The sequence below is a fragment of the Calypte anna genome, chromosome 28 (assembly GCF_003957555.1).
Source record: "Calypte anna isolate BGI_N300 chromosome 28, bCalAnn1_v1.p, whole genome shotgun sequence".
NCBI classification, from domain to species: Eukaryota; Metazoa; Chordata; class Aves; order Apodiformes; family Trochilidae; genus Calypte; species Calypte anna.
In genome coordinates this window covers 1-102,594 of record NC_044273.1, presented here as the reverse complement: position 1 = coordinate 102,594, position 102,594 = coordinate 1, and the positions used below count along the sequence as shown (strand labels likewise).

Below are 102,594 nucleotides of genomic sequence, written 5' to 3'. Positions count from 1 at the left end.
GCAGGGATCCGTGCCCACCTCTGGCCCCTGCAGCCCCATATATATATATGTGTGTGTATATATATATATATATATATGTACAGGTTTTTTTTTTATTATTTATAGGTCACAAGGACTATTTTTAACTATTTTATTTTTTTTAAGCCAATGAGCCCGACTAAAAACCCTCTAGGAGAGACTGTAGTGCATGAAAACCCTGCAGGAGCCCCGTGTGTGGTGATTGTCCAGTGGACTCCCACCCCAAAGTCCCCTCCCTCCTGCCGGGGTTCCCCCCCGGAGCATCCCCAGGGATGGGGCTCCCCCTCTGGCTTTGCACTCACCCCAACTGTGCCCACCGAGCCCAGAGGCTGTAATGGGAGGAAAAAGAAAAAAGGGACAACGATTAAGAAAAAAAAAAAAAGGGTAAAAATTAGTGGTGCCCCCCTCCTCAAGGAGGGTGCCAGGGGGAGGGGAGTTTGCATATTCCCTTTGGGCAGAGCCAGGGGGACACAGGTGGCCCTGGGGTGGTGGGTGTCAGGGGGAGCAGTGCAAAGACCCCAGAGGTGCTGGGGTGTCCCCAGACCCCCAAAGCAAAGGCCCCAGCCTGGCCCCCCCACCCCTCACTGCCTCCCTCCAGGCTTGAGGGGGCATCGAGTTGATTATTTTTTGCCTTTTTTTTAACATGGTTTAAGGTGCTTTTCTTGCCAAGGGCGAGTTTTGGGGGGCTGCAGGTGCAGCCCATCCAGGTGCGCTGCGGGCCCTGGGGCTTGAGGGGGGGAAAGGCAGCAAAATGGGGAGGGAAACCCCAACCGGGGCCCTGTAGGCCAGGAGCTTCCTGGGGGGTGAGGGGGCCCAGGCCCAAGGGGCGCCAGCGCCTCTCGCCTGCCCCCATCCCTATGCTTGCAGAGGGGCTGGGCAGAGTGGGGGCTGCCCCAGTGCCCCCCGCTGTCCCTTGCTGCCATCACTGTCACCACTGAGAAATACTTCTTGTAATATTTTTTTTTTTTTTTTGCTTTGAGCTGATCCTTTTCTTTTTAGATTATATTTTTCCCCCAATTTTCTCTCTTTTTTTGTGTGGTGTTTTTGGTTTTTTTTTCAGTTCCATTTTTGTTTTGCCCCCCCCCCCTCTGCTGGACACTCCCCACCTTCCATTGTCCTTGCTTAAATAAATACTGCACCTTGCATAAAGCAGAGCTACCCAAGGATGCTCCCCCCACCTTGGGGGACCACCAGAAAAACTGCTGGATGAGACCCCGATGGAACCTGGGGATACGACCTCCCCCCTATCTCCTGCGAATACTTTGGAACACCAAAAAAAAGAAAAAAATTTTAAAAAACCCAAAACAACCCCAAACATTGTTGCTACCGCTGATTCTTCATGACCAAGCAACAGTGACCTGCGGTGTAACCCACTCATGGGTGTCACAACCCGCATCAGTCCTCAGCCACAGGGCAGGACAGCTGGGGGTGGGAGGACAGGGGCATGTCACTCTCCGACCAGCGGGATGCTTGGGTTTTAAGGCAAATTCTGGACTTTTTGGGGGTGCTGGGACCCCGCTCGGCAGTTGGTGCAGCTGGGAAGAGGCAAAGGAAGAACTGGAAGGGACAGTGTCCTGTGGAACTCTCCTGTTCCTGCGGCCAGACCCCTGGAGATGAAGCTGATGGAGATGGAGATGGAGAGGGGGCTGCGACACCCCCAACCTGACACCAGCCCTGCTGGGGGGGAGCACAGCTACATTCACACGGTTCCACTCCTGTCACAGGAGCAGCTGGGCTCAGGCTACCCGGCCCCTCAGAGAACCAATTAAAAAGGTGGGGGGGTGTCCCCCAAGGGGGATGGGATGTTGTGACCCCCTCCAAGGGCTCAGCCATGGGGCTCTCCATCCCTCCCCCCCCCTCCATGGGGACCCCAATCACATCCTCATCCATCCTGCTGCACCCAGATGCCTGGGTTCCCACGAACTATGAAGGGGGGAGCTTTGACCTGGGGGGGAGGGGTGTGTCACTGAGCCAGGGAGGGGTCCCCTGCTGCCTCCCGCCTTGCTGCCTTTGGTTGCTGTAAGCAAAAAACAAAAATAAAACCCCCAAAATGGAAGGGAAAAAGAACCACCACCTAAACCCAAAAACCCCAAAACCAAAAAAACCCAAAAACAACAACAAAGAGAGGCAAAGCAAAGGGGTGGCGCCGTCCCCCCGGACCCCCCAACCGGCCCCCCCCCGAGCGGCTATTGCATATTCCGGTGTGTTGGCGCAGAGGATGCATCGCTATTACCAACTGGAAGACATTTCCAAAGGGGAGGGGAAAAAAGAAAAATCGGTTAAAAAATAATAACAATAATAACAATAACAATAATAAAGAGAAAAGGGACTTTTCCGGCCGAGAAGAAGCCATGCAGGAGGTGAGGGGGGGTCGGCCGCCCCCGACCCCCCCGGCCCCCCGGGAGCCCCGGGCATGCAGCGACTCCCTCGCACTGATATCGGGTCCGGTAATACTTAGTCTTCGAAGGCAAGGCACATCATGTGGTATAAAATTTCGTGCAAATTAGGAAAACATTGATTATTTTTTCCTTTTTTTTTTTTTTTTACGTCTTTTTTTTTTCCTTTTCTACAGTGTTTTTTAAAGTTTTTTTTTGTGGGTTTTTTCCTCTTTTTTGTCTTTTTTTTTTTTTTTTTTTTTTTTTGTCTCTGTTGCTGAAGGGGGAAGGTCGAGCCGGTTAATACAGTCTGCCATGCACAGCGTCAGCCAGCCGCGGCTGGGTTGAGCCAGGTCACCAGATCCTGTTAAAGCACCATGCAGTTTGTCTTTTTTTTTTTTTTTCTGTCTTTTTCTTTTTTTTTTTTTTCCATGTGTTTCTTTTCTCAGAACTTTAAAAAAAAAAAAATCAAGACAGGTTTCCCTCTCCATCACTTTTCAGCACTTTTTTCTTGTTGTTAAGTTTTTTTTCATGGGGGGGGGGGTGTTTGTCCTTTCTCGTCCTCGTGGATTATGCTTTTTTTTTTTGTCTCCTGGGATTTCTTGCGTCAGCCCTTTCCCCAGCACCACACCATGGGCGGGCAGGATCCGTCCCGGGGGAGTGGGGTGTGGGGCAGAGCAGGATGGGGGGCAGTGGGGTGCGATGCCGGTGGTCCATGGGGAACTCTGTGTGCCAGGGAAGTGGGCCAGGAGAGTGGCAACGATGTCCCAGACATCCCTTGGTGGCTTCTCTCCATCATCACCCGTGGGGTGTCCCCTGGGGTCCCACTGGGGACACATCTGGGACCAGTCTCTTCCGTGGCTCCCATCATCTGGCTGGAGACACCAGTGGCCTTCCTCATGCTCCTCCTCACCTGGGCCGCCGCAGGGGTCCCTCCGCTCTAAGGCACTGCCACCTCCCTGTGTCCCCTTGCCGTCCCGGGAGTCCCATCGCAGGGCATGGGGACAGCCAGGGGTGCCAGGACCCCTCTGAAGCAGTTCAGGCACTTGACGTGGGGCCAGGGGTCCGGGGGGGGGGGGAAGGCTGGCTCTGCCCTGGCGGAGGTGAGGGGGCTGGCTCTGCCCTATCTCGGGCTACTTTTTTTTATTCTTTTGTATTAAAACAACCCCAAAACAAAAAAACAAAAAACAAAAAACCATCCCAAAACAAAACAAAAAAACAACCCACAAAAAAATCCAAAAAACCCCTGAAACCAGCATCCTGGTGGGGCAGTGCCCGGGGCTCCCTCTCCTCCTCTTCCTTCTTTTTTGTGATTTTATTCTTTCTTTCTTTCTTTCTTTCTTTCTTTCTTTCTTTCTTTCTTTCTTTCTTTCTTTCTTTCTTTCTTTCTTTCTTTCTTTCTTTCTTTCTTTCTTCTTTTTTTTTCAGACGATTCTCTCTTAAAAGTGCATTTCCTACAAAATGTGCAACACATGCGCACCCCCTCTTCGCCCCCCACCCCAGTCCCTGTCCACAGGAATGCATAGCTCAGACACACGCCCCCACTCCCCAGCACAGGGACACGTGTGGGGACATCCGTGGGGACACGCATGGGGACCCGGGGGGACGGTGTACAGCAAGGAAGGCATTGCGGAGAGACGATGACCAGTGCCCTGGCTAAACAGTGGCAGCTTGGGTCCGCTAAGGACTCCCATGAAATGTCCCCATGGGAATCAGTGTGCCAACACCACCCCTACAACTGTCCATAGCCCAGCCCACACACCCTCTGCGGCCCCCAAGACTCCAACCTGTGACACAGCCAGCCACTATGCTACCGTGCTGCTGCTGTACCACGTCACCATGTCACCACAGCACGTCACCAACAGCACGGGGTCACCCAAGGCATGGAGCAGCCCCCACCCCGGTAACCAGCAGAGCCACACCCCTCAGGTACCGGCGCAGCTCCCTGACTCCTGCTGCTCCCCACCCTGGCCCCGTGGCCCCCCGAGAGTCTGCATGGGGCCCAGGGGGGGGTTTGATCTTTTCTACTCACATAGAGGCAAGAACATAGAGCATATCCTACCCAGTGGCCAGCGGCCTGCAGGGCTCCGCAGCTGCTCCAGGAGGCATCGCTGGCACAAGTTGTGTCAGGTCTCAGTGCGGTGCCAGCCGACGGGACAAATAACAGTGGTTTTTTTTTTCTTTGTTTCTTTGTTTCTTTGTTCCTTTGTTTCTTTGTTTCTTTCTTTCTTTTTCCTCCTCCCCCCCGAGTTTCTTTGTTTTCTGGCGCATGGGGGGTGTGTTGGTGGTGGGGGAAGGTCCTCCTGGGATGAGTTGCTGTTTTGTTTGTTTGTTTGTTTCTTTCCTTTTTTAAAAAAAGTTTGACCCATTTCCTTCTTCCTTTCCCTCGCTCTTTCCTTCAGGTGTGGGTTTTGTTTGTTGCCGTCGTCATCATTGTCATGAGTCCGCGCTCTCCGTCGTCACCGCAAGGCTGGGCCTGGTGCTCAGGGACGGGGATGTTCCTCTAGGGGTGCCTAAAGCAGAGGAGAAGGGAGGCGAAGGGGCGGCACGGCGGAGGTTATCCCAGGTACCAGGACTGCCAGGAGAGAAGAGAGAGGCTGGCATTAGTGTCCTGCGCCGTGGAACCACTCCGTCCCGCTGGCGTGTCCCCCTGTCCCTCTGCTCAGCTCACCTCGGGGCTGGCATGGCAATTCCTGCTCTGAGTTTGCCAGAGTTTGTCTCTGTGCTGGGGCCACCCGTGTCCCCCTTGCTGGCCAATCTCTCTGCGCCTCCACAGCAAAGGCAACGCTTCCCCCGGGGGAAGGTCCCGCTCAGTGACGGCTCAGGAAGGCTCGGGGGAGGGGGGGAGGAAGGGGGGGTGGCCCCCTGCCACCCTCCCATTGTCTCCTTCTCCCCAGTCCCAAGTTCAAGCGTGTCCCCGATTACCTCATGTCTGGTTTCCGTTGGCAACGAGACAGCTCGGGGCCGCCGCTTCCCTTAACCCTTCCCGGCCCCACTACACATGACCTGAGAGCAGCAGGTCTCAGCTACCTGCCCAGGGATGCAAGACACTATTGCATTTACCCTGTACCTCAGTTTCCCCATGCAGAGCACCCTTGAGTCCTGGGGTGGCACCTGGAGTGTGACTGAACACATGCATACAGGGACAGGGACCTGGGGCTGCGAGTGGCCGTGACAGCTGGGAGTCCATAAGGACTCAGCACCCTGCTTCTCTGGGGCTCTCCTAGCACTGCCTCTTGTCTTGTCTTTAAGGTCTCAAAGGCCTTGGGGTGCCCACCACACTGTGGTGGGTGGAGGGCTGCAATCAGAGTGCAGTCCCTCACTATGGCACAGCATTCTTGGGTGTCCCAGCTCACAGTCCCTGGTGAAGCACAGTGCACCTCTGGTGCCCCTGGCACACCTCAGCACCCTGAGCACTTGGCCCCAGTAGGTGCAGCACCTCTGGGTGCCCCTTACACAGGTCCATCCCCACACCCATGCCTCCGCCCTGGCACTAGCCTAACCCACCAGGCAGGACTGCAGCCTCCTGCCCCTGCTGGTACTGCTGAGGCTGGACAACTCAGTTCACAAATGAGGCAAGGTGCTGGCACTCCTGCCCTGGCCCTCCGGTGCTGCCTGCGGCCCTGGCACTGGCACCAGCTCATGAACTACTGATTAAAAAAATATCCAGGACTAAGGAAAAGCCCCTGGAAAGGCGCACGCTACATCCCACGGCAGCCGAAGTGGCCGGTGGGCACTGGCGGGTGAGAGTGGAGTGCCCGAAACCCGTGGCAAGTGGGCACATGGCTGCAGTGCCTCGCTGTCAGGTATGCTACGGGTGATGCCACAAGGTGGAGCCCAGAGAGAGGAGAGTGAGGTGCCAGGAACTGGCATGGCAGGGACTTCCCTCTGCTCTGGGGGACCCTTGGTGGCTCTGAGCCACCAGCAGTGCCCAAGACTCTGGCACAGGGTGCCAGGTGGCAATGCCCATGGTGGAAATGCCCACAGTGTCAAGGCAGTGATGCCCATAACAACGTGGCAATGCCAGGGCAGTGACAGTCATGGAAATTACAGTGGTGATGGCCATGGTGGCAATGCCCATGGTAGTGATGCCATGGTGGTAATGTCCACAGTAGCACTACTCACAGCAGTGATGCCACTGCAGCAATGCCATGGCAGTGATGTCATGGTGGGGATGCCCATGGCAGCAATGTCACAGCAGTGCTGCCCATGACGGTGATGCCTGCAATGGCCGTGCCCATGGTGGCAACAGCCACAGCAGAGACGCCATGGTGGGGATGTTCATGTCACCAAGGCCACAGCAGTGATCCCCATGATGGCGATGCTCCCAATGACAGTGCCCCAGAGGCTATGCCCATGGCGGTGCCACAGAGGTGGTGCCCAGGGCAGGAGGGTCCCCCCAGAAGTGTCCCCACTCTCACCTGTGCCTGATAGATACTCCCAGGGTCCCTTGGTCCTAATCCCACGAAGGAACGGTTCGCAGGGGGCGTGCCTGGTGCAGAGTAGGCTGGGGAACAAATGAGAGCTCATTAACGGGGCTGCGGGAGGCACTGCCATCGCCCCCCAGGGCCAGGCCTGGCCTGCTGGGACGGGCATCCCGGGCACCCAGAGCTGGCAGCTGGATGATGTCCCTGGCTGTGGGCAAGCAGAGGCCAGGGGTGCTGTGCCCTTGGTGCCACTCGTGCTGGAGGGGTGACGGTGGGGCTGGGGGACACAATGCCCCTGGGGCGCAGGCGCAGAGGTGTGCTCCCAGGCATGTAGTGCTGCAGCTTCCCCAGCAGAGCTGACATGGCAGCCACCAGCTCCACTCAGCCACCAGCTCCACTCAGCCACCTCCCCCTGCTGCCATCTCCATCCCCCAGCTGGGGGTCCATCACTCAGCCCTGCTGAGGTCCTAGGCTCAGCCCTGCCAGAGGCAGGGTGCTGCTGAGAGAATGGGGTCTTGGAGCCAGCTGGCCTCAACGGTCCATGGGGACTGCCAGCATGTCCCACACACATCCTACCTGGAGCTTGGGGGGGACTGGCACTGTGTGGTCCTTCCCTGTGGCTGTGGCCCTGTCACCATCTGGGCCACACCACCTGAGCTCTGCCCTCCAGACTGGTCAGACTTTGATTTCTTTACACCACACAACCTCAACACCTGTCATCCAATGACTGGTGGCACCCAGCAGTGTCCTGTCCCCTGGGGATGGTGTCCCCAGACAGGGCTCTACCCTCTTGGGATTCCAGGAGAACTCCAGTGGGTGGGGGGACAGGGACACCTGCCTTGCGGAGAATAGCAACGGCACTGTGTCCCACCACTGTGCCGTGCACCCTGATGCCAGCCGTAAGTGACACTGGTGTCTCCCCTCTGAGGCCATGGCCCAGCGCCCCAAAATCCTCCTGGCCAAGGCACTAAAGCCCCATGAAGTGGAGCGGAGGGTGAGCTTGTCAGCCTGCACTGCTAATGAAGGCCCCTCAGGTACTTCCCACCAAGGGCTCTGGGGGTTCCTGCACACTGTCCTTGCTCCTGTGTCACTTCACAGACCCTGACCAGATTGGGGTCTCCAGTGCCAGGGACCCCCACGCAGTGACAGGACAGCATCCCCATGTGACGCAGGCAGGAATGCTGCCCCCAGCCCGGGCACCACGCCTGTGCTGGCTGCTCCCTGCATGACCAGCAGCACCGCCCTAACCGCTGGAGAAGCTGAGGCACAGAGAGGCTTTGGCCTCCCCTATGAACCCTCCCCCATTGGCTTGGGGGAGCAGCACCACAGTTCCACTACCACTCCCCTGGATGTTTCTGAGGGACCTGGGACTCAGGCTGGTCCCTGGGACCAGCATGGCACCCGCTGGCTTGGGGGACACAGCAGCCTCCTGTTCAAACCCTGCCTGCTCCGACCTGCCTGAGACCCAGCAAACTCATTGTGTGCTGGCTGCCGCCCTCTCCCCGGCTTTGGGGAGGCCACCTCCACCAACATTCCCCCAACAGCACTGAGATGGGGAGGGGGGCCTTGGAGGCTATGTGAGAGGAGGGGGCCAGCCGGGCTGGGGAGAGGGGTGGGCGCCACAGGGTGCTTACTGGGTGATGTCGGTGAGGTCGTCCCTCCCTCCGTGGTTGTCGTGGTGGATTTGGTGTCAGGAGAGACGGCCAAGCGGGGCATGCCAGGGGGAGGTGGTGGCGCCAGCATCTGTGTGGGCAGGTAGTGGCTGGGCACCTTCACTTGACCACTTCCATTTAACTGGGGACACAACACAGACAGAAAAACAAACAGCACAAGCCATTAGGAAGCAGGAGCAGCCCTGGCAATGCCAGCCTGATGGGCCCTGGTGCCACCTGGCATGGGTTCAGAGCATCCCTCACCACTGACACGAGTTTGTTGGGTCTCAGAGCAGCCCTGAATGGTCGGCGCCGGCGACAAGGAAATCACGACGGTGCTGGGGAGATTCAGAAGGGGCTGGGGAGACTGTGCCCCATGGCAGCGTGTGCCAGAGCCAGGGCAGTGTGCCCCACCCTTTGCTGCAGGGCACCCAACAGTGCTGGCGCAGTGCTGGCATAGCGCCGCCTTCCAAAGGCTCTGGTACCAGCTCCCTGCACCAGAGGTGGTGGGAGCTGCCCTGGCTGCAACCTGCACCAGCCTGGGACTGCCTGGCACCGAGCCCCTGCACTAGGGGAGCAGCCAGGTCCCTCACCCTGTCGACAGGCCTGGCCAGTGAGGGGCAGCAGGCGCACACTGGGATGAGCTCAGAGGGGCTCCCCGAGACCCTCTGCAACTAGGGGGCACTGGACCAGAAATTTAGCCACCCCTGCCCCCTGGCTGGGGTGCAGAGGGAGCCCAGATGTGTGTGTGTGATGCTGGGTGTTGAGGTGCTGCATGCAGGGTGATGTGCATGTGGCATGTGTAGGGTGCTGGTATTGGGGTGAGGGAAGGCACACAGCAACACGGTGTGGCCCTGCCACCCCCACAGACACACTGAGGGACACTGCACAGTGACAGGGCTGATGGGTCACCCACTGGCCACACAGGCAGACAATAAAAACAGAACTCATTGCTCTCCCAGGCCCACTGGCAAACGGTGGTTCCTCAGTAATGGTCACTCACCAGAAACCCCAGCCCCAGCTGACAGCTCAGCCCTGGCACTCACTGCCCTGGCTCCCCTATGGGGCAGTGTCCAGTGTGAGCCAGGGGATAGGGGACAGCACCACCATGGTCACAGAGATGCAGCGCCAAAGGTGACCGGGCAAGCGGCGCTTCTGAACCAAAGCACAGAGCCAGCTGGAGCCACACAGCCCCACTGCAGCAGTAGGAACACACAACCAGGCTGGGTGCTGGCACCCAGGTGCCACCAGAGCCCCCCGACTCCCCACGAGCAGCGGCGGCGGTGGTGTTGGTGACGGCGGTGGCAACAGACGATGTAGGGGACACCCCTCCAGCAGCGAGGCCCCATGGCAAGGTTGATGATGGGATGCAGGGATGGTGCTGGGTCCTTACCGGTCCAGGCTGTTGGTTGGACGGGTCACAGGCCAAGGAGACGAGATCTTTGAGAGGGTCCTGCGGGTTGAGATGAGGTGGGTACCGGATTGCCGTGTGCGGAAAGTAGGTGGAGGCCGTCTGGGGGAGGATGGAGGTGGTGGGGAAATGCAGCGCAGACGATGGGTGCGGGCTCCGAGCAATACCTGTAGGTGTGAGCAGAAAGGGTGGGGTTCCACTGGTGTCACTGGGAGCTGGTCACTGCCTTGCCTCCCCCACCAGTGTCCCTGTTGGTACACTTACCGCTGTGCACTGCGATGACAGGACGGTGGTGCTGTGTGAAGCTGCTCAGCCGGGGTGAGGAGTCCTGGGGTGATGGGCTGTTGAAAGGGGACTTGTCCATCTCAGTCTTCTTCACAGTGGGGGAGATGCCTGGGGACAGCAGGGCACAGTGTCACACCCTGGCACCCGCTGCAGCACCCTGACAGCCTGGGGCTGCAGCCACCTTGGCCTGGGGTTGGGGGGCTCAGTCCCGGGGTGAGGGGTACCTGGCTGGGTATGGGTGTGAGTACGTGTGTGCACATTTGTGTGTGTGCAGGGGCTCCGCACATGTCAGCATCTCCAGGGGGGTACTGCAGGTATGTGCATGCACATGTATGTGTGCAGCAGCACACTGTGTGCACAAACACCCCGGCATGTATGCATATGCATGTGTGCATGTGTGCACCAGCAGGACTGCATGTGAGTGTGTACACATGAGTGTGTTCTTACATCAACCTGTGCTCATGCCTGTGTGTGTGTGCTGGTCCCCCCAGTTCCATGTGTGCCCATTCTAGGTGCAGAAGCGAGTGACTACACAGGTGCCCCCTGACCCTGCAGCCCCTCCAGGCACCCTGGGTCTGGGGCACACATCCTGCCAAGCAGCACAGGCTGCTCCCAGGGGTTAAGTGCTGGCTGGGCGGCTGACCCCTCCAAGACCCCAACCCCTGGATGACCAGATGCCTGAGAGCCACCCTGGGGTGCAGGGCTGAGGAGAGGTGGGGGGAAGATGCCCTAATCCCACCCCCGCCACCCTGGCTTTAGCTGCAGCCATTGGCCTGGGCCCGGTAATGGGTTTAGCCCCTTCTCAGCCGGACGTTAGGAGGATTTCCCAGAACATCCTGTACGGGATTGCCATGACCCCCCCCCAGCTGTCCTCCCTTGCCCCTGCTGCGGGTCAGGCCACCAGCAGAGGACAGGGACACTCTGCACAGCCCCCTCCTGCCGTGCACCCCTGTGTAAAACATTTCGGGAAGGGGGACACATCTCAAGAGTCCCTGACACCCTCCCCCTACCCCATGGATGAGGGTGCAAGGGGGGCAAGACAAGAGCCAAGGGAGTAGAAAGACCAGCATCCCTGTGGAGGCACCCCAGGGCATGGGAGCCATTGTGCCAGCCCCACAGCACTGCTTTAATTTGCCCAGCCCCCCTTTTTTCTTAATGAACAGCTAATTGGGGCTGTCTAGACAGGAAAGGTAAAAAAAAAAAAAAAAAAAAAAAAAAAAAAAAAAAAAAAGAGCAAGAGAGAGCTGGGGCTGCAGTGGCTGCCATGGTGCTGGGAGAGGCCGGCGTGGGGCTGGGGTGCTGGGCTGGCCCTATAGAGAGCATCTACAGAGAGAGACAGTATCTAAACTGGGGGGAGGACGCTATAGCAACACAAAAGCACCTATAGCTAGCTTGTGCTTTGGCCTGAGGGACCTATGGCAACACCCATCCTGGCACATCCCAGGCTGTTTCAGGGGAGATGTGGTGGTGCTGGCAGTGGAGGTGCAGTGAGCTGGCCTGGGAGGTTCCTCTGACAGGCCTCCTCTGGGAGGCTCCTATAGGGAGGCACCTACCCCCTTCCATGTCTTCTGTCCAGTTGCGGCTGCTGCTGGTGGGGGAATTGGAGGAGGTGTAGTACTCGCCCCCTGGGCTGGTGTCAATGTCATCCTCCATGGACCCCGACTTATGCCGTTTGCTCCTGGGGGGCAGGGAACGAATTAGCACCAGATGGGGCAGGATCGGGCAAGTCAGCATGGCAAGATGGCCAGTGGCCTGTGGCTGTGCTTGGGCTGGCCCTGGCATCACCCTGGCATTGTCCCAACACCACCCAAGCACCACCCTGACCCCAGCATTACCCTGGCATGGCACCTACCCGCTGGAGGAGGTGCTGGGCAGTGTCCTCCTCATGCCGGTGCTGGAGGGGTTCAGGTCATAGGCCAAGTGGCCCTGCAGCTCCCCCAGGGAGAAGTTGGGCCCCGTTCCAGTCACCACCGGTGCTGCAGGGAGAGAGGAAGGTCAGGGGGGCCCTGGCACTGCCTCTTACCCAGTAGGGAGGGGACCCCCATAGGACACTGCTGTGCCCCTGGGAAACTGTCAGGGAGTTGTGGCATCATGGTGGCACTCACTTCGGGACACCTGGATGAGCTCAGTGACACTGAACACCCCTGAGGTGACGAAGCTTTCCTGGAAGTCTGTTGAATCTGCAGAGGAGAGAGAAGGGAGTGCTGAGGAGAGGGCAGAACCACCCCTCTTGCCCCTACTGTCTTCCGGGTATGCTCAAGGGCACCCCAACATCCCCAAATCCTCTGCAATGACCCCAACTGACCCCCTCTGCCAAAGATACGCCAGGGCTGCTCTGTGCCTCAGTTTTCCTGTGGCTGAGAACACCATCAGGGCTGGGGGCTGCATCCCCTCTGTGGGACCCTCTTGGTAGTTGCTGGCCCCAAGGGACAGGGCCCTGGCAGGGCTCTGCTGGCTTTGGGGTGAGGCTGAGGCCATGCCCAGCTCAACACAACTGCCAGGCAGTGGCTACCTTGGCCTGCGGGGCACCGTGGCAGCTGCAGGAGGGAGGTGCTGGCACAGAGGGCACCAGGGGGCTGCCCCCACTGCAGGGACCCTGGGGATAGGCTTGGGTGTCCCTTGTCCCCTGGTCAGAGCCCTGCCTGCCCTGCTCACCCAGCGTGATGGGTTTGCTGTCCTCCTGATCTGAGCCAATGCCTGTCCGGGGGCTGCTGCTCTGCTCTGTGTCTGCAAGAGAAAAAAACAGCAGGTTGAGCCCCCTGCACCAGTATGAGCTGACAATACCCAACAGCCCACCACCCTGGCAGCCTGCCTTGCTGCTCTGCTGGGAGGGGAAACTGAGGCACACTCTGGCCAGTAGCCCTCACCTCCCAGGAGGATCCAAGCCAGCACATACCCAACCACCAGGGAAGAGTCACTGACCATCCCACCCTGTGACAGGAATGGCGTCACCCCAGGTGTGGCACCCAACAGGTGGATACAGATACAGGTGGAGGAGAGAAATCTATGGCATTCAACATGCTTGGAGGCAGGGTGATGGTCACTTGGTCCCACTCCAGCCTCCTCTTCCTCCTTCCAGCTGCTACTATGACCCAGTCTTGCCCCATTGCACAGTCTCACCATGCCACCCCATGGCATGTGTGACCCATTCCTGCTCCATTCCGCCATGTCACCACACTGTCCATCGCCCGTGCCACCCTGTGGCACCTCGTCCTGCCTCCCCCAGCCCCCCGGGGGGCAGCAGGGCCCTGTGGCAGCACACACCTGCTCCCACCCCTGAAGTCCCTCCAGCCCTGCACCACTTTAGCTAAAAATAATCTGTCTCAGACGCTGAGCTCAGCAGCACCGGCACATTCTGGCACCAGCACATTCCGGCACCACACGCCACGGCCCCGCATGTCCAAAGCACCCTCCAGCTCCCTGTGCTGTGCCAGGGCCTGAGGCACGCTCAGGAGCTCCCAAAGCCTTTCCAAAACTTTCCCCCCTTCCTCATCCTTCCTCTCACTCCTCCACTTTCCTCCTCCCACCTCTTGGCTTTCAGCACTTCTTTGCAGCTTTGGCTGATGCCAGTAAAGGGCTGCAGTAACCCAACCACCACCATCAGAACAGCGGCTGCTGCTGCCAGCTCGCCTGCCGTGGCTTGGTTTTTTTTTTTTTTTCCCCTTTCTTTCCCTTTCCCCCCCCCCCTTTCTTTCCCCCCTGGCCCGGTGCCCCATTGCACACACAGTGCAGAAATTTTTAGCCATCCAAGCCAAGCTGTGGGGGCAGAGGGACCGCACCACCCCCTGCCCTGACACCCCCAGGGCTGCTTGATGCCGAATGCGGCCATTTTGTCTCCCTCCCCAGTTCCCAGCGTTCCTCCCTACCCTCTCCTCGTGGCAGCCTGGCAGCCCGTTCATGCCAGAATCCCCGTGGCATTCATCCCACCCCACCACCACAGCCTGGCATCAACCAGCCCTGTGCCCACCCACTTGCCCTCACACCAGGCTTCCTCCAGGCAGCCATTTCAGGGAGCAGAAACTCCCTTGGCAATGGGCACGGGGTTTGCTGGGTTTTTTTCACCCCTCCCTCACACCCCCCCTTCTCAATTTTTCTTTTATTCTCTTTTTTTAATCCCCATTTGAAAAGCCACCACCTGCCCAAGCACGCTGGAGTGGGCAGGGGGAGTAATGTGAGAAAAGGGCTGAGCAGAGGCTGGGACCCCCTGCGTACCCGGACACAGCCTCTCCTTGCCTCTTCTAACACCAAACACCAAACCTCCAGTGGCTCTGGAAGTGGTTAGTGGTGGAGCCCAGCCAAGGCATGGGGCGGTGGCCGGTGCTGACAGCCCCACAGCCAGCCCGGATCCCTGCCCCAGATCCTGCCTCTTGCTCCTGCTGCCCCTGCAGCCCTCGGCATCTCCCACCATTGCCAGCCCTCAGCTATGCTGTGTGGCCCCTGCTTGCCCTGAGATGCCTCAAATGGACCTTTCCTCACCCCAGGATACCCCACATGGCCCCTGCTCACCCCAAGAAGCCCCAGATGGACCTTTCCTCACCCCTAGATGCTCCAGGTGGACTTTTGCCCGTATCCCCCCAGACCTCTAGCACAGCCCTTTGCTCCCCTCAAAGCTACCCCAGCCTGGTTCCTGCTCCTCCAGGGCACCTGGCAGCCCCCACCCCACCCCCATGCTCCCTCAGGTGTCCCCTTGTGCCCTGCACCCCCTCCCACCAGCCTCACCTCAACCCAGCACAGCCCACGCCAGCCCACCCATCCCAGTTCCTAGGGGGCACCCCAGGGGCCACCCCCCAACCACAGCACCCCAGTCTTTGAAAGCACCAGGACTTTCTTGATCTCTGAGGTACAGCAGCAGAACTGTCCCTTCCTGCCACCCTTGTGGCCCCACTGGCAGAGGCACATGGGTGTGAGGAGGGGGGCGATGGGCTCAGTGCCCCCCCAGCTGCCAGCGGTCCTCGCTGCCGGGCTGGGTGAGCTTGCCAGCAGATTTCTGGCTGGCTCCTGCAGCATGGAGCAGCCGGGCCAAACTCTGCTCTCCCCGCCATGTGATGGCTGCCGGCAGCATGGCCGGCGCACGGTAAAATGGCGAAGGGATCACTGGGCTCCCCCACCGCCTTCCTTCCCCCCAAAGCATGTTCAGGGGGCTGGGGGTGGATCCAAATCCAGCACCCAATAAGTGGTTCAGCTGCACTGGGAAAGCAAAATAGACCCCCATACCTCCCAATCTCACTGACGGGGGGCATCCTGCAACACCTGGGGCTGGGGGGCTGCTGCCACACCGTGGAAAACCTAAATGGGAGGGGGCTCAATACTGGGGTATGCCTTGGTGGGAAGGGGTATATTACTTGCTACCCAAATGAGTCAATCCAACTGCTTTTTAAAGCTAGTGAAGTGCGTGCCTCGGGGTGGGATGAGGGCTGCTTGGGGTGGGGGAAATGGGGGTTCCCGGGCTCCCTGCTGTGCTGGCAGCCTGGACCTGTGCCACCCATTGAATTATGGATCCCTGGCCCCCCCAGTCCTGCTGCTGGCAGCTTGCCACTGTCGGTCCAAGGCAGCTCTCAGCCCATGGCCCATGGGAATGGCCCCCCAGCAGCAGTGCCAGCCCTAGGGGGGTCCCTGCAGGCCTGGTACCCCCCCGGGCTGGCACAGCTGCGGGAGAGCCCTGGCTCCGTGCCTGACTGCTGACAGTAACAGGGCACGGTGTTACCGGCAGCGGCATGGGGCGCAAGCGCAGAGCCGGGAGGATGCTCGGGGCTGGTAGAGCTGCTGGCGCCGGTGTCCAGTGCCCAGGCTCCCCCCGCGGTGAGGGCAGCAGCTTTCCTGTGCTGCTCCCTGCCAGCTCTGAAGATGGGAAAGGGCTCAGCACTGGTCCCTGTGCCTCGGTTTCCCCTGGGGCTGGCTTGGAACTCAGTCCTACAGGGAATTACTCCCCTACTTCCCCCTCGGTGGTGGTGCAGCCCCGGCTCCTACCCACGACAAATACAGCTCCCCTGGTACCTCTGGCTGCCCCCCCGCTCCCCCCACCAGCGCATCACCAGGGCCCAAAGTGAAGAGCCTGATCAGGATGGGGTTCAGCTGCAGACCTGAGGCAGCCTGAGCACTGTGGGGCAGTGGCCCTGCTGCAAGGGCAAGGGCTGGGTGAGGCTTGGGGGTAGCACGTGGTTTTGGTCCCCTTCCCTGCTGACCCTCAGCACCCCCACCCCACAGCAGCCTCCAGTAGTCTAAGAAGCTTTGTCCATCCCACTGCTTACCCACCACCCATTCTGCTGCCTGTCCCACTGCCCATTTCTGCCCGTCTCGCCGGGCCGGCCCTTACATAACCCCCTTGTGTAACCTCCTTTACATAACGTCCCGGGAATCACTGCCTGTGTCCGGTAAATCCCGGCTCAGCCGGGCCGCTGGCGCGCCGTGGGCACCGGACCCACCCACCCACCCATCTTGTCCTCAATAACGGCCGCTGCCCCCCAACCCCCCCACCCCCGCCATGCCTCGAGGGCTGCGGGGGTGAGATGAGCTTGCTGGGTTTCAGCCTGCTGCCACCCGTTGGATGCTGTGGGCGGGGGTGTGTGTGTGTGCAGCTCCTCCTCCCCCAGCCCAGCACATCCCCGGGGGGGTCCCGGCCGGAGGCACCTCCTGGGGCGGCGGGGGAGGGATGATGGGCCCCGCTGCCACGTCGGCGGGCCGCAGCCAGCTGGCCCGGGCGGGAGGAGGTTGGCCGGCGCTGGGAGCGGGATTGTCCTCGGCCGACCCCGTCTGGCGCGGGGGGGTCGCCAGGGGGACCCCCCCAGGGCCGACGGCGCGGCCGCCCTCTCGCTCAGCTCTGCCAGACCTGGGCCAATTCCAGGAGCCCGCGGAGGCGAGCGGGGACAGATGACAGCGGACAAAGGGACGGGGAGAGTTGTCCGGACAAAGGAACGGCTGAGACTCCCCCCTCCGGGACCCCTCCTCTGCTGAGCGCTGGCACCCAGCCCCTGCGCCCTGGAGAGCTTGGGGGGGGCGGGCGACGGGGGAGCTGCTAGGAGGCGAGAGGAGAGGAGAGGAGAGGAGAGGAGAGGAGAGGAGAGGAGAGGAGAGGAGAGGAGAGGAGAGGAGAGGAGAGGAGAGGAGAGGAGAGGAGAGGAGAGGAGAGGGGGGCAGGGAAAGGAGGGAAAGGAGGGAAAGGGAAGGAAGAAATGAACGTATGGAGAAAGGGAGAGGGAAAGTGAGAGGGAAAGGAAAAGGGAAAAAAAGAGAAGAGAGACAAAAGGGAAAAGAAAAGGAGGAAGAAAAACAGTAAAAGAGAAAAAAGGAAAAATGAAAAAAGAGAACAAAAGTAAGAAGAAAATACAAATAAGGGGGGAAAGATCTGAGAGAGAGCAGGAAGGGAAAGGAAAGCAGAAGAAAGGCAGGAGAAGGAAGATAGGGGATGGAGAAGACACCCCATCTCTGAAGGGGCAGCCAGAGGGTCTCAGGCCCTGGGCTGCTGCTGAAGGCTGCCAGCATCTCACTGCCCTACCAAACCCAGCCTTGCAGCACAGCCCCATGATACAGCCCCACGACACAGCCCTGTGGCATGGCACAGCCCCCATTGCATCCCCTCAGAGACCCAACCCTCCATAGTCCCCCTTGACACCCAAGCCCCTGTCTCACTCCCCCACTGACTGCAGCCATCGTTCCTTTGTGCATTGTGGGAATCTCCTGCCTCAGGACCGAAGCCTGAGGCCACATAGGACTGGCGGGGCAGCAGGTCCAAACCCTTCCTGGGGCTGCCCAAGACCCCAGCACAGGGGCTGGCAATGGCAGGGGATCCAAGGTCCCAGCTGTCAGTTCCAGCCTGACTCGAGGGCACAGTGGCACACCGGGGGTCTTGGAATCGTCTGTTTCCCCCCCCATCCCTGCCCGCAGCAACTGTGGGGGGGGAGTGGTGCAGGCATCTGCCACCCCAGCTGTCCCCTGCCAGCACGGCACGGAGCCAGGCGACTGGCCAGGATGGCAACTGTGGCCGTGGGGAGGGCACAACACTTGCCAGCGCAGGGTACAGTAGGTGGCAATGGCAGGGACGGCAGGTGCTGGAATGACAGAGCTCACTCATCTTTTATTCATCGCCTGCTAAATGGCGCAGTGAACTACTCCTTTCCCTTGTCCTGACACCCTGGCACCACAGGACATGACAGGTCCCGTGCCAGGTCCCCAGCAGGCACTGCTCACCCCGGCCGAGGCTGTGGGGCTGAGCACAGGGCAACTCACTTCACTGGTGCCGCGGGGCCAGAGCTGGCCCTGCCAACTGGGCACTGCGGGGAAGTCGCTGGCTCCGGCGTGCTGCTGGGTCGGCGCACTGCGGGAGATCCGGGGAAACCCTGACCTCCCAAGGGCACCAGCGCATCGATCCAGAGAGCTCCAGCATGCCCGGATCACCCCTGCTGCACTGGGCACCAGGACAGAAGAGTGAGACACTGTGGGGAATGGGGGTGGTTGACGAGCCCCCTTTCCACCCCACCTCAGCATCATGGGGCTCTCGGCAGCAGGAACCCAGCCCTGTAGATTCTCTGATGTCTCATACCCTTGTATCCTCTCCCCGGTCTCTCCTCCCACACTGACGGGTCTCTCCCCGCCTCGCTCCCCTCAATCCCTTCCTGCCTGGCTGTTTGCCTGGGAGCAGAGGGATACTCGGAGCGGGAGAAGGGTTCGTGTGTTTTTATCCGTGTGCCAGGGGGTACTCTGGCCCGCCTGCCCCCACCACCAGTGCCCAGCTCTGCCAACAGACCAGCCCAAATATTGTGCCCTCCATCAATCTCCTCTCCACCCCGCCAATAAATATTTGTGTGGGGGTTGGCGGAGCGGCACTGCCCGGGACCCGCCTGCTCCTCCATCCGGAGGGACCACGCAGACGTTTGGCATGGCTGGCCTGGCACGGCCGGCACGCTTGGGATGAGTGTCCTGGCACAGGCTCCCTGGCAGATTGGTGCCATCTGCCTCTCGCTGCAGCCAGCGGCGAGGCCGGTGGGGGGAGATAGGGGGCTGCCAGGTGGTGGGAAACGCAGACGCTGGCACGGTCTGGAGGTCCTTGTGTCCCCCACTCCTCCCCCCAGGTGCCCGCAGGGTGCTGGGAGCGGGATGTCACCCTACTTGCCCTGGGAACCCATCTGCTCCCACCCTGGGGGGTGGCACAGCCGGACCCAGCCCCCAGGCACTGTCAGGGGAAGCTCACAGCAAGGTAGACCCCTGCCCCCTCTCTGTCCCTCTGAGGATGTCAGCTGTGGGGGTCCCTACCAGGCTCAGCACCCACCCTGCCCTACCTCCTCTTGGCTTTGAGGTGGGGTTCAGGGATGGTGGGTAGAGACCGCAAGGATAGGGGATGCTAGAATGGGGGTCCAGGCATGCGGGATGCAGGGATAGGGCACTGGGTGGGGATGCACGGGTGGAGGCACAAGGGGGAGCGTGCAGGGAGGGGAACACCACCTCCCCCCCCTCCCCTTCCCTCCCAGACTGTTCGCTGCCGTCAGGAGTTGCCGGGAGGAATCTCTCTGTAAGGCTCCAGAGGTCCTGGCACATCGGCTAGGAGATTGATTTCCATTTTACTGCAATGCTTTTGACTTTCACCAGCGACCTCGGAGCTCCCCCCCAAACCCCCCCCTTGCCGCACACCCAGCGCTGGGCTGCAGCGCCAGCCCCTCCTCCACTGCGGTGTGCACAGCCCTGCCCCGCACCCAACCTGATTCCACTCTGCACCCACCCCCCTCCCATCCATCCTGCACCCACCCTGCTCCCAGCCGGCACCCACCCTGCTCCCAACCTGTACCCATCCATCCAGTTCCCAGCCCTACAGCTTGGATCCAGGCATCCAGTGCCCCCCTGCACCCCACGGCATCCCTCCCCCCCACCATAGCCAGCGGAATTGGGAGGAGGCCTCCCCCCAGCCCGGCATCGCTGATGCCTCAGTTTCTCCACATGCACCCAGGGGTGCAGAAGGCCAGACAGGTTTTGCAGGCAGAGGGATGGAGCGCATGACAGAGTTGAGGGGCAGAGCTGGCGCTTGGTATCGGCTCGGGGGGTGCTGGAAGCTCAACCCCTTCCTGGCTGCCCCCGACTCTGGGTAGGGGAAGAAGGGCTGGGGGCTCCTCCACTGCCTCCGCCTCCTTGGCGTTGCAAGAGCAGCGCCTGGGAAATTGTGCTGACAGCAGCAAAAGGGATGGGTGAGGCGGGGGGAGGCCACCAGCCCACGTGCTCCGGCCTGATAATGGGGGGCTGCAGAGGCTGCAGGGAGCCAGAGCTACCTGGCTGGGGGGTCCCCGTGGGCAAGATCCCTCCCCAGTCTCCTACTCACCCCTCCAGCCCTCTGGGGCTGGGGGTGCTGCTGGAGGGGGGGGGGAAGGGAGGCTGCAAGGGAAAATGTGCCAAGGGGGAAAGCGTGTGAAAGAGAGTGGGAATGAGCTGGGCAGCGGGAGGCCAGCAAGCTTGTGGGGATACCCAGCACATCCTGAGCAGTGCTATCACCTGGCCTGGTCACTCCGACGTCCCTCTATGCCTCAGTTTCCCCACACTGCAGCTTCACTGAAAATGCTGCCTATGGGTGTGAGGGGCGATACACAGGCACCCTGCAGCACCCCGGGAGTCCCACCTCTGGTGCAGCTGGTGCCACTGGCCTGTCCCAGTCCCCCTTAACAGCATCACAGCACGACCTTAACAGGGAAAGCGAGAGGCTGCCAGGCCTTATCAGGGAGTATTTACAGCCCCGTGTTCCCAATTAGACAGTCAGGTGACTGCGTCTGCGGGGGACCCAGACGACAGGGTCAAGGTCACTGGGGAGAGGGGGTGGCAGAGGGGCAGCCACCTCCCCAGGGACACCCACTGGCTGTTGTGTGACCAGGGAACCTGCTAGCACGGGCAGCCCAAATGGCAGAGGGGATCCCATTGTGGCTACCATGGGGGTCCCTAGCCCTGTCATAGGCATGGACACCATAGGGATCCCAGTCCAGTGTGAGGCTGCTTCCAGTCCAGCCCAGTACAGGGTACCCTTAGCCTGGTGTGACACTAGAACTCCAGCCACCCCAGTGCATGGTGCTCCCAGTCCAGCCCTGTATCCTCAGTATACATTACCACCATCCTGGGCAGTATGGTGTTCCCCTAAGCAGTCCAGTTCAGCCTAGTAACCCCATCCCAGTTCAGTCCAGCACGGTCCTATCTCAGCCCTGTACATGCTACCCCTGATTCGTAACTGTTGCTCCAAGTACAGAGCACTCTCACCCCAGCCAGCCCAGGGTCCCCCATCCCATCTCAGCTCCCACTGCTCTGAGTGCAAACTGGGAGATGGCAGTGCCAGGCCCCACTGGGCTCCATCCTGTCCCTGTGCAGCTGAGCCACATGTGTGGCCATGGGCGCACGGTGCCAGCACTACAAGTGTGCACATGTGGAGAGACATGGATGGGCAGAGGGGTCCTGAATGCACATGTGTGTCCAACCACACACGGGCACCCCCCAATGCCCTGTGGTCCCACCTTGGTCCTGGGGCAGGATCTGGCCCTGGCTCTACACTGCCAGAGGCTGTGACCTCCTTTTCCCCAAAGCCACCATGTCCTGAGGGACCCCCCTGGTGTCCTGTCCAGGACACGCAGCTCACTGGGGACTGGGTGGATGGCATGCTTGCCGTGCCTCAGTTTCCCCAGTTATACCCAGCGTCATTGGCCAGGCAGGGACACAGCCATCCCTGGCCATCTGTGCCTACTGTGATTGATGGCACCGGCACCCCTTTTGTTGGGTCTGCTGGCACTGCTATATCCTCAGGTGTCACCATCCATCCCTGGGCCTCAGGCAGTGCCAGGCAAGGAGCCACCAGCCACAATGCCCCCCCTTCCTGTGTTGTTGATGGGGATGGGCTCATGGGGCCAGAGGACACAGTGTCATGCGGTGCTGCAGGTGAGCAAGGGGGACACACCCATGTCCTGGCAATGGGGCAGCTGTGAGCCCCTTGGCCACCCCTTGGGGATGCACCTCACAGTCCCCTTGGCTCTGCATCACTCCTGCAAAATGGAGTCCTGTCCTTGCCCATGGGACCATGCAGCAGTTCCCTGGGATCCCTACCCATCAAGGGGTGCTGGGGAATGTTGGGGTCTGTGTGGGGATGCCGACTACAAGCATACTGTCTGTGGCAGCACATCAACAGCAGGGGATGGCAAACCTGCCTGGATAAAATCTGACCCAAGCTGCTATGATCTCCCCCATCCAGCCAGGCAGGGAGGTGGTGTGAGCAGGCAGCGAAGGGAGTAGCTTAGGGACCTAATCCTCTGAGCCTGGTGACAGCCACCTGCCCTGAGTGCTGTGCCTCAGTTTACCCCTTTTGATTGTCAAGGCTCAGAGCTCGTCTCTGAGCCTCCTCCCTTGTTGCAGTGAAACCAGCCCAGTGCTCCCAGCAGGTCGCTGGGAGCCCTAGGTGGGTGAAGGACTGGGAAGCAGCATCCCCTTGGCACAAAGCAGAACTGCTGGGGTTTGCCTCCTCCCCAGCCGGTCTCAGCCACCCATCCGGTAAGGGGCTGGGACCCACAGCAAACTGGCACTGCCAGACTGTTGCCAGCTCCAGCCCCTAGGCTCATGTCAGGAACACGCTGTCCAGAAGGGACATGCTGTGTCCTGCTCACACTGTCTGCTCTCAGGATTAACCCCTTGAGACTTCCCTCAGGGGATGCCCAGAGCCAGGAGCATCCTCACAGACCACTCATCCCCTCCCCGGCTCACACTCCATGGGGCAGTTGGGATCAGGATTGGTCCTGGCTCAGGGAGAGGTGCCCCAAGGGCAGGGTAGAAAGCACCCACTGGGGCAACAGTTTGGAGGGTGGGAAGCACTGAGCTTCTCTTTGCACTCTCTGCAATGGGAAATGTGTCCCCAAGCTGGGGACAGGGATAGGACAGACACTGGGGGACGGGAAAGGTGGAACAAACATGACTTCCCTTGAGGACATGTCTGAGGTGGGGACACGTGCTGGCCCTGGCACCATGGGAACTCACCTCTCTCACGGACAAAGTAAGCCAGGTAGAGGTCAAGCTCCTTGACCGAAACGCTGATGTGGTGGGGCTGGACACAGAGGATGGGGTTGGTGCACTGGCCCGCCTTGACCAGGCGCTCACCATCGGTGCTCTCGAGTGGGATCCCTTTGAAGAGGATGACCATCACCAGGTCCAGCCGCCACACCTTGTCTGCCTGTCGCAGGCAGTCAATGCGACGCATCTTCCCCTTCTGGTCAGGGTTGGAGAGGACACAGCACGACGGCTTCTTGCCCGTGATGGAGAGCACAAAGTCCTCGCGGCACTCAGGCCGGATGTCCTTGCGCAGCTTGGCCAGGAGGCGTGAGGCCCATTTCTGCTTCACCTCCGGCTTCTCGCTCAGCAGCTCGTCCTTCACTGCCCTCTCCTCATCCTTTGTCATCCTCTTCTCATGCTTCTTGAAGTACTTGCGCTTGCGGGCCTGCAGGTTGAACCAGGTATAGGCAAAAGCCCGGACATGGGGGAGCAGCGCCTCGATGAAGGGGTGGAACTCATCCTGCAGGAGCAGAGGGATAAAGGGTCACTCACGTCCCAGTCCAGACTCCTCTAAAGCCAACACAGAACAGCTGGGAGCCCTGCAGGGACCTGCCTGGGCCACCCTGCCAGGCTGCATCCCAGCACAACAGGGAGGAAGAGCTTGGGGCCCAGATGCAGGGATGGGGAACCCCTCCCCACACACTGGGATCCCCCTCATTCTGACAGCCCCCCCCCCAAATCCCATGGGCTGCAATGCTCTCAGGACAATACTCTGCCAAAGTCAGTGGTGTAATTAGGGGCTTGCACCTCAACTGTACCCAGACCCTCTCCTCTTCCCACCTATATTGTCCAGGATCTGCTCCTGACCGGTGCAGAAATTCAACCCAGCATGGCACCAACTGGAGCCACTGTGCTGGTCTCAGGTGCTGCTGCACCATAGCACCCAAGAGCCACGGGTGCCCTGGACCTCTCTGATGTCTCCAGATCAGTGGGAAACTTCCCCAGTTTGTCCCAGTTATGGCCAGCTTGGCAGCTGGCACCTAGCCCACTGCACAAGGCATGCTCTGACTGCCTTTTTCCATTTGGCGAGCGTGTTGGATGAGTCCAGCCTTAAAAGAAAACAAGGAAAATGCATCCCTCTTCCCCACCCCTCCTTTCCACATTTTTTTTTTCCCCTGAGTTCGGCAAATCAGTGCTTCCTGGCTGGAGGGGACAGAGAGGTGTCAGGAGCCCTCCCAGGGGGATTGGCATGGCTTGGAAAATGGCAGGGAGAGAACCAAACATCCTTGTGCATGGCCAAGGCAGCAGTGAGCTGGTTTCCCAGGGCAGGATTTGGCCCCCAGTGTCCCTCCTGATGGGTGATGGAGGAGGAAGAAGCCCAGCTCAGCACTTGAGTCCTGCTGCAGGCTGGTAGGGCCAGGTAATGGGGGTCAGTGGTAGCCACCATCGCCATGCCGTGGCCCCAATTCACAGGGTCATGACTGGGGTTAGGTCACCACCCATCAGGGAGGGTGCCAAGGGCAGGCACTTCTCAAGGGAGCACCCAGGAGGTGGCGGCAGGCAGGAGCTGGAGGGAGGATGGAGTCCAGGCAACGGGATGGGGTGAGCAGCTCCAGAGATGGTGGCTGCCCCTGCTCATCCAGGGCAGTGAAGCTATTCCCCAGCCCTGTCCTAAAGTGACCCTGCTGGGACAGTACAGTGTTCCCTGGCAGGGACCGGCTCCATATGGACGCCGCTAACTGATCCCGAAGTCCAGCACAGACCCTACCAACACCAAACCAGTCCCTGCACAGCCCCAGACCTGCTCCCTGGGCAGAAACTCTGTGAAGAGCCAGTGCAGGGCCCTTGGCACAGCCCCTGTTGCCCCCTGGATCAGTGTCACCTGCACAGATGCTGCTGAGTGGACAAAGAGTACAGACCCTCCTGTGCCCAAAACCAGGGGCACGGACAGATGACAATAACCACCAGCACCAACCACCAGCACAGCCCCAATAACCCCCCAAAAGTCCCCTCAAGCACAGACTGCATTATTTGCCAGCACTGACCCCTTGCCCTGGCACAGACCTCACCATCACTGGGAGTCAACAGCCTCTGCTCCAGACCTGTCTTCACCAGAGCTGTGATCCAGGGGTGTCCCCTCATATGCTAGGGACAAAGGACCCATCCCTGCCTGAAGGACTCACCCTGATCCTGGGGAGCCATCCCTGCCTGGGGGACTCATTCCCGGCAGCTGTGCCAGGGAGGCTGCAGCCCCACACCACAGCTCCCAGTTTCCTCCCCAGCAGCAGCTGCTAATTCAGTGCAGCTGGGCAAGGGCTGGGCATGTGTCTTAAATCAGGGAGGAAGGTCAAAGAGAAGTAAGACAGGAGCCGAAAAAAGCAGCAGCGAGTTCCAAAAACAATACTTGGCTGGGGTGGTGGGCGGCTCATCTTCCTTGGTGGCCAGTTTTTCAGACAAGGCCTACAAATTGCTGCCATCCCATGACCCCCCATCCTCCCTGGGCAGCAGGGCTGGCCACAGGGCCAGGACACCACAGTGGCGTCCCTGTCCCTCCCCCCGCATGGGGAAGTGCCACCCTGGACAGTGCTGCAGGGGTGTCAGGCAAGAACCAGGTTATCCCTCCTGGGGGAGGAAGCACCCTTGGGTGGTGCTCACCCTCCATGCCAGGGCCAGGGGATGCTCAGTGCCTGGCCACAGGGCAGCAAGTGTGAGCCCCAGTTTCTGGGAGAGCTCTGAGTAGACACTGGCTGATCCCCCCAGCTCAGTGGTGCCAAGGATTCTCACATCCCACTCAGATCCGTGTTGAGGATTCCCCTAAAAAAGCGGAAGCCCCTATAGCCCTCCATGCCCCCAAACCCATTGTAGCCTCCTTCAAGCTCCTCCCCCGGATTACAGCAGGATGGGAGCTGCCCTGAAAGCCGATCAGCCCCTCGCCAACTTTCCCTCCCATCCCGTTTATCCCCCGACGAGATGCTGTGCGGAGTTAAGCTGCTTTAGCGGGGCCACGCCAGGGCAGCTGGGGGGCACCGGGACAACCACTTGGAAGGGTGGGATGGCTGCAGCAGCGTGCTGAGGGGGCAAATTACAGGACTTGGGGACCATCCCTGTGCTCTGCATCCTGGCACCATTCTGCCACTGACCCCCTCAGCTGGGCACACCGTCCCGGTGACACCAGCCTGCTCCGCATCACACCTTGCTCCCCACAGAAAGCACAGGCAGGGATGTGCTTTCCGGCTGTCCCTGCTGCTGTCCCTCATCCCAACTGTCCGCTACTCAGGCGGCAGCACAGAGAGCCGGCAAAGGGCTGGTTAAATGTTTCTGCCACTCTTTTTCCTTTGTGGGACTGAGAAGCAGAGACGTGCTGCAATACCCCAGACGAGGCTGCTCCCGGGGCATTTCCGGATGGGAATCTGGCAGCGGAGCCTGCGCTTGGGCCCCATCCAGCCCGGGCTTGTAAAGCCCCGTGACCCAGGGAGGAGGACGCCTGTGTCGGGGTGCTGCTGGCCCCAGCACGGGGCGCCCCCTCACCTCCCACTTCCAGGGACTGTGGGGGCACTGACTTCCACTGCCAGAAGCTGCAAGGGGAAACTAAGGCACAGGTCAAGCCTGGCCTGGTCCTGGCATCAATCCTGCCATGGAACAGGGAGAGAAGGAGTGGTGCACTGCACGGAGCCAGGCACACTGTGCCAGGATTAACTCTACCAGCAGCCCGGGTTTTCACAGCCTCTCCCCATGCCTTTGCTCATTCTCCGAAACTTGGCTGTGGCTCTGGACCCCAGGTGCTGGGTCGCAGCAGGTGCCACCCACCCTGAGAACAGTGGGGGATGCTCTGTGCCATGCAGGGATACAGCACCAGGTGTGAGTACTGTGGCTGTGCCAGGCTGGCCGGACGTCCAAGCATCCTCTGCTCAAGAGCCTTGTTCAAACAGGTTGGGCTCAGCAAAACAGCCTGAATTTTCCAAGGAAAAAACGTTTCCTCAGGAAATTCCCAAGTAGTTTTCACTGCGGGGGTGTGGAGGGGGGAGGGTGCAGAGGGGAACAGTCACCTCAGCAGTAGGTTTTGCTCCTTGCCAGCACGGCCTCAGACCTGGAGAGGAGCAGAATGCCACCTGCAGTGTGGGCAGGGGTGACCTCACCACATCCCAGTCCTGCACGGACTATACAGGATTTCTTTTCTGATAGGATGCTCAGCCCCCCCTGCCAGCCATCCCTATACCTCTCACTGCTGCAGCTCCTGCCAGGCCCAGCTCCTTGCAGCCACACCAGCCCGGGCAGGGGCTGGCAAGTTCAGTGCTGGAGGCCATGCCCCCACGGGAAGCCTTGGCACAGAGGCAAGGGGGGGAAGCGGCTGAAGGTGCTCTGGTAATCTGGAAAATCCCCATATCCTGGTACCCAAAAGAGGTATGGTGGGGACTAGCGCCTCACCTCACCCTCAGTTTCCCCTTGCTGAAGCCTGTGGGTGCCTTTGGCATGGCTGAAACACTCCAGCAAAGCCTCTGGTAGCTGCTGCTTAACTGTCCACTGAAGCGGCTCTGGGTAATAAGTTAACCTGGTAATGAGACCTGTTGCCAAGATAGATGCAAATGATTGGGAAGTGCTCATTAGAGGGGATGGAAAGAGGCACTTAGGCCCTGAAACACACCCAGCCCTTCCCAGGGCCGGTCCCACACCGTCTAGGAGCCCATTTTACAATAATTGCTCCAGAGGAGGAAATCTATTCGGATTCATCATAAAATATTTATTAACAAGAGCTTATTCATAATTTTTGCTGCTCGCCGGCATGGTGTGGCCAAACTTCCCGGGCTGCTCGGCAAGCCCTAAGAAGGCTTCCCCAGCTCTGGAGAGCAGCACCACCACACTCGGGGTGGGGGGAAACTGAGGCACGTGGGTCAGTGGGAGGGAGCAGCCAGGTCAGGATGAGCTGTGCTGGGCTCCCCAGCACATATGCCAGAGCTGCCTGTGGGGCAGAACATGCTGTCGTGGCCATGCTGTCCCCCAGCTCCCAGCAGTGGTGGCTGAGCTGGGGTGGGGATGACCCAGCCATGCATGTGCCAACCCCCCTTGCAGCCCACACCAGGGCATAGAGCCCCAGTTGCCAGGGTAGGCTAACTGGCACTGCAGGTGCAGGTTGAGAGGACAGCAGGACACGGTACAGCCTCCCCTTCAGCTCATCTCCCTACACACCAGGGGCCTTTCCTGCCTGCCCCCCCAACCCAACAGCATCCTTCAGCCAACACCCATGCCCAGTCAGGGCTGCATGCAAGCAGGACTGTGCCCACAACACTCTGGGTGCAGCTGCCCTGTTGGGAGGGTCAGCCAGACAGACCTCAGGCCAGAAGGGACCCCAACCTCAATTACTGCCTTGATGCTCAGCCCCACTCAGAATCAGATCAAGATGGGGTGGTGAAGCAACAACTGACTCCTATTCAAGCTACCTAGGGCTGCCCCCAACCTGCCCCGCTGGGCTCCCTGAGCCATGCTGGAGTGGGCCAGGCCCACAGACAGTTGGTGGCCCACAGGCAGTGGGTTGGTAGCAGCCAGCCTGTGCCTACGTGCCGGGGCAGGTGGATATGGCGGGTGGTGTGGCTGCGAGCGGGGCCGTGGGGAGCACAGCGTGGGTCACAGGAGGCCATGGCAGGCATCAAACCTGCCAGGAGATTTGGAAAACAGCAGGAAGAAAAGCAGCTTCTCTTGGCAGCCCCGGGCTTGGGTGCCAGTGCTGCTGGGGCCTGCGCCAGCCGGCACAGCCCTCCCTGGAGAAGCAGCACCCCTGGCTGCCAGGTGAGATGGAGCCGGGGGGGGGAGCTTCTCCAGTGGCACAGTATGTGCCCCAACCCTGCACCCATCACCCCACCTCTGGTCTGCCTGCAGGCACCCTCACCTCCAGCAAGAATTGGAACTGCTGGTCCCCAGGTTTGATAAACAGACCCTGAACTGGGGAACAGTGAGCTCAGGGTGTGGGGTGGGGGTGAGGGTGCCCCAGGCACCACCAGTGGACAGAGGAGCTGACAGGGTGGAAGACCCAGCAGTGGGAGCACCTGGGGTCACTTGCTGCCTTTCTGAAAACATTTTTGGACCCTCCTGTGCCTCAGTTTCCCCCTGGTGTCTCAGTTTCCCTCAGTGTCTAAGTTTCCCTCCTGTGCTGTGTTTGCCCATCCCCCTCAGGGTGTGGGAGCTGGTGCCTCAGCTGTTTTCCCGGGGTAACCCCACCTGGCCCCAGGATGCAGAACTGCCTTCCCAAATATGGGCAAACTGAGCCATGGCACCTGCCAGGCCAGATAGATGGAGATGCAGGATGTGATGGTGGCTGATGAGGTTTGGGGAGCACAAAAGGATCATGGAGGGGACCTGGCTCATGGCCAAGATGTCCCCCTGCCCCAGGAAATATCCCTTGGCTGGCAGCACCAGGGCCATGTGTCTTCCCAGCCAAAACTTCCCTGGGGATCCAAGAAAGGGAAATGTTTCACAGAACTGGAAAAAAACCTAAACAACCCTTAGCCAGCAGACCCCAGGACTGCCAGCTCCTCTGCCTGGCCTTGCATCAGTGAGGGGCTTTTGGGGTGGCCCATGTCCCCCAGCCCCACTCCCAGCACATGGAGAACCTGAGCAGTGCCCGAGCCCCATTGCTTCACCAACCTGGGGCTGTTGGGTCCCAGTTCAAGAGCTGCCAGGATGTGGCATGGGGACAGTGGCACTTGTACCACCAAGAGTGCAAAGCGAAACTGAGGCAGAAGACACTGCTGGGCTAGTGGCAGCCACGTCTGCCACAGGGAGGGCAGGCAGTGGGCAGCCCTGGCTTAGCAGCCCCTCCAGCCCTGGGGACTCAGCAGGGGCCCCCCAGAGCTCTGAGCCCAGCTTTAGCCCCTGACGCAGGAGGTTTTATTTGCCTCAACATATTTTTAGCCCTGTCTGCTCTGTCCTGGCCTTTCTGAGGGGGTTTAACTCACCCCCCCTCCCTCCCAACCACAACATGCATCATGAAAGGTGTGGGGGTGCAGAGAGGGGTCCCCAGCTCCCTCCCAGAAATGCCCACTGGCACCACGGGTGTCTCTGCACCCTGTGATGGGCTCATGGTGCTCACCCCTCTGCAACTCCAATCCCTTGCAGCTTGCAGCAAGTCACTGGTTAAAAATAGCCTCGGCCTTTGGCCAAGGAGCTGGCGACCTTGCGGGAGGATCGGCTGCCCCCAGGGCCTGGCTGTGAAGAGTTCATGGCCCCCCCCACAGACCCATTGGCTTCACCCAACCACAGAGCTGCCACCAGTTCAGCTCCAGACACTCACTGGCTCCTAGGGGTCTGGGGACACCCTGGTAGGACCTGACAGCTTGGGATGGGGAAACTGAGGCATGGTGCAGTGACAAACTGTGCCAGAGAGCAAAGGGAGATGAACACTGTCCTAAGCATGGCCGGGTCCTGAACCCCAAGTGCTGACAGACACGGGGGGGTTCATCCATTTGGGCAGCTCAGCAGAGCCTTCCTGGGGAGACTCAAAGGCTAAGCCTGGCCGGGTCCTATTTCGCGAGGGTTTTGGATGCCTCCCAAGCAGCAGGAGCGGGGGCTGGCAGGGACAAAGGGACTCTGTTTGGGACGTTGGGCTCCAGTGGTGCCCAGTGTGGAAGCTGGTGGCTATGGCCGGTCCCCTTGTCCCCCACATGACAAGGCAGCACCCAGAGCTGGGGTGGGGGGTGGCTGCCCCTCTTCAATACCAGGTGCTGTTCCCCATCCATCTGAACGTAAACTGAGGCAAGAGGTGAGACTGTCCTTGCCTCCTGGGCCACCACTGTAACTGCTAAGTGACACTGCCATGCCATGCTGACATGTGCCAACCTGCCTTGTGACATGGAGTCCACCAGCCACCTGCCCTGGGCTACTTGCCTGGGCTGGCCCCAAGCCATCCCCTGGGGGAGTCCAAGGTCCCCGAGTAGAGCCAATGCCCCGGCCACCCAGTTCACACAAAAGCTGACAGAAAGCCTTCATCAGGATGAATCCTGCCAGCTTGACAGCACAACAGGGTGTACCAGCTGGTGTGGTGCTGGCCTTGGCTCTTGGGGGTGTCCATATCACCACATCCCCCCCTGGAACTGCCTGCCCAGGCCCTAGGGGCTTTAGAAAGCTTCAAGGTTTTGGGGTCACATCGCCATTAGCAGCTTGTACACACGAAGCCCTCATCACAGCAATGCTGGGCGATCTCTGGATGGCTCCTGTCCCTGTCCTCACACAGGACACAATGAGGACATGGCTCAGCCCTGGCATTGCTGCTGGCACCTCCCTTCTCCAACCAATTCCCCACCGCAAGGCGGGTGTGCACGCCCCAGTTCCCTCCGGCGGTACCTCAGGATGCGATGCAGTCATCACTAATGCATCTGGACTCATTTACAGGGATGAGAAAATGTTTCCAGGTTTCCCACAAATTCCCATTAAGATCCCAGTCCCACTCTATTTTTAGTGCCCCCATCACTGATGCCCTCCCCAGCCACCCCAGTGCTCCAGGGCCCCATGGGGGCACCCCAAGCATGATCCCATCTTTTGAGGGGAGCCAAACTGGGTGGCTGAAAGGGGCGAATCCTGACCCAGCAGCTTTGCACCCATGAGTGCACCCCAGCACTGTGGGCTCCTTTCATGGCAGGAGGAAACCTGCTGGGAACCAACAGCCAAAGTGTCCCCTCGTCACTGACTGTGGGACCCTGCTTGGCTCTGATGGCAAGGGGACAGTGGCATCAAGTGATTCTTGGTGGGCCTGGGCACACCCTGCAGCACCAGTTGGTCACCTGCCAATGGCCCCCAACCCAACGATCCCCGCATCCCACAGTGCCTCCCCCACAAGGCAGTGGTTTCCCAGAGGGCTCCTGGTGGAGCTGGTATGGGTGTAGGACCCTGTGCCCTCCCAGGCTATCTATAGCCATGACCTCAGCGAGGGCCAGGGGAGGCACCCAGCCATGCATCCTCCTTCCTTGGCAGGGCTGCCACAGCCCCCCCGGGAAAGAGCCACTGCCAAGTTGAGGTTTTTATCTCATACATTTGCTAATCTGATGGGATTCTGCATCGGGGGCTGCCCACAGGCGGCTCACAAAGGCGACGGACCAGGAGGGACTCAGCCAAGTGCTGGGAACACTGGTGGTGAGGGCAGGTGGGGTGATGGGTATCACTGCCTGAGGTGACAGGGTGCAACCCTGAGGGATGGATGAAAGGGGACAGGGGTGGAAGAAGACAGATGTGTGGATGGCAAGCGGGGGATGTCCCTGCATGGGCAGGGGTTACATGAGGACACCCCACAGCTGCACCCTGCAGGTGCTGGGGTCACAGACCCCTGCAGAGCCGGGGGGTCAGGACGTGCTCTCTGCTGGCTGCCCTGGGGGAAACGGGGAAGGGGTGGCCCAGAGGAGGGGAATTTCCCCAGCTTTTTTCTCCAACAAACTCCTCGGCTTGTGCAATTAGAGAAATTTGTTTAACAAACTCCTGGGGGAGTGGAGCGGGAAGGTGGGGTGGCGCGCAGCCAGGGGTGCTGCTTGCACAGGCCCGCTTGTTCCCTGCCTGCGCCTTTGATCACCGGTGCCTTGCCAGGGGAGATGAGCGGTTCCCGCAGTCAGACACAGCAGCCAGAGCTGTGCTGTGCTGCAGCAGCAAGTATCAAAGCCCTGTGGACGTGCCACCCATGGCAGCCCCTGGCCCCAGCCAGGTAGTTCCTTCTGCTCACTCACCACCATGCCACAACCCTCACCAAGCTGGCACAGCCCTGGCACCCTGGCACAGCCCTGGCACCCCGAACCTCCTGGGCTGCACGTGTGTGCACATGCTCGCACCCTTGCATGCCCACGCGCGCAGCTGGCAGGCAAGTTGCAAGGCTCAGGGTGCGCGCTCCCGCACTTTCGCGTTCTCTCTCTTTTCTCCAGCAACTCCATTTCCATCAAAAAAACCCTTTACTCGGCACTTTTCTCCAGCGCCACTTCATTGGTATTCACCGCACAGTGCTGCCTGTCCTGGCTCACAGGTTACTAAAGGAGATTTTGTGGCGCAGCGTGGCAGGGGTCACATTTCAGCCTGCACCGTCTTGCCTTCCTGAATCGATGGGCAGGAGCCAGGGGGATGGCAGGAGTGGGGAATGCAGGATTTGGCATATGGCAGCTTCCACCAAGCAGCCACGGGATCAAGCAGCCTCATCTCCCATTGCACTGGGGTGAGGTGAGCAACAGGTGATGGGTGGACCCCCTGGGAGGTCACTGGTGGTCTACATCCTCCCTGGCAGCCCACTGTGCCCACTGGAGCAGCCCACAAAAGGGGTCTGAGCAGAGAGCAGGGCACACATTGGGTACTTGCCACCACCCTTGCCACTGCTGCCCTAATGAGTCCTGGGTAGCATCCATCATGTCCCTGGCAGGACTGTACCCCCCAGATGGTGTCTCGGGTGGTGCCTCTCATTTTTGAGCTGGTTTGGGGAAAGGGGAAATGTCTGGGTGGAAAATCAACATTTCTCTCTCTGTTGTTTTTTTTCTTTTTTTTTTTTTTCCTTTGAAAGCAGAAACATTTCTTGGTTTTTTGTGATCAGAAACATGTTGGGGTTTTTTTTGGACAACAGCCGGTCAAATACCGTTTCCCTGCGAAAGGGAATGCAGGGGCCCTTTGCAAGGAGAGCAAAAGCCTTCTTAAAAAACAAGATTAAACCCCATTTAAAAAAAAAATAAAATCCACCTAGCTACAGACTTGAACAAACTCCTGGAGAAGAGGGGGTCAGCAGGAGGGCCAGAGCCTGGCATTCCTGTGCCAGGCAGTGCAGCCTAAGGCTGCCATGGCCCTTCCTGGCGCAGCAGTGCTGGCTGGGAGGGCGATGCCCGTGGCGGGCATCCCAAAGCCCAGACCTGGGGATTTTGCCCAAAATGCTGATTAGAGCTGGCTGCTGGCCAAGAAAAGGAGGATTAATGCACTTTTAAAGCAGCCTAGAGTTAACAGGGAAATCAATCCTGGGCAGGGGCTGGCCCATGGGTCCCCCAGCACGTGAGCACTGACACACCTGGGCTGTGGGATTCTTTCCCAGCTCCTCTGCAAGCCCCAGGAATTGCTGGGCCTTGGTGGCAGGCGCAGGGTGCTGGGTCCTGGCCAAGCTGGCACAGGGCAGCGCGGCAGTGGGGGATGCCTGCCCGGGGACGACGTGATGGATGGCCAGCACAGCCACTCACCCGTGTGTCAGCCAGGCCTTGGGATGCCCGTGGGGGCCCTGCATGTCCCCACCCTGAAGCTGGTACATCTCAAGGAGCTGTGTCTCCTCCCTGAGGGTGACACTATCTCGGTGTGCTCAGCTGTCCAGTGCAAAGAGGGAAGTTAAGCTCAATCTCTTGCTTGTGCCCATTTGGTGCATACAAAGGTGTTTTGGCACTGGGCACCTTTGTGCCCCTCTCAGGCCACCAGCAGCTCCTGACTACTGTGGGCACATCATCAGTGATGCCTTGTGGTGCCAGCCCATGCTGGCAGAGCCGAGCACCCACCAGTGCTCTGGCCACTCCCCATCGCCTTTGCCGCCCTGCCTCGACCTGCCCGGCACACCCTGTGGTGCTGCAGGAGAAATTCCCACCTTGAGGGTCCCGCAGGAGCAGACTGTACCCCTACGACCCCCAGGCCCTGCCTGTACCCTCCAGCTCAGCTCTAGGTACTGGGGGGCTCAGGAACCCCCTGGGACCACTCTGTCGAGCACTCAGCAGTGCTGGCACTGCCAGCTTTGTGCCAGAAATGCAATGGCAGAGCCAGAGCCAGACCTGCAAGGTGATACCTTGCCTCCCCCCAGCCTTCTTTCTTCCCCTCCAGCAAGTGACTCTCAGTTGGTGCCACTATCTCCATCCCTGCCATTCAGGGCTTGGCTTGGCCCTGGGACAGGTGCAGCCACACCAGAAGTGATGGGGGGGGGACAATGGGCACCTCTGGTGGTGGGTCCAGGCAAAACTCCAGCCACCCCCCAGTTTTTCATCAGGGGGTCTCAAGCTCCCAGTGCCAGGCATGTCTGGTGCTCCCAGAGGAGCTGCACCTCACCAACAGGAGCACGACTGGCGCGGCTGCCCCTCAGCACAGCTCCTCTGCCCGCCAAGCCTTGCCATGCTGGCATGGCCCTGTCCGCAGATTGCCATGCTGTAGCCACCCCTGCAAGTGGGGAAAACAATGCTGGGTTACAGCAGGCTCAGGAGATGGCTCCCAGCGCCCGTCCTCAGCCCACCCGGAATGGGGGGGGATCGAAGAGCACCAGGGGGAGCGATCTCCAGTGCTTCAAGGCAGGCGGGCAGCAAGCTGGGCCTGGCCATGGGGCTTTGTTCAGCCAGCTACCACCGCATGTGCAGGTGGGCAGAGTTGGGCACATGCTCAGTCCCTTCCCTGCCCCGGTACGGGGGAAAGCGAAGCACAGGAAAGGGGGGAAGAAGCACAGGCAGAGGGAGAGCTGCCTGGTAAGGTGAATTATTGGCAGGTGCCTGGGCTGGAGGGAGGAGGGCAGCTGATTTATTGTGCAAGGCCCCAGCCAAGTTCAAGGTGATGCGGTGGAGAGTGGTGCAGCGCGAGCGCCGGCCGCTTGGCTCTCTCCTGCCGGCGTCTATGGCGCAGCAGGCCTCATCCTGCCCGCCCAGCCCAGCCCTCTCAGCCGCCTTCAGGAACCGCACTTCAAGCAGGATCTATTTTCCCGGGCAAGGATTTAAGAGCAGCTGGGGCAGAAGCGGCGCGATCCTCAGCAGCACTGCCGGCACAGGAAAAACGAGGCTCTCTCCAAGGTTGCATTTAAAGAACAGCCTCATTGTTTTTCCCAAACAATACTCAGCAGATGGGAAAACTGAAAGTGTGTTGCAACCTTCCCTCTCTCCCGCCCTCCGTGCCCAGTTTGCTGCTTCCATCCACTGGCACCCGCTCTGAGCTCCCATCTGGAAACCAGTTCACCAGAGTTTCTGGTGGAGGGCTAAGCATTGGTGCTCTCCTCTCTTGCTGAAAAGCCACCACACTTTTGGGAAGGTTTGCAAAGGGATGCCCTGGTGAAATGTGCCCAGTAGGCAGCTCCTGGCTATGGCCACGTGCCCAAGCCGGTGGTGGCAGCTGCCTAACATGCAGAGCCAACAGACGGTGACCAGGGAGAGGCAAAATCCCCCTCGGCATCCAGGAGAGGCAGCTGTGGCTCACATGGCTGATGCCTGGCTCCGTCTCCTGGGCACTGCATCATGCTTGCTGCTTTGGGTGCCAGTGGTGCTGGCCAGTACAGAGGTGTCAGGCCAGTGTGGCCAGGCGCTCCCTGATGCTCATGGAACTGGGTCCTGCCAGCTATGGCATACACAGGGGTTTGCACCTGGCCATCGGCTCAGCCAAGCGGGGCAGGAGCATCACCTCTGGTCCCAAACCTGTCTCCATCTGAGCCCCAGCTAGATGCCCAGCTCCCAGTGCTTCAGCTGCCATTGAGGTTTGCGCCCATCTCAGCTTGGTCCCAGGCTATGCGTACCTGGGCAGGGGGCCCAAGGCATGTCAAGATGACTGCCAGGTGCCAGAGATGAGCTAAAGGCTTGCCAGAGCATCACTGGTCATAAAATTTGCACATTCCCCCCCTAGAAGCATCCCAAATCCCAGCACTGTTGCAGATCCAGGATCCGGCAGTAACAGCTCTGGAAACACCACTGGTTCCTCAGCGGGGCCCTCAAAGGACACACACACGGGGCCAGTGGCAGGTGCTCAGTGCCAGGGTCATTTTGGAATCCTAGCAACCAGACTCTCTGGGCAAGGGAAGGCTTCATGCATGGCAGCGGTGCTGGTGCTCTTTCCTTAGGAATCCAGGCAGCTCCCTCTTGACTTCCCAGCCTGACCCCAAGGACGAACAGAGGTGAGCTGAGGAAGCAGGAGGGAAAACCTGAGAAGAGACAGAGAGCTGAGGAGGGCACAGTAACCATCCTTGCCTGATGGAAAACTCAGCCAAGGCCCTGGCTGGGAGTGTGTTGTGGATGATGCCTTTGCCAGGGCTATTTTGGTGTCGATGGGCTGCCAATTGCCAGCTTGGACCAGCTTGGGCTGGGAAGGGTGACTGACCAGCAGTAGCCAGGATCCAAGTGGCCATGCTGGGCTTCAAGGGCCAGTGGTGGCTGCAGCAGTGGTAGATGCGTGAAGGCAGAGGCAGGGCGGCTCCCGCGCACGTTCCAATGTATCCACATCACCATCACGGCTCCCGATTCCAGGCGAGCCTCCCAGCCGCACGGGTGGGATGGGAACAGCTCAGCTGGCAGCAAGGGGGGGGCAGATCCGGAAGGTGCAGACGATGTCTGATCCCATCTGAGCCAAGCTGGATTGGAGCTGAGGCTATGCCAGGGCAATGAGGGAGAAACAAGCCTTCCAAAGGCTGGGAACCACCAAGGAAAAAAACAGCTCCCCTCCATTGACTTGGTGAAGTGCTGGGAAGAGCCCAGGCTTATGCACAGAATGCTTCCTGCCAGCCCTGGCCCACGACCACATGGCCTCCCACAACAGAGCACCCCAATGGCTGCAACAATGGGCACTGCCAACACAGCGCTGGCTGGGGAGGAGAAGGGGAGGGAGGAGTGGGACCCCCAGGAAGGATGAAGTTGGGGTGGGAGAGAAGAGGTGGAAAGGAAAGGGAAAGGAAAAAAGAAAAAGAAGATGAAAAAAGAAGAAAATGTTATAGAAAAATTTAAAAAGGAAAAAAAAAAGAAAAAAGAAAGGAAAAAAGGAAAAAAGAAAGACGAAAAAAATTAAAAAGAAAAACAAGAAAAAAAAGGAAAAAAGAAAATGAAATTACAAAAAACAAAACAAAAAAACCCCACCACTCAACAAGTAAAAATAAAAAGGAAAAGAAGAAAAGAGTAAGAGAATAGAACAGCAAAGAAGACCGAGTTGTGATTCCTTGCCAAGTAAACCACACGACGGGGAGCACCATTCCCAGGGTCATCTGAGCAGCCCCAGAGCTGCCCAGTCGTGCCCCTGCCCATGCGCCTGACCGCGCTGTCGCACGCTGCACCGCACCCCGGAGAGCCCGGGGTGAGGCTGGACCCCTCGCTGCCTGCCCGCACGATGCAGGTGCCATGGTGCTGCCAAAGGGAACCTGCCGGGCCCCCCCGGGCAGCTGAGTCCGCAGCTCTGGCCCAACGGATGGGGTCTGCCAAGAGACCCCGCGGTGCAGGGGGGTCTCCCCAGCAGCGCTGTGACCTCGCAGGGTGCGGCTCGAGGCGGGTTTGGAGCAGCTGCCAGCAGGGAAGAGGTTACGAGCCGGGAGGGGGGGCCCTTCCTGCTCAATAATTAAATAAATATCAGCGATCGATAAGGACAGAGCAAAGGCAGAGCCGCTGCGGTCGTGGTGCAGGCAATGGGGTGTGTGTGTGTGTCCCCAAAAGCCCCCTCCCTCCGCAGTCGTACCAGCTGTTTGGGGGAGACTATGTTCATGCCCCCTTGCCCGCACCATGGGTCCTGGTGCTGCCATCGCACCGCCCGCCACCGGGCCACGTCGGCGTGGCCTTGGGTGACACCAGTGTCCCCACACACATGGCTCAGGGCTGCCCCTCGACACCCCTACGTGCAGCTTGGTCCGGCATCGTCCCTCAGCCCAGAGACTGAGGAGTGCTCCCCACAACCCTCCATGCACGACCCCCCCTGCCCTCTCGTCTGCGAGCACGGCATGGCGCTGCCGGTTGCAAATTGTCCCGAACTCGGAGGATTTTGAAGGAAAAGCATGAGTTCCCCCACCTCCTTGCACCCCATCGTGTGCAGCTGTGCTGGTGGAGGGAAAGAAAAAAGTTTCACTCTACGCAAGAGGTGGTGTGGACGAGGCCGAACCCGCAGCGCGAACCCCCCCCCACACACACACAGCCTCCCCAAACTCAACTGGGGACCCCCCGCACCTCACTGCGTCCCCCCAGCCCCAAAGACGGCGGCGTCCCCGCACCACCCACCTCCGGGCGCAGCACAAAAAATACCGAGCCCAAACCACAAGGCAACCTTCCCCGCCTCCCAACCCCCCCCCTCCCCCCCGCTCCCCAAGTGAAAGCGGAGGCAGAAAAACCCCAAAAAGCATCAGAAACACACAAAAAAACCAAACCAAAAAAGGCTGGGGGGATACAAGAGGGAAACGCAGCTCCTCCGAACAGCCCTGCACCAGCCCCAACCCGCCCTTTCCCTGTTATGATTATTTTTATCGAGGGGGTTGTTGCTTTTCCCTTTTTTTTTTTTTTTTTTTTTTTTTTTTTTTTTGTTTTCTTTTTTTTCTTTTTTTTTTTTTTCTTTTTCTTTTTTCTTTTTTTTTTCACTGCAACTGCAAAGGTCGCTTGCGGCGAATGGGGGGGAGAGGGAATTTTGGGGGGGGGACGCGGGAGGGGGCTGGTTACCTGGGTCAAGCAGAGAGGAGACGAATACATCCCGAGCCGAGCTGGGAAAGTGGCTAATTGCAGGGCTGAGACTCGAGGCGTAAAAGTTACTGAGTCATTTCGGAGGCTGGAGCAGTCCGGGCGTTTTTTCTCTCTCTCTCCTCCGGAGCGGATCTGCGGGGCCCGGGGGGGGGCAAGCAGGCAGGGGGGGGCGGCCCCGCGCGAGGAGGGGGGGCCGAGGAGGAAATAAAAAGGGTCCAACTTCCACTCCCACGCCAAAAATAAAAATTAAAAAAAAAAACCACGACCCCCCTTGGAAAAGAAAACGCTTTTTTTGTTGTTGTTGCTGTTTGTTTGGAGGTTGGGGGGGGGCGTTTCAAAGAGGCAAAAGGCTCATCTTCGACCGGGGGGGGTCAGGGGGTCCGCGCCCAGCCTGCAGGCAGGGGCGGCGGGCTGCGGGGAAGTTAGAGAGGAAGCGGCTCCATCCGAGACACGGGCAGAGGAGAGAGGGAGGAAAGAAAGAGAAAATGAAAAAAAAAAAGAAAAAAAAAAAAGGAAAAAAAAAAAAAGGAGCGAGGAATGAAGTGACGTTATGAAAAAAGCCCATCCCAAAATATTACATCCCATTTAAAGATGTAGGAACCCCCTTTGGCTCGCAGGGACGAGACGCTGCGGGGCAGGGGGGAGCTAGGGAAGGACGGGCCGTGTGTATCCCCCTCCCTCTCCCCGGGGGGCGGTGAGTACCCCAGTGCTACCCCGGTCTAGGCAACGCCGGGCCAGCTCGCCCTTTTTTTTTTCCCTGTTGTTCTGGGGTTATTTATTTATTTAGTTATTTAATAACCGGAGCCAACACGGCGATGGGGGAAGAAAAAAAAAAACAAACCACAAACAAACCTGCAGATTCATAGACAACTTCTTGGGTAGCGGCCTCGGGAGACGCTACCCCGACATGTGGGGAGGGGAAGGGGGGAATGCACCGGGGCAGGGGGATGCCTCTCGATATCGGGGGCCCTCCTCCAGCCCCGCGCTCCCACCCGCCGCATCCCGCAGACAAACGTTTTTTCTTTCCTCTCAGGGGGAGGGCAACAAGGCAGGGGTGGGGTGTGTGGGTATTTCACGACCGGCGGCATCTCGATGATGTTCCCCGGTATCCCCATGGACAGCCCTGCGTCCCCCACTCCCTGGTCTCACAAAGAAAAAAAAAAAAAAAAAGCAGAGCCCTGCGCTCGACAAACTCCAAACCGTAAGTTCTCACTCCAGAAACACCACCGCCACCGAACAATTCTGCAGGCTTTAATAAAACCTAATTAGAGAGCGAGCGAGGGCGAGAGCCACGTATGGAAAAACAAAGGGAATCCCCGGCTCCTAATTGTGAAAGTGAGTTTCAGCCCTGCAGGATGGCGGGCGCAGCCTCTCGAGGTTGGCGATTTATTTAGCCCCGCTCTCACCTCCCTTCAGACACGCATATATGGGGTTTTATTTTATTTTGTTTGTTTAATTGCTGCCTGCAGTGATCCGGGCTGTGGGACCGCTCCCGGCCCCAGCCCTGCCTACAGCTCCCCAGAGCAGAAAAACGCTTTTTCTTTATCTCCCGCTCTGCCGGGGCAGGTAACCCTTCCCTGCCGGCCCCTCTCCCCGCACAACTGATTTTTCACTCGCAACTTTTGCCGCTTCCCAGCAAACCATCCAGGCCGCCCCCTCTTCGGGGTTTGGGTTTATTTCCCCCCCGCAGTAAAGCCAGTCCCGGGGTCAACCCTGCGGGATGCGGCGGTTCTGCGGCGGCTCCGCGCAAACTTCTCCGGTCTCTCACACACTCCCCCACCTTCCGCCACCCATCTTCCCTCCATGGTCCTCAAGACCATGACGGGGGAGCTCAAGGAGGGGTTCCGTGGGAGCCGCGACATTGCGCTTCCTCCCGTGGCCTGGCGGGAGGCGAAGCAGGAAAAACCCTGCTCGGCGGGCCCGGGAGGGGCTTTATTCTTACATGGAGCATGGAGGAAGATGGGGGTGGTGAGGCAACGGTTGTCCCCCCCTCCCCAATCCCTCGGGTGCGAGCAAGAGCGGCCCCGAGTGGGACTTGAGCGCGACCCTCCCGGAGCGTCACTTCCAAGTTCAAGTGGCTGGTGCCGGCGGCCTCCCCTCCCCGCCCCTTCGCAGAGCGGCCATTTTCAGCTCCCATCCCTGGGCTGCGAAGCCTCTCCCCGCGCCGCGACCTCCCCGCCGGGCGGCACCCTCCCTCTCTCTCCCCTTCCCCCACCTCCTCCCTCTTCCCTCTTCTCCCCCCCCCCCCCGCCCCCCCTTTATACCGCGGGAAGGGGTGGGCAGGGGGAGGAGAGATGGCAGCAACTTGCCTCCGCCACCCCGGCACCCCCCGCCCTCCCTCCCGCCACCGTATTAAACTCCGGCCCCGCTGCCCCCTCCCTGGCAGCGAACTTTTACTGGTGGGTGCAGACGCGAACACACGCACACGGGGGGGAGGGGAGAGGGGGAGGGGGAAGAAGGAAAGTAGAAGAGAAAATGAAAGTGTCATGGGACCTACCATAGCCAAGTGCAATTAACGGGCTTCCAAGTTGCTGCGGAAAGCAAAGCAAAGAGGATGGGCTTTTTTTGGTATTTTGTTCTAAACCGTATGTTTTCCACCGAGCCGAAGGAGGAGGAAAAAAAGTTGCCTCGAAAAATAATTTTAAAAAATTAAAATTCCAATAATAACAATAATAATAATAATAATAATAATAATAGCCTCCCCCTTCCCCTCCAAGGCCACCGGCAAAGTGTCCTCGGCAGGCGGTCACCCTCTGCCCGCCTCCGCGTAGTTCCCGGGGGCCATGCTCCGGCCTCAGCGCCTCGCGGGGGGCCGGGCTGGGCCGGGCCGGGCGCCGCGGGGCATGGACCGAGCTCCGGGGGGGCGGCGGGGGGCGGTGGGAACGCAGGGCCCGGCCCAGTCCGGCCTCATGCGCCGCGGGGGTGGCGGGGAATGGGACCCGATGGTTATTTTTGGAAGGGAAGAAAAAAAATTAAAAATTATTTAAAGAAAAATTAAAAATAAAAAAAAAAAGCGGGGTGAGGGCCGGGCGGCGCCTATGGAAAAGCAGCGCAGGCATCCCCCCCGCCTCCTCCCAGCGAAGCCCAACTCCGGCCGGGCACGGCTCCTCCTGGCAGCCCGCAGCGCACTGGCCCCATCGCCGCCTCCTCCGCTGCCTCCTCCCCTCGCCCGGGGCACCGGCGGCTGCGGCGGGGACGCTCCGGTGCGAAGGCGGGGAGCAGCACCAGGAGGCGGAGAAGGAAGGCTCCGGCCCCGCTCCCCAGGCAGCACGGCGGCCCCCGGATGGTGCTGGTAGGTGGCGGGGGCTGCGGCGCGCCCCCCCCGGGCCCGGCTGGCTGCAGCGGGAGGCTCGGGGCCGCCTCCCCGGCCCTGTTTGGGGGGGTGGGGAGGGCTGGGGGTGCGGCCCCGGTGCGGAGCTACCGCAGAGCGGGGAGGAGCCGCGGGCAGCGCCGGGCCCGGCCGCCCACTCCTGCACCGGGCACCGCGACCTCCCCCCCGTCACTGCACCGGGAACCGCTACTCCCCGCTCCCTTTCCCTGCACCGATTCCCCCCGGCACTGAGCACCGCGGCCCCCACCCGTGGTCATCCCCTGGTCACTCCGGCCCCGCGCTGCGGCGACCCCCTTCTCACCCTCATTCCTGGCCTGTGGACACTCCCATCCCCTTACGGACATCCCCATCCCCACGGGCACCCCTATCCCCATAGACACCCCCACCTCCGCCCCACGGACACCTAGCGTGTACCCTAGTCAGCGTTCCCCCCACCCTCTGGGCACCTTCCATGCCAGCACCCCCCTCCTCAGGCTGCCCCATCCCTCTCCCCCCGCTTCCTCAGCTGCCCCTCACCCCCCACACTCCTCTTTCCCCCCCTCAGCTCCCTCTTCACACCCCCCGCGGCATCCCCCCGAGTCTCTCTTAAAGCCATAGGACGCTTTGCAGCCGGTGCAGCGGCTTCAGGGGGGGCGTCGAGGGGCTGTGTGGGGTGTCGGTGGCTGGTGGGGGATATCCACCGATCCCGGTCCCACTTCCAAAAGTTGGCAGCGAGGAGCCGGTTTTAGTCCGGGAGAGGAGAAGGGTGCTTTGGGGAGAGCCTTTCCCTGCGTTTCCATCGATCCCTTTTGTGTCTGGACCTGTATTTTTAACCCTTGTTATTGAGTAATCCTTTAATCTTTTAATCCTTTCAAATAACCATATTTTTCTACAGGAAAGCAAAAAAAGATTTTTTTTTCTTTTTTTCAGTTTGTGAAGGGGCAAAGCGTGTGCTGTATGTCTGTGTTTTCAGGCACGCTCCGTAGTCTTGGACAAACAGGAACATAATCTCTGTCTGTCTTGTGCTCAGATTATTTCAGTGTGATAAATAATGTGCTAAATAATTTATTGTCTATTTTAAAAATAAAATTAAAGCAGGCTACTCTGTTATTCCCCACGTTTTTATTTCAACATTTTCTCCCTCTTTTAAATTTTTTTTTTCTGGGGGAACTCTGCAAGCCCTGATCATTTTTACAAGGGATCAGCTCGATTTTAACAGGGATTTTGTATACACTAGAGGTTTATTTTATCCCTCCCAGTATCCCCTTTGTCTGCTAAACCCACCGTGCGTGTTCCAAGATATTGGACGTTACACGGCATAATTTGTGTGTTCACAGGATATATTTTACTGCTGTTCAAGTTGTTTGTCATAACACCAAAGTACGGTCCTCGGCCTGATGGAAAGATCTCATTTTGTTCTAGCCTTCTATATAAAAAAAAAATCTTTATAAGCTCTAGATTTTTTTTTTTAATCTCCATCTGCTCCCCCTTGAAAAAAGCCATGTCTCTGTTTTAAAGCTGAAAAAAAGGCTCCTGTCTGACATGAGCAGTTCTCTCGCCCTGTCCCATCCTTTAAGGAATGCAAACTCTGCTGTAACTTTGCACACAGGATCCAGTTTTCATTTTTTGCTCAATGCTGGGTGAGATACAGCGCAAAGGTAGAAACCCTGGGGAAGAATTTGCCAGTTTTTAACCTCTTCCAAGGCTGCTGCCTGTGCCCGCCTGGCAGCTCTGTACCTCCTGCCAGGGTTTTATTTCTCAGCCGTGGTTTTGTGGCTCCCCTGGCTCCTCTGTTTCAGGGAGGCCGTGCAGGTTGGGCTGCAATCCCGGTACCGTGGGGGATGCCCTGGCAGTGCCAGGCTGGTGGTGCCAAGCTGTCCAGCCCAGCACCAGGCTGGCAAGGAGAAAAAAAAGGAGGATGATGAGAGGGTGGAGGAAAAGCAGGGCTGGGATTTTATTATTCTCACTTTGGCAAGGGCCTGGGACATGGAATGGTAGGGAAGGGGAGTCTGATGGATTTATTTTTGTAATGCTGTTAATGTATTTAGTGAGGTTGAAGGGCTGCCAGCCTTGTCTTGGGACCCCCCCCCCCCCCGTCAGGAACCCAAACAGTGTCGGCCAAGGGGTGGAATAACCTAAGGGCGGCAAGTGGCACCTGTAGTTCCGTCACCCTCTGGACCCTTCTGGGGGCTCTGCTCAGCATGGGGATGTGGGCAGGTTGTGGAAGTCTGCTCAGCCCTGGTAGGCTCTGGGGGTGCAGGCAGGCTGGGGAGGTGCAGGCAGGCTGGGGGATACAGGCTTGATGGGGGGTGCAGAGTGCAGCCACCCCAGCCCCAATTCCTTTTGTAAACCCCAGGCAGCAAAACACTAAAAACAAAATAATCTTTGTTGGTTTAGTTTTCAGGCTGCCTGTAAACAGCATTCCAAGGACTGTGTGTGCATGGGGAAATCCAAACCAAATTTATTTTTCCTGTGCAGGTCATCTCTGATGCCTCAAATAAAAACAAATTGGGGGTATTTGGGCACTGGTTTTGTTTCTTCTGGGTTTTTATAAGGGTTGAAGCTGAACTACTACTCTTTTGGTGCAGAGGTGGAGAGGCTGGAACAGGACCTTAGTTCCTTCTCCCGGGTTTCTGTCCCAGACTCTATAGAAAATATGTGCTGGGAACAAGTGGAAATTTGTGTTTGTGTGTCCCCCCCCCCCAGCTCCCTCAGTGATATTTGCTGCTGCAAGAGGCTGGTGCCTTCCCATGCTAGTGGCTAGGGCTGCTCCCCTGTGCCACCCTGTGCCACCCACCCACCCATCCAGGTGTCTGTGGCCAGGAGCCCCTGCCTGGTACCAATCAGCCCTGACCTGAGCCCCTTGTCCCAAAAAAAATCATTTTTGCCCCATCCTCAAAGCTGGATTTTATTTCTAAAGGGCATTTCATGGTTGATTTGTGCTGCTAAGATGCCTCAATGCCAAGTTTTGGGCTCAGCAGGGGGATGCAGATACTCATGAAGCAGTGCAGGACAGGGTAACCCTCCCATCACCAGAGGAAAATATTCCTCAGCATCTTTTGCCTTTTCTTGGGCTAATTTTAAACATTTAAAAAAATAATAATTTCCAGAGTTTTTTCAAAAGTCCCATTCTGTTGGGTGCAGCTCTTGAGACTGCCAGCACCACTGAGCCACGTCCCGTGCCGGAAAGAGGGAGAGGGAAATAAACCACATTGGGACAGTTTTTGTTGCTGCTATTCTTTGCTTTAAAGTAATTTTTAAAGAGAATATTCTGGTTTTGACCAGAATTTATTTACTTTACTCCTGCATATGGCTCTTGGCCTGGGTCCCAAACAGGCAGAGGTCTGGCCCAGCTCAATTCAAAGCCGAAATGTGCAATGAAAAAAGATTTTTTTTTTCGCCTTTCTTCTTTTCTTTCTTTATAAAGCAGGTTTGTAACTAGTGAAATCTTTGCTGACAAGAAGGGGGATTTTGGTTTAAAAATTGCTAGCAGATTTCAGTGAATTACTCTGCAGGACTCTGAAGGGTTTTTTTAGGATTTTTTGCTGTTTTTCTTTCTTCCTTCTTTTTTTCTTTTTTTTTTTTTTTTTTCCACTTTATATGTGAAAAAAAAATATCAGAAACCCGAATTCGCCCCCTCTGTATTTTCCATCAGTCTCAAACATCCCCTCTTCCCCCCTGATTTGTTGGAAACCATCCCTTGAAGAGCCGCCACTGTTGATAATACTCCTTTGCAACCTTTTTACTGACCTCACAGGGGTGGATCTCTCCTAAACTGATCCTAAAACTTGTTCCTTTACATCAAAAAGGAGATTTTTGGCCTTTTCCTCCTGTGTACTGGCCTTGCTCCTGCCAAATGCCTTAAAATCCACTGTTGGAGGCAAAGCCCTGTCGGGATTTGTGTGGATGGAGGTGCTGGGAGCTCTTCCAAATGTTGAAATTTCAGTTGTTAAATAAAAGCCAACAAATAAATAAACCAACAACCAAACCCCAAAAGCAACCTGGAAATACTGCCTCACTTGATTTAGGTTTTGTTTTGGTTTTTTTCCTTACAAAAAGAAAGAAATCAAGTGCAGCCAGTCTCCTCTGTCTGGTTTGTCATATCAGGATTGGGGAACTGGGGGAAATTTCTGGAACAGGAGGAGTGGGGAGAAATGCCCACTGAATGTTTGTTCAGTGTGAGCGCATCCAGGTTTCTTTTTTTCCCTCCTTGCAGCTGGACCTGGGGCTCAGGATATCATCCCCTCAACACTCGGCAGAGCCACCAAACCCCCCCCACCCCGACCTCCCCTTTGCCCTGGCAGAGGGGACAACTTGGCTTTGGGCTTGGGACCATCTTGGTGTCATGGCCCTGGTGGCATCCTCAGCTCAGCACCAGCATGGTATGAGCACCAAGCAGCACCCTGAAACACTCACGTGCAGCACCCAAGGGTGGAGTAAGGACAAAAATCCCCCAAATAGGGCTTTGCTGAAGGGGAGGATGGAGGAGCAGGGAAGCATTGTACCGGTTCTGGGAGTGGTAAGTGAAAATGGTCAGAGGTGGGTGTGATGAGTGGGTGAGGGCTCTGCGCCCCAGCACCCAACTGGCACCCTGATCTGGGCTCAGTCCCTGGGAGCTGTCAGAGCTCAGGAAGGACAAAAGTGGCTGGTGGTGGCGTTTTGTAGCCTGAACAGGAGGTGGAGGAACTGTGGGGGAATTTTTAATCAGTTGCCAAAGCAAACAGAAGCTGAGGGGGGAGGTAACCTGTTACCTTCTCCTGCCACTGGCTCCAGCACCTCTGCCCAGCCCTGCCTGGCCCACAGCTCTTCCTTCATGTCAGATGTGAGACGGGGCTCTGGGGTGATACTGGGGGCCAATTAGTCCAGGAGCAGGGATGGCACTTTTGCCATCTCCCAGTCGCTCCAGTTTGACATGGGCACTGGGTGTGGGGGTTCGGTCTCCCAGCACAGCCCAGTGCCAGCCCTGGGCCCTTTGGATGAGGTGTTTTGCGCAGTAGGAAATGATTTCTCTGAGAGTTGTTTGTCAGAAAAGAAAACTGGAATTCACAAGAATTGAGTTTGAAGGGACCGGCAAGGAATTAATATTAGCTTTCCAGAGCGAGCTCCCAGTCGTGCTGCTGTGGGGAGACACAGCCTGAAGAGAGGCGAAACGGAGGTGTGTGCAAAATATCGGGTGAAGGGTCCCTTCTCTGGGAAAACTTCAGTGACTCCCATAATCGATTGCCAGCCTACATCTGTAGCTAAACCAATTACTGCAGACAAATTGGCGTGAATATTTGCCTCGCAAAGCTCTCCAGCCACACAAAGGGTTCGCTTTCCCCCTTCCCCTGCCATGATTTTGTGAGAGAGGAAAATTACTCGGATGCTGAGCATACTGTAAGTAATAAGGGCTTTGAAAATAGGCTCCTAATTAAAAATGATACTACTGCTCATTTGTTTTTAAGCACACATTAAACTTTTTTTTTCCCCCTTCCCTGTTGCATTCAAGTGGTGGGGTTGCTTGCTTTTTTTTTTTTTTTTTTTTTTGTGAAAATTGGCTTTCTGTGCCGTGATTCTGGTTTGATTTGACTCCCCCCCCAACCTCTGGGATCTGCTTTGAATTAGCGAAAGCCAAATCCAAGGAGCTGGAAAGGGATATTGTAGAATTTTCCATGTCCTTATTATTTTTTTTTTATTAGTGGGCCCGGGCGGCTCGGCTGAGCGGGGAGGGAAAAATGGGTTTTGTGGTTGCAGCAGTTGTGTGAGCCGCTGGCACTGGGGCTCTGCTGGCTGGGCAGTGGCACTAACTGGCCCCCGGGCTGATTACCCAAAGCCTTGGGCACAGCCCACCAAGCTACACCCACAGGGCAGCATCAGCCTGGCTGTGGTGGTTTCCTGGGGTCACCAGGGTGGTGGCAGCAGTACCCAGTGCTGGCATCAGCACCAACCAGCCAGGGCAGTGCCAAGGGACTCTGTGCTCTTTGCCAGAGGCTCTCTGGAGTTATGTTGGCACCCAGGGGACATGGGTTGGCTGTTGTGGCAGCGCCTCGAGGCGCAGGCATCGCTTCAGTGGAAAAACCATTTCAGAGGGTGCCCTTTGGCCACGTGGTGCTGGTGAGCATTACTGGGGGATGGAGGGCACAGATGTGAGGGGGCTTCAGTAATGGCCACAGGGGGGACAGTGTTTCATGGTTCTGGTCCAGACTTGACTCTTAAACCCAGAATTATTGCAGGAATGGGGCTGGGGATGACGTGTTCACAGGCAACAGAGGGACAAGCCTGTCCCTTTCACAACATACCTCAGTTTCCCTGATCTGCACCATGCTGGGGAGGGGGGATTTGGTGACCAGTTCCTCCCCCCTATTTTCACGCACAGGGTGATCTGGAGAGTTAACTCCAGCCACACCAGCCCTGGGCTGCCAGCACATGCTCTGCCGGGCCCTGAACCCCAGCCAGCTCCCACTCCGGCAACAACAGCTGCTATTGTGTGCTAGCAGCCCCGCGCCAGCACCCAGCTGCCACTGCAGCCTGGGAGGGTGCAACCAGCGGGTGACAAGTGGACCTTGTATCCCCGCTTTGGGCTGCTGCTTGTTGCTTGAATATATATTTTTTTTTATAAATAGGAAGTGTGGAAAACAGGGTGTCTGAATCCCAGCGTTCCTCCCAGCACATGGTGCAGTGAGCGAGGTGAAAAAGTATTTTTTTAAGGCAATTGCTTGGCTTTTTCTTTTTTTCATCTTTTTGCCCTTTATTTGCCTTTTTTCTTTTTCTTTTTTTCTGCCTTTCTTTCCCTTCCTCCCCATTTTTCCCTTTTTTTTTTTTTTTTTTTTTTTTCCATCTTTTCCCCCATTTTTTTGTTTCTTGAGTCTCTCTCTACAGTGGTGGCAGATGCATCTCCTTGGAAGGGGCTGTGTTTACCCAAGTGCCACCATGTTTGTCACTGGGGTTGGCTTGCCCCAGTGTGTCAGTATGTGGCGGGAGCCACATGGTTGTGCCAGCAAACATCTCCTGCCGCCCTCAGCTGGAGCTGTTTCTTCTCCCTACCTGGCAGCTCCCAGCTCACTCCCACAGGAGCAGGGCCCAAGCCTCCCGGCTGCTACCTTGGGTTTGAACCCAAACCTCCAGTTGTTTCGGGGTTAGGAATGGGCTCTGTGCTCCCTGCCCTGAGCTGCCTGCTGGGGCTGAAAGCACAATCCATCCCTGCAGCCCCATTCCATTGGAGCTGTAGGAGAATTGTCAACTACTCTTGTGTTACAAGAGGGGAAACCGAGGCATGGCTCCATGTTGGCTTTTAGCCATTGACAGTAGCCGGAGCAGAGCAAACCCACAGGGGAGAATTTTCCTGCTGGGTCTTGAATCTTTTTAAACCAACACTTTTGTGGCTTTTAGCATGAGGGCTGTTACCATGGGGTGGTATCTTGCACCGTGCTCCCAGCTCAGCACTTGCCCATGGGATGTGGGTGCTGCCCAGGTGAGCACCATTGCAGGAGCATCACTGCTGCTGAGCACTAGCAGGGTCATGGGGAAGGGGCCCATCCCCAGCAGGGAAATTGCGGCACAAAGCTGAGATGAGACCCACAGACGCTCTCCAAAATGCCGGTGCTGGCACTCCTCACCTGCCTGGGCATCCTGGCTGTGTGCCCAGAGTGGGGAGGAGGGGGAAGGCAGCGTCGGGCTGGGAAGCTGAGCCAAATCTCAGCCCAGTGATAATGTTTAACTTTGATTTTTGTATTCTCTTTCCTCCAGGCTGGCAGGACTTTGGTGTAGGCAGAGCCAACAGCTCCCACAGCCACGGCCTCCTCAACGTGGGGCCATCCTGCATTCACGTGTCCCCTCCTTCCCAATCCATCACCAAGGCCCAGGCCTGCCAGGGGAGGTTGGAAAAAGATAGATCCTCTGAATCAAGGGTGTTTTGGAGAGCTGGAGGGACCCCAAATTCAGAATTTTGTTATGTGAGGGCAGGGCCCTGAAGGTGCTTTGCTGTGGTTGGGCACTGCATGAAGCTGCATCCAGCATCCCAACCTTCTGTGGGCTCATTCTCCTGAAGGGCATAAACCCACAGGGAAATCAAATCTACTGCAACAAGTGGGGCTGAGATTGCAGTCACCCACCCTGTTGGCCTCTGGGCACAAATGGAAGGTGACAGAGGAGTCCCCTGGCACTCCTGCCCTGCAATCCTTGTCTGACCCAGAGGTGGGAGCAGGGTTCTAGGAGCACAGCACAAAGCTTGGGGACCAAACTGTCCCAGAAAGTCAGGTTTCAGATCACATCCCTGACAACAGGGCTGGGTTTCTCCAAGCTGCCAAAATCCCAGCGCGGGGCTGTGCCGGCTATGGGCAGGTCTCACCACACTCCTGTACTGGCCAGGGGCTGCTTGGGAGCTGCTGCTTGCCCCATAGCACCATAACCCCAGCTCCAGCCTCAGAACTGGGAAGTCTGTCTTGAAACCAGTTCGACTAGAATAACTGGGAAGGCAGCTGTGGTTTCTTTTCAGGAAAAAAAAAGGAGATCTTGAAAAAGAACTGAAACTCTTTTCATTTGGACAAAAATATTCCTAGACATTTTTCCATGTATTGCCAGTGTGCAAGAGCATTTGCTTTTCATTTTTCAATGGAAACTAAGAGCAATGTAATTGCAAATAATGTTTTACTGAGAAAAAAAAAAAAAAAAAAAAAAAAAGAAAGAAAAGGAAAAGAGGGAATTAATGCTAAAAATCCATTTTGGTAAAAACAAAGCCACTTGGTGAAAGAAAATACTTCCAAAACTGGGCCTGGCCTGTGCTGACATGGTTCCCCCTATGCTCCCATCCTGCTGAGCCCTGCCGGAACACACAGTGCTATGTGCCATGGGCAGGCCAGTGTTCACTGCTTGTTCTTATCCCCTTGGGGTCACGGCACACACTGCCATAGCCCCTTCCTCACTTCCCAGAGCTGAGTCCTGGCCTGGCAATGAATTTGGTCCTCCTCACTACGTCCCCGCCACATCCCTGCCGCGTCCCTGCCGCATCCCCCGACGCCTGCCTGCATTTTGGAGTGGGGTGTGAAGCAAATATGAGACGGCCTCAAACACTCAGTCCCATGGTGCTTTTTGGAATAGTGATAATTAAATTCAGACTTTTTTCCTTTCAAAATGCCTTGGAAAAATCCAATCACTTTGCAAATCAAAATAAGCATTTCCAATTAATCCTCTAACTCGAACCACATGGCTTTTAGGGAACGCGGTTACACTCTGCTGAGATGCTATTTTTAAACCAGTGATGGCTCCGGCGATGTTCCGAGCGTGCTGCAGGCAGGCACAGCGCAGGCAGACGGAGCTGCCAGGCACAGGCGCTGGTGGAGTGGGACTTGGGGACACGTCGTCCCTGTCCCCACAGGTGTGAAGGTGCTACCCAGGTCAACAGCAAGTAACAACTCTTGCCAGTGGTCCTAGTGGCTGCAGGGGCATGAGCTGAAGGTTTCTGAACTCAGATTTCTGTCTCTGATGTGGCAGTGGTGCCACTCCTCACTCCTCCCCACAGTCAGGGGGTCCTGGTGCCTGCATCCCTTCCAAACACCTCCGGGGGCTGAGGCTGCACAAACTCATCACAGGTAGGGGTGACTGGCTGGGCACACAGTCTGTGGGGCCAGGCATTGGTGGTGTGAGGGCACGGTGCTGCTGTCACACTGGGAGGATGAGGACATCAAACCTTCCCCCTGAAATACCCTCGGGGTTTACTGCAGGGATACTGCCAGCAGGTGAGAATCCCTGGACCAAAGCTAGCGGTTCGTGGGCCCCCCCACAGTCGTGCCAGTAGGAGGAACTGGTGGAACTGCTGGGCCACCTCCCTCTTTCTGCCATCTCCCTTCTTCCTGGGGACAAGACCCTTGAGATGCCCAATGGTGGGCAAGGCCACCCAGCTGAGCATGGGCCCAGCTCCTACCTACCAGTCCTTGTCCTCCCACAGGTGGTGGCATTGCCAGGGCAGTAGTGCCATGACAGTGCCGAGCAGTGCCAGCTGCCACCCATCGAGCCAAGGGAATTATTTTTAGCCCTGGCTGGGGATTTGGGTGCTAAGCAGCTGGCACCTCACAAGCTGATTTGAGTGTTAAGCTGAAAAGCTGTGGCTGTGGCCAGGGCAGCCTCACACCCGCCACTGGCATTGGGAGAACTGGGACTTGAGGCATGGGGTGATAGGGAGAAGCTGTGGAACTGCAGACCCCCTCCCACTGCCCATGTCCATCACATCTCTGTGCCCACAAGCAGCTGTGCTGGCGGGGGGATAGATAGGGGTGCTGGCCCCCCTCCAGGTGCTGGGGCTGGCACTGGGAGAAGCCACTGTCAGCAGGGCGAGTTGGGAGCCAGAGACGCCTGCCCCAGCCAAAGTCAACTCAGGCATTGCCGTTCCCAGGCTCCATGTGCTGACGGGTGCCACGATGCCCGGGGCCCAAGCAAGTGGGGTACCACCCACCCCCCTCAAGCCTCCTCTTCCTCACATGTGTGCTCCTGCCCTGGTTTCTCCTCCTGGAGTGTTTTAGGAGCAGCCAGGACCCCACAGCATCCCCTTTGCCTCAGGGCTAGAGCTGTGGTGGGGCCCAGGCTGGGTTTGGCACCTGCATATGAGGGCCATGGGGATACTAGCGGCACAGTTCAGCCCCTGTGGGGGCTGGAGTACCCACATCATATGTGGAGTAAGGAATGAGGCTGCTGAGTTCCTCTGGGATCTGTGGCAAAGGAGAGGAAGCAAATCCAGGCACTGGAGCACTGGGAGTGCCCGACCTCAGCCCAAGATACCCCAAACTTCTTACTGTGCCTCATTAGCCATCTCCCCCCACCTCCAGCCAGGCCTCACCACCTTTTATCACCTCCCACTCATGCTTCATGCCCCCATCTTGGCCATCTCCTCTGCCCTGTGGTGTCCCCACCCAGGTCCCCAGTTGGTCAGGGAAGGATCAGTGACCCTGGAGACACTGGATAAGGTGGCAGGCTGCAGACGAGGCATCACAGATGTGTGTGGCAGAGGGGATGCCCTCATCCCGTCCCCGCTGCTGGCTGCAGGTTGTTGCCTGCTGCTCATGAACACCCTGCAGCTGCCCCACCAAGCCAGCTGGCTGCCAGCCCTGCCTGGCACCAGCTGCCTGCCTGCTGCTGCCTGCACACGCTGTCGGTGAGGCCCTAACCCAAGCCCCAGCCTGCTCAGCACCCACCTCACACCCTGCACCAAGGAGCCCAGCCTGACCCCTCTCCCTGATGGAACTCTGCCGGCAATGGGCACTGATGCCAAGTCTGGCCTCACATGGAAACGCTTTGCTCTTCCACACATGTCCTGTGGCTGGCAGAGGGACTCATGGCACTCAACAGCAGCACCAAGCCAACCGGCACTGCTACCCGCTCCCCTGCTCTGCTAGAGCCAAGCTTGTGGAACTTCCGGCTGCGCGGGGGCCGGTGGGTGTTTGGCAGACGGGTGTGGAGGCGGCTCTCGGCACTGTGCCGGTGCCAAGCAGGTGGCTCCAAAACGCTGTTGGTGCCGATGATGCGTGGCAGGACCCTGCAGGGGCCTGCAGTGCCGGGAGGAGATGATGGGGTGATAGTGAGGTACCTGCCCCAGCACCACCCCAGCCCTGGGGCAGAAGGGCCACTCTTAGGGGCAGTTCAGGGGGTTTTATTTTGGGGGGAGGAATAAGGCTGCCGTGCTCAGCTGCTGGCCTCACTGTGTAGGCTTTCCAAGCTACTCCTTGTTTGTTTCTGAGCTTATTAAGAGTGGGGCTTTGTCAGTAAGGCACCATGTAAAGCACATTGTTGTCTCTTAGCAACCTTAACTGGTTTAAGAAGAATTTTTTTTTCTAATATTTTTTAATGTTTTTGTTTGTTTGTTTTTTGTTTTTTGGATTTTTTTGTTTGGAATATAGAAGAGATGAACCAGGAAATGGCTGCGCCAGCTGGGTTCATTTGGGAGCACCAGCTCTCCTGCGTGAGTTGTTGGCTCAACACAATGGTTTGGCCCTGGCTCCTAGTGCCTGGCCCCAGCTTCTGGTGCGCCAGCCCGGCTTGCAGTTACAAAATGGGAGTGTGAGGAGCACTGGGAAGCTGATGGGAGAGGGATGCAGATGGGGGAACTGTGGTTGTTGGTTATGGGCAGGTCACTGGGCTGCACTGGGGCAGCCTGGCCTGGTCTTGACACAGTGCTGCAGGTGAGGAGGTTGTAGTATGGTGGGACCATGGGAGGACAGGACGACATTAGCCTTGCCTCACCTTGAAGCCTTCCCTGTGTCCCCAGCCCCAGGACAGATTGGGGTGCCATGGCCAGTGGTCACTGAGCAGATGGGACCCCATGATCCCAACTCCTACCCCAGAAGACACAGGATGGATGGGGAAAGGGCTTCCACCATGTTGCTGCCCAGGCTGTAGTGGGATAACTGGGCCCCAGTCTTTCCCTCCCCATGGTGCTGGAGCCAGTTAATGGCAAACGGCACTAGGGAGCATTAACCAAAGAGGGCAGGGGGTGGGAGTATGAACAAGCACAGAAGGTGAATCTGCAACTGCAGGAAGTCAGTTATTAATTCGAGTGAGACATTTTGCTCCTTGATTTCCTGTAATCGTGCCTCTGTTTGATGTCAAGGGGAGGGTGGGTCAATGTTGTTGGGAAGAGGCAGCTGATGGGAGGGGAGGTATGGGGTCCAGCCCAAGCTCTGCCAAGCACCCCTTCAGCAGTTCCCAGAGCCCCCACTGTCAGCCATGAAGAAGGGTGTCAGAGCAGGAGCCTGCAGGTCCAGGAGGGTGTGGGGGACCTTGAACACATCCTATGCCTTCCCCACAGGAACTGCCCCTCACAGCTTTCCCAGCCTGGGCCCTGATGGGCTGTCACCCCACAGGGGATGCAGCCAGGGCCTCTTGTCCTCATGTCACTTCCTGCGTCGGGGGACAGGAGCTTGCAGAGCTGACAGTCCCCACATGGCACTGGCGTGCAAATGTGTGTGTGTCTGTGCATGGATGCACTTGCACACGTGGATGCAAGTGCATGTGCGTCCACGTGAGGATGCACACATGCCTGTGTGCTCATTCACACTCATGCACACACAGCAGCGCGCACTCACACTTTTGTATGTGTGTGCTCACACGTGTGTTGCCACATCCCCTCCGCAGAACACACCATGTGCACCCTGAGGGACATGGGTGCACAGGCAGGCCAGTGGTGGGGAGCACATGGGGGACACACGGGGCCCACAGCCCTGGGTGCCAGCTGGCCAGTGGCCAAACCTGCGGCAGGCCTGGAGTGGGCTGGGGGATGTACCACTCCCCTGCCTGCAATTGGCTGAGCGGTAAATAAATAAAAGGGAATTAAATAAATAGAGGCAAGTTGGTTTATATAATCGCTGGTACAGTTTGTCCTGAACCTCTGCACGGATTAGAGAGCTGGCACAGACCGTGGGTCATTAGCAGCTGGGCTGAGCCCCCCCAGAGTGGCTGCGTCAGCCCCGGCCCCCGGGCCAGCGGCCCCCAGCCTTTTCCCCTATTTACCTACCCAGGAACTTTTTAACAAGCAACCTTGGGGAGGGTTGGCCCTGTGTGCATGGGTGTGGAAGGGCCTGCACAGATGTGTGTGTGTGGGCCTGCACATGTATGTGCTGCTCAGCGAAGGTGCAGGAGTCTGCACCGGGGTGTGCCCCCATGGGCCCATGCGTGTTGATGCAGGGGGAGCATGTGTGAGCACTTGTGTGTGTGCCCATGTCCATACAGGTGTGTTTTTGATGAGTGTGTGTACGCTCACCTATGTGTGTGCATGTTTGCAAGCATGTGCACACCTCCGAGTCTGCACACGTGCTTGTGGGTGTGCAGGTCTGGGTGCATGCACAGGGGTGTGTGTATAAACAGGAACGTGTGCATGCGTGTGATACATGTATATTTGCACACGTGTGTGCGTGGGTGAGGGCATGCCACGACATGCGTGTGCCTCTATGTGGTGTACACGTGCACGTGCACACACGTGTGCATGACTGCACAAGTATGCATGTGTCGGGGTGGGAGGGGCCACACTCCCCGGGCTGTGGCACCACATTAGGAGGTGACAGTGTGCTGGGACACCCAGGGTCCCAACAGAGCATCTCACGGCCTCACTGCCCACGGGCAGTGGGCAGGGCCACGGTGGTGTCTCCGACTCCGTCTAGGCTGTCCTCGCCGGCGGCCCCGACTGCCCCGAGCCCCCGGGACACGGCTGCGCTGCCGCCCGCTGCCGGGGCTCGTGCCCGTGGCCCTGCGCGCTCTTCTGCTGCCATCTAGTGCTCGCCCCCGGGCCAGTCCCGGCCCTGCACCAGGGCAAGACATGCTCGCCCGTGACCTCCGTGGGGCGCGCACTGCCCGGCTCCGGGTGCCATGGGGTAGCCATCTGCAAACTGGGGTAACCCCCGGCACTCCTGGATTTGGGAGGTGCTGAGGGGGCTGTGATTCCCTCCCTCTGTACCCCGGAGTGGTGGGGTTCCCTTGGCTCTGGGGGGACCTGGAGCAGAAATATCCAGGGAACTAAGGGGGAAAAAAGCTTTATTTGAATAAACCCTATGGGCTCACACCAACAGGGAAGGAATTGCTGACAGTGGGTGCTGCGATGATGTCTGGATGTTCAATCACCCCTCCCCCCATGTCCCCACCTTCCTGTAGCAAGGGGTGCAGAATCCTGAGTTTTACCCATCACTGACTACCTCAGTGCTGGAAGGGATGATGCCACAGAGAGGCCAACATGCTGCCAGGGACCTGTACCACGGGTGGCTGCAACAGCTCCAGCAGTGCTGGGCATCACAGCAGTGAAGGACCAGTCTGCAACCCCCAACTGCAGCATACCCCAGTGCAACGTTTCCACTCAGGATGCTGGCAAGCAGGTTTCCTCCCTTTCTCCAGAGGCAGATGAGCCTCCCCAGGATGGATGGATGGCCTCACCCTGCGCTCAATACCTGCTGAGTCAGGGATTCATGCACCAGCATTGACTGATTGGCCTGCTGCATCTCTGGCAGGGCTTGGCAGTAAATTGGCTCTGCCGAAGCCAGCCAAGCCTGTGAAAGACTCCTGTGCAGATGCTCACCCTAGCCCTATGAAGGGGAGGGTGATCAATGGGGTGTCAGCAGAGATTCAGGCTCCTTGGGGCTTTGCATGGGGATGTCTTGGCAGGAGATGCCACAGAGGTATTTTTAGCTGTATAATTCAAAGCTACCTCCAGCCTGATAAAATTTTTTTTTCTGCCTTGGTCAGTTCATCACATGCCCTTTGTAGGATGCAGGATGCGTGCTGAGAACCGGGCTGATGTGAAGTCTGGGTGGGGGGGTCTGCTACAGCTGCTCTGTAGCAGCTTCAACCTCTGCTCCTGATTTATGTGGGGTAACACAAAATTCAACAAGCTGGGGGACAGTGGAGCAGGGATTTGCAACAGGCTGGTGCCACCCGGGCAGGTGGGATGGGCATAACACTAAGGGGCTGTGGGGCAGCATTGGGACTGGGGGTGTTTGTTGACCCTGGACTGGCTTCTGGGGTGCTCCAACCTTCGTCAGTGTACTTTCCCAGCCAGACATTCTCAAACGGGAAACAGGGAGAGGCTGCAGCACCCAATATCTTTCATGCATAGTGAAAGCATCTCCACTCAGCCCTGATTCAGCAAAACAGCTTTTTTCCCCAAGTTCTGCTGCTCCCATATTGAAGACAGACAGTCCCAGGGACTACTGCCATTTCCCAGGCATATGGGCACACAAAGTGGCACTCTCAAAATATTCTGGGTGTTAAAAGCATGTGGCTGATGTGCTTGCTGCCTTGGTAGGAAATGGGTTCTGAGAGACCTGAAAAGACCAGACATGGCTGGGATCCCATTTGTTTTTGCTCACCCCCCCCTCAATGCCCATCATCCCCCAAACCCTGCCAGCACCAGCAGACATGGGTGAACCACGGACTACTGAGGAGTGGGGTCACTCCAACACTCCCTGAGCCCTTGGACTCCCTCCAGACCCCTTTCCGTCCTGGCCAGCATCACCCACCACCCCTATGTCCCCGCTCAACCCAGCCCCACCATGCTATTGGTCATGGTCAGAGGCAGAACAGGGCTGCGGGGGCTGCCTCAAAAGGACAATTTTACGTCTCTGAAGCCCCAGCTGTGTTCACAGTGACAGATGGGGCAGCGTGGGCGCTCCCAAGCAAAAGAGGCATGGAGTTCCTGCCACCATATTGAGGGCTGCCGGGGGGGGGGTGAGAAGCCAATGCCCTCCTCCTACAGCCCTTTGATAAAGGCCCAGCCACTTGCCCTGGAAACTGCAGCTGCCCACAGCAGGGCAAGGTCTGTCCTCTTGCTCTGCCCATGCCTTCTGTGCCCGAGCTCCAGTGCAGCTGGCAGAATACTGGGTGCCAGCCCTGCACAGGGATGGGGACACCTAAGTGTCCCTAGGGTTGGTCCCTGCATGAGCTGCTCATGGATGGGGCTTTCAGGATTCCTTCAGAATCCTGAGCTTCTGCATTGGTAGTGGGTGGTGCTTCCCAGCAGGAACTTGCTCAGCCCATCTGCTTCCCAGAAATGCCACATATTACCCCAGGAGGGCCATGGGGTCACTTACAAAGGGTGATGAGTTCTTAGAAGCTGCTGCAAACACCCAGGAAGAAAACAGGGCTGCTCCATGGGCACCGACAGCCCCTGGCTCATCCTCTTGCTGTGAAGGAGTCCTCTCCTTCACAAAACTGGTTCAGGGCTGTGCACAAACCAGCCTTAAACCCAGCTTAAGGTGTTCTTCAGACTTCCCTTGAGCCAGGGCAGGTGCTGGGGGATGGACAGACAGACATGCAGGTCCTCTGGTGGGCACTGTCCTCAGGACAGAGGCTGGAAGAGGTTGGGTGAGGCTCACACCTGCAGAGACCTTCACGGCCAAGTAGGGGGATGCTCACACCTGCCCTGAAAGTTTTCTCCAAAAAAACATTCGCAGGAGCAAAGCACCTGGCAAGGACAACCCACAATGGCCCCACACCCATCTGTGAGCCAGGACAAGGTCAAAACCAGCAGGAACAAATAGAGCCCCAACGTCCCCCATGCAGGAAATCCCACCCCCCGATACGCAAGCGGATTGCACCCCAACCCTCCTTCACTTTGCTGCCACCCAGGACTGCAACACAACCCCCTGTCCTTGGCGCAAAGTCCCTTTTTTGCCCCATCATTGGCCTACTTCCTCCAAAACCGAGCAGATGAGCCCCAACACCAGCTCCCCAGCCCTCGCATCCCCACTCACCATCCACCATGTCTTCGCCCTCATGTCGTAGCACAGCTGCCACTTCACTGAGCCAGCGGCCACCAGCGCTGCTGCCATGCCTGGCACCTCCATCCCCCAAGCTATTCCAGGAGATACTTGGCCTGATGTCCTGCTGCCATCACAGACCCTTTTTCCCCCCTCAAAACTAGCAACCCCCAAGTTGTTGTTGTCCACTTGGGAAGAAGCAGCTGGATGGAGGCGAGGAACAATCCCGGTACTGGAGCTTTCTGGCTGCCCTGAGGGAGGTGGCTCAGCTGCTCTTGGATCGACTCGTGGGTGGTCACTGCAGGATAGAGGCTATGCCAGCTCCTGGGCAGGACAGCACCTAAACCATGGGGGACAGAGGGACCTGGGGGGCTGGGAAGGCAAAGGATCTCTGAGGCTTTATGGATTGCTTTGGTTTTGTCTTCCCAGGGAAGGAGCTGTTGCAGGAATCACCTACATACCATGAGCCCCTGTGACGGGGATCCCCAAAACCAGGCATCTCTGCTCTCATGTCTGCAGGAATCCAGGGACAGGGTGGGGGGGTACATGGCAGTGTCACCTGAAGGACTGGGGCTGGGGACCAGCAGGTCTCTGGGGGCTGATGTCTGCTCACAGGTCAGACTATGGCCACTGGGGAAAGGTCCTGGACAGAGAGTCTTGGTTTTGTCCCAGCATGGCCACCCAGGGATGTCACAGGTTTCTGGGGGGTGGTGTCCTTTGGGCCTCATTGGTGCCACATGCCAGCCAGGGTCACAACTCCCCTTTATTCCCGTCCCCTGCTCTCCCCCCAGGGATCAGATTCCCTGGGCTTTGAGCCCTTCCATAGAGAGTCTCAGCCTCCAGCAGGGATGTCACTTGTCTGTGTCACTATCAATTTAGAGAGATTCAGTATCCACCCTCCCAGTGATTACAATTTGACTTGGGGTTTGAGGGTCAGGGGCTGATCACCTCCTCTGTGCATGGTTGAACCCCTGCTTCTGCCTTTATTACCCTCAGCAGCAGGAAGGTCCTTCCCAGCACTACCCACTGGCACACACTGGGTGCTCTGCCTACCCCTCAACCCTGCCCCACTGCCCAGCCCAGGCTCCTCTCCACAGCTCTGCCAGGAGCTGCAGCAGTTGCCTAGGACATCCCTGGTGACCCAGCAGCCATGCTGGCAGCAGGCAGGGCAGACCCAAGGGTTTGCTGGGAGAATCTATAAGGTTTGGGTTCTTTCTTTTGTTATTTAGAGACCCAGGTGTCACAGGAGAAGCTGCTTCTGTGCTGAGCTGAGGGGCTGATTACATTTGGAAATATTTAAACAAGCGGTTTCTGGGGCTGGGCTCATCCTGCTGGCTGGGTTCTGGGGTCTGCCGATGCTGGGAGGCTTGGGCACATCAGTGCCCATTGAGGTGGGGATGGGGGAAAAAGCTTCATAGGGAGGGAAATTGTAGTGAGACAGGACCAGGTGCCCTGAGTTATTGATGAGTGGGTGTGGGTTCACCTGTGTCTGGCCTCCCTCCTGAGCATGTGCAGGAGCAGGGGGCCAATAAGAGGGCAGCTGACACCCACGGAGACAGCTCTCACTCTTCAGGAAGGATGGAGAAGCCCACAGCTCGAGGAGCCCCAGGAGCAGGCAAGAAGGGGTAGATCCCGAGGCCTCAGGAACAGCCCTAGGACATCGTCCAGGAATGGGCTAAACCCCGAGGCCTCAGGAGCAGCCCTAGGAGCAAGAAGGGCTCCTCCCGCAACAGGAAATGGCATGAGAGGCAGGTTGCAGAAATGCAGCTTCTAGCAGTAAATCATTTCAAGGTCTGGATATGGCTTTCTGATATTTATTTTTTTCCTAGTACATTTTTTTAATCCTTATTTTTGCTCAAAAGCCAGGCTTGCTTTGAGAAAGAACTCAGGAACCTTTAAATGAACATTTCCTTTCCCAATGAGAAGAGTTTTCATCCAAACAACAGATTGAGGAAGAAAATAAACCTGAAGGTGAGCCATGGGAGCAGCTCAACATTGGGTGCCTGGGCTTGAAAGGAGATGTTTTGGGACCAGGGTGATGGAGGGTGGCATCAGGCAGCAGCAGATGCAGGTCCCTCTGCACAGAGGTCAGGTGGAGGAAAACCCTTCTGTTCCACAGCTGCCCTTTGGCTGGGGAAGGTTTTGAAGCCATGTGTAGGCAGTGCGTGTGTGTGTGTACCCTGCGTGTGCACTCACACATGTTCAGGGGTGTTCACGTGTGTGGGGACAGGTGAGTGAGGAGCTGACTGTCAGCTGAACAGACATGTCCTGCTGGAAGCAGTACTCTGCTGCCTGGGGCAGCAGCCTCAGTGGCAGCAGGCAAGAGATGTCACAAGACAACACCCAAAAATACATCAGGGCCTGGAGAGACCTTGCTGAAGCTGGGGAGGGCCTGGCATGGACCTGACTGTGGTGAAGAGCACCAAGCACTTTCTTGGCCACTTGGGCACATGCTGGCTCATGTTCAAGCACCCCCAGGTTATTTCCTGCTGGGCACTTCCCAGCCACTTGTCCCCATGCCTGGAGTGTTGTGTGGGATTGTGACCCAAGTGCAGCACCTTATGTTTGTTGAACCTCATCCAGTTGGTCCCAGCTCATGGTTCCAGTCTATCCATGTCCCTCTGCAGAGCATCTGTGTGCACACCCACACTCTTAGCTATGCATATAACCCCCCCTACACATGGGTGTGTGTGTGCACATGAACACCACCTGAGGTGTCAGTGCAGGCAGGGCCACCTATGGAGGCCCCAGGAGCCAGGCTGGGAGCAGCAGAGCTGCCAGCTCCATCCATTCCCACCAGGGATGAGCCCTGGGCATAGGGGAATGTGTGATGAGGGGACACTGGGAGGTGATGTAGCTGGCAGTCTCTCCAGTCTTTGAGTCGGAGTCATAGTGACCAAATCTGAGCATTTCTTTGGGCTGTGACATTTGGATGTAGAAAGGAGAGAGAAGAACCTCTTAGGGAAGGATGACAATTTGCCCCCACCTCCTAGGACCCATCTCTGCTCAGGCACAGCATGGCCCATGGATGCCTCCTCCAGTGGGCTGTGAGACCTCTGCTCTGCAGCCAGACTAAGAGAATTGGGGTTGTTCAGCCTGGACAAGAGAAGGCTGCAATGGGGAGACCTTAGACCACCTTCCAGTGCCTGAAGGGGCTCCAGGAAAGCTGCTGGGGGGAACTTTGGACAAGGGCCTGGAGAGATGGGTTGAGGGGGAAGGGCGTCCCTGACCATGGCAGCGGTGGCATTGGATGGGCTTTAAGGTCCTTTCACACCCAAACCAGTCTGGGCTTTGATGGAATCACCCCCTCTCCTGGGGCTGTGCAGGCAGGACTGAGCCCCCCCAGGGTGTATGAGCCACATGACCCCCGTCAGGGGCACCACAGCCCCCAGGCTGTCCAAACCACCCAGGCTCCCCCGGCGCAACGTCGGCGCAACGTCGGCAAGACAGTTCCCTCCCCCAGTCGCAGCGATGTCGGTAGAACAGCCCCCCCGCACCCTCCCACTGGGGCCGTGCCTGTACCCCCATCCTCCCCAGGGCAATGCGGGTGTGCTAGACACCCCTCCCCCCCGGGGCCGGAGGGGCAGGACTCCATGGGATTCAGCACCCCCGTGGGTTCCTTTCAACCCATCTCTCCCTCCCTAAATCCCCCACATGGGTTCGGTGGGGAGGGGAGGGTGGGGGTTGGGCGGGGCGGTTCCCGAGGGGGTGGGTGGGTGGGTGGGAGGGCGGGGAGGGCCTGACGTCAGGCGCTGTCCGCGGTGCTGAAGCAAGATGGCCGCCCGCTAGCCAAGGGGGGCGGTGGCGGCGAGCCCCCCCCCGAACCCCCGGCACCACCACCGGGACCATGTCGCTGCTCTGCGTTGGAGGTACCGGGGGAAAAAGGGGACACAACGCGGGTTGGGGATGGAAGGTCAGCCCCCGAGTGCCCCTGTTGACTGTCGGGGGGGGGGGGGAAACACGTACCTGGCATCGAGACCCACACCCTTCCCCTCTCTATGGCAGGCAAGGGGGGCACCCGAGGTTTTTTCGGGAGGGGAGGGGGGCGTGGGGGGTGTCGTGGGAATGGCTCCATTCACAAAAAACCGCGGCGAGTGGATTTATGAATGAACTGGCGGGGGCGCGCGCGCAGCGCCGGACTGCCGGCATGGGGGGGGGAAGTTGGGGGATGGAGGGGATGCGTGTATCCTGTCCCTCCAGGGTCACAACCTTTCCTTCCCGCTTCCATGGGGAGATCACATCTGCCCCACTCCCCCCCCTTCGAACCCCCCGATTTTCCCGCCTCCCCCCCATGTCATCTGTCCTCCCCCCATCAAACGCAGATATGTCCCCCCTCCCATGTATTTCGAAACACCCCCCCACTCCAAGCATTTCCACCTTTGGAGTCTCCCCCCTCATTCTCAAGACCTCCCACCCTGAACACGCCCCCCCCCCCATCTCTCCCCAGTTGCCCCCCTCATTCCTAAGCACCTGCACATTCCTACCTCTCCCCAGACCCCCCCACACCCCCAAATCTCCCTCCCAAACACCTATGCCCCCACCCAGCCCTCAACCCTTCCCCACCTCCCACAGATCCTGATGCCCCCGTCCCAGAGGTCACAGGCAGATGGGGGGGTTCAGGGCAGGAGTGTGGCGGTCTGGTACTGGCAAAGGGGGGGATACTCATCACCCCATACTGGGAGAAACTGAGGAGAAGGTGCAGCAGGGGGATCTCTGCAGCCCAGTGTGGTGAGACCGGCACAACTTGGTGCACAGATGAATCATGCTCGGCCTAGCTGGATTGAATTCAGGGGAGGCGGAGGAGTTGAAGAGGGGGTGTCCCTTTCCCCCCTCCCCAGGCCCTGTGGCATCTTAGTACAGGGTGGCACCTGTGGGCCCTGGGCGTGGTGGGATGGGGGTGGCAGAGTGACAGCTGGGGACAATGGGGGGGCACAGAGAGGCAGAGGTTCCCCCACCAGTGTCCCATGTCCCGAGAGAAGAAAACGGGGGCACTCTCAGTGGGGAGGGGGACACCTACCTCTCTGGCGGGGGTAGGGCCGCCTCTTTGCTCCCGTTTAAGGAACTGTCACACGCGGTGACACCCCCTGTGAGTCTGGGGGCGGGTAGTGACAGAGCTGCCGAGGGGGTTTGGACTTCCCCTGCTGCCCTGACGTCACTATTTTTATCACCCTATTTTTGGGGCTCCAGGGGTGGAAGTGCCACCCCAGCCTTTCGGGGGAGGAGGGGTTGATGAGGTGGGGCGGGGCCAACCGCAGCTTCCAAGGGCTTCGTGCTCGGGGGATGCTCCTGGGTGACATATACAGAGGTGGCACTGGGAGGGGTGGGGTGAGAGATGCCAAGGGGTCAGGGGGGGCCTGGGGAAGGTGGGGGAAGACAGACAGGCAGATGGATGGGCGGTGGATGGCCGTCTGGAGAGACAGAGGGGGAGACTGTGGGCAGCTGTATGGGAGGGAGGTGAGCAGGGAGACAGAGGGGGGGTGGACAGAATGAGGGAGGAGGTGGATGGAGATACAGATGTGTGGTTGGATGGTCAAAGGATGGACAGAGGGAGAGGATGGATGCATAGAAGTAGGGAGGGGTGGATGGGTAGAGAGATGGATGGAGGGAGAGAAATGGATGGAGAGACAGATCAGTTGCTGCATAGCCAAAGAATGGACAGACAGAGAAATGGGTGGACAGATGAATGGATGGATAGACAGACAGAGAAGTAGGTGGACACATGAATGGATGGATGGATGGACAGAGGGATGGACAGACATACAGGTCTGTTGCAAGATGCCTGCAGAGGAGCCTGATCACCCCAGCCTAGGAAGTCCCTTCTGTACCCAGCCCTTGTGAAGTCCCACTGTCTCTGACTCATTGTCTGGGCTCTCAGGTTGAATTTAGCCCAAGGATGGCACCCTGGGACCCACCACGCCTTGAGGACTCATGGGTGGGGGTGTGGCACAGCCCATTGTGGGCCCTCAGCCACATATGGTGACAGCAGGACATCTCCCCAGCAGTAGTTGACAGCAAGGAGAGTCATGTGTTCCCTGGGAAATTGTTTGTTCCTGTCACCTCGAGTATTTTTGGAGCTTTTCCTTCCTCTGTTTTCCTGGTTCAGGAGTGGCTTGGAGAGGAGGGTGGTGCTGAACCCAGTGGGTGTATCTGGGTGGGGGCTAAGAGGAGGTGGTCCTGCACCAGGGATCCATATGCAGCACCAAGTATGGGCAAATGCTGCCACCATGCACTGTATTGCGAGTTAATAATCATATAGTATAGAAAATAATGCATTTTCTAGAATTTAATAATAAATATATCTATAATATATAGCAATGCTCAGCAAGGCTGTGTGCTTCCAGCCTGATGACACTGGTGGATCTTTGGAACCCTAGAGGCTTATTCGTGGCCTCGAGCCAACACCCCCCATCCTCATGTGAACTCCCCACCATCCTTATGTGAAGCTGCAGCTCCCAGAGTCCCGTGATGCCCCAGGAAGATGGGGGCCGGTGACATGGCTGGTGACCTTCCCTCGGGGAAAGTCACTGACTGGAGCCACCCGAAGCCTCACCCTTTGGGTGGCACAGGGTGGGCTGCCAAGCCAAAGCCCTCCCAATTATTTCCCAACAAGTTTGCCGGGGCTGAGCCAATGTTTCCCCCCTGCCCCAGTTTCCCCTCAGGCTGGGGCGGGGTGTGTGTCACCACCCTCAAGCACATGGAGCTGGTGGCAGCCCCTGCCACCCCGGCGCTGGGCCCGACGGGGCTGGCGGGTGATACGGCTCTGAAATCAAATTTCCTTTAATATCGCCGGGTCTATTTTCATCCCTCCCGGGTCACGTTGTCCCCTGGCTCTGGCACCAGCCTCACGGAACCTCTCTCTGGGTGCTGTGTCATTCACATCCCCCAGCCTGGTCCCCTCCTGCCCTCCTCTCCCCCCAGCACGTCATAACTTTGCCTTCCCATTATGGGGGCGGTATGAACCTCCCCCTCCCCGGGAAGCCCTGGCGTAAAGCTTGGCGAAGATCGGGGGGGGGGATTTGTTCCTGAGGTGCTGAGCAGGATCCGAACCAGCCGCAGCAACTCCCACCCCAATGGGCAAGATGGGAACCAGCCCCTTGGTGCCTCCTCCGAAGGGGAACAGGGCTGGGAGTCTGTGGGAGGGCGTTTGGGAGATCCCTGTTGCAGGGGAGCGGGTCCACTTCTCCTGGGGCTGTCGTGGGGCGAGGGAGGGTTACAGCCACCTCCCCCCCCGGGACAGGAAATCGCTGAGCCTTAACGAAGACATAGGGGTTGGGGGAAGGGGGGGGCAGGACTGGAGCCAGAATGCTCCGCCCCCTTTCCGCCCATCTCCGGTATGGTAATTTCATCTGTTTGCTCACCTGGATCTGAATTCGGAAGCGGGAGCAGGGGTGGTTAACTCCCCCAGCAGAGGCAGGATGGTCTTTTGGGGGTGCAATGAGATGTTTCAAATTACCCTGAAGTAGCAGTTTTTTTTTCTTTTAGTGGGCGCCATCTGGTGCCCACTCCCAACTCCTGGCCGAGCCCCCTCCCTCGTGCCTGGCACTGGGGACTCCTGATTTACACCACCAGGAAGGATCCTACCGGCTTGCCCATTCTTGCAGCAGCGGGGGGTGGCCAGGCCTGGGGTCCTTCTACCCCCTTGGCACCCTGCTGGGAGTCCCCAGGCTGAACCTTTTCCTTCCCTTTCTCTTACAGTTAAAAAAGCCAAGTTCGACGGGCCCCAAGGTAAGCAGCACCGCCCCTCGCGTGCCGTCCTGCCCCCCCCCCCCCTCTCAGGGGGGTTGGGGAAAGGGGCCTGGCTGTTGGGCTGCTTGGATGAGACAGGATGAGAGGAGGGGCAGGGGTGAGGTGGCAAGTGGACCTCAGGCTCAGCATCATTTGGCCAGTGAGGGGGGGGAGCACATGCTGAGATGGGGGTGTCCTCGACAGGATGGGGGAGCCTGGACTGGGGGGGTCTCACAACCAGGGCTCCTCTGGCAGCAGCACGGTCCATCCTGCCCAGCAGACTGGGGCTTGGGTGCTGAGACCAGTGAGGGGGTGACTCTAACGGAGGATCGCAGTGGGGGGGTGTCTGAGACAGGCAGACACACACACACACTGGGGTGTGGTTGAGGGGGACACTGGGGGCTATTTCACCCTTCTCTTGCTCCCACAGAGAAGTTTAACACCTACGTGACACTGAAGGTGCAGAATGTCAAGAGCACAACCATCGCAGTGCGGGGCAACCTGCCCTCCTGGGAGCAGGACTTCATGTTGTGAGTGTCCAGGGGACACCTGGGACCCCCACTCTCCATCAGGGGATGTCCCCCACTGCCAGTGCTCCCCCTGACCCCCCTCCCTGGAGGCTCAGCTGATTCCAGGGGTGGGCTTGGGGGAGACAGGGTGAGGTGTGACCTGTTGCCTCTTCCCCATCCCCAGCGAGATCAACCGTCTGGACCTGGGGCTGACTGTGGAGGTGTGGAACAAGGGGTTAATCTGGGACACCATGGTGGGGACAGTGTGGATCCCTCTTCGCACCATCCGGCAGTCCAATGAGGTAGGGAGCCAGGCACCCCTAACCCCTGCTGGACCTGGAGGGATATACAGCCCCCCCCAACTGTCCTTCCTTGGGAACAGAGCCTGTCCCCAGCCCTGCTTGGAGAAGACCCTTCTTGGGGTGGGATGCTGTGAACAGGGGGTTGTGGGGCTGGGGAGAAGGGAGTCCCAGCATCTCACCCCCTTTTCTGCCTCACAGGAGGGTCCTGGGGAATGGCTCACACTTGACTCCCAGGTCATCATGACTGATAATGAGATTTCAGGCACCAAGGACCCCACTTTCCACCGTATCCTCCTTGACACCCGCTTCGAGCTGCCACTGGGTGGGTACCATCCCTGGGCACCTCAGGACCACCCTGCCTTTCCCCCTGCCCCAGGGATGCTCATGGGGCTGGGGAGTTGATGTCTGATCCTGTAGCCCAAAAGCTGGGGGCCTGTTTTTTGAATGAGGCTGTGTGTGTGTTTGTGCACCAACACTTCGCCTGTGCAGATATCCCCGAGGAGGAGGCCAGGTACTGGGCCAAGAAGCTGGAGCAGCTGAATGCCATGAGGGACCAGGATGATGTAAGTGTAGGCAGAGTTGGGGCTGGGACTGGGCAGGAGTGGGCAGACCTCACCTGCCTGTCTCTCTCCAGTTTTCCTTCCAGGAGGAGCAGGAAAAGCCTCTGCCTGTTCCCAGCTCCCAGTGCTGTAAGTGCTGCCCTGTCCCTTCCCTGCTGTGGGACACCCCAAAGCCCCCGCTGGAGTGGGGTCTATGGCTGCCTTGGGGTGGCTGGAGCCCAGTGTCCCCCCTGTCCCTGTTCCCCTTCTCATCCTCCCTTCTGTGTCAGTGTTTCTGTGCTGTCTCCCTGCTCTACCGTGTGTGAGCTCTCCCATGGGGCTGAGCTGTAGCAGGGAGGGGTGGGAGGTACAGCAATGGGGTTGTTACAAACAGTCCCCTGGGTGAGAGGCAGCTAGGCTGGCAAGGGGGGTGCTCAGTGGAGGCATCAGCAGAGGGGTCTGGGAGACTTGGGGTGGCAGCTCTGTTTGTCCCAACCCACACCTCAATTGCCCCTCCTCTAGTTGGACCAGGGCCATGCACAGCCCAGCACTGTCCCAGGCATAGCTGGATGTCACTGTGCCCAGCCCCAGCTCCTGTCCCCAGAACGACTCAGTGCCGATGTGCCCCATCCTGGGTGCTGTCCCCAGCCCATCTTGGGGCACTGAACGCAGCCCAGATTGTTGCCACCCTGCCTGGGAGATGCTGGTTCCTCCCAGGCGGATCCTGCTGCTGCCCTGGAGCTGCCTCCATCCTCATTGTCTCTGCTCCCTCCCCCCCCTTTTTTTTTTTTTTTTTTTTGTAGGCAACTGGAATTATTTTGGCTGGGGAGAACATCAGAGTAAGTATCCTGTCCCCTCCTCTCCTCCCAGCCTGGTGTCCCCAGGTGCTGTGCTGTAGTCTGGGACTCAGGGGACCTGGGACTCTGCTCCAGCCTGTGGCTCACACTGTGGGTCTGTGCTGGGTGAGGATGGAGGCACCAAGTGCCCTGTCCTGGGCTGTCCCCACAGACTGATGGGGACACTGAGGCTCTGTGCCCTCATGGTGCCCTGGTGGCAATGAGCAGCTTGGGCTTTGCCTCTATGGCAGGGCACGGGTGGGACAGAGAGAGGTTCCCCACATCCTGTCTTCCCCTTCTCCCTTCCCTATAGCCCGTTTTCCCCCTCTGCTCTCCCCTCATCCCCCAAACCCCTCCCTGCAGAGAACAGCTTGTCCCTCACTCCTTCCTGGGTCTGTCTCCCTAACCCAGCCCCACAGAGGTGGGGACACAGTGGTGGCAGTAGCTGTGCTGGGCTGGGGCCTCCCTGGTTCCAGCAGCGGCCAAGCGATCCCCTGTCCTGCTCACTGTGACCCCTTGCAGACGATGACCCCGACAGCACTGTGGATGACCGGGACAGTGATTACCGCAGCGAGACCAGCAACAGCATCCCCCCACCCTACTATACCACCTCCCAGCCCAATGCCTCTGTCCACCAGTACCCCATGAGGCACCAGCAGCAGAGCTCCCATGACTCCTACACTGATTCCATGCAGAGCTATGAGATGGACTACTCGGACCATCGTCCCATCAGGTACTGCCAGGCCCCCTAGCAGACCTGCTCTCTCAATCTCCTCCTGACCCCTGACCTGGTGGCAGAGACCAGCAGATCCCAAAGGTGATGTCAGGGACGGTGGGTGACAGAGGGAAGGATGCTGAGGTGAGGCAGGGGGGGATGGTGCCAGTCCCAAGCTTTTTCTTCTCACTGAAAAGTTTTCCATCCCTTTTGGGTCATCACCCTCACGGGCTTCAGGACCCTCAAGCCCCCAGCAATCTAGAGCTGGTGGGGTGGAAACATGGCTGTAGGCAGAGCTGCAGACAGGGACACCTGCCTGGTGCTTCGTCCCCATGGTGGCAGCACTGCCAGGTTCCTCATCAACATCCAGCCCAAGGTGCCAGAGCCTCCCTGCCGGCCTCCTTACAGTGGAGGGGATGCCAGGGCGTGGCGGGTGGCAGCGGCGATGTGATGCCTGGAACCTTGCTCATCATCTTCCTCTCCTCCCTGGCAGACGCTATGGTAGCGTTTACTCTGCCACAAACGGCTGTGGTGACGCTGAGTCCGCTTCCGAGTCGAGCAGGCGGACCAGCCGCCAGCCTTCCCTTGAGAGCAGGCGGTCCCTAGACTTATCGGATAGGTGGGTCACTACCTTGTTGCGTGCCGTGTGCCGTCGCAAAGTGCTGTGGTCGGTCCTTACAAGCCATGGTGAGGCCAACACCAGTCCCTCAGCAAGGGTGACCTGGTACTGCCGCAGGGTTCCCCTCTCCCTGCCGTGCAGAGAAGCAGCATTGGCATGCTCCAGGTGTCCCTTGGCCCCACGGTGTCCCTGCTGGATGCTGTGTCCCTGCCCATGGGGTCAATACCCAGGCACTTTGGTCCCGCTGGTCAGCACAGCCACCAGCAGCCAGTTTCTTCCACGTGCCAGAGAGATGGAGCTTGGGGACTCAAATGCCACCCTCTGTGGCGAGGAGCACCTGGCTGGGCAAAAGCCTGACACAGTGATTTGTCATGTGCCAAGGGCCCCTCTCCTGGCTCAGGCCAGGTTCAGGCTGTGAAGCTGAGGGGTTTCCAGGCATGAGCTGTGACTCCTGCACCCCTGTGCCCCAAGTCGCCTTCCCAAGGTACATGGATGATGCCAGTGCCCCTCCCTGCTGGGACCAGCCTGGGCATCCTCAGCACGTTCCTCCCTGCCATGTCCCCTGGCTCTCTGCCACTGTGGGCCCAGGACTCTGCCCATCCTCTTACCTTGTCCCCTTTTCCCCTTGCCCACCCCTGAGTCCTGGCTGCCGGTGCTGGAGACGTGGTGTAGGCCTCTTCCTAGGCATGTCCATGTTCTGTCTGCATGTCTGCTTATGTCAGCCTCTCCCCACAGAACCCTGTGGTCACCCTGTCCTTGTTCCTGTCCCCATCCTCTCCTAGGGCACAAGGACCCCTCTGTGCTGCCACAAGAGGGGGGTGCAGGAAGGTCCAGGCGGGGCAGATGGGGCAGTGGGAAGGGACCTGTCCTGGCAGGAGGACTGGAGAGGGGACCCTGGGCAGGGATGATGTGGTTCAGGGGAGAGGGTGTGCCTGGGAGGTCTACAGGGAGCACTGCGATGTCAGAGGTTGGGTGGCAGGTGTGCAGGTCTGGGGCAGGATGGGATGTCTGGCAGAAGTGGGGGGCAGGATCTGGCTGGGGATGCTCCTGGCTGTGCTCTGCCCCCTGCTTCTGGCAGGGGTGGGCCAAGGGGACAGACACCATCTCCCATGTCCCCACATCAGCCCAGGCACAGGTAGGTAGTTCAGAGCCCTCTGGATGTCCCAGCCTGGGGGAGCCCAATCCCAGCACACCCCATCTCCTGGGTCCCCTTTGGTCATGCCCTGTTTATCCACCCCTGGCCCGGGCTGCCCAGGGCAAGGGTGGAGTCCCCATACCTGGAGGGGTTTCAAATCCCTAGACATGTGGTGCTGAGGGACATGGGGCAGAGGGGACTGGGCAGTGCTGGAGGAACAGTTGGACTTGATGATCTGAAAGGGCTTTTCCAACCAAAACAATTTGATGAGTCCTGAGCTGAGGGGGATGGTGCTGACCTGGGGCTGTGCCCACTGGTGGTGCAGGGACCCTGGGGTTCTGGCTGGTCTGACTGTAGATCCACTGGAGCTCTGGCTTTGTCTCCTTCATCCTTGCAGCCCCACAGGGAGCAGCCGCTATGCCTCGTCGGCCGAGCTGAGCCAGGGCAGCTCCCAGCTGAGTGAGGACTTTGAGAACGAGAGCCTGCGGGACTCGGAGCTGGATGAGCGGGATGGAGACTCCTACCACTCCTGCCACAGCTCTGTCAGCTACCACAAGGACTCTCCCCGGTGGGAGGAGGAAGATGAGGATGATGACCTTTATCTGGAGGAGGAGGAAGAGGAGGAGGAGTTCAATGATGACTACAGTGAGAATGAGGAAGGCTACTCCAAGGAGGAGGAGCAGGAGGAGGACCTGCAGGAGCAGGACACCTATGAAGCCCCCAAGCAGGATGCTTACCCCCCGCTGCAGAAACCCCCTGGGCAGCAGCTCTCACCCCAGCAACCCCAGCTGGTCCCACCATCAAAGCTGCAACAGCAGGAGAGGAAAGAGGAGAGAAAAGAAGAGAGGAAGGAGGAAAGGAAGGAGGAGAGAAAGGAGGAGAGGAAGGAGGAAGCCCCCCAGGAAACCCTAGAGACCCTCCAGGCCCAGAAGGGAGCAGAAGAAACCCCCAAGCCAGAGGTGGCCCCTGAACCTGAGCCCCTGGAGACTGCTGAGAGGTAGGAGAGATGTTGTCCTTGGGATGGCCCTGTGCCTGGGGAGACCAAGGATGCTCTGGAGGTGGCTGGTGCTGGTGATGCCAAGGGGCAGTGCCAGGTGCCTGCTGCCATGTCTGGGGTTTTTCTAGGTGCCTGAGGCATTGAGGAGGGGGAAGCCCACCTTGGCCACCCTCCTTGGGCACCCTGCCCTGGCCCAGCCACCGAGGCTCTGCTAAGCAGAGGTAGAACTCAGGGCATTCAGGATCCCGCCAGGGTTGCTGAGGGTGCAGATTTATAACCTGGGAGGGGGAAAGTGGGAGCTTGGGGCTGTGATTCCTCTCTGGCTCAAGCTGTTGGATCCCTGTGTGGAGAGGGTACCTGGAGCTCAGCATGGTCAGAGGAGGAAATTTCCTTCACAGGAGTCAATCCTCTCCCTAAACCACTGGCAAAAGCTCATCCCTGGATTCTTGTGCTGTGCAGATGAATGATTTGGTGGCCAGGTCCCCGGTATAGCATGTGAATAATTCATATTTTGGTTTCTGCCTTTAGTTATTGAGTGTATCCACTCACATGGCCTGGTGAGCACCACAGCTGTGGCAGAGGGGAAGTGTAATGTGCTTTACTGGTCTTTTATTTAGTTTAAATTATAGACCAGAGTCGAGGATCTCTAATCTCTAATTTAAAGTAATGTGTAACAAGATTTTTTTTTATTTTATTTTTTTTTAATAAGTATTTAGGCCCAAGTCCTGGTGAAGGTGGCCAAAGTTTGTGTCTGCCTGTGCTGCCTGTTCTCCAGGCAGAGGGCTCAGGCGTCATGCATTGGGCACTGGAGACTATAAGTTTGTTGTTGGGGACCCCAAATTAGTGCCAAGAGCCCTAAATTAGCATTGAGAACCACAGATTAGTGCTGGGGACCACATATTAGCACAGGCAAGGCCCCAGGGGGCTGCTTTGATCAGGGCTGTGTCCTGAGCTCCCCACAACTTCATCCCAGCCTGATTCTGGGAACTCATCTTCAGTGTCACATCACACCAGGCTCTCTCTGGGGCTGGGATGTTTGGAGGTTTTATTTTCTTTGTGTCTTGATTTTGCAAGAGAGGAGAAAAAAAGAAAACAAAACAACAAACCTACAACAATCTGCATGTCCAGGATGGCAGGTCCTCCTGGGCTCTGAGACATAGGGCTGTTGGGAGCTCTCGATCCCAGGAGGTTCCAGCATGGTGGGAGCAGTCAGAGGACATCCTGCAAGGACACTGAGGGCTGAGGGATGTTTAATCCCTGTTGCTTGTGTCACCAGCAGTGCCCTGCTCCTGGAGGGATCCCTCCATGTCATTTGGGTGCCCAAGGCAGAGGGAGGGGGAACTCCTGTCTTCTTCCCATTGCTCTACCTTGACCCTTGCTGCCCTTTCCAGTGGGACCTGGAAAGGGCCTTTTTAGAGTCCTTCCTGCTAGCAAGAACGTTTTTTTGCTATGGCCACACTGGCTCAAGACCCATATGGGTCCCTAAACTGCAGCCTCAGTCATAGAATTATCAAATCCCAGACTGGTTTGGGATCCAGTCTCAATCCCCCTGCCATGAGCAGGGACACTTCCCATCAGACCAGGTTGCTCCAGGCCACATCCCACCTGGCCTTGAGCAGTTCCAGGGATGGGGCAGCCACAGCTTCTCTGGGCAACCTTTTTCAGTCCTGCCCAGCATGTTGGGCTGTCCCCCACTCCCTGGTGCTGTGCTGGGGGGTGATTTGAGGTGTGTATACTTGCAGGGAGCAGGCAGAAGTAGAGGTGCAGGACCCCAAAGCACGAGCCAAAGCCAACTGGCTGAGAGCCTTCAACAAGGTCTGCATGCAGCTGCAAGAGGTGAGCACCCCCTGGCTCCCCAGCCCTGGTCCTGCACACTGGGCTGGGGGCACAGCCCCTTCCTGGGCCTGGGAATCTACTGGACACATCTGCTCTCATGGACATCCCACACCCTGAGGGCAGTGGGACCCCCCAAGGGGCAGTGAGCACTGAGGACCTTCCCCCCCCCGCTGCCCTGGTGTGTGCTGCATGCAGTGTGCTGCTGCAAGCCTCCCCCGGCCTCTCCCCTGTGTTGAGTTGACAATTTTTTGTTCTGTTTTTAGACTCCATCCTCCATCTTTTCTTTTTGTTTTGGCTCTGGATTCGCTCCCCTGGGGCTTTGATTCCCCTCCCCACCGCTTCTCTTTTCAGTTGCCCACCACCATGGCCCTTGCACCCGCGTCTCCCTTTCCCACAGGGAAGGGCTGTAGCCTGCCTGCAGGTAAGCACAGGACCTGCCCAGCCTCCTGTGTGCTCCCCAGTGTGTCTGTGGGGGTATGTGCAGGGATTGCCTTGCCAGGGAGAGACAATTGGCTTTCCTTCTTTCTCCCTTAGAGTAACCCCTCACCCTGCAAAGGGAGTTGGCCCAGCAGGGCTCCCTGCACACACCTGGTGTCCCCCGTGCTCTGTTGTGTCCCTGCACTTCTCTACATGTGCCTCTGGGTCCTTGCAGACTTGCTGAGCTTTTCCAGCACTGCTGCTTCTATCCCTGGAACCCAGAATTTTTGCAGCCATCCCCTCTGCTTTGCCACCCAAACCCCTCTCCGCAAGCCCACCCAGCTCAGCCTCTCGAAGATACTTTATTATCTGTGCAAGCTCTTTGCTGGCAAGGCCCCCCCCCCTGATTTAGGAACATGCTATTCTCCTCCCACCTTGTAAACCCTAAACCTGCTTCCCCAGTGCTGTGGGTGCCAGCTGTGAGCTTGGGTGCCAGCAGCACCCACTCCTGGGGAGCAAAATCCACCCTTGATACCTTCCCTGTGTCTTGCAGGCCCGTGGGGAAGGTGATGGAGAAGCGAAATCACTGTGGTTCAAAGGCGGGTGAGTATGGGGGGGTACATTCTGCCCTTGCTGGGGTCTTGTGGGTGGCTCTCCCCTCATCATTAGGATGTGATTAATGATCTCATTGTGGGGCAGCTGGCATGGGGAAGTGTTGCCAAGTTGTGGGCGTGTGGGGAGTAGGGGCAGATTTTTGGACTGAATGCTGGTCACTTGGTGCTTTGGGAGGAGCCAGCAGAGATGCCACCACTCCATGTCCCTGAGAGTCCCTGACAAGGGGGAGAGCAAGAAGGTGAGTGGGTTGGGAAAGGACAGATCTGAGGTGGCAGCTGCCTCCTCTCTCCTGTGATGTGAGACTTGAGAGGTACTGTGGAAAGCCATGAGCTTGCAGCTGGCTGAGCTGTGGGTTTCACCCCATCTCGCCCTCACAGGCAGCTCAGGCAGAACCTGTCAGGTTCCCTGCAGAACCCACCAGATCATCCCGAGGTTTTGATGCAGGCAGAGGCTGCTGAGCAGCATTTCCCCCAACCCAGATGCAAAGCCAAAGCTGACTCAGCCAACTGGGCTGGCTCCTCCCTGCGTTTCACATTCATACTAAATGAAGCAAAATATTGTCATGTGGGGAAAACTGGAGTTTTCTGCCAGAATCCCTTTGCCCCCACAGTTTTCAGTCTGGTGATCCCTTCCCCCGCTAGGGAGGTGGTGGGGATGGGAGCCCCAAAGGTGGGCACCAGGCCTGTCCACCAAGTTCCCAGCAAACCTGGGGCAATAGCAGGGGGACTCCACCATGCCTCAGTTTCCACCTTCCCTGCTGACTCTCGTCTCTCTTGCAGGCCTGGTGGTGGGCTGATCATTATAGACAGCATGCCGGACATACGCAAGCGAAAACCCATCCCCTTAGTTAGCGATTTGGTGAGGTTCCTCCTAACGCCTTGCACCCCACAGCTGCCGGCTTCGCTCCTGCTGTGCCCCGCTGGGCGCCCGTGCCCTGCTCCCACCCGCCTCTAACATGGCTTATGTTTTCTGTTTTCTTTCCTCTGGCCCGGCTTGGCCGTTGCTGGCGGCAGCGGGGCGGCAGTCAGGTTTCTGCGCTGCATTAACAGCATGCCCGACATTAAGCGTGGACGCAAATCTCTCCCTCTAGTCAGCGATCTGGTGAGCGCAGTCCGAGGGGTTAAAGAGAGAGCACCCTTGGGTGATGCCAGACAGCCCTGCTCAGCCTCCTCCAGCCTTGCTGCGGGGGTCCGGGGTGTCCCTGGCTGTTCTGGGGATCTCCTGGCTCACACAGTGGTGAGCTGCGAGGATGGCACAGCTGGGCTCTCCCCACCCAAGGGTGCTTCTCTTTAACGGAGCTCCAGGGTCCTGTCCCTACACCAAGCATCAGCCCAGGGCTTCCTGGGCCTGTGTCTGGTTTTCCATTTTTTTTTTCCATTCCACATCCCCAGTCCCTTCCCATCCCTCGTGCCACAGCCCCCCAGCTTGGGCTGTGCTGGTGCTGGGCAGATGAAGCTGTGCACCAGAGGAGGCAAGTGCTAGCTTTCCTGAGCTGCACAGCCCCTGTGCTCCTATCCCCACCATTGTCACCCTGTACCACTACCACTCAGTCTCCATGCTGGGGTCCCATCCACCCCTAGGCTGTACTGCACAGGGTCACTCAGCTGTCACCCCCCCTTGGTGACAAGAGGCAGCAGTTTTGGAAACCAGACACTCTTGGCACCCAGAATTAGGTGACCTTCACCTCCTCCCCTCTCTCTTTACACTTTGTGCCCTCCTCAGGGTGCCTCCATCCTGTCCCATACCCGTCTGCCCCTCTCCCATCACGCTGCCCCCCCCCCACCTTGCTGCCTCCGACCGCAGTGCCCCCCCACCCCCAGTCCGCTCAGGCAGCTGCTGATGCTTCTGCACTGTGCTGTGTCAGTGTTGGAGGGTTGGGATGTGAGTGTGGTGATGGTGTGGGCAGAGGGTGGGGGTCCTGCTGCCTTTCCCTGCTGGGATTTGGCTGTGGCTTGGGGTGGGAAGCCCCCCAGTGATCGAACTGGCCAGGTGAAGGGTTGGTGTTGCTTGGATTCCCACTCGTTTTGGCAGGGAGGGGGCCAGAACTTGCTCTGCTGGGAAGTCTCTTGCACTAACAGCTTTTTATTCCTCCCTTGCTGGCCCTGGCTGCCCCTAGGCAATGGTAAGTGCCCTCCACCCAGATGTCACTGGGGTCTCAGACACACCTGAAGAAGCACTGCCCTACTGAGGCTGGACTGGGAGTGTCATGAGCTGCTCAACTCCTTCCAGTCCTACTGAACAGCAGGGAGGTGCTTTGCATCCTGGGAGGCTGGATGGGGGATCTGTCCTGCTGCCAGCCCCTGCAGCCAGCACCCACCCCTCTATGGGCTGAGTGACATCCTGGGTGTTTTATAGCCACTGAGACCCCAAGTGAGCATGGGAAGGACAGATCTGTCAGACAGGTCTTTCAGATCTGAGAAATGTGTTTCTTTCCCACAGTCCCTGGTCCAGTCCAGGAAAGCGGGAATCACATCTGCGCTGGCCTCGAGCACCTTGAACAATGAGGAGCTGGTAGGTGCTGAGGCGGAGGGGTTTGGAGGGCTGAGCACCACTGGCTGGGGCAGAAATGGAGGCAAGGGCTCTGCACCACACCAGCGTCCTCCTCCTGCCATGCTGTGGCAGCCAGGATGCTCTTGTGGGGTGGTGTTTGTCCTTTGCCTGGTTTGTCCACACCCAGCGGTGACTTTGTCTATGGATGGGGCCTGAGCTCTCCTCCCCCTTCCTTTGGTCCTTGTGCAGAAAAACCATGTTTACAAGAAGACCCTGCAAGCCTTAGTGTACCCCATCTCCTGCACAACGCCTCACAACTTCGAGGTGTGGACGGCCACCACCCCCACCTACTGCTACGAGTGCGAGGGACTGCTCTGGGGCATTGCCCGGCAGGGCATGCGCTGTGCTGAGTGTGGTGTAAAATGCCATGAGAAGTGCCAGGACCTGCTCAATGCCGACTGCCTGCAGCGTAAGGAGCTGCTGCCTACTACATTCATCCCTTCTCATTTTGGAGAGGGACGAGGGAGTGGGCTGGGGAGACCTGGATCTCCTGCTTTGTGCTGTGGGGGGGAGTGGTGAGTGGGGCATATCTGTCCTGGGGAGGGTGTAGACCTCTCCAGGTTGGACTCACTCATGCATGATGGGCTTGGGGAGCTTTCAGTTCTCTCCTGGATGCTGCCTGCCCTCCTGGTCTCACCCTTGCTGTCCTCTCCCAGGGGCAGCAGAGAAGAGCTCCAAGCACGGAGCAGAGGACCGGACCCAGAATATCATCATGGTGCTCAAGGACCGCATGAAGATCCGGGAGCGCAACAAGCCAGAGATATTTGAACTGATCCAGGAGGTGTTTGGAGTCACCAAGACCACGCACACACAGCAGATGAAGGCAGTGAAGCAGAGTGTCCTGGACGGAACCTCTAAATGGTCGGCAAAGATCAGCATCACAGGTAGGCGTTGGCTGTGCTCCAACCCCCCTCCTGCAAAGTGAGTTCACCCTCAGGGGCTCTTTGGGGGCACCCAGGGTGTCTGTTGGAGTAGCATGGGGTGGCTGTGGCCCTGACTCCTCTCTCTCTGTCTGTTCTCTCTGCTGAATGTGCCACGTGTGTACCTTGGGTGGAATGATGGCTGTGTCACGTTGGGCTGCAGTTGTTTGTGCCCAGGGCCTGCAAGCAAAGGATAAGACAGGTTCCAGTGACCCCTATGTCACTGTCCAGGTTGGAAAGACAAAAAAAAGGACTAAAACTATCTATGGCAATCTCAACCCAGTCTGGGAGGAGAATTTCCATTTGTAAGTTCACCCCTGGACCCTTCATTCCCTTTCCCGAGTGCTTGTGGTTGTGCTGCGTTGCAGTAGCTGTCAGCATGGCCCTATAGGGTGGTGTGGAGTGCCCTGGGGCTTCATTGTGCCCCAGCTGAAGAGAAGGGGAGCTGCTAGGGTCACTGGGAATGCTGGTTTTCTGCCATGGAGGGTTTGGCTCCCAGCAGTGGGGGCTGATCCAGGCTATGCTGGGGCTGCCAGGGCACAGAGCAGGGAGACCCCAGGGAGGGTCAGGCCCCCCACATCTTCTCTCTTCCCAATTCCTGCCCAGTCCTGGGATGTTCTCTATAATTTTGCGAAGTGGGTAGAGAGAGGCTAGAAAGGTTTCCTTGCTCATCCCAGGGCTTTTCTCTTCTCCCCAGTGAGTGCCATAACTCCTCTGACCGCATCAAGGTCCGTGTCTGGGATGAAGATGATGACATCAAGTCCCGTGTCAAGCAGCGCTTCAAGAGGGAGTCTGATGACTTCCTGGGTCAGACCATCATTGAGGTCCGGACCCTGAGCGGGGAGATGGACGTCTGGTACAACCTCGGTAACCAACTGCCCTTGTACAGACCACGTGGTTTGGGACCCCCAGCCCTGCTCCACTGGGGCTACATGCTGCCAGCCCTGCCCTGAAGGCTGTCAGTGTGTCAGTGTAGGTCTGCTGCTAAAAACAGGTAACATCAAAAGCCATTGGCAGCAAGTGTTTTCCCAGAGTCATTCTCAAAATCCTTCCCGTTGGAGGTCTGGAAAGGGAAAACTGAGGTACAGAGAGACTGCATCTCTGTAGTACCTGGATATCTGGCCAAGTCCCTTTTTGCAATGCCTTGGTGTCACTGTCCCCTGTCTGGGCACTCGGTGCTGGGCACACCCCTGTCCCCAAGAGCCACCCCAGGGCCAGAGCCCCCTGCCCCTTTTTGGGTCTGAGAGTGAACAGAATTGCTCTGGGGAAGCCTCACATCTTGTCCCTCTCCCTGTGCCCCCACAGACAAGCGGACAGACAAATCTGCTGTGTCAGGAGCCATCCGGCTACACATCAGTGTGGAGATCAAAGGGGAGGAGAAGGTGGCGCCTTACCATGTGCAGTACACCTGCCTGCATGAGGTGAGCAGCTCAGGTAGCCGTGGGGGGCATGGCCCCAACCCCACTAATACCACCATGCCACGACCAGCCTTGGGGTCCTGACAGGACTCATTTGTACCTTCAGAACCTGTTTCACTTTGTCACGGATTTGCAAAATAATGGAGTGGTGAAGATCCCCGATGCCAAGGGGGATGATGCCTGGAAGGTGTACTTTGATGAGACAGCACAGGAGATCGTGGATGAGTTTGCCATGCGCTACGGGGTGGAGTCCATCTACCAGGCCATGACGTGAGTCCCTCTCCCTCAGTCCTGACTGAAGGGGCTGTGCCAGCCGAGGGTCGGGTGGGGGGTCACTGTTGGCATCTTCCTCCCCTGCTGCCGTTTGCAGCCACTGGCCTTCCCTTGCTCACCCTCCACCCCTCCACCCCTCTTTCTCCTTCTCCATGCCTGCACCCCAAATCACAGAATCATAGAGCACTGCAAGTTGGAAGGGACCCATAAGGATCATTGAGTCCAACTGCTTGCTCCTCACAAGACTACTTGAAAATATATCGTATGACTAAAAGCATCATCAAGATGATCCTTGAGTTTTCCCAGGATTGGTACTGTGGCCATGTCCCTGGGGAGCCTGTCCCAGTGACTGACCACCTTCTAAGTGAAGAATCTTTTCCAAATGTCCAATTTGAACTCCCCCTGACACAGCTTCACACCATTTCCTTATGTTCTTTTGCTGGTCACAAAAGGAGATCAGCACTTCTCACTTCACTGCCCCTGGATGTCACTTCAGAGAAATCCCACATCCCTTCCTACAGTCAGCCCTACCGTTGCCCCCTTCCCTCAACTGCTGTCCCTCTCTGCAGGCATTTTGCCTGCCTTTCCTCCAAATACATGTGCCCAGGGGTGCCAGCTGTGATGAGCACCCTGCTAGCCAACATCAACGCCTACTATGCCCACACCACGGCCTCCACCAATGTCTCAGCCTCTGACCGCTTTGCCGCCTCCAATTTCGGGGTAAGTCCGATGGTGCGTAAACACTTCTTCCTTCTTCTCTCTCTTCTCTTGGGAGGGGGTGGGGGGCTTGGGGTAAAAAAAGGCTGTGCAAAACACCCCACTTCAAGTTGCAGCCAGGCAGCAGGGGGATTAGCCCCTGCTTGCCCTTTAAAATTCATCCTGCTCCCATTTTTCAGGAAGGAAAAGAGCCGCTGCCTCCTTGGGAGGTCTAAATTTGCTCCCCAAATTATTATGGCAAAGCCACGCCTGTAGTGGGAGTGGGCTGGGATACTGAGCAGGAGAGGGAAAATCACAAGCAAGGTGGCAAGGAGCCATCCCTGCATCTTGCCAGGAGTTTTGCACAGCTCAGTGCACTTTGGACACACCTTGGCACTGCCACAAACTCACCCAGCTGTGCCAGGACCCATGGGTGTCAAGGAGGAGAGTTTGTGCCAGAGCTGGATGTGCCCTTGGGGACTTGGGTGAGGAGGGGCTGAGCTCTTACCCTGGCTGCCCTGTGTCATCCTGGAGGCAGTGTGTGGCTGCTCTGGATGCTCATGGGGCCAGCCAGGATCAGTGGTCAGCCCTAGGTCAGGAGAAGTGCTGGGTAGCCAGGGCTGCAGCCAGGACTGAGCTCACCTCCCGGAAGCCTCCGGGTCAAGCAGGAGGAGGAAACTATGGGAAAAAAAAAAGCGCCTTTATCTCATAACGTGGAGGGTTTTAAAAACTTGTTTCTTTCTCTTTTTTTAGAGAGCCTAAGGTTGGGTCCTAAAGTGCCCGGCCGTGTTGTCGCTTTAACCCCGAGTTCCCGCCGTGTCCAGTTTTAAAGCGCTGCATTCGGTGCTGGGGACGCATGGTCTCGGCCCGGAGCCTGGCTTTGCCGTCTCCAGCGCGCTGAAGGTTTGCGGTCTCCAGCGCAGACTGAGGGCTTGGCCAAGCCATGGCCAGGCGGGCATGGGACTCACTGCCCCATCCTGTCTCTTTGTCCTTGTCCCTGGGGAAGCTTTTCCCAGGCAGCCCTGACCTGCTACAGCCAATGCTGTAGTGGGAACCCCAGGCTCTTGTTGGAGGTGACCACGAAGTCGTGCAAAGGCCCCTTGCACAGTAAAAATGCAAAGTGAAATGCCTCACAACAGCGTTTTGGGACAGGTTGGATGCTTTGCCATCAGCCCTGACACATGAACCTTTGCACCCTTCTGTCCATGCTTCCTGATGGGTGCTGGGCTGAGCCGAATTAAAGCCACTGAGCCCCCCTGGTGACCGACTGCCCAGGGCAGGTCCCATCCCTCCATGCAGCCTGGTCAGGTGAGCATGGATCCCTTGGAGGCCTGCAGCTCCTGGGGCCACCGTGGCCTTGGCTCCAAGAAGCTCAGCCCTGGAGATGGGCAAATGCTGCAAGAACCCATTTGCTCTTTCTCTGCCCTTTTTTCTGGAAATCCTTGCAAGCTTCAATCCAAGAGCACAATCCTGCACACCTTCTCCCTGCTCCTGCCCTGAACCCAAGCTCAGAGGTGTTCCAGTGGGCATGGCAGCTCAAGCAGCCTGTCCCTGCCAATGAGAGGAAAGGTGACACATGTCATTGCCTCTCAATCCTGTCCCATGCCCAGCAGGGCGACGTGTGCCCCCAGGAGCCATTGACAGATGCCAGTGAGCCCCAGCCACCAGCGAGGACCTTCAAGTGGGAAGTATCCCTGCCCCTGGCAGGGTGTTGGAACTAGATGATCTTTAAGATCTGTTCCAACCCAAACCAGTCTGGGATTCTGTGACATGCTGCTCTCCGCGGGCATCCCATGCCTGCCTGCAGGGCTCTGCTGAAGGCAGAAAGGAAAGGAAGGACAGCAGGACAGTTGGGAGGAGAAGGATGAGCTGGGTTGTCTGGGGACAGAGAGAGGCAAGGACAGTGGGGAGGGGGGTGGTCCCTGCCACCTTTCCCCCATTTACCTGGCTCTGGGGCGTTTCTCTGCAGAAGGAGCGATTCGTCAAACTCCTCGACCAACTGCACAACTCGCTGCGGATCGACCTCTCCATGTACCGGGTAAGGTGCCTCAGTTTCCCCACTTGTCTCATGAAGTCTGAAAAACAAGTGGCTGCTTTTTTCCCTCTCCACTTGGCCCCGTGAGAGTTTTGAGTGCAGCTCTGCTCTTTTCTTCCCCTATGGCAGAACAACTTCCCTGCCAGCAGTCCCGAACGGCTTCAGGATCTCAAGTCTACAGTGGATTTACTGACCAGCATCACCTTCTTTCGGATGAAGGTATTGCTGCAGCTCACTTGTCCCACCCCTTGGTGGGGAGCCTGGCCCTCACTGGCCCCTGTTCTTTGCAAGATTGGGGTCATGCTGGCCCCATGGTAGCTCCCGGGTGTTTTCCAGTGCCACTACCTCCCCTTCCATCCAGGTCCAGGAGCTACAGAGCCCCCCACGAGCCAGCCAGGTAGTGAAGGATTGTGTGAAAGCCTGCCTCAACTCTACCTATGAGTACATCTTCAACAACTGTCATGAGCTGTACAGTCGCGAGTACCAGACAGACCCGGTGCGTGGTGGGGGCGGAGCTGGGATGCATGGGGATGCATCACCCTCCTGACCTTCTCTCTCCCCTGTCCATGATGCTCCTGCTACCTCTCTAGAGCACTCAGCCCCCCACAGAATCATTCCCAAGTCTTGCGCAGGATTTGAGCCTCACCACTGGGGAGTTGAGATGGGGGCCAAACAAGGGGTTGCCGATTGGGGTGTCCCCAGAACCCTCCCAACTCCTCGCTAGCCCAGCTGCCAAATCCAGCCCTGTGGGTGGGGTGACCAGAGCCTCTGCTGTGTCCCTGTCATTCCAGACTAAGAAAGGTGAGGTGCCCCCTGAGGAGCAGGGCCCCAGCATCAAAAACCTGGACTTCTGGTCCAAGCTCATCACCCTGATTGTCTCCATTATTGAGGAGGACAAGAACTCCTACACGCCCTGCCTGAACCAGTGAGTAGGTGCTAGGAAAGCGAACTCTGCTTGGTGCCCTGCGGGAGTGGCCACGTCGTGCCAGAGGCAGCTTTAGTCCTTTGGGAGTGGGTTGCAACATCCATTCTACAGAGGGGGAAACTGAGGCAGGCAGGAGGTGTGGGGGGGGTATGTATCTCCAAGGGGAGGGCTGCTCCACCCTGTGTTTGTGCTTTCCCCCTGCACCAGGTTTCCCCAGGAACTAAATGTGGGGAAGATCAGCGCAGAGGTGATGTGGAACCTCTTTGCTCAGGACATGAAGTATGCGATGGAGGGTGAGTCCCCCCACACCACCTCAAGCCAGGGGAGGGAGCAGGCAAGAGCTGCAGTCTGTTCCCACCTCACCCTGAGCAATTCCATGACACCCCTTCATCAAGCCAAAATCCCACCCAAGAAGCCCTTCCATCTTCCCCCCCCATTCCCCAGCATCCTCAGAGCTGCCCATGGGCAGATGTCCCCCAGCTTTGAGGCTCAAAGCAACCTCCCCTCTTGCTTTCCCTCCCCGTGCAGAGCATGACAAGCATCGCCTGTGCAAGAGTGCAGACTACATGAACCTGCACTTCAAGGTGAAGTGGCTGTACAATGAGTATGTCACCGAGCTGCCCTCCTTCAAGAGCCGCGTGCCCGAATACCCGGCGTGAGTGTAGCCCATGAGGGTTCTGGGAAGGGGTGGCTGGCAGCCCAAGGGGTGACTGGTCTCACCAGGACTGGGATGTTTTCCAGATGGTTTGAGCCCTTTGTTATCCAGTGGCTGGATGAGAATGAAGAGGTGTCACGGGATTTCCTGCATGGAGCCCTGGAGCGCGACAAAAAGGATGGGGTAGGAACAGGACTGTCAGGGGGCATGGGGGGGGTGGGCAAGGGACTTGTGCCTTGGTGTGCAGTGTACTCTCATCAGGACACCTCCCACCAGCCCAGGATGCTCCAAGCCCCATCCAACCTTCAACGCTGCCAGGGACGGGGCAGCCACAGCTTCTCTGGGCAACCTGGGTCAGGCTCTCACCACCCTCACACCAAAGAATTACTTCCTAGGACCTCATCTTAATCTCCCCTCTTTCAGCTGGAAATCATCCCTCCTTGTTCCATCCCTCCAGGCCATTGTTCGAAGTCCCTCCCCAGCTTTCCGGAAGCCCCTTCAGACACTGGAAAGTGCTCTAAGGCTTCCCCATGAGAGAAGCTCTAAGGCTTCCCTTCTCTTCCCTAGGCTGAACACCCCCAACTCCCTCAGCCTGGCTCCAGAGCAGAGCTGCTTCAGCCTGTGGATCACTTTCATGACCTCCTTGGGACTTGCTCCAACAGTTCCATGTCCTTCTTGTGTTGGGGAAGCAACATAAGCAAAATCTCCCCTCCATACCTCCTGCTGACCCTTTGTCTCTCTCCTCCAGTTCCAGCAGACATCAGAGCATGCGCTCTTCTCTTGCTCCGTGGTGGATGTCTTCTCCCAGCTCAACCAGAGCTTTGAGATCATCAAGAAGCTCGAGTGCCCCGACCCCCAGATTGTTGGGCACTACATGCGAAGATTTGCTAAGGTGGGCAGCTGCCAAGCCAGCAGAATCCCTGGGACCCTGGTCCAGAGGTTCCCGGTCCACCTTCCATCCTGCTGTGGAAAGCAGCACAGGACAGCCTGCACCACCTCTAACAGCTCCAACAGAGCCCGGGGCCCTCCCATCTTTTTTTAGCACAGGAGATTAGCTAATTAATGAGCTAATTGGTTAATTAATCTAGATTAATTAAATGCCACTGGCTCACTGCAGTGTGGGAGGGAGCTGTATGCAGGCTTCATGGCTGGGGCTGTCACAGCTCTGCTGGTAATGGAGCTGCCTGTGAGACCAGATGTTCTGGAGATGGCTGCCAGGGGCTGTGCCCACACAGCTCCTGGCACATCCATAGGACCAGAGTGTTCAGGGTGCTGGGGTGTATCCAGGTCTTGGGTTGTTTCACTGCTGTGGAATTCATGGTCACCTTCTCTTCCTCCTTCCTTTTCTTACTGCTGTCCTCATGGGACCCATCCTTCTTCCTTGTTTGGCTGCAGACCATCAGCAATGTGCTACTCCAGTATGCTGAGATCATCTCCAAAGATTTCGCCTCATACTGCTCCAAGGAGAAGGAGAAAGTGGTGATGTATCTCCCTTCTGCTTGCCACCTGCCTGGTGCTGTCAGGCAGGACTGTCCCCACAGTGAACCCAGCCACCACCTCAGAGCTGGTCCCCACAATGGAGGTCCTGCCCTTTGTCTGTGTCCCATGGCAGTCCTTGTGCTGTCACTGTTTGCTCCTCCTAGTGCAGGGTGGGAGAGACCTGGGGCATTGGGTGGCTCTTCCAGACACATTTGTTTATGATGACACTCTTCTTCATCCCATCTCTCCAGCCCTGCATCCTGATGAACAACATCCAGCAGCTCCGTGTTCAGCTTGAGAAGATGTTTGAAGCCATGGGTGGGAAGGAGGTGTGTAGTGGGAGGTTCCAGGAGGGAGCCTTGTGGAGAGGCTGGATCAGTCCCTTGTCCCTAGTGCATCCCCTTACCCAGCTCCACAGTGCTGAGAGCAGACACCAGTTCCTCTCCTTTCTGGGGTGACACTGTCCCACCTCATGGCATCCTGCTCTCCCACCATGTTGGATGCTGGGTGGGCTTTACCCTCCCCAGGGGGGCATTTGGTGCAGAGACCCTCCCTCAGGGCTGGGACAGGGACCTTGATGGCTTCTCCAACCTGTCTTTTCTCCAGCTGGACACAGAGGCTAGTGATATCCTCAAGGAACTGCAGGTGAAACTCAACAATGTCCTGGATGAGCTGAGCCGAATCTTTGCCACCAGGTACACACATGGGTGAGAGGACATGGTTGGTGGGACAAGGAGAGATTTGGGGGTCCAGTACCTGCATCTGGGGCCAAGCTGGGGCCTCTGCTCAACCAAGCTGGTCCTGGGCACAGCTGTGGGGGATGCTGAGATGGGTGTTGTGATCCCCAGTTTCCAGCCTCACATTGAGGAGTGTGTGAAGCAGATGGGCGACATCCTGGGACAGGTGAAGGGCACTGGCAATGTCCCAGCCAGCACCTGCAGCAGCGTTGCACAGGATGCTGACAATGTCTTGCAGCCCATCATGGACCTCCTGGACAGCAAGTAAGTGGAGGGGACAACAGGGACCCCCACCCTTCCCAGTGGACCTGACCCACCCAGTGTGTGTGGGAGACCTGCAGGTTCAGGGTGACCTGGCAAGGAGTGGCACTGGGGGTTCTGTGCTGAGACCTTCAACCCCCTCCCCTCTCTGCAGCCTGACACTCTTTGCTAAGATCTGTGAGAAGACGGTGCTGAAGAGGGTACTGAAGGAGCTCTGGAAACTGGTGATGAACACAATGGAGAAGACCATTGTTCTGCCCCCTCTCACTGACCAGACGGTGAGTGATGGGGAGGGGAACCAAAGATGGAGGGACCCTGGAGCTGAGATGCAGGTGGCTATTTGGGCCAGTGTGGGACATTGCTGGCCAGGTGGGCACACTGGATGCCGGAGAAGGGGCACTTGGGCAGCCTACTCAAACCTATCTCCAGCTCATGGGCGGGAAAGAGATCAAGGAGAGACCCAGGGGCTTGGCTCAGCTCAGAGCCCTTGAGTGGTTTTGTCAAAGGACCTTCCTGCCACCCCAGGAAGTGTCACCAGGAGGGGACACTGGTTCATTTCTCTCCATTGTCCCCTCGGAGCTGGGGTAGTGGTACCAGCTCTGGGCACTATCCATGTGGCTGGTGGTGGGTCAGAGGGCTCTTGGAGCATGAGGACCCACCACATGTCACCTGTGCTGGGCTGCTGGGAATCAGGGATTGGTCTTCATAGCTGTGAGTTCTGTGGGGGCTGGGAGGCCTGTCCCTGCAGCATGGCTGGGCTCTTCCTTTGGCCAGGGGCTGAAGAGTCTCCTGGGGAGCAGAGCAAAGCCCAGGAAATGCTCCTTCCTCAGAGGGACATTGCCTACAGGCTTTGAGGCTCCATATTGCAGTGCTGTGTGTCTGTTCTACCAGCACGTAGCCACACACCCCAGAGCTTCCCAGAGCAGCTATGCCCTCAGGAAAGGGTTACATCAAGAGCCAGCCACAAATCTATCTCTGTCACTCTCCCATGGCTTTTGTCACTGTCACAGAGCTCCTGGTTTCTGTAGAGCCACCAGTCACTGTGTCACCTTTCCGGGGCTGTGGGGCTCCTTGTGTTGTGTCTCTAAGGGACAGTGTATTTGTTGACATGTCAGCCCTCAGTTGTACCTCAGTGCCAGTTGTACCACCTCACTGGCACTTTGTCACAGCCCAGAGCCTGGCTCAGGTCAGCCCTGCATTTTGCTCCTGGCCAGGCTCACACACCCTTGGCCAACTCTAGCAAGAACACCTGTGCCACTGGGTCCCAGTTGCCATCCCAGTCCCTATCTCTGTCCCTTCCTGGCCATGTATGGTTCTGCCATGTTCTGGAGGCAGCAAACCCTGTTCTGAGAGCAAAGGAGGTGGCATGGGTGTGTAGATGGCCATGGCATGGGCCATGGATCAGGCACATGGATCTTTTGGGTGATTTTGCTGTAGGGAAGTGGTCCTTGGAGAGGGTTGTGCTTGAGCTGGTCCCTATGGCAGGGGACAGCCTGTCCAGGATGGCTCTGGGGGTGGCTGGACAGTTTGGTGGCATGGGGCTATGTGTCAGAGCCAAATGTCAAGTGGGGTCTACCAGCAGCCTGGACCTGGGTCCCCCTGGGACAGAGGCACAGTGAGGATGGACTGGGCAGGTTGGGATGGGGCCACCTGGGGGCTGGTGGAGACCTGGTGCTGGTGGCAGAACATTGAGGACACTGAGTGCTGTGTGTGGGACACTTCTGATTCTGCTGTCCCTCCTGGCTGGGGGGTGGGGGGACAGCCAGGGTGGGCACCCAGCCATGGGGGAACTGGGGCTAGAGAGGCTGGAGGAGGAGGGGACCGACACTCATGTCATGGTTGTTCTCTCCAATTGCTTCGCTTGCCTCTCAATGGCAGATGATTGTAAGTACAGCAGCTCCCTGTCTGTCTGTCTGTCTGTCTGCTGTGTGTCGGTCCTGGCCTCGCAGGTTTTTGTCTTGTGTGGCTGCCTGCACCCTGCCCACACCCTCCTCTGGCTCCCGACTCAGTCCACCTCTGGGGTCTCCATCCTTGTGCTGCCCGCTTGGCACCGGCTCCTGGTGGGCAGTTGCTCACAGCCCCTGCTGGCTTCAGGGGGTGGAGAGGTCCTGGACAGATCCGTGATGCCTGGATGTGGGGAAGTGCAGGGGTTAGTTATGGGGTGGGTTGTGATGTGATGTGATGTGATGTGATGGGGCAGTGCCAGGTAATCAGGGACAGCCAGACCCTGGCTGATCCCATCTTCTTGCTCCGTGCTGAGATGAGGTTGCAGGGGCAGTGGTGCATGCCTGGCAGTCACAGCTGTTCTTCCAGACCCCTTATGCCTCAGTTTCCCGTTGAGACCTTGGCTGGGGCTGGCTGTGGTGGAAGCAGAGGAGAGGAGCACCTTGCTGGGACATACCAGTATCTGGCCTGGGTGCTCTGTTGGGAAACAGGTTGCAGGCACGAGTTGTGAGACTTTTCCCTGGTGGGGTTACAGCCCTGGGTGCTTATCCTCTGGGGGTCCCCTTGGCATTGCTGCAGGACCCTTACAGCGCTCTGACTGGGCAGTTCCCTTTGTCACCTCTATTTGTGGCCTTGGGCTCAAACCCCAAGGGGCAAGGAAAGGGCCACATCCACCCCCAGTCCTGCCCCCAGCACTGCTGGCACCACAGGCACTTTCCCAAGGAGGAGCTGTGGGGCGGGTGCTGGTGGTCAGGTTCTGTATGCCAAACCCTGCAGGGACAAGTGCCCATCCCCAGTGTCCCAACACCTTTTGTCTCTAATAGAAACATTTGGAGAGACCCTGGGGGCAGCATGGGGCTGAGCCTCCCTTCAGACCTCCTGGGCGCCCCATGTTCTTGCATTGCCAAGGCTGCTGGGGAACTGGGATGGTGTCAGCTTTGTGGGGTACAACGTCCTCTTTTTCATCTATCACTCTGTGCCTCAGTTTCCCTCAAGAGCAAGAAACCATCCTGGCAGACCTGCTTGGCCCTAACCTTGCTGCTTGTCCCTCATGCAGGCTTCCCTTCCACTAACCTCCCCTGCTACCCCCTCCTGATACAGCCATGCCCCAGCCCCCCAACCCTCCACACCCAAGAGGCTGCTTGGGAACCCCCTATGCCACTGCTGGTCCATTTTATACTGTTTCTCTTGCTGCTGTTGGGCCTGGGTCAGTGTGAGACCAGGACTCTGTGTGTGGAACCCACATACAACTGCTCCCTCCCCAGTGCTGTGAGCATCTGCCGGATCTGGGAAGGATGTGGGGCACCAGAGGCTGTCCACAGAGTGTCAGCTGGCTCCTGCGCCCCTGTGTTCCTGCAGGGACCCGTTCCCTGTGAGCTCCCTGTATCCCAGCAGGAACCAGCTGCCTGTGAGGACCAGTACCCATCAGTGGAACATCCTGGATTTCACTGGGGATCAGTTGGCACAGCATCCCCAAGACACCATTTCCTCACTGATGAAATGGGGTGCTCAGTGGGGACCAGTCCTCCATGGGCTGAGCACCCCAAGAGTGACCAGTCCCTCATGGTTCCTGGCTGTCCTTAGTGATGTCTTTGCCGCCAGCTTGCGGCCCCCCCATGTGCCCAGCCTGTCCCTGCACCCCCCCTATCCTGTCCCACCCTGTACCCCACCCCCCCACTCAACCTCTGACATTGCTTCTACAGGGCACACTCTTGAGAAAACATGGCAAGGGGACAGAGAAGGTAAATAGCTGTGGGCTCCGTGTGTGTCATCGGCCCGAGGCCACACTTGTGGCCCCACACCCACCTGCTGTGAGGTCCAGGCTTGTCCGTGCTTCCTCTGTTGTGCTGTCTGGATGTTCCGTGTCCTGCGTGGCATGTTGTGGCGTGGGGGTGTGCTGTGTTGAATGGGGGCAGTGACCTGTTGCTGTGTTACCCAGGGCAGGGAGTGGGGATCATGTCCTGTTTAGCCCTCGTGGGTGGGTGTGCGGGATGTTACCCATCCCTAGGCAGGCATGGGGGATGATGCTCCTTGGTGCTCAACACTTCTCCAGCACCTTTCCATCCCCCTGTGACAACATGTGGATGAGGTGCCCAAGCACAGGAGAGCCTGGGCACAAACTAGTCCCACTGTCAGGGGCTCAGGTACAGGGGACTCCCGGGATTCTGGGCCATGCTGGGGGTGTGCAGGGAAAATGGGGCTGCTGAGATCCCCTGGACCTCTGAGCCTGCTTCCCCCTGGTGCTTGAGGGGTCTCAGCAAAGTTCAGTGAGCCCCAAAACACACCAGAATACCTTTCTCCAGGCCTCCAGCTCCCCTCTCCTCTCACAGGGGACACAGGAGTCCTGTCCCCCTTTGCTGAGCCTGCTGGGTGAGCTCTCCTCCACCTGCTGCTATTTCCCCAGCCCTGCACCAGGCAGGTAGCAAACCTACTGCTTCTCAGGAAGAGACCTGGCATGCTCATCATAGCTTCTCCAGCAAGTGAAGGCTGAGCCTTTGTGGGTGTGAACTGGTGCTGAACCAGTGGCACCAGCAGAACACAGGGCATAGCCAGGGGAGAGCACAGGGTCAGAGCCCACAGAGCTGGGGGATGTGGGGTGCCTGGACCCGCGACTGGCCACTGCTGGGGCCACCAGTAACTGTCCCTTGCTGTTCTCTTCCAGAGCAGGGTGAAGCTGCCCAGTCACACTGAAGTAAGGACATGGCTCTTCTGCTCCCCACTTGGCTCTGGTCCCATCTCTTGCCTCCTCCCTGTCCCTTGTCCCACGGGCTGCAGGGGTGGTGGGGGGGATGCTGCTCAATACAGTGTCCTGGAATGGTCTGTATGGGTGACATCAGTGTCCCCACCTCCCAGCCTGTTCACTGACTGGGGGAGATGGAGACAGCAAGGGAAGGATGATGGGACCTAACTTGGGTGGAGGGCGGGGCACAAAGGGTTAATGGGGGGGACGGGACACAAAATGAGGACATGGGGAGGCCAGACTCCTGGAGAGTGTAATGCTTAGTGGGACAGAGACCAGGATTTCTGTGGGGAAGGATTGAAGCTACTGGTGCTGAGACGGGGGAGGAGGTGGAAATTGCTGCTCTGTCCCACTGGGCCTTAGTATACCCAGTTACACACTGGATGGCTTGTGAAGTGCGGGGGAGGTGGGGGGTGTGATCAGCCTGGGGAGTGGGTGCCAGCCCAGGGAGGTGAGCAGGATCTGACCATACTGTGGGGCTGTGGCCCCAGGAGCTGTGCCATGGGACCCATGGAATGGCATCACAGCCCCTGCCCAAGGCAGGTGGATGTGGCCAGGGGCTCCCAGCCCCAGTGGTTCCTAGGAACATCTCTGGGGCTGGACAGGGGTTTGGGTAGCAGGGAGGTTTGCTGCATGGCAAACTTTGGCACAGCATGGCACTTTGACAGTGCCATGAGGTTCAGGGGGACTGAGCCGCATCCTTACTGTGCCTGGGATCCCTCTGACCTCGCTCTCTGCTCCCCACTCCCCAGTGACTTACCAGAGCTGGGCTCTGCTGGGCTCTGCTGGGCTCTGCTGGGCTCTGCTGGGTGCAGGAGTGGGTGCTTGTGCACCACAGGGATCAGGATGGGACCCTTGTGCTAAGCTGTTTGTGCTGATCAGGGTGTGAGGTCCCTGACACCAGAGTGATGTCCTGCCTTGGGGTCCCCAAGCCACCAGCCACACATTGTGCTGAGAATCCAGGGGCTGGAACGGAGTTTGCAGCAGCCCCATCACCATACTTGGTGTAGCCTGTGGGGCCTGGGGCTCTCCCAGGAATGGCCCTGGGGCTCCAAGGGAGTCCCTGGAGCTGCAGCAAGCTCCTGGCACCACATCCCCAGTCTGGCCATGGCACCCCCAGCCCGGCTGCTCACTGGGGTTGTTCCTGTCTCTCTGCTCTCTACAGGGCACACAGATGATTTTCAACGCAGCCAAGGAGCTGGGGCAGCTCTCCAAGCTGAAGGTGAGGACTTGGGTGCTGGGGTTGGTGGGCATTGGGAGCTCCTCTCTGGGCCAGGGTAGGTGGCACTTTGCAGGTTGGCTCTGGCCCTGGTGTAAGGACCCCACCAGTGCTTGTTTACTGGCCTGGCTGGGGTGAGGGGAGTGGGGCCCTGGTCCCATGCTGAAATCAGGATTTGTGCCCTGCAGGACCACATGGTGCGGGAGGAAGCCAAGAGCCTGACCCCAAAGCAATGTGCTGTGGTGGAGCTGGCACTGGACACCATCAAGGTGAGGGAACACTGGGGGATGTAGAGGTGCCCTGAGGGTTCTAGCCCCAAGGCACAGACCCCAGGGGGCATCAGGGTGACTCCAGCAGAGCTGCTGAGGACCCTGTGATTGTCTCCTCCCTCCAGCAATACTTCCATGCTGGTGGCGTGGGACTGAAGAAGACATTCCTGGAGAAGAGCCCTGACCTGCAGTCACTGCGCTATGCTCTGTCCCTCTACACCCAGGCCACCGACCTCCTCATCAAAACCTTTGTGCAGACTCAGTCTTCTCAGGGTAGGATGTGCTGCCCTGGCCCCCCCACCTGGGACCCCTGTCTTCACACATGGGCTCGTGTGCCTCACAGCCAGGGACCCATCCTGCCTCCATTCCAGTGGGGCTTGGAGTCCTAACCAGGCTCATGGAGGTGTGAGGATAGGTGGGGAGGAAAGGGCTTCTCCCTCCCAGGTGAGGAGGGACCATGCATGCCCAGAGGCAGCCTGGCACCCCCGAGACCCCAGCCAGCAAGGACAGCACGTCCCCCATGCCAGGGCATGGCTGGCCTGGCCCAGAAAATAGGGGCTGTGGGTATGGCAGAAGGTCACCCTCCATCTGTGTGTCTGTGTTTGTCCCCTCTGGATGCCCCTGTCACCCAGCACAGATACCTCTGCTCCAGCACTGCCCTGGAGCTGCCAGTCTTGGCCAGGTGGTGCCAGCCTGGATGGGGCTCAGACCTTTTACTGGATCAGCTTGGTCCAGGTGCTGTGCCAGTGCCTGTCCTGGGAGCACTGGGTGCCCCACATTCCCCATGATTTGCACTCCATTCAGGGGATGAGTCCCAGAGCCACATGGGGAAGGGTGCTGGGCACCTCCTGGGGCAGGACTACTCCTCCGTTCTAAACACAGCCCTTTATTATGTGCCCTGGCTGCTCAAGGAGGGGACAGAGCTGCTTGGTGGCAATCCTGGCCATCACACAGTGCCTCAGCCAGGCTGTCTGTGTTCTGGGGGAGTGGGACGTGTGTTTCCTGTCTGTGCCTCTCTTGCAAGGGACATCTGTCCTGTCTGTGCTCCTGTGCCAGCCATGTCGGGGGTGTGGGGTTGCGTCTGATGGGTGCTGGCACCCTTGGGTGCAGTCTGGTTCAGGTTGGGGGGGGGGGCTGTCCAGAGCTCCTGTGTCATTACAGTGTTGTGTGGATGCTCGATGGTCCGTATGTCTGACAGATCTGATCTTTCTTTCTCTTTGTTTTCTTTCCTCTTTTTCACTGTTCCCATCCCCCATGCATGTCCTCTCCTCCCTCCTCTCTTTCTCTGCTCTGTGCCATGTCTCTGTCTCTTTCTCTCTCCTTCCCACTAGTTCATGGTGGGAAAGGTATTAGGTTTACTCTTAGTGAAGAAATTTATCCTGAGAAGGGTACGTGTGCTGCTCACCTGCCCCTGCACCTGCCTGCCACTGCCACCTGGGCTACTAGCAGTCCCAGCACTAGGGACTGGGGTGGCCAGGAGCCCCGTCCCAGCACCCCCAGCCTTGGGGACCCCCAGGGTGGGCAGAGCTGGAGCTTTCAGCCCACGCTCATGCTACCAGGGCTGCTTTGGGCTCAATTTGAAGGAATTGTGCTCAGCTGTATTGACACACCCCAGAGTGGGGAGGGGATGTGCCCATGGGGATAGGGTTGCCCACTTTCACTTGCAAGCTCTGGGCATCCCACATTGTCTCTAGGCTGGGCATCTGCCATGACCTCCCTGCAAGCCAGGCAGCTGCCCCCTGGGTGTCCATCCCCAGGGGTGGCCATGACCATGTCCATGTTCCCCTCTCCTCCACGCTGCTGCCAGAAGGATCATTACTAGCCTTGCTCTGGCAAGCTTTGTCCACCTGCACCAGGCCTGAGGCATGAGCCCAGCTCCATGGGCCCCGCCTGGCCTCCATCACACCCTGTCCAGGGGCCAGGGCTGCACCCCATGCTTGGCCTCCCACACCCAGATACCCCCTCCTCACACCCACCATTGTCTCCATCTTTGCTCAGCATGCGGGTGGAGGGTGCCTGGGGGGCTGGGGTGGGCCAGGGGATGAAAGTGGATGGAGAGTGTGCCACCAACCACTTCCCTCCTGGCCTGGCTCCCTCCTGATGAGGGTCATGCAGTGACACATGGGGATGTGTCTTCCTTCCTTTTTAGCACCCTGGGAGTTTTCCACTGATCTCCTTGGGCCCATCTAACACACAGAGCCTGCTCCCCTGCCTTGCACCCCCTCCTTCATCCATGGGTGCATGCATGGCTCTTGGGGGGAGAGGGTGGGCTGGGCTGTTGGTCGCAGGTCACCCGAGTTCCCTATGTCTAGGGACCACCATATGGTCCCTGAGATGGAGTGGATAGATGTGAGGGCAGGTCAGCCCCAAGGGCCTGGCAGGGCCATGGCTGCCCTGGACACAAGGACCAGATCAGATCCTTCCTGTCCAGTGCTGTCTCTATGTTCAGCACCTTGCATTGAAACCCACCCCATGCCCATAGGAAGGGTGCCACTGTCCCCTGCTCCATCCCACACACGCACTTTAATACCTGCTTGGGAAAGAGGGCTTCACTAGGCCCTCCCAGTGTGGGGTGGGATGACAGAGGGCCAGCCTGGTGCTGGGGACATCCTGCCGTGCCCCAGCCCCAGCTGTTTCTGACCCGGTGCTTTTGTCCCCAGAACTCTGTGGCAGAGGGCCAAATTGTGCCAGATCCTACTGACCACCCCCTCCCGCTGTATGGCGGGTGACCTGCCTCCTTCAGAGGGGTTAGTGGTGGGCAGGTGTCATCAGGGACACAGAAAGAATGGGCAATCATGTCTTCTACCTTTGCCATGCAGGCTCTGGTGTGGATGACCCTGTTGGGGAGGTGTCTATCCATGTGGAGCTCCTCACCCACCCAGGCACTGGCGAACACAGAGTCACCGTCAAAGGTGGGTTTTGGTGGCTGGGATGCCAGGGTCCAGCAGCTGGAAGTGCCTGTGAGCCTCACCTGTCCCCTCCTTGCAGTGGTGGCTGCAAATGACCTTAAGTGGCAGACGTCAGGCATCTTCCGGCCCTTCATCGAGGTCAACATCATTGGGCCCCACCTCAGTGACAAGAAGAGGAAATTTGCCACCAAATCCAAGAACAACAGCTGGGCCCCGAAGTACAATGAGAGCTTCCAGTTGTGAGTCGCACTGTGGGGGTGGAGACGTGGGACTGGGCAGCAGGATGTGTCCTCGGGGGTCTGAGAGGGAGTTTGCTCATCCCCAAGGGGATATTTTAGATGTTTTCTCATTGGTGAAAGCAGAAACTGGGAAAAAGGGAAAAAAAGAAAAGATTTTTTGCAGGTCAGTGGCAAGGCAGCACAAGGTGCTGATGCAGAGCCAGGGGGCCTGGGAGTATGACCTCTGTACCAACCATGCCTGTCCCTTGCCCCCCTGCAGCACACTGGGAATGGAGACGGGCCCTGAGTGCTACGAGCTGCAGGTGTGTGTGAAGGATTACTGCTTTGCCCGGGAGGACAGGACCGTGGGCATCGCTGTCCTGCAGCTTCGTGATGTCCTGCAGCGCCCCAGCTGTGCCTGCTGGCTGCCCTTGGGCCGCCGCATCCACATGGATGACACTGGTCTGACCGTCCTCCGCATCCTCTCCCAGCGCAACAACGATGAGGTGGCCAAGGAGTTTGTCAAGCTTAAGTCCGACACACGTTCAGCTGAGGAGGGCAGCAGTTAAAGCCCTTCCACCCCCCAGCCCTCTCCACTCCCAACCCCTTTTCTACAGCATCCTCCAGCCACATATAGCCATAAGAGTGGCCACAAGAGGAATCTCCTTCCTGGCCCTGGTATGGTTGAGGGCTGCAGTGACAGACACCCCATCCCTTCCCTGGCTGGACAGGCAGGGTGACAGTAGTTCTGACCACAGCCACGGTCCCATCCTACCCTGACAGGAAGGTGCTGGGGCTGGTGGGGCTGCAGGGAAAGGCTGGATCCCAGACTGGGTGATGGGACAGATCTGCCCCTTTCCAGCATGTCTGAGATGGAGGAACCCCAGTCGCCCATCCCTGACCCTACCCTGTCCTACCCAGCCCCAAATCTCATCAAGTGACACAAGAAAGAGAGGTTGGGGGAGTGTCTCATTCCCTGCACAGGTGTTGGTGAGTGGCTGGTGACAGCATGATGGCCCCTTGTCCCCATCCCTTCATCACCACTGGGTGCCATGTGGACAGGGAGGCTCCCACCCGCTGAGCACCCTGTATATATGTAAATAGCTGTAAAACATGGGGCAGCCGGACACACAGCTGTGTCCTGCACCCAGAAGGGCTATTGGGGGCTGTTGTGTTGGTGGGCACAGCCCCCTCATGCCCCACACAGGGTCCCCTCCCTGGCTGGCAGCGGCATCACCAGGTCCGGGAGTGGCAGGGAACAGCCCCCGGACCGTACTTTGTCTTCCCTGCCTTGCCACCACAGTGGGCTGCCCCACTGCCACCCCAGGGTGCCAGGGCTTGGGGTGAGGTCTGGGGGCACTGGAGCAGAAGGGACCCATCTCCCTTTGATCTGGCCAGTGGGGACCAGCCATCCCTGTGCAGTGCAGCTGTCTCTAAGGGACCTCTTTGGCCCAAACGGAACCTTTCCCTCTCCCAAATCAAAAATGTCCCCCCTCTCCTCCCCCCAGTTCCCTGTTAACCACCATTTCTGTGTGATCACTGGTGTGTGTGTCTCGTGTGAGTGCCCGGGAGGCCAGGGTGTGTGGGGTCGGGGCTGGCCACCTCAGCTGGCCAGCTTGCCCTAAGTACCAGTGAAGACAAAGGCCTGATGACCCTGCAAGTCAATATACCTCTCTCAGCCCCCTCCCATCCAAAAACAGGGTACCCCCACTGGCCCCCATGGTCTTTTTTAACAGGTCCTGCCTGGGACCAAAGGGTTAACTTTCCTCTCTCATTTCTGTTCAATGTTTACACCTTGATTTCTAACCACTGCTCCTGCATGGCCAGGCTGGAGCTCAGCCCCAAATCCCCCCTGACCGCGGTGCCCTTGGCCTCATGCCCCCTCCCTAAACTGTCCTGTTTGGCATGTGATTGAACCGACCAACTCTGCTCCTGTAGCACATGTGTCACCGATGCCTGTGTGTCTGTACTACCCCGCACGGCACAGCCGGCGGTGGCTACCATGGATGCATGACAGTGAGATGTTTTGCACTATTTTGACTTTTTTGGGCTCTGTAAAAATATTTTATTATTACTGACATTAAAAAGCACACCCTTCTCTGTGGCTGCTATGGGGAGGGGAGGGCAGGCACCCCGGAGCTCTTCACCAGAACTCCCAGTTGTACCTTTAAGGTTAACACCAAGGATAGATTCCCTGGGGGCTGCTCTTCACTGCACCCATCCTTGGCAAAGCCCAGAGCTTCAGGACAGGGGAACGGGGACAGACCTGTCCTGTAAGTGACACCCTATTCTCAGCCACTGTGCTGTAAAATCCCAGGCACTGGAGCCAGCATGGCCTCACCAAGGGCAAAGCCATGCCCACTAATCCAGTGGCCACCCACAATGGAGTGACTGCATCAGGGGACAAGGGAAGAGCTACAGATATTGTCCACCTGGACGTCAAAGAACCACAGAATCCCAAACTTGTTTAGGACCAGGAATGGTTTAAAGACCATCTTGCCTGCCATGGGCAGGGACAACTCCCACCAGTTCAGGATGCTCCTAGCCCCATCCAACCTTCAACACTGCCAGGGATGGGGCAGCCACAGCTTCTCTGGCTACCTGGGTCAGGGACTCAGCACCCTTACATCAACAAATTTCTTCCTAAGACCTAATTAAATCACCATTCTTTCAGCTTACAGCTATTCCACCATGAATCCCTTTCTGGGCGTTGCTGAGGCCATGCCAGGCTCTGCTGCCCTCCAGAGAGCCCCTGGGCCAGAACTGGGCTTCGCTAGAACCAGAGAATTGTTTGAGCTGGAAGAATCTTTCAAGATCATCCAGCCCAACCCTACCCTGGATGCTGGCAGCCTTGTCTTTTCCTAGTGATCCCTGATGGACAGATACTTTTTCGAGGCTTTCTGGATTACTGCAATGCTGTCCCCATCTTTTCTTGTCAACACCAGGGCTTCTGGGCCCATGTGAAAAGAGGGAAAGTATCTGTTGTTTAGATAGCTTTTGGTATAGAAAGGCCATTACTAATTCTAAAGAGTTTGGCTGGCAGCTGGGGAGGCTCCCAAGGGTATGGTGGAGGGAGGGAACACTGGGGAGCCTCTGGTACCTTTGGTACCTTTGCCATCTCTGGGCCTGGCACTCCCATATCCCCACCACCCTTCTACCCCCCCAGACATGGCTCAGAGGCTCAGCAAGCCCAGGCCAGGGTCCCTGCCATTGCTTGTGTGATGTGTACCCAGAAAATCCCATTTCCAGAGCATTTCCCACAGATTTGGGGCCATCTATCCCCTTTCACTCCCTGTAAATCAGTCTTCTCTCCAATTTGCTCCCCAGTCCCTCTGGCTGTGGAACCATCTTGGAGAGCCTACCAGAGCCAACCACATCCAGTTCCTGTCCCACTTCCATCAGGACAGAGCAGTGGTCCAAGTCCCCCCTCCGATGCTGTTGCCACCAAGCACATCGGGGAGGAAGATGAGGAGGACACCTCCACAGACACCTCCTGGGACACTGCCACCTCAGACACTGCCACCTCCTCAGGGGAATGCTCAGGCAGCGTCATCTTCCTGGGCAGAGATATCCCCACCCGTGGCAGGTTGTTCCCCACCAGCCATCAACCTCATGCAGGACAGTGATGACATCTCCCCCAAAACAATGCACCCCATAACCCCTCTGTGTCTCCCTGCTCTGCAGCCCTTGGGGACCTGGCACTGCCCCAGGAGGTGCCCCTCGACGGGACCCTCTGGGGCACAGAGTGCTCCCTGGCAACAACTGAGGAAAGGTGTTTCTGACAGACTGACATGCTCTCTAATCACAGTACCTGTGACATACTCTGGGGTTTCAAAAAATACTCAGAAATGGAAAGTCCAAATTAAATCATTCCAGAAAAATAAAAAACTTACGCTGGGCTAAAGCTGGACTGGTTTTCAGTGGTCACTCTTTGCGTTTTTTTGCCAGGCCTGTTTGCGTGGAATTTTGGAGCTGGATTGAGGAATTCTGAGACTTTCTGAGAGGTGGTATGATTGAAGTTTTTGGTACTAAAGGAAACCGGTAGCCCGATTGTTGGTCGTGCTGTGGGTAGGGTTCCATGTGAGGGTTAGGGACAGAAAAAATTTTTAGTGGTCACTCTTTGCATTTGTTTTTCAGTCCCATGTGGTTGCAGTTTTTGGAGCCCTATTGAGCAACAGAGGGAGAGTGGACGCCGAGGGCTTGTACATTTGAGGTTTTTGGTAAAACGCAAACCCATAGCCTGATTGGTGGTGGTGCTGTGGGTAGGGTTCCATGTGAGGGTAAGGGCCAGCAAATTTTTTCTGGGCTCATTCTTTGCATTTGAGATCCAGGTCCAGATATTTGTATTTTTTTTATCTTTAATTATCCAGAATATTATAACTTGTGTTTTGCATAATCATATATTTTTCTATTTCTAGGGACTGTTTTAATTTTTTATTCTCTCCAAAGATTATGCAACAGTGCAGCATATTTCAGCTGTCTTATTTTGGCCTCCAATAGATACATGTAGATTCTCCTCAGCCTAAAATATTGAATACAATTAGTGTTATGGTTTAGACATTTATAAAGCTTACATTTCCAGGGACTTTGGGACTGAAATAGGTTTGCCAGGGGAAGTATGACACTCTATCATATTTTCACCTTTCTGATTTTATCCATCTGTGGTACAGGTTACCTTGTTTCAGCCATAATAAATCCATATTATTCTGCTCTGACTGTTGTTCCCACATCACTGGTGGAATTTTCTGATATGCTTTAATGAAAACTATCTGATTCTCTGTCGCCTAAGTCTTTTTTTAACCCCAGGGGTAAAACTGCAGTTGTGGGCAGGGGAAGTGGTGAGGGGTAGGGTGAGGGTTTAGGTAGAGGGTGTGATGTTTTCAGATGTGTTGCAGGTGAGGCTCCTTCATCCCAGGTGGAGATAGTCAAGGAGAGGAGTGTTTTTTCCAAGGGATTGTGGGAAAGAGGTGGGGCAGGAACACTGCATATTAGCCTCCACTTGGGGCTAAGGGCTGAGTCTGCTCTGGTAGTGGATCAGTAGCTTCTGGATGAGTTGTCTGCAAGCCTTCATCTTCCA

General features: G+C 57.8%; 2 protein-coding genes and 1 long non-coding RNA gene across 7 annotated transcripts; 2 read left to right on the top strand and 1 right to left on the bottom strand.

Annotated features, from left to right (window-relative positions):
- Nucleotides 1–4,602: 4,602 nt before the first annotated feature.
- Nucleotides 4,603–42,312, bottom strand: NFIC (nuclear factor I C). Of its 5 annotated transcripts, XM_030466160.1 has the most exons (12): nt 39,490–39,981; nt 23,584–23,675; nt 23,144–23,295; nt 12,824–12,895; nt 12,274–12,348; nt 12,021–12,144; nt 11,722–11,846; nt 10,148–10,276; nt 9,866–10,050; nt 8,455–8,614; nt 6,815–6,900; nt 4,603–4,968 (listed from the first exon to the last, which is right to left on the bottom strand). In XM_030466160.1, the coding sequence occupies exons 1-12, from the start codon at nt 39,517–39,519 to the stop codon at nt 4,951–4,953; spliced, it is 1,248 nt and encodes a 415-aa protein (XP_030322020.1). In that variant the 5' UTR covers nt 39,520–39,981; the 3' UTR covers nt 4,603–4,950. The 5 variants fall into 5 exon arrangements, with proteins under 5 accessions (XP_030322020.1, XP_030322016.1, XP_030322015.1 ...); XM_030466156.1 differs by lacking the exon at nt 39,490–39,981 and adding an exon at nt 42,008–42,312 and having other exon boundaries at nt 23,144–23,675; XM_030466155.1 differs by having other exon boundaries at nt 23,144–23,675; nt 39,490–39,982.
- A 198-nt stretch (nt 42,313–42,510) lies between these two features.
- On the top strand, nt 42,511–99,614 carry LOC103532631 (protein unc-13 homolog A; the record flags this gene model as incomplete). Its single annotated transcript, XM_030466464.1, has 41 exons — nt 42,511–42,802; nt 67,720–67,749; nt 68,180–68,279; nt 68,443–68,560; nt 68,759–68,882; nt 69,050–69,123; nt 69,195–69,249; nt 69,903–69,938; nt 70,458–70,668; nt 72,802–73,401; nt 75,144–75,237; nt 76,208–76,257; nt 77,049–77,127; nt 78,709–78,780; nt 79,009–79,228; nt 79,476–79,703; nt 79,903–80,044; nt 80,437–80,606; nt 81,045–81,160; nt 81,264–81,427; nt 82,000–82,150; nt 84,096–84,164; nt 84,291–84,380; nt 84,523–84,657; nt 84,953–85,086; nt 85,294–85,379; nt 85,615–85,741; nt 85,828–85,924; nt 86,490–86,633; nt 87,137–87,220; nt 87,472–87,549; nt 87,827–87,915; nt 88,069–88,221; nt 88,373–88,496; nt 94,068–94,124; nt 94,310–94,390; nt 94,516–94,663; nt 95,722–95,778; nt 97,210–97,302; nt 97,379–97,538; nt 97,798–99,614. Coding segments are annotated over 41 exons (5,421 nt in total), but the record flags the coding sequence as incomplete, so codon positions are not given.
- On the top strand, nt 47,665–51,919 carry LOC115599817. The gene is made up of 3 exons (XR_003988615.1): nt 47,665–48,196; nt 50,546–50,675; nt 51,728–51,919. It is a non-coding gene; the product is annotated as an uncharacterized LOC115599817 (long non-coding RNA).
- Nucleotides 99,615–102,594: the final 2,980 nt, after the last annotated feature.

Coding starts and splice junctions, on each gene's coding strand:
- NFIC (XM_030466155.1), bottom strand. CDS start 39,519: ATGTATTCGTCTCCTCTCTGCTTGACCCAG. Junction 12,896..23,143: donor TTACTTTGTCCGTGAGAGAG/GTGAGTTCCCAT, acceptor TTTCTCTTGCAG/ACACAGAGCAGAGCAGCAGC. Junction 11,847..12,020: donor CCCAGCACCTCCTCCAGCGG/GTAGGTGCCATG, acceptor CCTGCCCCCCAG/GAGCAAACGGCATAAGTCGG.